The following is a 101,273-nucleotide window of genomic DNA, read 5'->3' as shown; positions in this document are numbered from 1 at the left end:
GGGAGAGAAAGGGGGAGACAGAAGGAGAGAGAAGAGTGAAGGAAACAGAAAAGGAGAAAAGGAGGAGAAGATTAAGAAAATGAGGAAGAGAGAAACAAAGGGAGTGAGATCATGAGAGAAGAGAGAGAAGGACTGAAGGAGAGAGAGAGAGGAGGACAGAGGAGAAGGATGAAGAGAGACTCGGGAAAAGAAGAATAGAAAAGGGAGCGAAAAGGAGACAAGCAGAAAGGGAGAGATGGAGAGAAAGATTTATTTTTATTCTTAACAGACTCTTATTGTGGACAGAGATGGAGAGAGGGAGTAAGAAGAGAGAAAGACATGGAAGGGAGATAATGAGAGAGAGAAATGATGGTGTGGGAGAGAAAAAGAGGGGGAAGGGAGAGAGAACGGGAGGAAGTAAGAGAGCCAGGAAGGAAAGAAGGTGAGATGAGGTCAGAGGAGTCAAGAGAAAACAGACACAGACAGAGAAGGAAGAGAGAGAGAAAGAGAGAAAGGAGGAGAGGGAGGAAGAGAGACAATGAGAGATCAACAGAGAGAGGATAAGAGAGAGAGAACTAGAGAGAGAAGAGGGAAGGTGAAAAACAGAAAGAGAAAGAGGAGGATATAATAAGATGTGCAGTGGTTTGGAGACAGGAAGAGAGAGAGAGAAACAGACAGAGAGAGACAGAGAGAGAGACAGAGAGGGGAAGAGGCAGTGACAGAGGAGAGAGAAACAGACAGAGAGAGAGAAACAGAGAGAGAGACAGAGAGAGATGGGGGGAAGAGGAAGTGAGAGGAGAGAGAGAAAAAAAGAGAGAGAGAAAGAGAGAGACAGAGGGGCTGGTTTGGACAGCTGCTGTAACGCTCCAATAAATGTCTGTCCAACATACACACCCACACACAGACACACAAAAAGATACACCCCCCCCCCACACACACACACAGATACACACAGATACACATGCATGCACACACACAAGGATATGCACACACACACAGAGATACACACATACACACACAGAGACACACACATGGAGAGAGACACACACACAGACACACCCCTGCATAGAGATACACACACATGCACACACACACACACCCCTATACACGCATGCTCACACACACAGAGATACACAGACACACACGCACACAGATACACACACAGATACAGATACAGGTGCAGTGACAGCAGCTCATCGCAGACGTGTGTGTGGTGTGTGTGTGTGTGTCTCAGCTGAGCTTTCACACTATATAAAAATATAGACACACAGTGAGACTCAGGATGAAAACATTTCTACAAACCAAAAGAAAACTGCCAACCTCAACACGACGACGCAGCAGTTGGTGTTTTTTGGCAGTAAAAGTATTTCTGATTGGCCCGAGGACAGAGCCAATGAAAGCTACAGATGCAACGAGGTCTGGAGAGTAGAACGACACAGAAAACTCAATTGGACAAAAAAAATTACTTCAACAAATAAACTGCTATGAGGCCATCGATGTGGGTCCACTGCATTTGACCCAAGAACGACACAGAAAACTCAACATCGCCAGAAAATGACTTAAACAGCTCGATTATGAGGTTCAAATCACACTAAAACTCAAATAACTACAGTTTTCAAGTTGTAAATTGGGGTCTGAGACTGGTCACATGGTTACGTTGGGGGTCCTAGCTTCAAAGGTCAAAGGTCATACCATTAAATGAACTGATCAGGAGCTGGGGGCAGTCGGGATGGGACAAGAACATTATTAAAACTATTAAAAAACACATTGTAAGGCCAAAATTGTGTCAAAATCTCATTCCCGTTGACCCAATCTCGCATCTCGTCTCGTTTTGTCGTGTCTAAACTGCGTCTCATCCCATCCCCGGGGGCCCAGTATCACACTACATCATTCATCATTTATCAAAACGTGGATTATATCTGCTCGAGTTTGCTAAAATCACGCCCATAAACCCCGTACATCCCCATAGTGAAGCCATTTACAAAGTGTGAGTCACTCTGTCTCTTCTCTAGTCACCGCTCACTGCTCCAAACAGCTGTCTCTTGTCAACTTCCACGGCAGCTGAAAAGGAAGAAAAATGGGTGGAGGACTTTAAAACACCAGGCTTAGCTCGTCCTGGCCGTGGGGTATGTCCCGTCCAAAAAAAAAGGGGGGATGGGGGGGAACATCAGGATCACATTAGGAGCAAAGAGGGTCCTGGGACGGAGGTTGGGCGTTGGTCATGTTTGAGTAATGTAAGTCAATTCTCGTGTATTGTTTGGCTTAAGATGTTTATGTTCTATATATTTACAATATGTTTATCGCTTTATCTGACTGGAAACCTTCACCTGCCTTAAAAATGTGACAGAGTGGTTTTATTATAAACAGAAGATTGGTAGTTGGATCATAGTGTCGTTGTGTCCTTGGGCAAGACACAGTTGGACACCTGTGACCACTGAACATAAAGTTAATTCACTTATATAGAATTTAAATGTGTTTTATTTACTTGGACATCATAAATACGGTCTGGTTTTCGAATATATTTGAACTATATGGGTTTACCAGGGCCGGTTCAGTGTTTAAGCAGAATGAGCAGCTGCCTAGGGGGCCAAGGCCACTAGAGGGCCACCAAGAGTCCATACATTTATATTGAAAATAATATAATATATCAAGTTTTATTGTGCACAGGGCTTGTGTGTTTACAGCAGCATAAATATCTCTCTAAAACAATCACATTTGTTTTATATCTATAGTAGTAAAATATCTGCTGCTGCTACATTTGTTTTTGAGTCGGGCAGAGGTGAGGGCAGTTCTGTGTTTACACCGGAGCAAGGACCCAACATAATGTAAATTTAAGCCACTGTCGCAACTGGAACACATTAAAATCCACCAGAAATGAAGAAAAAATGTATAGAATTTAAAAAATCTTGACTTCCCTTATATGTTTGTGTTCTGTTCTAGTTTTTGGATGTTTTCAGTCTGATGTTGGTCAGATAAACACAAATACAACTGGTCAAAGTGATGAGAGCAGAGTCAGAATGGGGCCCCAGAGACAAATTCATCTTAGGGCCCCCTGAAAGCTAAAACCTGCCCTGAAAACAGGGGCTAGTAGTGCATACTTTTGTTGTGTTATTAACCAAAGCACTTCACGCACCTCACCTGTACTGCTGTTATTAATGTTCATATCTTGATTTACGGACAAAACAGCCAAATAAAACCCCCAGGATCATGTACAGCGGGTTAATCCGAACATTTTAAGACCAAAATGACGAGTCTCGCTGCAGCAGTTATTGAGAAAAGGTCGAGTTTTTCAGTAGAAAGTGAAATGGAGCCAACTGGAGTCGATGGAGCTGGAAGTGCATTCATGCTCACTTCCTGTTTGGAACGTAGCAGCTAGCAGGTTAGCTATGTCTGTTTATATTTAACCGAATATGTCGCTCGCCAAAATTTAAACCCCCAATCCCCTGGTTTTGTATATTTGCCCGTTACATTATATCGCCTCATTCAAACAGTACGACTCTATCCTAAAGGTTAAAGTTCATGGTTGAGGCATGCAGCGTTTCCACATCAGTCCTGATTTAACTGTTGACCTTTGACCTCTGTACCCAGGCCCACAACCATTCAGCCAAACAAATTCCAGCGTTTTTCCCCCTCATATTGTGGGATACAATGGAAAACATGAGCCGCACAGACCAGTGTGAGCTTTCGGTGGTAATGGAAAGATTCTAGTCAGAATTTTCAGGGGAGGCGAGACAAAAAGAGAATTTATGAATTTGGGGAGTGAAGGAGAGTAAGTAAGCTTTCTCCCACCTGCGCAGCTAAATCAGCGTGTCCACCTGTCTCCTGATCTCGAGCTGCGAAACTCAAAATCTGAAAAATACTATTTACAAAAGCACAAAACTAAATTAATTACCACATAACTTTGAAAAAATGCCATTTTCTAAGCAGTAAAATGACTATGAATGCTGCTAAAATGAATAAATGTAAGATATAATAATTAATTTAACTTGTGTATATCATCGAGACAAGCTGTGATGCCATAACAGGTCAGATCTGTGGAGAGGCGGCGTCACTCACAATAAAAATGCAGGTTTTTTAAGGTTTTATTAAGCAGGAAAATGGCTATAATTGAATAAATGTAAGATATGTTAATGCCATATACTGGGAAACATGGAGGACCCTTCACCAGAAAGGTTCCGTAGTGCATTTTTAATAAAGTAAATGATCAGGACTTGGCAACAAAGTGACATAAAACCATTCGTCTGTCTCTCTATAGTTATAATCCATGACACCTGTTGATTTTTATGTTATAATCTGGACATTTTAAATCACAATATTCGTCTGTGACAAACTGGGCTTTTTATATTCACATTTGTTCATTTTCTATAATTTTTCAATATTCAGCGACTAATTCTCCCGGGTTTGTTTTGTTTAGTCTTTTAGTTCTGTTCAATCCTTTAATTTAAACTCTTGCACCTGTTACTTTAGAGAGGTTTGATTTGGTTAAATTTTCATCTGTTCTTACCTGAATCTCCACATGGTCCAGACACAGAGGGGGCGTGGCCTATGTCAGCCATTTTGAAAGACTTGGGTGTGGTCTTGGGCTGGATCATGTGGAGGGGAGAACTTATTATTTAGTTTCAATGTTTAAGAGTTTATAGTTTTATTTTTTAACACTAAGGGACTTGGGCCCTCAAAAGTACGCAGTTGATTGTGAGATCCTGCTAAAGTTACACCTCCCGTACAGGGCCGGCTCTAGCTTTCAGGGGGCCCTAAGCTGAATGTGTCTCTGGGGCTCCCTCCTGGCTCAGCTGTTGGTGATTCACGTTTGACACATTCTGACTCTGCTCTCGTCACTTTGACCAGTTGTATTTGTGTTTATCTGAACAACATCAGACTGAAAACATCCAGAATGTCAAGAGTTTTTTAAATTCTAGACATTTTTTCTTCATTTCTGGTGGATTTTAATGTGTTCCCGTTGGCGACAGTGTCTTAAATTTATTATAAATATATTTTAAATTATAATAAATTTATTATTATGTCGGGTCCTTGCTCCGGTGTAAACACAGAGCTGCCCCCACCTCTGCAGGACTCAAAAACAAACGTAAAACTTGATATTATTTTCAATATAAATATATGTGCTCTTGGGGGCCCCCTGGTGGCCTTAAGCAGCTGCTCCGTCTGCTTACAGTCTGAAACTCTGTGTGAGGACTGGGACTTTTTCTTTACTGGTGCAAACGCAATAAACCAACATAATGTCTTCTTGTATGTTCTGGTTTTATTTTACAGATAATTTCCATGACAAGAATGAAGAAGAAAACAGTGGGCGTGTGCCGGTGGTGGTGGTGAAAACGAGGACTGAGTGACAATATGATAAATAAAATCTGTGCAGGGAAACAACTTTAACATGGACACTGAATGCTGTGTAAAGTCAGTTTTACAGAATAGCTGATAATCTGCTTTAAAATGTCCAAAATTCATCTTCCACTGAAATGAAACTGAAATGACTGAACTGAAGTTGGGGTAAAGAAGGAGCTGAGTCGAAAGGTGAAGAGATAAGGTGAGGAGATTGGATTAGACCTGCTGCTCCTCCACGTCGAGAGGAGCAGCTGAGGTGGCTCAGACATCTGTTCTGGACGCCTCTCCGGGGAGGTATTTTGGGCATGTCTCACCAGAAGGAGGCCCATGGGAAACCAAGGACACACTGGAAGGACTATATGTCTCTCAAGTGCGACTTGGGGTCCCATCGGAGGAGCTGGAGGACAAAAGGCAAAAGTATCCAGTTTAGCAAAGTCAAAAAGCGAAAAAACGTGAACCGAGCCACGCAGGGAGTACCACGGAGATACACGGATGATCTGGCGCCGAGTGTCAGGTCCTGGCTCCTCTTATCCTCCCCAGGTGCAGCTGATTGTCGATTAGCTCCAGGTGTTTATGGGAGGAGCCGAGATGTCCGCCCCAGCTCCAGGCTCGGACACAGAAGGGAGGGGAAAAAGAACAAAAAGGGGCAGGACAGACCGGATTTTGCGAGTGAATAAATCGTTTTAGAGCAGAATCGTTTTTTTGTAATGAGGAAGTTGAAGCAGCAAAAGTAAAAGACCAGCACATTTAAATTAAAAACTTTATATTTTCTCACATTTGCATAACTGAAACAATCCGTCCATCTGTTTAATGGATTATCCCAGGTGGAGTCCATACATTTACTCCTCGTTACCGCTGGTTCTCATGTTCTGCACAAACCTGTTGCTCTGTGAGTCAGAGCCGCCTTCAGATAAAACGCATTTGTTCTTCTGAATCCGGTGATGTAATAACAGACTGTGGAGGTAATGGAAGCGCGGAGCCTAAAGTGTTTTTTTAATTGGCTGTAATTTGGTTCGTTTTCGCCGTTTCAGTGCAGCATTCGCACATTTTAAGAACAGAAACGAGCAGAAAATGTTACAGACATTTTAGGGCTGAGTCGCTCATTCTCAAACCGAGAGGATGACCACAGGCTGCACGCCGGATGACACAACACCACAGCTTTGGTTTCCGGTCTGCTCCCTCTGCACCTCCCCTGCTTGTTTTCACTTTCCCTCTTCTTCTCCTCTGTTTCTTCTCTGCTGCTCACTTCTCTTCATCTCATCTCTCCCTCTGTGCCTCCTCTTCTCTTCCTCTACTTTTTCTCTTCTCGTCTTCTTCACCTTTTCTTCGCTGCTCCTCCTCCTCTGCTCCTGCTCATTCTTTGCACTGCCTCTGTCCCTTCTCTCCTCCTCCCATCCCCCTCTCCTCTCTGCTCCCTTCTACTCATCCCCATCTACTACTCCTCCCTTCCTCTGGCCCCCTCTGCTCCTCTTCAGTTCTTTGTATCCTCCCCCACTACTGCTCCTCTGCACCTCCTCTACTCCTCCTCTCCCCTCTCTACTCCACTCCATCCACTATGCCTCCCCTCCTCTGCTCCTCCTCAGTTCTTTGTATCCACTGCTCTACTCCTTCTCTGCCCCTCTTCTACTCTTCCTCTTCTCTGCTCCTGTTTTGCTCCTCCTCTGCCCCCCCAGCGCTCCTCTTTAGTTTCCTGCATCCTCCCCCTCTCCTGCTCCGCTCCTCTTCTACTCCTCCTCTTCCCCCTCTACTCCTCTTTCCTCCTCCTGTGCTTCACTCCCACTGCTCCTCATCAGTTCTCTGTATCCTCCCCCTCTACTCCTCCTCTTCCCTCTCTACTCCTCTACTCCATCTACTATTCTTCCCCTCCTCTGCTCCTCCTCAGTTCCTTGTATCCTCCTCTCTACTCCTTTTCTGTCCCTCTTCTACTACAGTCCTCTTTAGTTCCCTGCATCCTCCTCTTCTCCCCTCTACTCCTCTTTTCTCCTCCTCTGCCTCCCTCCCTCTGCTCCTCCTCCGTTCCTTGTGTCCTCCCCCTCTACTCTTACTCTACCCCTCTTCTATTCTTCCTCTTCTCCTCCTCCTCTCTTCCCCATCTGCTCCTCCTCAGTTCCTTGTATCCTCACCCTCTCCTCCTACCCTGCCCCTCTTCTACTCCTCTCTTTTGCTCCTCCTCTGCTCCCCTCCCTCTGCTCCTCCTCAGTTTCCTGCATCCCCCCGCCTCTCCTCCTACTTTAACCCTCTTCCACTCTTCCTCTTCATCTCCTCTACTCTTTTGTTGCTCCTCCTTTGCTCCCTTCCCCATTTGCTCCTTCACTGCTCTCCCCGCCCTCTTCTTCTTCTCTTCTCCTCTGGTCTTTTTCCAATCCTTATGTCCTCCTCCTCTCCTCCTCCTCTGCTCCTCTTTGGCTCTTCTTTTCTTCCCCATCTGCTCCTCCTCAGTTCCCTGTATCCTCCCCTTTACTCCTACTTTGCCCTACTTCTACTCTTCCTCTTCTACTCTTCCTCTTCTCCTCATCTACTCCTTTTTTGCTCCTCCTTTGCTCCCCCTCTCCTCCTCCTCTGCTCCACCGCCCTCCTCCCTCCCACTACCTCTTTCTTTCTCTCTCTTTTTTCTGTCTTTCTGTCTCTTTTCTCACTTGGACCACACAAACAAACAGCAGGTTGTTGTTCGTCCTTTTCCGATGTAGAGCCAGAGGAATACCAACTGTTCTCCGTGACGTTCCGGAGCTCCACAAAACTCCTGTCCTGACGGAGCACGGGGCCGTCCCACAGAGGCACAGGTGGACCACGGTTTTACAAATATCTCCCATTTCAAATCCCACCTTGTGTTTTTGCTAGTTTGTTTATGTTTGTGCAAGTCTCCTGCCTGGAATGTTCCACAGTTTGACTTTAAGCATGTATTTACAAAAGGAGACAAGCCCAAAGTCACAGCTCCATCCATTTTCTTCTGCTTATTGTGGGGGCGTCAGTCCAAGCAAGGACTCCCAGACTTCCCTCACCCCAGACACTTTCTCCAGCTCCTCTGTTGGGACCCCAAGACGTTCTCAGGACAGTCACACCATGTAAAAGTGTAATGTTTTGGTCTTTTTAACATATTTCTGTTGGGTTAATGTTTATTTGTTTAACAAATGCCTGATTTATTTCTCCTGTTTGTCACGTTCAGATAATGGGATACAGTGTGTGTCTCATTATCTGTTAGTGTCACTGTCTCAGGTCACAACAAGAAGAAACCTCCATGTTCTCCTGTCCCGACCCGAACCAGGAACAACTTCACACATGTGTCCTGTGCTCAGGGCCTGGTTTAGTCCTGTTTCAGTTCAGCTTTAGTCCTGGTTTAGTCCCAGTTTTGACCTGGTTTAGTCCCCGTTTTGACCTGGTTTAGCCCTGGTTTACTCCTGTTTAAGTGCTGATTTAATCCTGGTTTAGTCCTGGTTTAGTTCTGCTTTAGTCCTGGTTCAGTCCTGGTTTAGTCCTGGTTTAGTCCTGGTTTAGTCCTGGTTTAGTTCTGGTGTAGTACCAGTTTTGACCTGGTTTAGTCCTGGTTCAGTCCTGTTTAGTCCTGGATTAGCCCTGTTTTAGTCCTGGTTTAGTCCCAGTTTTGACCTGGTTTAGTCCTGGTTCAGTCCTGTTTAGTCCTGGATTAGCCCTGTTTTAGTCCTAGTTTAGTCCTGGTTTAGTCCTGGTTTAGTCCCAGTTTTGACCTGGTTTAGTCCTGGTTCAGTCCTGTTTAGTCCTGGATTAGTCCTGGTTTAGCCCTGGTTTAGTCCTGGTTTAGCCCTGGTTTAGTTCTGGTGTAGTACCAGTTTTGACCTGGTTTAATCCTGGTTCAGTCCTGTTTAGTCCTGGTTTAGTCCTGGTTTAGTCCTGGTTTAGTCCTGGTTTAGTCCTGGTTTAGTCCTGGTTTAGTCCCAGTTTTGACCTGGTTTAGCCCTGGTTTAGTCCTGGTTTAGCCCTGGTTTAATCCTAGTTTAGTCCTGGTTTAGCCCTGGTTTACTCCCGTTTAAGTGCTGATTTAGTCCTGCTTTAGACCTGGTTCAGTCCTGGTTTAGTCCTGGTTTAGTCCTGGTTTAGTCCTCATTTAGTCCTAGGTTAGTCCTGCTTTAGCCCTGGTTCAGTCCTAGTTTAGTCCTGGTTTAGTCCCAGTTTTGACCTGGTTTAGTCCTGGTTCAGTCCTGTTTAGTCCTGGTTTAGCCCTGTTTTAGTCCTAGTTTAGTCCTGGTTTAGCCCTGGTTTAGTCCTAGTTTAGCCCTGGTTTACTCCTGTTTAAGTGCTGATTTAGTCCTGGTTTAGTCCCAGTTTTGACCTGGTTTAGCCCTGGTTTAGTCCTGGTTTAGCCCTGGTTTAATCCTAGTTTAGTCCTGGTTTAGCCCTGGTTTAGTCCTGTTTAAGTGCTGATTTAGTCCTGCTTTAGACCTGGTTCAGGCCTGGTTCAGTCCTGGTTTAGTCCTGGTTTAGTCCTCATTTAGTCCTAGGTTAGTCCTGCTTTAGCCCTGGTTCAGTCCTGTTTTGTCCTGGTTTAGCCCTGTTTTAGTCCTGGTTTAGCCCTGGTTTAGTCCTAGTTTAGTCCTAGTTTAGTCCTGGTTTAGTCCTAGTTTAGTCCTAGTTTAGTCCTGGTTTAGTCCTAGTTTAGTCCTAGTTTAGTCCTGGTTTAGTCCTAGTTTAGTCCTGGTTTAGTCCTGAGTTTTGACCAGGTTTAGTCCTTTAGTTGTTGTGTGTAATTTTCATTTCATGAAGCTTCAAATTTTGATTTTGTTACAGTTTTGTGCTGAATTTTGTTTAACTGGAGCCATTAAATCAATCATTTTTTTTCTACCTGTTTTTATTTGTAAATAAAAAAAATAAAAAAAAAAACTCCAGCTTTTCAGCACAACTCAGACAATAATGAAAAATACTTTTACTTTTCAGTTCAGTTAAAAAATGTAGTGGAGTTAAAAGTACGACTACTGCTCTCAAATGTACTGAAGTAAAAGTAAAAAGTATCCATGTTAAAACTGACTATTTAAAACAAAACTAAATGAAATCAGTCTAACCTCAGATATTCAAGTAATGTTCACTCTCTCCTCCATAGATCAGACTGGACCCTCCCTCTCTCTTTCATAAACTCAGACTGGAGCCAAATTCTCCACCCAGGACCAGGGGGAATCTACTGCCCCCTTCTGCCTCTGCCCTGCCCCGCTCTGCCCCTCGCTCGCCCCAAACACTGCATATCCCATTAACGTTTACAATTCTGAGTATTTTGCTGACGCACTCGTTTAGACGGATATTTGGGAGGGGACGGAGAGAGAGGGAGAGGGAGGGAGAAGGGAGAAGGGAGAGGAGGGTGGAGAGAGAGGGGGGCCGGAGAGAAAGAGAGAGAGATGAATGGGAGAGAAAAGAGAGAGAAAATCAGAGAGAGGAGACAGGAGATATTTGAGTGTGGGGGAGCAGCAGAAAAGAGAAAAGAGAGAGAGAAGAGGAGGAGAGAGGATGGAGTGAAGAGAGAGGAAATTTGGGAAAGAAAAGACAGAGGGGTGGAAAAAGGGGAGAGAAAAAAAGTATGATGAAAAAGTAAATATGAGGGAGGAGGGGAGAGAGAGAGAGTGAAAAGACTGAAAGAAGAGTGAGAGGAGAAACAAAAGAGAAGAGAAAGGAGAGAGGGAAGAGAGGGAGAACCAGAAAGAGAGGGGAGACAGGAGTAGAAGAAGTAGACAGAGATGGGAAAGAAAAGAGAGAGAGAAGAGGGGTAAAACTAGTGAAAGAGAGAAGACTGGCAGCAGAAGAGAGAGAGGGAAGAGCGGTTGAGGAGAGAGAGAGGTCAGAGAGTGAGACTGGATGGAGAGAGAAGAAGGGAAATTTGGGAAAGAGAGGATTATGGGAGAGAGAAAAGAATGGGAGAAAGGGGAAAAGAGATGGGAGAGGAAATATACAGGAAGGAGAAAGAGGAAGGGAGAGGAGAGAAAGAGAAGAGCGTTGGGAGAGAAAAGAGAGAGAACCAGAGATAGAGAGGACACAGGAGATATTGGAGTTGGGGGAAGAAGGAGAGAGGGATTGTGGGAGAGCGACATGGTAGGAAGAGAAAAGAGAGGAGATAAGAGAGGGTGAGAGAGAGAAGAGTTAAAGAACAAAAAGGAAAGAATCTGCAGAAAAGAGATGGTTGGGAGAGGAAAAAGAGGGAGAACCAGAGACAGAGAGACGCCAGGAGGTACAGAGGGTGCGAGAGGAAGAGAGACAGTAAAAGAATAAGGGAAGAAACAGCGGAGGGAAAAAAGAGCGAGATAAATGAAAGCGTCTGAGTGTCAGGCGAACAGGGCTCATCTGAGCGTGAAACGGCCTCTGGAGGATTTGCTGAATGGAGTTGACTTAAGAAGTTTATGTGCGTCATGAGGAAACAGGTTAATGAGGACGAAGATGAAGAGCACAGGGCTTAAAGTGACACAGAGCGACAACTCACTCACCTACTGGACAAAAAAAACAAAGAGATTCAAGGTCTTTAGTGTCTCTATCAAACAATCTGTGTTCAAACTACTGCTGACAACACAGAATTTCACATTTGATAATTAATAAAGCATTTTTATACAGCGCTTTTCCACTTTTAAGGCTCTCACAGTGTTTTACATCAAGGAAACACTCACACATTCATGCACCAACAGGGCCGGTTCAGACTATAGGCAGACTGAGCAGCTGCTTAGGGCCCCGAGCTCAACATGGGGCCCCCTAGAGTCCATACATTTATATTGGAAATAATATAATACATCAAGTTGTGTGTTTACAGCAGCCTAAATATCCCTCTAAAACAATCACATTTGTTTTATGTCTATAGTAGTAAAATATCTGCTGCTGCTACGTTTGTTTTTGAGTCGGGCAGAGGTGAGGGCAGCTCTGTGTTTACACCGGAGCAAGGACCCGATATAATGTAAATTTAAGCCACTGTCGCCAACTGGAACACATTAAAATCAACCAGAAATGAAGAAAAAATGTCTAGAATTTTAAAAATCTTGACTTCGCTTATATGTTTGTTCTGTTCTTGTGACTATGCTAGTTTTTGGATGTTTTCAGTCTGATGTTGTTCAGATAAACACAAATACAACTGGTCAAAGTGATGAGAGCAGAGTCAGAATGTGTCAAATGTGAATCACCAACAGCTGAATCAGGAGGCATCTGCTGTTGGGGGCCCAGGAGACAAATTCAGCTTGGGGCCCCTTGAAAGCTAGAGCCGGCCCTGTTTCACCAGTGTACGCAGACACTGGGGAAACAAAACTGAACTGCCAACCTTCAAATCAGTGGACAAACACTTCTTCAAGTCCTGATACAGTTTAAGATCATTCTAAAAGTGTATAGAGGACATTTTTGCATTGATTATTGCTCAAATGAATATCTCAAATGCTAGTTTATATGTTGTTTTTATATATTTGTTCAAACATATCACTCATTTTGATCAGAAAATTGGTTCAGAAAATGCTTTAGTCCTGGTTTAGTCCTTTAGTTGTTTCATTTATTCAAACATGCTAAAAATGTGTCTAATTTTGATCTAAAAAAGCTTCAAATGGTGATTTTGTGCTGAATTTTGTTTAACAGAAGCAATAAATCAAGCAATTTTTCCCTAGTTGTTTTTATTTGTACATTTTTAATCTACAAAATAATCTGATTTTTGATGTACATGTGAACAAAACCAGTGTTCATTAGTATTTACTCATGCTTTTCATATCACTATTTCATTAATTATTGCTTTAATCAACTGAAATTATTAACCTGACGACCCAAAACAGCCAAATTTCTTTAACCTCTACAATATTCCTGAAGTAAAACAGTTTTCTGTTGCTGTTTATCGTTTAAGAAAGCCCAGTCTGGCCCATCTCCACCACATCGTCTTTATCTGGGGGTCTTTTGGCTCGGTCTGGGGGCTGTGTTGTGGAAAACTAGTCCAGAGCTCTAATGTTTGTTTACATTTTGACTCTGAGCACCTCGGGGACGCGCTGGCCCCTTTAACCCGTGGGAAGAGACAAGGTAATAAATAGCATCAAAAGGAAATGGATACAAAGCCGGAGCGAAACGGCCTGTCGACGGTTTACTTTTACTTTAATCTACGTTTCATGATTTGTTGTTCGATGTTGAAATGATTTGGCATGTGAAAAGTCAGAAGTGTTCGTTTAATCGGGAGAGTTAGTGGTTTAAATCCTGCCTAAGTGCGTAATTTCAGTCATTTAAGTCATTTCAGTGTCTGTGCAGGGCCGTTCACATAAATTTGGGGGCCCAGGGGCAAGAAACGTCACATGCCCCCCCCCCCCCTTCAATATAAATGAATAGAAAGAAAGTCCAATTCTGCGCCTCCGCCCCAGCTTTCCACGTAGCTTTTAGCTACCTACAACCATTCACAATTTTCCTTGTCTGTAATAAACTCTGTCAAACTTTTACCCCATTTGAATCTGAATCTTTGAGACGTTACGACAATAACTACCTGGTGTTTGTTCAATTACTTGGATTTTTATTGGAAAACATTAACTCTTACAGTGAATAAGAATGAATTTGGTGCGCTGGTGTCACCTACTTGCATATAAAGACTTGAATTAAAGTTGAATGCCATATTATGGAACATTTCAGGCAAATACAGACACAATAACATCGTCATGAGGACAAGCAGGAGGGCGATAGTGGCTCAGTTGGTAGAGTTTTTGTTCACTGATCTGAAGCTTGGCAGTTTGAACGTATTTGAGGTGGAAAAGCGCTGTATAAAAATGTGACCATCATGAGAAAAGTTACATAGTGCCACTTTAATACATATGATTTAATAAAAGTAGTAATAAAAAGAGTGAATCCTGAAAACACAAACACTTTAAAGCTGTTTGATTGTCAGTAGAAAGGCCGTTACAGATTAAAGTGTTTTTGTGCCATGAGCTAAAGTCTCCAGCTGACCTAAAGTTCAAATCCTTAATGTGTGAAGTGTAGGATCGACGTGTTTATGGCACATTATCTGTGAGTGTGTGTGAGTGTGTGTGAGGGTGTGTGAGTGTGTGTGAGGGTGTGTGAGTGTGTGTGAGGGTGTGTGAGTGTGTGTGAGTGTGTGTGAGTGCGTGTGAGGGTGTGGGGGTGTGTGTGAATGTGTGTGAGTGTGTGTGAGTGTGTGGGTGGGGGTGGGGGTGTGTGTGGGGGTGTGTGTGAGGGTGTGGGAGTGTGTGTGAGTGTGTGTGAGTGTGTGTGAGTGTGTCCAAGGTCCAGGAGTGGTGTCATTATCGACCAGAGACTGTTTCCTGTGAACACTCAATAAAAAGAAAAGCCCTTTGTCTAAAACAAGAGTCCAGGACAGGGATCGATGGAGCGTGTCCTGGGCCTGTTACTGGAAGCTGCCTCACGATGCTCCTCCTGAATCCAACTCTGGAAATAAAACAGTACACAGTCGAATCATCTGATGAGATAAGTTTATAAAACTGCAACGAGAATCATATCATGTTCTCAGATCAGTTTGTAGCACATTTATTATTTTACAGGCGTAACATTACTGGGGCATGACCTGCCTGTTTCCATGGAGATGTTATTGTTTTCTGTGGAACGTCCCAGTTTGGCATTAAACCAGCTGTGGAATGTGACAAAGTACAAGCAGTAAAGTACTGCACTTAATTACACATTTTAGGTATCTGTACTTTACTTAAGTAACATTTAAAGTAGATACTTTTTACTTTTACTTCACTATGCTTGAGAGCAGATCTCTCTATTCTTTCTATTTCTTTCTGAACAGGACTGAAAAGTAAAAGTATTTTTATTACTGTTTGAGACCTGCAGAAAAAGCCTGAGGGAGGATATTTTCACCCTTAAACTTCATAGTTTGAGCAAATAAAAAATATAAAAATACAAACAGCTAGAAAAAAACTGTTCAGTTCAATTATTTTTACAAAACAAAATTCAGCACAAATGTTTATCACTCCCTCAAATATGAAGAACTCAAAGAAATTTGTACTACTGTAATACTTTAACTTTTTACTCTTTTTAAAGTACATTTTTAAACAGGTACTTTAACACTTTTACTTAAGTAGATTTTTCATGTGATACTTTTACTTTTATTTAAGTATTTTTGCCCTGGTATCTGTACTTTTGCTTAAGTTTTATCTGTACTTTCACTTAAGTAACAAAACTGAGTACTTCTTCCACCGCTGCATTAAACCCGTCCATCTCCACGGAGACGAGCCTCGTCTGTGTTACCAGGCCAAGTTACAGGTCAGATCTGTGGAGAGGTGACCCATGTACAGAATGTATATACATCAAGATATTTTTAATAAATAATCATTACAAACACGTACAACTGAATAAATGCAAGACAGAAATGTTCCAGGCAAAGCAATAAACTCAGGTGGCAAAACCAACAGTGCATCTTTAAAACACATGGAAGACAGCACAGTTTATTTATGCTTTTACTTTCTTTAAATTATATATTCTTCTATTTGGGTAAAGTCGATGATAATTTGAAAAAGAACTTGCAGATCAGAATGTTTAGGATCCTGTTGCGAGTGGGAAAAAGGTTTTTCAGCACAGTACAAGGAAATGTTTAAGGGCCGAGGCACCAAAAATGGAAAAATGGGTAAATGTGATGTATGATATTTATTTTATGGAGAAACTGACTCATACTTTAAGATTAAAAACAGAGACATTTGATAATATATGGAAAGACTGGCTGGATTTTCTAAAACCACTAAGATCGGACTTTATTTAAATGTCATTGTTCCCCTTTTTTGGGGGGTTCTGCTACTCGGATGTGGTATTTATAAGAGAAAAAAAAAAGATGTATGTCAATTGTACACTGTATGCATATTTTGTACTGCAAAATCAATAAAAATATAATTAAACAATAAGAAAAAAAAGATATTCTGTCTTTATTTCTAAGAAGCAACTAAATATTTCAAAATATCTTAATGCTCAATATTCTCTTTGTTTACCTCAAATAAGTGCAAGCTATAGACAAATAAAAATTAAAGCAAAAAAGTGGTTTGGACTCATGATGCACAGTGTATAACTCCAGGATGATAGAGCGTCCATAGAGCGTCCCTGCCCCACAGTGGTCGTAACGTGACATGAACAACAATCTCACTTATTCACTGTTTACAGCTTGTTTTATTTTGAAGGCTTTGGGGAAGTTCAAATGTTTTCTGTCTTTTGAACTTCACCCACTGACAGGGGTTTACAGTTTGCACAGGTGAAGCCCAGTGTGTGTCATTTGTGCCTTCAGAGGTCAGGTGGTCCACAATGCGACGGGCTCCTTTGTTTATCACTGTCTTATTAACTGTAGCGTTGGCTTATTACGTCTACACACCTTTACCTGAGGCCTTACAGGGGAAATGGAAACTTATGTTGATGGATGCAGCATTTCGGACTGTAATAAAGTTTGTAAGTTTTGTATTTTATTCACATTCCAAACAGAAATAAACTAAGTGTGAGATTAGATTGGAGCATTAGGTCAAAACACAGTGAATTTAAGTAGCTAAATTAATGATTTTTGCTTAGTTTTTGTAGCTGAGTAAGTCTAGAGTGCAAAGGACAAATAGTGTGGAGATTGTATAACTGTAAAATGAATGAGTTTCAGTAATAGACATACATGGTGAGGGATGTATAGTATTATTAGGTCTATTTTATTAGTTTTTTTGACATTTTTGTTTACATTAGGGTTAATTACTGCTATTCCTGCTACCAAAATTGCACTTACTTTAACAAAAATGCTCTGATAAATGCTCAAAGTACACATAAACAGTTACTTTATAACTAAACTTTTTATAGTTACTTTCCACAACTGTATCTATGACGTGCATGAAAATAAACTCTCTGCTCACCTTTGATCCACACTGGCCAGAGATAGTGAAGAGTAATATAAATGAAATAAGACAAGGGCAAGTGCAAGATAAACGTTCTTTTTCAAATCTAAACAGGACAATACTAGTCTTTTATCTGTAAAAAGTATAACACAAGTTGAGGTGCAGATTTTTGGTGCATTCACAGTTGAAATTGTGACTAAACTGGAACTAAACCCAAAATAAACAAAGCCAGAACTAAATCAAGACTAGAACAGTGCACATCTGCATCAGAAATAAAAAATGTGAATGCGCTTTTGAGAAGAAAAAACGTTAAAATGTTTGTTTGTACACACAGACATCCTTTCCTTTAACTCATTTCACTGAGGCATTTAACCAAATAATTATAATCTGCACCAAAAAACCTCCAGTCAGTTTATTTGAACCTTTATCTAGTTTATTTTTATTTATTTATCTTTATTTATACAGAGAGAGTCCAATGAAAGCACTCAGACTGTTCAAATACACAAAAACACAAACAAAAAACAAAAGAAATAAGTAAATAAGACCATTTAAAGCACATATGACAAACTCAGGCCCGGGGGCCCAATCTGGCCCGTGGTGTAATTATATTTGGCCGGTGAGATCATATCAAATGTGCATTAGAGCTGGCCCGCTGCTGTACAGCAAATGCGCCACTAATAATACAAATCCCAGAATGCTTTGCTAGTGCGCTGGGGCACAGTCGAGATCAATGTGCAGAGTAAATTTGAATGTAGTAAATTGAGCTTGAATATAATGTTTTCTCTGTGCACTTTTTCTACTCCAAGACATGAAGTGTTAATAGTTAGTAGATATTATTATTATTATTGATTAATTAATTAATGTATTTATTTATTGTATTTATTTATTTTTTTGGCTTGTTAAAAAAATATTTACTTTAAAAAGGACCCTGAAAGGCAACAGAGAGACTTTAAAAAAAAAAAAATCTGAAATAAATACCACTGATGTGTCTTTTATTTCTCATATGTTTGTAATATCAAGCTCGAGTTGTTGTGTTTCAGCAAAATATCAAATCTGTCAATCCAATCAATCCAAGGTCCAGAAAGTTTCAAAAGTTCAAAGCGGTTGCCCATCTGAGCCGATTTGACACTTAAGTACGATTGCGTCCAGTGGCTTCTTCCATTTGTCCATGAAAAGCTGAGAATTTCCATCAATATAAAGTCCAAGTTTGATCATAGTCAGAGTTCAAACATCAGTGACTTCCACAGAAAAACAGAGGGAGGATCATCACCCACTTTACCATAATACTCTTTGTGGGGATCATCAAGACTACCTGAACAACATGCTCATTTTGTACCAGCGAAGGGCCGAGATATGTATTGACAAGCCATAAAAAAGTTCAACATGAATAAAATAAGTAATAATTGTTTCACTAGTACTTGAACAAGACTGTGGCTGACTACTAGACTACCAAAATAATGCTTTGTTTCAGTTCGTATGTTCTTGTGTGCTTCCTCCAGGCCGTGCTGAAGCAGTGGCTCGGCTACGGCCACTACATCCACACCATCCGAGAGATCGCAGAGTCCATGGAGGTTGAAGTCGGCCCAGATTTCCTCCCTGGAGTTAAAATGACAGAGGAGACTTTTGGTGGTGTCCCGGTCCGAGTGTATGAAGCGTCTGGGAGAGAGGGAAGACTGAGGAGAGGGCTTGTGTATTTCCATGGAGGAGGATGGGCCCTCGGCAGTGCGAGTAAGTGTGTGCTGTAGTGAGACAAAAGACTAAAGACTAAAGATTTATTTGAAGATTACTTGAAGATTAATCCAGCAGTTCTTGAAATAAAGTTTTCTCAGTCTATGTCATGATATACAAATGTTTTTATTAGTTTTTGGTACTTTGATACTTTTACTTTTCAGTCTTGTTCGAAAAAGTAGTGGAGTAGAAAGTACAGATACTGCTCTTCAATGTAGTGAAGTAAAAGTAAAAATGATCCGCTGTAAAATGTACCATATTTTCTGAACTATTAGTCACTCTAGAGTTTAAAAAAAGCATAATAATGAAGAAAAAAAGGCAGTCGTGAGTGTGACCGTAACGAAGATGTGAAATAATATACTCAGATGCAACTTACACTGCCTGACCAACAAAAAAAGGTCACACACTCTAATATCTGGTTGTTCCGCCTTTAGCTTTGATCACGTCACACATTGGCTGTGGCATTGTTTTGATTTCGCTTCTGCAACGTCACAAGTTTATTTACATCCAGTGTTGCATTAATTTTCCACCAAGATGTTGCATTGATGATGGTCGAGTCTGACGCTGCACAAAGCTTCTCCAGCACATCCCAAAGATTCTCAATGGGGTTAAGGTCTGGACTCTGTGGTGGACAATCCATGTGTGAAAATGACGTCTCATGCTCCTGATCCACTCTGTCACAATTTGAGTCCGATGAATCCTGGCATTGTCATCTTGGAATATGCCCGTGCCATCAAGGAAGAACAAATCCACTGATGGAATAACCTGGTCATTCAGTATATTCAGGTGTCAGCTGACCTCATTCTGCTGAACCTAGACCGAACCAACTGCAGCAACAACGACATATTTCTTTCGTTTGGTGTAGTAGCTGTGAAAGTGTAAAGAGACGATGAAGCGAAATACAGAAAAGTGCAAAGAAAAGACATCCGAGTTCAAAATACACTCCTTAACTACCGCTCGTGATAATGTCGAACACGGTAAACATGATTTGTTTGTATTTATTTAAAAAGTTATTAAATGTATCAGAGCTAAGAACATTTTCCTTTATCTGTCTTTTAGTTTTCATGAGGTTGAAGTTGTGGAAAGAGTGAAAAGGAATAAATATTGGCCATGAGAACATCAGTATGAAACATGAAGTCCTTTTTTTAATGAAGAAAACCAGGGACTGTTGCTGAACCTCGACCGGACCAACTGCAGCAACCTCAATTTAAGTATTTGTTTAGTTAAATCCAGGTGGTGACTCTTTTTTTTGGCCAGGCAGTGTATATTCCACATATAAGTCACATCTGAGTATAAGTCGCACCCCGGCCAAACTCTGAAAAGAAAAAAAGTGCGACGTACATAAAGTACAGATACCTAAAAACAGTACTTTACTACTTTTACTTTGTTACATTCCATCCCTGGTATGTAAACAGCAGGTATTTCTAAGATTTCTAACATTTTCACCTCAATAAAGACAAAAGGAGGAACCACCAGGTCAAGTTACAGGTCAGATCTGTGATAAAAATGAATGCTGGATAGATGCATTAGATTTAATGCCATACTGTGGAACATTGTAGGAGAAGCAGTAACATCTCCAGGAGACAGGAGACGCCTGAAACGAACGTCCAGACACTTTAAGTGTATAAAAGTCGTCACAAACTCGAGCCCTGTGGATGCAGCTGGACAACGGAACCAATCAAACTGTTTGTGTGTTTCTAGAGAGCGCAACCTACGACAAACTGAGCCGAGTCCTGTCTCACGAGCTCGATGCAGTAGTGGTCTCTGTGGAGTAAGTATCTGCGTTCAGTGGATTTATAGATACTACAGTCTGTGATGTAATGCGCGCGATACTTAAAGGGTACGTATTACGCTATTTTCTGATCTGTGTTTATAATTTTGAGTCGTTTTGTCATTACAAACAGACCTGGAGTTGTGTTTTTTTGTTTCATTCACACAGTTTAAGCCTTCATATTTAGGCTGAGTTTTTCTCTCAAACTGAAAACACTCCATTCCACCTTGTGATGTCATCATGTGGTAATACAGGAAGTGCTCCACTGTGTTTTTAAACTTCACACACCTTCATTTCTAGAATCATTTTTAGCCCTGGAATTGTCAATTATCTCGACTGAACTAAATGTTAAAGGAGCTGTTAACTTGAAAACTACCACTTGATGACATCACAAGGTGGAACAGAGCATTTTGAGCTTTGGATAAAGGGTGTGAATGAAACAAAACACAGCTCCAGGTCTGTTTTTGAGGAGGAAACAGCATTATAACATGGCTTAAAGCTCAGTAAACTGGATTAATGTAGGACTTTTAAAATCCGATTATTGAGAAATCTGCAAAGAAAGTTGAATTTAAAAATCATAAAGTTGTGTCTTGTAAAAAATAAAATGAGGCTGTATTTCTGCGTCATCTCGTTTGTGTCATAGATACAGTCTTTTCCCCGAAGTGCAGTTCCCGGTGCCGTACTTGGACTGCCTGGCTGCATCGAAGCACTTCCTGTCTGCGGAGGTTTTGTCCAAATATTCAGTGGATCCGGGGCGAGTGGGCGTGTCTGGGGACAGCGCCGGGGGCAACCTGGCCGCAGCGGTGTCTCAGGAGGTGCATCACTTTAGAATTATGAGGATGTAATTATTGTTTAGAAGCAGTGGTGTTAAAGGGTGAGTCAGAATTAAACTCAGGACAGGAAGTGAGGCGAGATAATTGATGGTTTTTCTAGACTGTGCTGGTGTCAGACTCCAGATGAGGAGCTGTGAAATAACCCGTAGGTCAGGGGTCGGTGACCTTTAACCCCCAAAGAGCCATTTGGACCCGGTTTCCAAGGAAGAAAACACTAGGAACTGCAAATACATTTTGACTCTAAAATGAAGATAACACTGTAGATATATATATTTTTTTTTTACACTTTGCATAAACAACTAAAGTGTGTTGCTTATGAAATCCATGAAGCACTACAGAGAAAATTTTACTTTGTTTATGTAATGAACACATTTTGAACTCTTTAAAAAAATAACAAAAAAATTAATAAAACAAGCCGAGCTGAAGCTAAATATTAAATATAAATATTATAAATGTTTAAATTTGGACAGCCATATTCTGCATCTTTGTGTCAGGTTCATTTACACCTGCAAATGTGTTTTGGGCGGCGTTTTGGCGGGTAAACCTGCTTCTGCAAGTGTGGCGCTTATTTTGAATGACAAAGAAATATTTGAATTTAAATGGTGGAGTTATCACATTGCAAAAGCTGTACTTACATTTAATTCAAATCTAACATAATAAGCCACATTATCTTCTCTCACACTTTAAATGCAGTTTGTGAGGTTTGTGTTGGAAATTTCATGAACATGACCTGTTTCCTCAGACACAATATCAACATGTCTAATCAAATATTGCTCCACACTTATGTTGATTTATTCTCAGTTAAAAAACAAACAAACCTTGTGCTTGATGAAACTCCTGATGTGACATAATGTTTTAATTCTCTAGACGATTTTTATCTGATCAGAAAACAAACTCGCCTCACGAGAGTCTCTCATTTGGGTTTACAGTTTATACAACCAGGTCCAGTTGGTTTGTCTCTGAATCATCTGTACCTAAACCCCAGCGCCTGCACTCATTAAGCACTTGTGAATCAGTGCTAGTGCAGCCGCTGCAGCTCATTGAGTCAAATCTGGAGGCTCTGAGCTTCACATGAGGCCTGTCGATAAACAGACTGAGAAAAGCTCGCATCTATCCTCCACAATCTGCAGGTTAAGGCTCTGGACACACAGGTTTATGTGTGATTCTTAAAGCAGTGACAGCGTAGGACAGGATTTTTACCGATACTGTCTCCTAAATAACAACGCTAGACTTAATAACGATAAAATGAATGTTAAAAAGTTAAAATTTCTATATTCTCTTAAAAAGCTCATATTACACTACTTTTTGAAGTATGTTATGTTATTTCCTCATCAAAAACAGACCTGGAGTTGTGTTTTGTTTCATTCACACATTTAAACACATAAACCCTGCAGATTTAGGCTGAGTTCTTCTCTTAGAGCTCAAAACACTCTGTTCCACCTTGTGATGTCATCATGTGGTTATACAGGAAGTGCTCCAATGTGTTTTAAACTCCACTTTCTCTAGAATCATTTGGATCATTTCAGCTAATCTGGAATTGCCAAGCTCTACTGAAATAAAGGTAAAAGATCGCTGTCAACTTGAAAACTACCACTTCATGACATCACAAGGTGGAACAGACACAGACTAATAATAAAGTGTTAATCAAACATGTGTGAATGAAACAAAACACAACTCCAGGTCTGTTTTTGAGGAGATAACAGCATTAGAACATGGCTTAAAGCTCACAAGAGTCAACATTTAAAGGTTTTAAATCACGCAAAATGAAGTTTAAATGTACAATTATGTGTATAAATTGAATTATACGTCTAACATCTCTGCTTCATAGTTACTAATCGGACTTATGCTAATCCACAGATCGCCCAAGACCCCAACATGAGCATCAAATTCAGTGTCCAGGCTTTAATTTACCCTGCGCTTCAGGCTCTGGACTTCAACACTCCGTCTGATATCCAAAACCACGACGGTCCCATATTGTCTCGGGACAGTCTGGTCATATTCTGGATGCAGTATTTAGGTATAGATCTGTCTTTACTGGAAAAAATCAAGTTAAACCAGCACATGTCCCTGCAGCAGACTCTTCTCACCCCTGAGTTACGAGCTCGATTTGACTGGAGGAAACTGCTCTCTCCAAAAGAACGACAGAACTATCGACCAATGGTGCCAGAGAAAGGGTTGGACGGTATTACAAAAAAGGTCCCCGCGCTTCTGGACGTTCGCGCTTCTCCGCTTTTGGCCGACTCTGAGGTGTTATCCAAATGTCCCAAGGCTTACGTTGTGACTTGCGAGTTTGACGTGTTGAGAGACGACGGTTTAATGTACGTGAGGCGCTTACGGGACGCCGGCGTGGAGGTCACCAGCGTTCTCTACGAAATCGGGTTTCACGGCTGCGTCGGTTTCATGGTGGAAATGGAACTGGTAAAAAGAGCACAGACGGATTACGTAAACTGGCTACGGGAAAATCTGTAGTACAGTAGTCCCTTGGGTTACGTTCTAAAAATAATCCGCAAAATTGTCAGCTTTATTCTATTATTCTCTTTTTGTCTGTAAAACCCCTCACCACACACTTTATACACATTTCTCACACAGGCATTAACATTTTCTCACATTTCTCTCTCGTTTAAACTCTCTCAAAGTTCAAACCTTCGTCGGTGCATTACGTTTCATCGACATTGTGGGTTTTATCAGGGAAAAACTTGCAAAATAACCCGCAACAAGAGAAATCCACGAAGTAGTCAGCTTTATTTTTTATAATTATTACCGTATTTTCCGGAGTATAAGTCGCACCGGACAAAAAAATGAAGAAAAAACATATTTCACAATCACATCTGAGTATCCTCGGCCAAACTATGAAAAAAAAGTATGAGTTATAGTTCGGAAATATGCTATATATGTTTTTAGCTGTAAAACCCCTCACCACACACTTTATACACTTTTCTCACACAGGCAGTAACATTTTCTCATATTTCTCTCTTGTTTAAACTCTCTCAAAGTTCAAACCTTCTTAGGCGCCTTTGTCGGTGATGAAAATGTGGGTTTAAAATCAATCAATCACTCAAACAAGAATGACATTACCAAATAAATATTCTTTAATGTAAACAACAAACACTTAAAATTAAGGCAAAATAAAAAATGTTTTCTATTTTTTTTAGCTGCTCTTCTCAGTAAAAACCTTCCTTCCCAAAACGCACCGAATATGATTTTTAAATAACATCAAATACACATTTTACACATAACTGAACAGATGTGAGAGCTGCAAAAAGGAGCATGCACGAGTTAAAATGTCATGAATTCAGAATATGTGGTTTGGGAGGTTTAGCAAAATGTGATAAAGTTGTATCGTGTTATCATTTGTTCTAGATTATTTGAGTTTTCCAAGATATCGGTAAGTTTGTTACAACTTAAACATATTTCAGTCAAAAAACGTTTGCCATGACAAATAGAAAGGAGAAATTGAGAGAATTAACCTAATATTTTACACCAACAACATAAAAATAAAACTCATTTATACCAACTCGCTTAGTCATTCAGAATTCTAGTCATTTTAACTGTACATTTTCATGACACTGTACAACTGTAGCCTCATGGAACCAGCAAATACGTCTTTCTAAATGTGAATAAAACAAATACGCTACAGTTGTTTGTGGATTTATTGCTGACCATTTCATATTAAGTTTTTTTTTCCTTGTTAATGTGTTAAAATGTGAATATTAAAAGACGTAACCACTTCACAAACACAATACAGATATGCTCAAAATGTCAGTCACAAACAATTAAGATACATCTAAATTAATCTGAATTTTAAGAACAGATTAGAGTGGAAATGTTTTACAACTCTTACTAAACCAAATACTGTAGTGGTACCTACTTTAGTCGTTACGGTCACGTCTTAAACATGCAACTAGCTCGTGTTATTCAAGTGTATTTGTAGATGTCGGCCAATACTAATGACTGTGTTAACTTTATAAACGGGGCTGTCATTATCAACTCAACTTTAGATAATTTGCTAAAAAGATAAGGAATCAGTTTTAAAACGTATAAAAAGGAAATAAATATATGTAGGCCTGTGTTACGAATTAAAAAAGGGTTTGTTGTCCCAGGTCCCAGGGTCTTAAATGCCCAAACTGGACCCTTTTCCTATTCATTTATATTAAAGGGGGGCCCACGTGAGGCTTCTTGCCCTGGGCCCCCAAATTTCTGTCGAAGAACAATCAAATGATTTCAATGGTAAAAAGTCCTCAAAATTCCAGTCAGGACATTCCCACATGAGGACGACTATAAACGTTTTAAGTGTCTCAAATAAATCTTCAATTTACAGAGTCGGAAATTTCAAAATATGTCCCAGTCTTCAACAAAGGAGACAGTGCATTTATGTGAATTAAGTTTATGCTTGTTTAGATTTTCTTCATTCATAATTTACCAGTACTTTATCTGGTTATTGTCATATAAATATTTACAGCCACAAATTAAGAATCTGGTGTCAAGTCTGAAGAATTGAACCTCCAACTTTTAACTTCTCAGAAACTAGCGACTTTATAGAACGAGGTGCCATGTTGTTTCATTTTCAGGCAAGTTACTGAAACTGTCCTTTGTTACCTTTTTACAGTGTGTGAGAGTTTCAAAAGCTAGAAATCTAAAATGAGGAGTTAAATGGACCTATCTATCGATCTCTTTTATGTGGTCACTGTGTATACTTCATGCAAACGTGCTAAAAAGAACAAAAAACTACTGAAAATAAACAAACCAAACAAAAAAGTGGATGAAAATGAAATAAAATTTAATGATTTATGTTGAAAATTAAACAAAACAAACATCAAAAACAAGGAAAAGTAATCAAAACTAAATGGTTAACAGAATGCAGTTTCAGAAAGCACTCATTAACACTTAGTAAAAGCCGATTAACCACTAGAAACAGAAACAAAACAAAACCAAAAAGAACTCAGAAAACAAAATAAAAAAAAATCAGAAAAAAAAAAATCAAATAAATCAAAATAAAAACTGCAAACTTTAAGATGCACTATGTAACTTTTCGGAAGGAGGATCCACCTACTCGTCTCCAGCCTGGAATATTTTACCGTATGGCATTAAACTTATTTTTATCCATGTCTGCTAATCCACAGATCTGACCTGTACATTTGCCTGGTGGAGTCAGCTGCTCGTCTCCAGGGGGACTGACACATTTAATGCGATACTATGAAATATTCCAGGTAAAGCAGCACCACCTTCATGGAGATAAGCAGGTGGTGGATCCTCAGACAGAAAAGTTACGCAGTGCACTGTTAATAGTTTTACTCTGAGTCCATTTTCAAACTTGAGTACCTCTTCTTAAACTTCCTAAAATGCTGTTTCTCTAGTCCAGGCCTGATTACCTCCCTTTGGTCCACTCAGACTCCCTGCTCCGTACTGGGCCTTATATTTAACAAACTGAAATAAATCCACTTTAGATCAACATAAACCACATTTCCACATTATAATTACACTGTCTGATATATGCAGTCAGTGGTGATATCATACTATTCATTAAAAGCGCTTTGCTTTTACACAAACTGGAGGCAGCATCTTTAAGCGTCTTTAACATGATAATGTAAGGCAACTACTTCTAAATAAAGAGTTGATTTGAGGAACATCTCCCCTCTTCTTTAGACTATAAATTACCATTAAAATCCTTAAGAACAAATCACTTTTAGACTTATTTTACATTTCCTTGAAACCAAAACCTTGTTGTATTTTAAACACTTTTGCATTAGTGTGTTGTTAAATTGATGTTCTGAAATAGCAACACTGCCCAACAACTGCAGGAGCTATTTAAAAAGACAATTTCCCAAATACTCTTTAACACAATACAAAAAGGTGCAGAATAGTGATTTTACAAACTTTTCAAAATAAAAGCCTGGTATATATCGCCTCCTTACCACTTAACTCAATCGATTGTCTCTTCTCTTACTTGTGTCCTTTGTTGGTCTTGAAGGACACTTGCAACACCTTGTCTCCTAGACGATAACCGTTGAGACTTGCGATCGCCATGGATGCCTCCTCGTAATTTGTCATGGTAACGAAGCCGAAGCCTTTGCACTTGTTGGTGTTGAAGTCGCGAATGACTTTGACGTTTGTCACGGCTCCGAATGGGCCGAACATCTGCCACAAAACGCTCTCGTCTGCGTCCTGCGTCAGGTTGTAGATGAAGATGCACCAGCCGTTGTTGCTGTTGCCGGGGACGCCCACACCCCCCATCCCGCTCATGTGGTCCACCCCCATCGGGGAGAACCTAGGAGTCAAGAAAAAAAATGAAGACTGCTTTCAACAATGCAATACCCTCATAAAAAAAAAAAAGCACTGGATTTATATAGCAATTTTTAAGATGCCCAAAGTGCTTTACAGTGAACTATTCACACAATGGAAGCCTCAGCTGCCCTGGGCCAGGCTGATGGAAGTGAGGCTGCCAATCTGTGCCATCAACCCCTCCAACCACCAACAGTCTCATAAAAACTATATACCAGGCAATAAGGGTGAAGTGTCTTGCCTAAAGACACAATGACGTTTCCATTCGAGCATCTGCTGCTCCAGTGTGGCACGTGTTATCAGATCTGACAGGACCACCTACTCTCAGATTATGAATATTTCCTTTGGAAATGCCATATAAAGTTATTCCACATGTTCATCAAGGATGCACCACAGTACTCAATATGATAATGATTCACTCACATTCAATACAACCTTCACAATACAATGCACACGAGTGACTCACACGTCACTACAGCAGCGTGTTTCAGATACACAAGAAAACTCAATAAAAGGACCAACCCTACTATTATTTGAACAGAGAATACACAGTGTAAAATGTTTTGTTAATTGATGTTTTATTCATTGATAATTTCAAAAAATATCCTGACCCATGTATCGATTTGCATTGAATTGTGAGAAAACTGTATTGTCACATCCTCAGTGCTCAAAAAAATATTCTAGTAAGAAAAGGTCCATTTTCCAACTGTATGAAAAATCTCTGAACAACTACACTCTCGTCTCAACCCGACAAGCTCCAAAAATAGATGGATATATAAACCAGAGAAAGAACAGGCAAGGTCGATCCAGTGTTGCAAAACAAACATGGAGGCTTACGCAATTATGAAGAAATGTTTGAAACAGGTCAAATACCAACAATGAACTGAATAACAAATACAGTTCATCAGCTACTTCTGCTTCAGTTTGGAGGAGTTTGCTGATCAGGCCATACTTTGCAATGACATCACGCTGGGAGGTACTGCATTGACGTCTATGGAGGGATGTTAAGCAGTTACCATGGTGACACAACACACACATTTGCAAACAAAGAATGGTACATTTTTAGGTGGTCTGATCAATTGATTGATCAAAATAAATTTTCAGGAAACTAATCAACGACAGGGTTATATGTCCCTTTAAGGCGTCAACCCAAACCCTAAATTTCAACAAAAAGGTCAAAAAAGATGTGACTAACTGAAAAACTGTTGGCTAGTGCGAGCTAGTTTGTGACTAATGTAATTTGAGAGTGACCTGTTTAACACAAACCAGCGCACATGCTGTAGTTCCAACTAAATCAATTCCTTCAGGTCCGAAAAAAAAAAAAAAAAAAAAAACTTCAGACAGAGCAGAGCCTCCAGTTAGCTTCACCCCCCATATTTCAGCTCAAAGGTTTCAATAACAAGACATCTAATACCAACATGAAGCTCATACCTGAAGCGCTGAGCCTGGTGGTGCAAAGGTCCTCCAAATCTTCTGGAGGGGTTGGGAAACACCTGAGGAGGGACGAGCTGAGCGTTCTTCATCTGGTTTGGATTTGCAGCAAATTTCACGATGATTGGCTCCGTGGCTCCGGGAGGTTTTTGCCCGTTCAGATTTTTGATTGCCTCCTCTGCCTCTGCACGCTTGTCGTATCGGATAAACGCCACTCCGCGGGACGCACCTACACGCAGAAATAAACGTGTGATTGACAGGAAACAATCATAAGAGATAAACAACCTACTTATACTGAACTCCCCTTAATGAGGCAACTGTCAGGAACAACAGATACAGACAGGTTTGAATCAAGTAGTTCTATCTTAAAGAACTATTGTGTTTGTTTCTGCTTTATAGTTATAATCTATGACACCCGTGGATCGCTGTGTTATAATTTGCACATTTGAAATTGCAATGTTCATCCTAAATTATCACAACAAAGAGCTGTGTAGCTGTCGGTCCCTCCTGTGGATCGCTGCAGATCACAATAGTGAGCAGCTTCCATTTGTACCAAAATGACTACACAACGCTGCCAAATCCTATCATCAATTAATAAAATAAAATAAGGGAACGAAGTAAGTTTGCCAATTATATGAGTAACGGGGTTGATTGGCAATATGGCGTCTTGAAAATAAGCAATTAAAGATTGATTTTTGGAGTGATTTGGGCATGTCTGAGCAAACTTCAAGGGCGTAAATAAGAAAGAGAAGGTCAAAGGCTCTGAAAAATCAATTTTGCAGAATAGGTCTGCTTTAAATAACCCACATGTGCATTTATACCCCCTGTCACAGAGCATGTCGCAGGGGGTAGGTCTGAGAAGAGCTGCACAATTTTGGGGGAAAAAAATCTAGTATCGTTATTGGAGTTGCGAATCATGTTTTAAAAGTGCAATTTTGTTCAGAATGCACATTGTAAAGAAGGATTGATATTGGAGAAAAGACTGAGATAGGAACTGATAACAATCAAACAAATTTCAGAACATGTTAGTAGAGGTCTAAGCTACAGGTACAAAAAGACTTTTCTATTGACCTTATTAAGCTCCACCCACTTTTGCCTCTAAATGTTACTAAACCACACTTTATTTGTGGTGGCACTTATGGTTAAGAGGGAATCCTATTCATTTCAATGGAGAATTTGCCAAAAGTATAGAATGTATTTGCTGTCAAGATCCGCAGCCCCACGCAAAATAATACAACCTGAATAACGTTGGCAGCGCCCACGGCAACTTCCAGAATAAGGTGAATAAAATGACATTTAAAAAAAATTCTACTGTCTAAATAATTGCAGCCTTTGCCACTTCCAACTTAAATTGCTCTTTTGATTTGATTGTGATAAATTGTGCACATTTTCAGATCCACATTTTCCAACCTTTCCCTACAATTCTCAAGTTTTTTTATGTGAAATAGCAAGGACGTCAATCACCTTTCGTACCTGTGCCCTGTTCTATAAGCAGACGAGAATTAATGATCTGTCCGTATCGGGAGAACATGTCCTCTACGTCCTTCTGGCTTAGACCGCGAGGGAGGCCGCTGATGTACAGGTTGGCATCTTTAATAATGTCAGAGCTTGGCCGTGCGTAAGACACCTATAAAGAACAAGCAGCAAAAGCATTAGAGAGTTCCACAGGGAGAATAACAAGGGAATTAGAGGCTTATAATGAGGACTGATTTGCTAATTATTATAAGTAAGTAATAAGTATATATTAAACAGTAGTTGAGATATTTCTTTTAACATTCATATTGGCAATTTAATTTAAATAAACTAAACATTAACCTTATGGACAGATTAAAAAAAAAAAAAAAAAAATCTGATATGTGGGGTGGAAGCATTAGAAACATTACAGCAAAACATAAATAAAATAAATGAACATCTGAAGGGGATAAATAAAATGTGACTGTAGGGCTGGGCATGATGCAGAACACCACTGTACTTGAAAATATTTAGAGAATCTTAATTTTTTTGGTAATATGTTTAGGGCATTTTGTCAATCACTATAACTTGTGATATACAGTATGTGACAGGAGTCTGTAGGTTTGAGGTTGCCAAAAGAAAAGAAAAAAAGAATGAATTATAATAGTTTTTCCACATATATTCAACATGGTGATTTTGTTAAATATATGTATTGAATATTGTACAGTAGTCAAACAATGTATTACCTTGTCCTAATGTCATAAAGGGATGCAGCTAACAATAAAAAAAACAAAATAATAATAATGTCAACTGTGCCAATAAAATGTATTTTAGTTTAAGCTAAAATATGCTTCTTGATAAGAAAATATTTACATTTATTATTAGTAGTATTTACAAAATCACAATACATAATATAATCTGGTCTATTTTTATTATTTATTAAACAAGCTAGGAGTCCGTTTATATTCAACATAACGATTATTAAAATTAATTGATTACTTGTAGACTATTTATTGGTGGCATATGGTTATTGATCATTTAAATACCTGTATAAATTGCCCAGCCCTAGATGGATGTACATAGAAACCAACAGAAAGCATAAATATAAATGTATAAAAGTATAAATTAACGTAAAATAGGTCAAATTAAAAGGCAGACTGAAACAAACATGTCAGAGGGCGATCAGTGAGCTGGAGAAGCCTCAAGAGCTGACATGTACAGGGACTAGAGCTAGTTAGCGACAGCACAAGAGCCACAATAGAGAGTTATGACATGAACAAGTTTGTTTTGAGAATTGTAGAACACCTGTTTGCACGTTACCTTGATAGTTTTGGACTGAAGTCTTAGTCCATTCAGAGTACTGATAGCTCTTTCTGCATCACTAGGGTTTACATAGTTAACAAATCCGTACCCTAAACTGTGGCCTAGAGGAAAAAAAAAAGAAAACAACAAAATAAAAACAAAAAAAGTTCAAAAAAATCTGTGAAAAAACAAACAAATCATTAAAAGCAAAAAACAAATCCAAACATTGCGTACTATTCGAAGCAAACAAATTGAAAATCTATTGTAATAGAGTAGAAACAAATAAAACAGCTCTAATTAAGGTAAAATTATTTGGAAAACATGCCCAAATTAAGTAGGAAACAAATTTGATATTTAAAACAAATTTGAAAACTCCTGCTATAAATAAATAAAACACTAGTCAAAATTTACAAGCCAAAATTTGGTTCAAAAGTTCATTTTTTCGTGCTCCCCCTTATCAGGTCTGTCTTATTTGCATTTTGGGTTGCCGTGGTGATATCCCTCCAAAGCTGGGACCTACCTTGCACTTTGTCCCGTATTAATTTAGCGGAGTCAACCTCCCCGATGCTGCTGAAGAGGCTGTGTAGTTCCTCCTGTGACATGCTCTGTGGCAGGTAGTTTATGATCAGATTGGTCTTGGCATCCTTGTCCGCGTCCCCACCCATGTGGTCTTCGTAACCGTTCGACATGTCAAACACCTCCTGCTGAACAAAGTAAATTGTCACGCTTTTCTACTGTCAAGGCATTCAAGGGGGGGTGTTAAGTGTCTTGCACAAGGACACAAAGATGGCATTTTTCCTGTGGGAGCTGGAATCGCACAACCAACCAGTGGGTCAGTCGACTTGCCCACTCTCCCAAAGATGTTTATGTCGAGAGCGGGACCTGAGTAAATAACTATTAAAGGAATTCTTGTGTGGAGAAATTGAAACTAAAAAAGAAATCATTCATGCCTAGTTGAGTGTACTTTCACCCACGATTAATTAAAATAATAATAAATAATAAAAAAGTAGTATAGTTTATTTGGATAAGCTTATGAATTTAAAGCAGGGATCCCCAACAATTCTGTGATGTGGTGACTCAACACAGCTTATACATTTAACCCAAGGGACTACCAACTTTTAGAGGTATGAAGGCAGCATTTAGAATGGTCTTATGTAGCTTTTACCATTTAGATAGTGCTGTGAATGTGACCTGGCAAACATCCATTCATGCAGAAAAAGAGGGGTGTGATTGTGTTGGCCGGGCCTTCGGAAACACCAGCAATGAATGAAAGGTTTGTACTCGACTGTGAGCATTGACTGTGTGTAGCGTCACTGTTTTAGCTTGGCCCACTTGTGATAGACTGACACCAGTAAAACATGTTTTTGTCAAGTCATTTTGATACAATAAAATCAAACATAAAGATGCTATGTCTGTGTAATCCCTCAGTCGTGCAGATCTGACCCATAGCAACACACAAAGTTTAAATTTGGCAACCGGACAAATAGTTGTAGGAGTGAAGACTTCAGAACTGAAGAAGTGGCTTGGATGAGCAGCAAAACGTCTTCATCTTCCTTTCTTTACTCTTTATTCGTCGGGACCATGTACAAATTCATTAATCTGACAAAAAAAGATGATTTGTACCAGATTTAGCTACTGTTATTTTCCATCGGCAGTCCCTGGGCAGGTACACACATTAAAATACACATTTCTTCACTCCTACAACGATTTGTCCAGTTGACACATTTAACCTTCGTCTTTTGCTACCTGACACTATGTACTTCTGTGCATTTGTTTCTCATTTTTACTTGGTGTGAGTCAACATTAAGGAATTACAGCAGACCTTGAGAACAATACTTACTTTTGTGTACTTTGTATGTCCTCGAATTGCCATGAAGACACCTCACTGCTCTGGAAGCTGCGAGAAAAGCATGGTCAATAATTGGTGTGACAAAAATGACAACACACACAGGTCATACAGGTGAATCATTGCATAAAAAACAGGTTACACGAGAAACAACAGATTATTATGAAGTACTGCACACATTGGCAGAGCAAGTTTGGGTTTATTAATCATGATAATAGACAGTTTCATTCTGCGTTCTACATGAATCCATTCATTCATCACAGAACAGTACAGGAGAGAAAAAAACAACCGCCCTATTCGACAAATGATGGGTGTACACAAAAGAAACAATGCCTCTTTCTTATTTCATATTAATATACGTGTTTATTTAATCAAGCAGTAACGTTATATCAAATATTTGCTTTAGTTTGTCACTTTTGCGTGATTTCGTGACCATCACCACGGCAACGCAGCGGCTAATGCTAATGCACGTTTGTCCTCTCCGATGAATAAATCTACATAATCCAAAACCTGTAACTAGAAAATCAAATGTAAAAGCAAAGCTAGACTCTGGTAAACTCACGTCGTAAAATTGTATATTAAATGTGAAAAGACTAAAATCTGAAAAAAGAGCGAAACATTAGCACAAACAGCTAACACTTTGCTAACACACCATGCTAACAAGCGGGCCATATGAGGCTAGGATTAGCACAAGCAGCTAACACCATGCTAACAAACCGAATATACAAGTCTAACATTAGCACAAAAGGCTAACACCATGCTAACGAACAGAATATACAAGTCTAACATTCGCTCAAGCAGCTAACACCACTCTAACACACCATTCAAACAAACGGGCCGTACTAGGCTAAGATTAGCACAAGCAGCTAACACCATGCTAACACACCATTCAAAGAAACGGGTCACACTAAGCTAACATTAGCACAAACCAAACTGAAGAATGGGCATGGATGAGCAGCGAAACGTCTTCACTCCTACACGGTGTGTCCAGTTGACAGATTTAAACTTTGTCTTTTGTCATTAGCACAAACAGCTAACACGATGCTAACACACCATGCTAACACAGGCCATACGAGTCCCCACATCCATAATAAACCTGAAACTGCCGCAGACTTCACGTGCGGTTATATATCTTTTTTTTTCCTCACCAGTTTTTGTAGAGACTCGTTTCTCGCCTCCTTTTAATCCAGTTTAATCGTGGACAGGGGCTAGCAGCAGAAGAACCGAGTGGAAACACGACAATGCGCCGTGACCCCCGCAGCAGACGGTCTGTGTCCAGCCCCTGATGGTGCCACGCCTCTGCAGCGCACAGAGCATCATGCTGCTGCTTCTACTGCTGCTCACAGCTGAACTACAACATTTTAATACTGTATTGGTACGCTATTTTACTGTGCACACGTTTAATTTGATCTTTCATTACATTTTACGATGGCTACATATGCTCCCCCCAAATACAACACCCCAAAATTTCCATAATGGTTGACTCTGGGACACTTTTCCTAGTTTTGGTAACAGTCTTGGCTCCTCTGATCAGATACAACCATGAAAGTATAATTATATCCATAGATACAGCCAGGAGCACTTCACCAGCAGCCTGTTTGTGTCATAAACTGTATAAAATTGAAAAAATTGAAAATAAAAAGGCAAGGCAAGTTTATTTGTACAGTGCTGTGCTTTACAGAATAAGAAAGACATTCAAATCACAATACAACAAATCAAAACATAAATAATCACAAGTAATCATCATAAGATTAACATTAAAGGAAAAAAGTGCAGAATAAAACCTTTAATAAAAAAAAAAACAAATTCGGTCATATGCACAGATAAACAGAACTGTTTTGAGCCTGGATTTAAACATTGTCAAAGTGGAGGCCTGTCTCACAATTTAAGGAAGATTGTTTCAGGTTTTAGTTGCATAAAACTGAAAAATAAAAAAAGGGCTCAATCAGAGGGACAGGGGAACCACCACGTGGATATTACCACCATATTAGCCCAGACCAAACTGATAGTTATTATACTTCCAGGATATCTGACATGGTGAGTCCTGCCAGGTGGGTGTGGGTCACGTGAGCACAGGTGGCGCTCTCAACACTCATGGATCTATTAAAATAACATCACCAGTCAGATAAGGCAGGAACATGGAAGTAATATACATCCACCTACTTGTATTTCTTTATTGACAGCTTCACTTGAGTGTTACTCACACTTGCACAATGTGTGTAACACTGAAAGCTGCTCTTGATATCACCTAAATGCTGCACGTTACACGAAGCACCTTGTTGTTTTTGTTCTGTTGCTTGAAGAACAGGCGCAGAGGCACGGAAACCGTTCTGTACATCTTGCAGGGAAACAGAACATTTTTCACTTTTGTAAGAAAGTAAGCGATGTATTATATTTGTATATTGTCCACAAACATGAGAGAAAGATGCTTTTGAAAGGAAAATGGCATGTGCTTGAGTGGTTTGGTGGCAGTGCTCACTCATATGTCCTGAACACAAGTACCTGCACCAAGTATAAACCCAACACCACACTATCCTCCACAAAGAACCTGTGCAGCACTAAGCAGAATGAGGAGCGTGGACTTAGACCGAGAGGAGCGTGGACTTAGACCGAGAGGAGCGTGGACGGACTGTGACCCTGCAGCCATGACCCGCTGCATGTGCGGATGTCTCTGGAAGAAAGAGCTTCAGATGGAGCTCATAGTTTTCACTTTTTTGGAAGGTCTTTCAATCCACCATTAATTAAATGTCAAAAAAGACCTCTCGATATAAAGTGGAAAACCTAAACTCCTGAAGGTGTCAAGTGCTGCACATTGGAGATATGGTAAGGACATGTGTTCTTTACTAATTTTTCTTCAACCACTGACTGTACACTGCTCGGGAATTCATCTGCAGATCTTGAGTTTGGTTTGGACCAGATCAGCTCAAAGATCTGACCTAAACTGAATGTTTTGGCTTGAACTTCAGTCACTTTCCCCAAACTGTTATACTGACATATACTAGACACTGTCCAGTCCTGATAAGATAAAATACACTATTTGTTGTCAACTGCTAAGCTAAACCATGCTAACTTTAGTATTTAACTATTAACCTAAAGCACTGCTCTGACGTGTAACTGAGTCTCCCTTGAGTTTTCAGGTTTCGTGGTGGTGACTAACATGCTAAGCTAATCACCAAGTTGATTTTGTACTGCTAAGATAAACATTGCTAATTAATTCATAATTCATGACGTCTGTAAACTCTGCTAAAGTGGATACTGGAATATTTTCTACATGTGTATAATGTAATCTAATATGTATAGAAAAAAAAATAAAAATAAAAAATCTGAAAGCTGGAGATTGTCATTTCTCTGGGACATGTTTCCTCTGTGCTTCTGTTATAAACATTTACAGAGGAAATAAAATGGCACCTCATGTCACCCAGAGCAGTGGCGCCACCTGCTGGTCATCAGCATCATAAATTTAACACACAGCAGTGGTGTTTGAGGATGATGAGTCGTTGTGAATTATACTTTTATATAGATAAGACTTTCAGATCAATACAAATATTGAGAGTTGAGCAGATTGTGTCCAGTTTCATTTTAAGGTTCAGCTTTTGTCCAATGAGCGATAAGAAAGAAACGGGTCCCTCATCAGTGTCACCACCGGCACCAGCAAAATCACCTGAGGAAGAAAAAGAAAGTACTGTTACAGCTTCCTCTGGAGAGCAAGTACAGTTAGTACAGTAAATATAGATATTTAAACGTGCCAAACTGGGGCTGTAGACTGGAGGATTTCAGAGAGAGAAAGAGAAAATAAAGTGAGTTTATTGACCTACCAGCACCAGACACACCACAGCAAACATCAATATAATGATGTCCAAAAGGAAGTGAAAGAACAGTTTGAGCTTCACTTTACAGCCCTAAAACAGAAATGGTTTTAATTTACAACAAGTCAAACACATTTGATGGCTCCTGGTGGTGTATAGTATAGTGTTTTTGGTTTTAGTTTTAGTTTTTTTTTTTTTAGTTTTTTTTTATGTAGGACTATACAAAGAACCAAGAAAAAAAACACTACCAAATTGTAAAAACCTATAAAAAAAAATAAATAAATAAAAATGAATAAAATAATCCACCAGAAAACGCACTTTTGTGTAATATTTATAGCATGTGTTAAATATGATATGATATTCGATCCATACTGTTTGATAAAACTGATGAGGCTGGAGCACGGTGCCGTTGCAGGAGGTGAAGGTTCGATTGCAGCAGCTGTGAGGGAGAATGTGACCCCCAGTGTGAATAAACCAGGAAGTATCCATCCAATCAGTGAAGTTCTGAACACCACAGCACTCCATCTGAAACACAGACACTCTTTATTACACTTTATGGATAAACAGATGCATTATTACTATTGTTTGTTCTTAATTGGACCAAAGTATCACCAGGAAACCTTTTAGTTAAAACAAAGACCAAACATTTTGTTTTATTATGGGTGTTTTTATTGCACTGAAAATGCTCTAATCGGGCTTGCATCTCCACAAACCTGACTTCATTTAGCCTGAAGGAGGACCTCTGCCTCTTCGTTTCCATGGAAATGTTCCGTTGGCTATAATATTCCACATTGGAACATTTTCCATGGAGATAAGATGCAAAGTTTGGTTTTAACTTTCACTTTCTATGGAATTATGCATCATGTGTCACCCTGAAAGTTACATGATGTTGCTTTTATAATGTTACAATGAGTCTAAGTAATTTCAGTCGCGGATCAATAAAGTTTGTTGAATTTTTATTGGCAAAATGTAAATAGTTTTGCACACTCCTGATCCTCAAAGGTATAGTGTTGTTGTAAGTAGTAATGTTCAATTAGTTTTTTATGAAATTAATGATTGTCAGGGTATTTTTTTTTAAAGAGAAGTAGCTTTTTTTAAATGATGTGCAAAAGTGCAGCGTCCTAATTTAAAGTCGACCTTTTCCTGTAGCGCGTCCACAGTCCGTGAGTCCTGGTCCTCGCTGCTTCCTGTGTATCTCTGAAACACGTCACTCAGAGGAAGAAGCTCTGAATCAAGCTGAGGTCAAAAGGTCAAATTTCAAATTGGCACCAAAACATCTACAACAAGATCTTTAATTTATAATATTTGTACCTGAACTGAGCGGTGAAAGGCCAGAGCTGCGGCTGTACTCCCCAGGCAGAAAACCACAAAAAGAAGATAAAAAAACTACAAAAAACACAGGGTTTGGTTTAGAAAATGCATCGTTTTAACAATAGGTTATCTGTACTTTCCTTCTCCTTTTTCATATGCATCATTTTTAAGGTAGTAGCTTTAACATGCACTTGTCTATGGAGCTACCAGGCAAAGTTACAGGCCAGATCTGTGGAGAGGCGACCCCATTCGGAATGTCTTTGAGCAATTGAAAAAGAAAATGCCGTGGAGAATTGCACAAAAAACGCACTTGTATTAATCAGAAACAGAGATGCCTTGAAATAAATAAGATAATCAAGTGAAATAGAAGTACATCCTTAAATTAAAGAGCCGCTAAGTAACTTTTCTGTTTCCATGGAGACAGGCAAGACATACCTTTAAGCAATTTGTAACAATATACATGTGTTTTTTTCATGGTTCCAGACTTACCAATCCCTGGAGACATATCGAATCCCTGGTGCTGACCCATGACCCCAGGAACCCGCTGACCAATAAGAACGCGGCGGTGGCAAAGGTGGCGAAAAACGGCAGCGTCATGTACGAGGACGGGGAGAAGAAGGTTGTACTTTTCTCTCTGAACGTCAGGAGCAGGTAAACTCCAACCACGGCCACCGCTAAGCCCACCAACTGACACAAAGAAAACAACAAAGTCAATCAGCGTTTTGACACAACAATGCAGATTTTTACGGAACAATAGGTCATTTTAAAGTTCACTGTGCAACATTTCTGTCTTGCATTTATTTATTTACAGTTTTACCTGCGTATTTATTAAGTAATGTGGGAAAAAAACTTGGAAAAACATCTGTATCTGTACTGCGAATCCGCCTCTTTGCCATCATGTCTTTGTCTCCGCGGAAACAGATTAATTTAATTCTGTGCTGTGGGACATTCCTCGCAAAGCAAAGCCAAACAGTACGTGCGAACCGTCCACAAGAAGTGTTACACAATGCAACTTTAACACACCTAAACTTTATAGCTTTGTTTGGAAGGAAATACTGCACGTTTTTGACAACTTTTAACAGTTTTCTCATCACAGACATAGAGAATATATTGAAATACTTTATATACATACATTTTTACTTTATGGATAATATTACTCTCCTCTGGTCATGGTTACGTTTTACTAAGTCGCTGTATTTTTCAGTAAACATTAACTTTCTTGAGAAACAGTTGGTATTTTTAAAGCTCTGGTCCTTAACAGCTTCTCCATAGACAAATACATTTATAAAGTGATTAAAATAAAAGTAATTATGATCCTCGTACATGAGACAGAAGACGTAAGATTGATTTTCTTTAATTTTGTCACGATACTATAAAGTTTTTTCAGTACAGAGGAAATGTGGTCTGACACTAGTTCCGTATTTCTTTACAACTGTAACTGTATGCACTTTTTTTCCTTGTATAAAAAAATAAATCCCATCATACACTGCTGCGTTTATGTATTTGTTGCTAAAGTAAATGATCTGATGTTGTATTGTAAAGAAGAAAAAAAACTAAGCCTGACTCACCCAAAGCAACTGGCTCAAACACTGGAGCGCTGTTTTCAGATTTTTCCGTCTCTTCTCGTTCATGTCGTCTTTTCAGAAAACCCTGGTGAAAATGCTTCTTCTAAATAAGCACAATGAGGATTTACAGTGGCAAAAGAGCACATGACTTTATAACCATAAAACGTGGACTTCCTCAAGAAATTCAGGAAGAACTTTGACTGTTTGTGTTATAGACTACAGTAAAGAAAACACACATGAAGTGAACTCCTGCAGAGAATTATTGAAAAAAAGAAAAAGGAAAAAAAAAAGACAGATGAACTGAACATTTTTACAAAAAAAAGGGGGAAAAAAAGAGTTTTAATTTCACAATAGAGGAAGTTGGTAACGCTGATAATCATTCACCCACATCTGCGGCTAGACAAAATTTACAAAAACATCAAGAAAATAAGAAATCATTTAGATTTTAATTTGACTTTTAGTTTTAATTTTGATTTTTGTTTTATTTATTTTTTATTATTTTTTTTTAATTTTGTTTTAATTAATTTTTTTTATTTTAATTTTTGTTTTAATTAAAAAAAAAATATTTTTTGTTTTAATTTAATTTTTTTAAATTAAATTTATTAAATTATTATTATTATTAAAATTAAAATTTTATTATTTTTAATTTTAATTTTTGTTTTAATTTTAATTTTTGTTTTAATTTTAATTTTAATTTTTGTTTTAATTTTAATTTTAATACAGTAATAGTAGCTCTGTCAAACTGTCAATAAACTTTTTTCTAAAAAACTTTTTTTGTTTTATTTTTTCGATAATTTCAAGATTGCTATGAAGTAAAAAGAAATAGGAAAAAGATTGATGATAAAAAACAAAACACAACAAAAACACCAGAAATCCCCGAATAAAAAGTAAAAACACTGTCAGACAATGTTTTTATAGATTACAACTGGACCTATTCTTACACTTAATTTACAGTTAATTTATTTGTTTTTTTATGTTTATTAGGGGCACAGCTGCAGACACATGAGCCGTAAGATAATACAAATAGTCCAGTGTAAATACATTGAAAACTGCACAAATCCCAGTCATCAGAAAGTCAAATTGTAAGGAAGTAAATCTGAAGTTTATACTCAGACTATAAATCAAACTTAAACTGAATTTGAGACTTATAATATAAAAAGAGCAGTCATATGTGTGTGAGGCTGTGCGTGTTCAGAGAATGAGGAACTTACTGTTCAACTTGTGCAGGAGGTTTTTGTACGACGCTTTTTCATCGTGTGAACGGATCTGAGCTTAAATATACTCCAAGACAAAAGTACTCCCCCATGTCTCCTGCCTCGACTCCGCTTATGGTCAGTGTGAAATCTGGTTGAGATCCACTGCTGCTGTAGTGACTTGGAGTATCAGATGCACGAGAACTTATTTTACATTAAAATAAGAGTTTAGGAGGATGTCCAGGTTTCTGATGGTACCAGCTCAGGTCAGAGCCCACTCCTCTGCTCGCTGTACATGACACAGATACTGTTTGTCCCAGTTGAGTGGAGATGGTCCGAGGAGACTGGGTCACTGATCCACAGGAGACGGAGCCTGAAATGAAATTACATAATACATATTTATTTTATTATAGACCTGGTTTTGTTCTGATTAAGTCCCAGTTTAGTCAGAAGTCTATGGATTCTGGTTGAGTTAATTTGCCCCAGTGTCATCTATTCAGTCCCTGTCAAAACCTGGTTTGGACTATAACCTTCTGGTCCTGGTTTAGTCCTTCTATAGTTCAGATTTAGTCCTGGTATAGTCTTAGTCGCCCTTAGTCTTATTACATGTATAGCCTACTCCTTAAGTCCTGGTTGAGTTTAATATAGTCCTTGTTTAGTTTAATTAAAATGCAGTCTTGGTTTAGAACTTGTTTGCAGCTGGTTAATATCATCCTGGTTTAGTTCTAGTTTAGTCCAAAGGTAATTATTATCACAATCAAAGTCTTACCTGTAAAAATGATGAGCGCTGCAGCCAACAGCAAAGTCCCCACAGTGTTCATTGTGACGAGCTCAGAGTGAATGAAGAGCACAGACTGGTCCTGCTGTTTATAACTGAACAGAGCTGAAGCAGTGAAGCAGAACACACATGAAACACATGAGCACCCTCAAACAAATGAGACTGACACTGAAACATCAACTCATATGTCATTTTAGACCTGGTTCAGTCCTGGTTTAATCCTGGTTCAGACCTGTTTACAGTGTGGGCGGAGAGCTGCTGACCTCGACTGGGTCGTGGCGGTGGAAGGAATACTTTGAGGATCTCCTCAATCCCCCTGTCAGGTCTTCAGAGGAGGAAGCAGAGACTGGGAACCCGGAGCGGACTCGTTCATCACCCTGGCTGAAGTCACTGAGGTGGTTGGCGAGCTCCTCGGTGGCAAGGCTCCAGGGGTGGAAAAGATCTGTCCTAAGTACCTCAAGTCTCTGGATGTTGTAGGGCTTCTTAGACATGTCTCTGAAACATGTCTCTTGTCTGGCATGAGAACACCTTGGGGTCCCACCAGAGGAGCTGGAGGACGTGTCTGGGGTGAGGGGAGTCACCCTAGTTCTGTCCTGTTTTAGTCCTGGTTTAGTCCTGGTTTAGACCTGGTTTAGTTCTGGTTTAGCCCTGGTTTAGTCCTAGTTCTGTCCTGTTTTAGTCCTGGTTTAGACCTGGTTTATTCCTGGTTTAGTCCTGGTTTAGTCCTGGTTTAGTCCTGGTTTAGACCTGGTTCTACACACAGACATTATATCAGTAGAAACTTTTTCTGTGGACAAAACACATTCAGAAGTTACGATATTTAGTCCCAATAATTCAAAGTGAAAACATAACAGAGTGAATAAAAAACTTTATTTGTCTCATTGCACTAGTCGCTGTACAAACCCCTCAGAAATCACTGGAATGCATGTTGTTGTTTCAGCAGCCAAAGAGAGAGGCAGTCCACAGTAATGCAAAGATTTCAACTGTTGAATTGACCGTGGCTTGAAAATACTATGAGTGTCTGCAGTTCCTGGTTTAAAGATTGCACAAAACTTCAACAGATCCTAAAGACGTTGAGTTGTTTTTGATACTTACAAACATTAAAAAAGATAAACATACATAAAATCTGTTTACAATACAAAAAAAAACAAATAAAATAAAAAAGTCTCAATATTTTCAATAAAACAATGTGACAAGAAGAAATGCAGCACTTTAAAGAAACATGCAGAGTTTGAAAGAGCCTGAAGGGGACAGTATTGGTCTGACAGAAACACATAAGGCTGTCGTTAATTCTAAAATGATATGTAAATTCAACTGCGATAATCAAATAAAAACACCACTGACTTGGCTATATTCAAACTGGACACTTAAAGCTACAGTGTGTAACTTTCTGGAGGTGGCACGGCACGTCGTCTGTGTGTTTCCATGGAAATAGAAAGTAAAAAAAAAAAATCATACTTTGGAATATTCTCCATGGAGATTGATATGTTTCATGCCACACTGTCAAAGATTAATGCCAAAGGAGCAACATTTCCATGGAAACAAGCAGGAGGAGACAAAGAAAGTCAGGTTTGTGGAGATGCAAGCCTGCTCACGTAAAGACACGTTTGTTTCAGTGCGATAAATACAACCAAATTGAGAAATAAAACAAAAAACAAACAAGAAACATGCATTTATTTAGTCTATTCTTTGTTTTACTGCCCAGTCGGTCTAAATGTAAAGAAAATGTTGTGTAAATCTTCAACATTTCTGACGATAAATCAGTTTGAAGCTTGATGGCAACACATGACTATGAACTTCTATTGTTTCATTTCACACCAGACGAACATAAGCTGCAGTTTTGAAGAGGCTGTGATCCAGTCGTCAAGTCCACACAATGATCCTTTTTGTCCATGAAGAATAACTCTGGTCTGGGTCAAAAGACTCTGAGAGCACCATTGTAAACTTCAAACGTCTTGTCAGGAATATTGACTGAAAATCCTACAAAGAAAACACTGTTGCAGATGTTTGATTCTCATGTGTGTTAACAGACAGTCTCTGAGATGTTTCTGAAGACCCTCCGAAAAAGACCCAGGCAAAATGTGAGAAACAAAAGGTAAAAAAAAATCTGGATTTGATTGAAGTTGACGAGAAGAAATGTGTGCAACAATTGTCCAAAATGCATTAAAAAATCAGATAAAAACACCAGACTGGAGCGAGAGTTTGAGTGTTTTCAGGGTTGTGTTTAGCGGTTGCTCCTCATGGCTTCTTTAGCGGCCAGGATGAGTGGAGTGAGACTGGACAGAGGCTTGGCCAGCTTCAGGAATGGATGCTGCAGAGAACATACAGGAAAAAAAACATGAATAAGAACTATGGCTGGATGAGGAAGAACATGCAAACTGCAAACACAAAACCTTAACCCTCTGGCGCATAGTGGTCACTTCAGTGGACAGTTACTAAAACATAGCTTTCTCTTTAATGCATTGGTTTATGTGGTGGAACTAGATATGAGTGTCTAGAGTGCTCTCTGCTGCCACACTCCATTGAGGTCAATTTAGTGGTCAGTCAGTGTAACTGCAAGTAAATTTCCTCTGAATGGTTTTCTTATTCAGACCTAAACATTGCATCTATACAGTGTTGAAAATGTTTGAAATGTGTTTGTATATTTACAATAGAACACAAGTTAATTCATTTTTACAGGCAGTTCACAATGTTGTTTCATGTCCTGAGAAGAATAAAAACACTTCAGAAAAACATCTTGACTGAGGCTTTCATAATTCATGCATCAGAGGGTTAAAGTGAGAGCGTGAAAGCTGCTGTGGAAGAAAGCCAAAGGTACAACAGTAAGGACGCACGTGTTTTCTGTTTCTCAGTGCTATAAACACATCCACAATGAAGAAAACATGCTTTTATTTGAGTCTAGTTTTTACAGTATATCAAAAAAAGCCTTGTTCTTCATGTCACGCCAGTTCCTGTACCTGCAGTAGTTCTCGCCCGGACCCTCGCTTGTCCACGTCCATCTCCAGGCAGCGGGACAGGAACGATCTGAACACAGGAGACAGCTTCTCTGGACTCTGGAGCTCGGGGGTCCCATTGGTGGCAATAAGATACAATGCCTAAGAAGAGGGTGAGATGACAGTGTAAATATACAATTAAGCTCTAGTTTTGAACACAAGCTGGTCCATAAAATTTCCATAGATAATATTGAATAATGAGTAAAACAGGATTTAAAAGATGTGGAGCTGCAGTTTTCAACATCACCACCAGATGTCACCAAATGACCACACTCTAATAAAGTCTATTTCAAACTCTGACTTACTCTGAGGGGGTTTTCGTTGAGATACGGGGGCTCTCCTTCCACCATCTCTATGGCCATGATCCCCAGAGACCAGATGTCCACTTTGGGTCCGTAGGCTTTTCTGGTGACCACTTCAGGGGCCATCCAGTACGGCGTGCCCACCATCGTGCTGCGTTTGCTCTGCTCTGGAGTGATCTGAGCGCAGAAGCCAAAATCAGCTGCAAAGAGAAAAATATTGGTCATATATTAGTAATAAAATAGAAATCATTATTATTTATTAGACAAGTAGTTTTAGAATTCACATTTGTCCTGGTTTTGTTTTGGTTTGAGCCCAGTCTAGTTCGAATGTGGTCTTAGTTTGGTCCTGTTTTGGTCCTGTTTTGGTCATGGTTTAGTCAAGGTTTAGCTCCAGGTTTAGTCCCAGTTCTGATGTGGTGCGTGAATGTGTTTTTTTTAAAGAAACATGTAGATTTTTTGTTGGCTTTTAACACTTTTAAACACATTCAGTCGTTTCAATTGTTCAAATAATGAGTAGAACATCTGAGATAACTTCACAAAACGAAATAAAAATATTGAAAAATGTGCTTTTAAAACTAAATGGTGCTAGTATTTTAAGGGAAACGAGCAATATAACATAATAAAACCACGTTGTGTTGTTTTTACATAAGCTGATGTTATTATCTTACTCAGTTTGACAGATCCATCCATTCCTAGCAGCACATTGTCACTCTTGATGTCTCTGTGGATGACTTGGTTTGCATGAAGAAACTCTAGAGCTTGCAGGACCTACAGAAAACCAGCGAAGGTTTGAAACGTTTAAACTTTTTACCAAGCAATTCAAATAAAAACAAAACTATTTACTCACCTCTCGACAAACTGCTGCTATCTGTGCCTCGTCCATACAGGTTTCAGTCACGACGTCAGTGAGCGATCCTCCGGCCAAATACTCCATCACCACAAAGAGCTCGTCTCCTACAAGGAAACTAAAAATACACAAAAATATACTTAATGCAACTTACTGTTACAGATGCTCTATATTTTGTTGTTTCATTAAAGTCTAAAAGTGATGATTGATGGTGATATTTTGTGATGAAATGCTACAAATGCTACAAATCCACTGTGAAGCAGCTTTAGGTACTTTTTATTATCTCTTTATTGCACATTTTCTCATTTATATTGATTTTGGGCCATGTCATCATATAGAATAATGGGAGTGGTGGACATTATATTAATTCATGTATTTATTTACTTGCTTCTCTTAATGTTATACTGTAGATGTGCCCCCTAACTCACAAAGCAGGTTGAACTAACACTGAGTTTATATCCTGACTCAGAGTTATCCCACTCAGACAGGGACAACTCAGAGTTTCCTGTTTCAGAAAATAGGTTTAGAGCAGAGTTACACCACGCAGTTCACTTTGAGTTTAGCAGAGGACAGAAACTGTGATTAATTGATCCCAGAAAAGAGGATTCACCACAGCAGCGGTAAACCAGAGGAGGCGTCCATCTTAGGGAGGGACAGGAGGTCATGTGACTGGTGACAGGTTCAGTGCAGGTTTATATTTAAATGAGCTGTTAAGTACGGTAATACTTTGATGAATGGTTGGTGTGATGCCCTGTACTTTTGTAGCTAATTAAATACTATTTTTAAACACTAATTAAATACTATTTTTAAACACATGTTACACTTAAAGGTCTGATATATTTGAGCATTTGGAGTGTAGTAACATAAACTGTACTACTTTACACAACATTAAATGCATTTATTAAATTAGGGCAACAATTAACTAAATGTATAGATCTAGTTGCTTGACATTAATTTTATAAATGTGACCAAACCAATTAAAAAAGTTTTCATAAGCAGTGAGTTGGTTATTATAAAATTATACATTACAAATTGAAACAAAATGTATAAAAGTGGAAAATTATTTCACTTAATAAAGTTACATATGCATCATCAGAATAAAGTTTAACTGTTCTACTTCTGTGAATGAGGAAGTAAACTGTCCGATCAGAGCTGTCCTTCTGAAGCAGACTGATTAAACTCAGGGTTAGAGGAATAAAACCTGCTCTGGACCAGGTTAAGTTTGCAGAGTGAGTTACTCTGGTGACTGACTTTGGGTTTAGTCTCTCTGTGAAACTGAAACTCTGGGTTGACCTCTTTTCTGGGTTAACAAACTCTGAGTTCATACGTACAAAACCACATTTATAATCAGAACTGTTTAAAAATACAGCATTGTGCGTCTCACCTGTCTAAGAAGTTCTAATCAGAGCTCTCCTTCAGGACAGACTCTGATTAAACTCAGGGCTAGAGGACTAAAAACATGATCCCCCAAACAAGATCCTCCAAACATGATCCTCCAAACATGATCCTCCAAACATGATCCTCCAAACATGATCCTTCTAACATGATCCTGCTAACCTGATCCTCCTAACATGATCCTTCTAACATGATCCTCCAAACATGATCCTGCTAACCTGATCCTCCAAACATGATCCTCCAAACATGATCCTTCTAACATGATCCTCCAAACCTGATCCTCCAAACATGATCCTCCAAACATGATCCTTCTAACATGATCCTTCTAACATAATCCTCCAAACATGATCCTTCTAACATGATCCTCCAAACACAATCTTCCTAACATGATCCTGATAACATACTGTAACATGATCCCCTTAACATACAAAATCACATTAATAGTCAGAACTGCATTTGTTTAGAAATACAGCATTGTGCGTCTCACCTGTCTAAGAAGTTTACAATATTGGGATTCTTCATCTCCTTCATCACCAAAATCTCATTGATAATTAATTCTTTCTTTGGTTGCTTCTGTAAGTTGATTTGTTTGATTGCCACCTGTGAAACAACAACAACATGTCAATTCAAGCACTTTAGCATGTTTAAGCTAGTATACAATAACAGATTTACCTCTTGTCCAGTAGCAACATCTATAGCTGTGTAAACTGTGCCAGATGCCCTGGAAGAACATAATACAACACCGACACTATCAATTATCCAGACTTTGAGCTGTCACAAAAATAGTACAAAGGCTTTTGGATGGATTAAAGCTGCACTGTGTAACTTTTCTGGTGGAGGGTCTGCGTCCTGCTTGTTTCCATGGACACAGAATGCATTACAGGTGTTTTTATGGCTCAAAAAATGGTTTGAAAACCTGTATTCTCCACAGATGCAACTTGTAAACTTGTAGATGTAGCTCCAACTTGGCGTGGAGGAGTCACCTTCTAGTCGCCATGGAGATAGATAAGTTTAATGCTATACTGCAAGACATTCCAAGCAATATATCTCCATGTAGACAAGCAGGCGGCAGATCCTCAACCAGAAAAGTTACAAATTGTGCTTTTAAACAATACTTTTAATTAGTTTTTGTCATCAAACTAAACTGAAATGTTACTTACCCCTGTCCAATCTTTTCATATCTAGTGTATTTCTTCTTAGGATCTCCAATACTGACAATTGTCCCTAAGAAAAACAAACATAGTGAGTTTCTATTTCTTCTTCTTTGTTTTTAAATTATTAAGTCCTCAAAGTTTCCACATACGTAGTTTCTCCATGATCTCCTCGTCCGTCATCTTCCCTCCCTTGTTTTTCTTTTTGTCGGCAGCTTTTGATGCTGCGTCGTTGTCTGGAGCCGGGATGGGGTCTATCACGGACCTCGTGTACATCTACAAAACATTGGCACATTGTAAGGAAGTAATTGAATGAAATAATGCAGGGTAGTATGTCAAATATGTAATATATATGAAGTACAGGGTATTAGGGAACATGGGACGTTTTAATATTAGACTAAAATAACAGATGAAATTTTAAATGTCCATGTTTACAGTTTTATTTATTAATTCATGCCTCTAGACTTAAACTGGTTCTTGCTTGAATGAAAAGGTCAGTTGCACTTAAAGGTCCCATATTGCACTATTTTCTGATGTGTTATAATGTTATTTCCTCATGAAAAACGTAACTGGAGTTGTGTTGTTTCATTCCACCACATTTTTAGGCCGAGTTCTTCTCTCAAACGGAAAATACTCGGTTCCACCTTGTGATGTCATGTGATAATACAGAAAGTCCTTTTAAACTCCACACACCTTCACTAGAATCATGTGTAGGACTTCAGCCCAAACACCACTGAACTAAAGATAAAACGAGCTGCCACTACCACATCATGACATCACAGACTAATAATAAAGTGTTACTCAAACATGTGCGAAAGAAACAAAACACAACTCCAGGTCTGTTTTTGAGGAGGAAATAACATAATATCATGGTTTAAAGCTCACAAGAGTCTATTTTGCGTAATATAGGACCTTTAAGATAATTTAAAGTGTATTTTATGGTACGTTGAGGAATCAATAACACACTATAACACCAGAGATGACCCTCCTGTGCCCTGATCCTGTTCTGTGGACCTGGACTCTCCCTTCCCTCTCCTGGCTGGATGTCCCAGTGCCTGGCTGGTTCCTGTCCTGCCGTGGTTGGGCCCCTCTCTGTCCCTTAGTTAAGTAGCTCTGGCCCTACAGACTTGAACTCTATTTGCAAAAGGACGAGCATTAGTCCTGGACACATCTGCAGCTGTCTGTCCTGGCAGTGGATCTCTGCTTCACTTTTTCCCACTGGGTTTTCTTTTTGAGTTTTTCTTTGCTGAGAAGGAGGGTCTAAGGACAGGGAATGTTCTGGGACAGTTCTCCATTTGCTTGTTTTCTGTTCATTAATTTGCTTGTCTGTTTCTGTTTCACTATTGATTCTCTAACTTTCTGTTGGTTAAATAAATTCTCATGTTCAGCCCTAAGAGGCGACGCCGTTGTGATTCTGGGCTATAACTACAAGTGCAAAGAAAAGACAAGAACAAGAGAAAAAGGTGTTTGTAGCTCTCTGTTTGATACTCACAGATTTTGTGTGTTCTGGTCTCGGAGCCACGACCGGAGGAGGAGTGTCATCGTCATCGTCATCGTCTCCGTCTTTAACTCCTGTTTTACCGCCGCCCTGTTTCCCAGGCTAAAATAAAGTGTTATTTATTACGGTAATTCAATCAGCATGAGCGAGTTTATGTAGAGACACTAAGAGTCAAGTAACAGAGAATGTCATCAAGAATAAAGTGCAGCTGTTTACATTTCCTCAATTTACCTTTTTTAACTTAAAAAGCAGAGGTGGAACATAATGAAGTAAATGTAGTAAAGTCCTGTACTTAAATAAAAGTTTTACATTTTACAGTGGATACTTTTTACTTTACTTCAGTACATTTGAGAGCAGTATCTGTACTTTCTACTCCACTACATTTTTTAACTGGACTAAAAAGTAATAGTATTTCTTATGATTGTCTGAGACCTGCTCAAAAGTCATAGTTCATAGTTTGAGCAAAGAAAAATATCCAAATAAAAAAAAAAATCAATTGTTTCTGTTGAACAAAATTCAGCACGAATCTTTATCAAATCTTCTACATTTGAAGCTTTGTTTATTCTCAAAATCTGCACGAAATACTTTTACTTTTTACTCTACATTTTTAAATGGATACATAAATACTTTTACTTAAGTAACAAAATGGAATAATGGAGTACTTCTTCCACCACAGTCAAAAAGTGATTAATAGTTAAAGTTCCAACTTCAGTGTGCACACAGGTAAATGTCATTATAGGAACAGAACTAGTGAGAATGCAATACAGAATATTGCTCATGATTTTTTATTTAAATTTTTGGAATTTGACCAAATGCCAAATAAAGACTTGTTGCTCAATTCACGTCTGAGGAACTGAACTTCAATGGCCCATATTACACAATTCTCTGGTCTGTTCTAATGTCGTTTCCTCATCACAAACAGACCTGGAGTTGTGTTTTGTTTCATTCATACATGTTTTGTTTTTTTTGTAACTTATATTTTATTATTTTCAAAGATATAACAATAGAACAGTCAACATTCGGTCAGCTGTCATTTTAAATACAAAAACCATTTATCCCAGTTTTCTTCATATTTTTCCTTTTGTAACCTTAAAATATATGTGAGTCTCTCCATAGCGTGAATTTCTTCCACAATGTCCCTCCAGTTGTCAAGCGTAGGGGGGTCTTCCTTGTGCCATTTGCGTGTAATGGCTTTTTTTAATGCTGCCAGTAATATCTTGATTAAGTAGTAGTCCTTTTTTGGGATATGCGCGTCAGTAGTCCGCCCAAAATACATCATTATGCATGTCCATAATAGTGTGTAGCCCAATATTTTCTCCATTTCTTTGCCCAAAGTTTTCATTCACACATGTTTAACGCAAAAACTCTGCATGTTTAGGCTGAGTTCTTCTCTCAAACTGAAAACACTCTGTTCCACCTTGTGATGTCATCATGTGGTAATACAGGAAGTGCTCCACAGTGTTTTTAAACTCCCTTCACTAGAATCATTTGGATAATTTCAGCCCTGGAATTGCCAATTTCCAGCTGGTAACTTGAAATCTACCACTTCATGGCATCACAAGGTGGAACAGAACATTTTGGGCTTTGGAGATGTTACAGACTATGTGAATGAAATGATGCTTTTATTTTTATCATTAATGAATTGTGTGTTATATTGTGTTACAGACTAACCAGGTGTGATTGGGAAACTGCAAGTCTGTTTAATCAAGTCATAAAGTGATTAAACTGAGTGAAAAGTTGAATAGTCAATAGATGAGTAACCTAAGATAACAGAAAGGCCGTGTGAATGTGGGGAGGGGTCTGGGATGTTGTTCTACTGACAGATAAGGAAAATGTTGGTATGTCAAACTGTTAATAAAAAGCCTGAGGAAGACACGGTGGAGAAGGCAGAGCAGACTTCATGGAATCACGTCCATGCGGTTTTCTTCTGTGCTCCTTCCCTCTGATCCCCTCTGATCAGAGTAAATAAGTCTAAACCTGTTTTGAGTCTTTATTGGTAAAACAGCGCGTCGAGAACAGAGTTTTCTTGAGAGACTAATAATAAACGATTACTTAAACATGTGTGAATGAAACAAAACACAACTTTGGGTCTGTTTTTGATGAGTTAACAGCATTATAACATGGCTAAAAACTGACAGGAATCATTTTGTTGTAATATAGGACCTTTAAATTGCATTGATCCACAGTGGACAGTATAGAAAATGGACATAATGAGGAAAAATAATATAAATTATATATTACAGTGTAGCTACTTGTCTGAGATTAAATAGATCTGACTGTGCTTACCGACTGCGAGTCCTTATCTGAAAAACACAAAAAGTAACTGTGTCAGAACCAAAGAGTGGAGATGCATTTTTTCAGTATAATATGAAATTGTATGTATGTAAACAAATACATCTTAAATTATGAAATGGAGGCAATTTGAAGCAGAAGTGAAGTGGAACATAAAGAGATTTGGATGGAAAAACTAGGGTTAGCCTCGGAATATCCCAAAGTATGAAAGATCAAGGGATTTTTGACAAATTACAATCACTCAGATACATGTAAGTGATATCAGACCAGTTTAAGTCTGTTTACAGCTGTATTTTATTATATTTGTTGTTATTTCATAGAATATCTTGATTTTTTTTAGCTTTCTGAAAAGGTGACCCTATGTTAGTGATTGTGTGTAAACATTTAAAACATCCTTCACCACAAAATAAACTTTTTGTGACTCTAAAATACAACTTTGACACTTTGACGATAGAAAAATATATAGTTTTTTCCTTCCTTTGTCACAAAGAAGCACAACAACAGACATTTCTACCTTAGAAATTCAAAATGGTTCTTATTTTGTTGCTTTTTTTTTTTTTTTTACATGTATTTGCGCAAAACTTGTCATGTGATAGATATTCATTTTATTTATTTATCTTTATTTATACAATGAGAGCACCCAGACTGTCATTTTTATTGTTCTTAGAGTTAAAATATGTCTGCTGCATGCTTCTTTTATTGTCTAAAAATAAGGAACTACATATTAGGATGCTAGGAATGCCTAAAGTATGTGAAGAATAACTGTTTAAAATGAACCAGTTCTGTTTTTCACATTTTTAAACAGTAAAAACCAACTAATGCCCTTTTAAACGATTTGCATTTATAAATAATGCCAGTCCATCATTTCATTTTTCCTCTATCCGCCTCCATTCCGTAATCCCGAACATTTTGATGACCTGGAATTCTAAAGCGTGTGTTTATTCGAACTGACCAGAGGCGGAGAAACTGAGGTACTTCTGCTTTCCACTGGTCGAGTCGTAGAACTTGAGAATATCGAGGACGGCCTGAGGATTTTGTTTTTGCTCCGATTTGCTGATGTTGGAAGTTTGAAGGAGCCGGGCCCACTGCTCTGGCATTCCCTACGCAAACACAGACACGGTGACTCAGAAAGGCAGGCAACCAAAGTGAAAAATGCAGTCTAAAGATCGCTAAAGCTCAGTAAGCCGCAAAAGCCTTGAATAATACAGCCAGTGACCACAGTTTAAGTGAAAGCAGCTTGGTTTGGTTTTCTCTGATGAATTCTCGGTGTCTGTCCAGAGATATAATCGTACTGTGAGTGAAGACTTGTATCAAGATTCACTCATCCAAGCAGTCTTTTCTTAACTATTTCACAACTCTTATTAAAAGGCTAAACTTGTAATTTATATGCACCGGTAATATTTCTTAAGCCTTTACCTGGTTTGACCTCACCATTCCAGCAATACTCACTATTGTCTGATCATGTAATTATAGTTTATCATTGACTGATTAGTAACTATGTGCCAAGTAACTGAACAATGCAAAGTAAGTGACCTTTCAATGAAATGCTATTTAAAACCAATGCACTGTTAATACATTTGTGCACATACAGAGAAATAAACCTCTCACAACAATTATTTTACCAGTGTATCTTCCAATATGTGGCTGGAACGATATATTTTGGCTCAATATTTATCACGTGTGGAGTTTCTTTGCAAAAATACAGAGATTTTTTGACATTTTTTAAAGTAATGAGGTCAGATTTGAGCTGTAGAGAGTAGAAAATATCACTTTAGTAATACTGTTTGTTTAAAGATGGTTTACTGGGATTATCTTACTTTATTCTAATTGCGTCAGTAGATTAAAGTAGTTTCAGTATTATCATTTATCACAATATTTCTCTACAGGCCTCTACACAATGAAAACTGCAGTAGAAATATTGCTACAGCTGAATAGGCCACACATCCATGAATAATGCAGCCAATGACCACAACTGAAGGGAAAGCAGTCTGGTTTGGTCCTGCGTGAATTCTTGGTGTCTGTCCAGAGATACAGATCAAAATCAAAAAGTGGAGACATATTATGAGATGGTATTTCAAAACTCGAAACATTAATGTTGCGATATTTGAGATTTTATCTTGACCTGGATTTAATTCCTTATCAGTTTTATTGTCTGAGGGCAAGACATTTCCTGGTTTCTTTTCTGAATGTATAATTGATTATTGTGGCAGTGATTGGACAGGCAAAAAGCACAGAATGGCTCTTGCGTTTCTGTCAGATTGTCCCAGGGCAGCTAAGGCTACACTATTTATGTATTGAATGAAATCACTTAAAACTTTAAATATCATGCTTTTCAAATGTTTCAAAAGCACCAGTAAAGAAATGCTTTTTATTTTTGTCAATGTTTTGGCGTAAATGTTACACTGTGAGGCTTTAAGTGTGTCAGAGCCCAAATCTGTGCTGTTTAAGACTGATTCACTTTAGATTTTATTATGTTCACTATAAAGAAAAATAAGGTCAGGTCCCTATAAAACCAGACATGGAAGTTAATATTAAACTGCACTAAAATGTATGGAATTTTATACCTGTCTATGGCACAAAAAACAAAACAAAAATACATAGAAATGAAATAAAATTAATGGAATTCATGTTGTAGTAAAGTCGCCTTATTTACCGTGAATTCTCCAGTGACAGAATCAAAGCCCACGTGGATGGTGTGTTCAAAATCTGAAGGAGAGGAGATCTCAGGCCTGTCCTTGTCCCGGTCCTTCTTTCTGGCACCTTTGACACAACACAAACAAATCTATCATTAAAAAGGATTAGAACAGTGGTCTGGTCAATGGGCACGTTTTTATACAGCGTTTTTCCACCTTTAAGTCACTCAAAGTGCTTTACATCAAGGTTAAGCATCTTGCTCAAGGACACAACAACAGTATTCATTTGTGGGAGCTGGACACATAATCATTATAATCACTCACTGAGGAAACTGCATTATTATAAAGAGTACAGTTATAGCAGCATTAGCACTACACCGCTGCAAATACATGTAAATGGAGCAACTCAAGCGCATCCAAAAATCTAAATTGGTTGAATTAAAATGACTGAACGAACTCAAAACTGCGTATGGATGTTGCCGTTTTACCAGTGATGTTTTTAGGTCAGGGGTGTCAAACACATTTTCACCGTGGGCCACATCAGCAAAATGGCTGCCCTCAAAGGACCCGATGTAAAATAAATCTAACTACTTTTTTAACTTGTTAATTAACTGTTTCTGTATTTATTACTTACTCAAGTTACAAATATTACATATGTATTTGCCTAGATGGAAAAATATGTCTGTGTAACTGTGCATCTCCTGATAAAATGACATTTTAAGGCCATCATACCTTTTAATTTACCCTGTCGAGGGCCACATAAAATGATGTGGAGAGCCACATTTGGCCCGTGGGCCTTGAGTTTGACACATATGTTTTAGGCCAAGAGTGGGATTCAAACCAGGAACCTTCATATCAGTGGACAAATACTTTAAAATCTGAGCTAGTGTCACCAAAAATAATTAAATAAAATGATTCAATTACACACATTTTCAGTTTTATTATCTATCACTGTATGTCACACAAGCCCCACCTTTTTCAGACGCAAACATGGAGATGATTTTGTTCCTGGGCTTCTTCTCCTCGGGCACAGAGGGCAGTGGGCGCGAGTTGTGATTGGCTGACTGAGGGTCTTTGGCTCCTCCTTGGCTGCTCATCCTGACAGGGGGGGCGGGGGGCTTGTCCTCACACACTCCACTGTCACACATCTACACACAGCACACCCTGGACACAACCAAAGAAAGAAAAATGTGATAAAAATACAAATGCAAAATACCTTACATGACTGTTAAGGTTTCCTGTTTCTCTGCTGCGTTCAGGCAAAAATCAGGTCCATACGATACAAAACACAAGTTAAAATAGGTTAATTTCAGTGTTTATGTTGGTTAAGGTAAGTGAAGATCATGGTTAAGTAAGTATGAGTCTGCAGGAAATAATAGTGAGTCATTATAATTTCCCTAAAAAGCGTGTAAACCCAACTTATATGAGAGTGCATGTGACTATAAATGGTTAAATCAGGTATAACTCCATTTGTGATTCTTTAGAAAGACTTTGCTGCCTTAAAACTACTGTCAGCCCAGTTAAAATATATTTTAGATTTGCTTATATATCTTAAGCTACAACACAAATACTTATTGGACAATATTAAATCATTAAAATAGCAAATCAAAATCAAATCATCACCCTTTTCTGGTCATTTCTTCTCTATATTTTTCAGCCAATCATAAGCAAGAACCACAAGACTTCCCAGAGATTTTAAAAGATTTGGTGTGAAAAGTTACATTTGAAATAGGTCAACTATCAAGTCAATCAATCAATCAACATTATCTATAATTAGTAATTGTCAAAAATGCAGCAGCACAACCTTAAGTGTAACAGACAGCGACAACAACCTACTTCTGCTTTATTTCAACTTGTACAACCCCTCGCTGAAAACTAGCACGAACTAATGTACATTTACTAACAATATAACAAAACGTAACAGCGTGCTACTGACCCAGATGCCCCGGTTTGTCGATGAGCTGCAGTAAAAGCCATAACAGGAGCAGCGTTTGTGAGCAGGAGTTGAATGGTAAAAGTGACGAGTCAAGTCTCACTCATGGTTTACAAATGAAAGAGGAAGGAAAGAGAGAGAAAGAGAAGTACAGCAGGAGAGTGTGAGCTTTGGAAACTACTGTCACAGACTAATACACCATTCAACCAAAATATAACCTGTTTACGTACTTATGTTTTACCACAAATGTAAATAATCTAAAAATAGAAAGCTAATAATTAATTACGTGTAATTAAACCCAACATTTATGAGGGCATGTGATTATGAATGTTTAAATCAGGTATGTGAGGAGGCCCCGAGGGAAACTCAGGACATGCTGGAGGGACTATGTCTCTCGGGAATGCCTGGGGTCCCACTGGAGGAGCTGGAGGAGGTTTCTGGCGTGAGGGAAGTCTGGGAGTCCCTGCTTAGACTGATGCCCCCGCGACCCGGTTCTGGGTAACCGGAAGAAAATTGATGGATGGATAGTCCTGATTTAGTCCTGGTTTAGTCCTGGTTTAGACCCGATTTAGTCCTAAGTCAGTCCTTGTTTAGTCCTTATTTAGCCCTGGTTTAGTCCTGGTTTAGTCCTGGTTTAGTCCTGGTTTAGTCCTGGTTTAGTCCTGGTTTAGTCCTGGTTTAGTCCTGGTTTAGTTCTAAGTCAGTCCTGGTTTAGCCCTGGCTTAGCCCTGTTTTAGATTTAATTTAGTCCTAGTTCAGTCCTCGTTTAGTCCTGGTTTAGTCCAGGTTTAGTCCTGGTTTAGTCCTGGTTTAGTCATAGTTTAATCCTGGTTTAGTCATAGTTTAATCCTGGTTTAGTCATAGTTTAGACCCAATTTAGTCCTAAATCAGTCCTAGTTTAGACCTGGTTTAGCCCTGGATTAGACCTGATTTTGATATAATTTAGTCCTAGTTTAGTCCTGGTTTAGCCCTTGTTTAGTCATAGTTTAGATCTGGTTTAGACCTGGTTCAGTCCTGGTTCAGTTCTGGTTCAGTTCTGGTTCAGTTCTGGTTCAGTTCTGGTTTAGTCCTGCTTTAAATCTTGGTTTGTCTTGATACATTTTTATTTACTAAGAAATGTAATTTAAACTTTGGTATGAGATTATGAGTGTTATTTCTCTACAAAGACACTCTTCAGATGAACAAACTGCTCTGAATTTGAACAAATTAGCTACTATTCCTTTGCAAAATGATCTACAGTGTATGAATGGCTCTCTGTAAATCCTAATATGGTGAAAACTGAGATTGTAGACATACAAACAGACAATGAGACAGAGTGAGTCTAACCTCAAACCAAAACCACAAACACAGGTCTGAGATGCAGCAGCAGCAGCAGTTTGATCAAAGCTGGTGCTGCTGGTGACATCACACAGGAAGAAGGAAGTACCTCTTACAGTTAGCGTCTGCACAACAAGTTTTTCTCACATGGGTTTATTGAGTATGTGAGAAATGAGTGGGGTGAGCGTTGCATTTGTTTGGTTCCACGCTCCTTACTCCGTTCAGGTCCCAAGAAAGATTCACTGAGATTCATTTTTATATTTTATGTCCAGAGTAAGTGCATTTTTCTAGGGGGAAAGCGAAAACATGTCTGAAAAGTGAAACCGTATACCATTAAACGTATCTAATGTATTTTGCATTTAATTAACGATCGGCGTTTTAGTAATTCTTGGGATCCCAGGTATAATTTTCACTTAATTTTTGTTACTTCTAAATATTATTGTGATATCCTGGTTGAGGACAATAGGGTCTTTTATGGACACACTTCTTCAATACTTTACAAAGATATGAGTGTGTTCACCGGTGAATCCTCGTTTTCAAATAGATGTGACTGACAGGTGGATTAGCCAATCAGGGACACGCACGGGTTGTCCTTATTGGAAAAAATAAATATAAATATATAAAATAATTCCGCAGAATAAATGTGTGAAGCCCTAAAGTCTGTTAATCTGAAGTGAGATTAATTTGATTTTATTTGTAAATCACAGAAAAGAACAAATCTGATTGGATGATCACGTTTGACTGGGCTTGAGACGCGACAGAGGATGTGGGGATACAGAGAGTTATCAGTCAGTAACATAATTCGACAGCACAAATCTCATCATAGAACAGAAAAATAACCAAATATTTCCCACTGGTACAAAAAAAAAAAAAAACTCATGATAAATATTGACACCCAAAAATTACACTGCCTGGTGAAAAAAAAAGTCGCCATGTGGATTTAACTAAGCAAATAGTTAAATTGGGGTTGCTGCAGTTGGTTCGGTCTAGGTTCAGCAGAATGAGGTCAGCTGACACCTGAATATACTGAATGACCAGGTTATTCCATCAGTGGATTTTTTCTTCCCTGATGACACGGGCATATTCCAAAATGACAATGCCAGGATTCATCAGGCTCAAATTGTGACAGAGTGGATCAGGAGCATGAGACGTCATTTTCACACATGGATTGTCCACCACAGAGTCCAGACCTTAACCCCATTCAGAATCTTTGGGATGTGCTGGAGAAGCTTTGTGCAGCGTCAGACTCGACCATCATCAATGCAACATCTTGGTGCAAAATTAATGCAACACCGGATGGAAATAAATCTTGTGATGTTGCAGAAGCTTATCCAAACAGCGAATGTGTGACGGAATCAAAACTAAAGGCGGAACAACCAAATATTAGAGTGTATGACCTTTTTTTGGCCAGACAGTGTAATATTCCATCTGTATTGAACAAAAAGTCGATACAGTATTCATCATGACAGGGCTGTACGTCACACTATAAAACATTTCATTCATTCGTTGTACTCAACCAGCCTTAGACACAGGAACAGCCGTCACAAAGAGTTAGTCATGACATGGAACTAAGTGTCAAAATCATTCAGGTCGATTTAGAGACGCTGCATCAGCCCTCAAAACATCCACAGCAACACAGAGAAGACCTGCAGCTCAGAGACAAACACACTAATCTCTCTGTAGCAACACGTGCAAACTATATCTCCACCTCCACCTTTATTAATCATTCAGTCAATTGTATTTTTATCGTGTTTTCATAGCGGATCAGGTGGAGCCTCATTACTTTATTACAACAGGGCATGGTCGAAATCCAGCAGATTTTCACTTTTCATTGTAACGTGCAAACTAAATCCGGGTAATTACTCTGACTGTTCCAGCAGATGAACGTAGCGTTAGCCTTTAGGTGCAGAAAAAGACCTTTTGCATGCGTTGATCTGTCCACAGCCCGAGGCCACACAAACTGCAGACACGTCAGCGTTTTTCTAGGCCACTGCTAAATCATAACCCTATAATTTGCAAATACATTCACCGCAACTTGTCCTGTTATTAACATAGAGAGAAAAAAAAAAACATATTTCGGTTTCAACAATGGTAACTGAAGCAGAGGTGACCACATGCACTGGAACTGGAACCTAACCGTGCAACGTGAAAGATTCAGTGATTTTGGAACTTAACAATTTTAAAAACAAATAGAAAATGAAAATCAGTGCACCCACATTACTCACCCTATTCTTGCTTCTTCTGTCCAGCGCAGAAGACCCAAACAACAATTTACAACGTTAGGAGCGCTAGGTTTAAGTCCACAATCCTTGGTTTTCGTTTACCTGCTAAGCTTTGATTTCACCCCCTTTCTCTCTCTCTCCCTCTCTCCTTTCCTCTCCTCTTCACTCTTTTGGGGCAGGTCTTAGCAGGCTGCCTCATTCCACATACAACCCTGTGATGGGGCAAGCGTGCATGTCCCGGCAGGTTAAAATTAGACCGGCCCGTTTAAATGTTCATGTTCAAAGTGTGTGTATGGTATAGTAGGAGCGCGTGCAGAAGGGTCAGGCTTAGACAAGTTGAGCCTATGCAGGAATTTGGTAGCTGGAGGGGGCCGCTGGAGTTTTTGGGTGTGGGCAAATGTTCGCACACTCTCGAAAGCTCCTCCCCGTCGCACAATAGGAGTGTCATTGTAAATACAGTTTTATGGCTCTGAGCTACACTTAAGTGAGACGTGGATTTAGAGGAACAGGTGAATAAATAGAAAACACTGCAATGGATGATGATATCGGTGGGTTTCAGATCGCGTCACAATATTCCTGGGGACAATAATATTTACGGTAATACAGGTTAAACATTTGTGAGTTTAGTTTTTGAATATTTCATGGTAAAGCACAATCTTATAAATAGGAAAATCTAACTTGTCTGGGAGTATGACGTCACAATATCACGTTTTAGTTAAGGACAACGTGACTAAACCCCAGTGAAATCCTTTCTTATACTTTCACTATTCACATTGTCTAACGCGCAAACATTCCTCAGTTGTGAATTATCGATTACCTGCATAATCTTTATCGTCATGGCAACGCCCCAAATCAGTAATGCATTCATTTTACATTTATTAATCAGCTAAATCACACGCTACATGGCCTGTCCGAGCGCGTACGCCCATCACGGTAACACGTTTTGAAGTTTGATGTATCGCTGAAGTAAATATAGATGATAAACGATAATATTGAAACTAATTTATGCCACTGATGCAAAAACCAAGAGCAGATTTAAACCACAAAAGCTATTCTTAAGCTACAATATTGTTAAAAATCATGAGCTGCAATAAACACTTAGTCGTTTGTTTGCATCTAGAATGAGACACAAACGTTATTAAATCAACTTTTGGCGGATTAAATCTTATCGTATATCCAAAAAATAAGCAAAAAATTCCCCAGAAAACGTATACAAGATAAATATTCACCCCCAAAAAGTATTGTTCCAGCTTTCATATACAGAACGAGAAGTCGATATAGTGATTATCATGATATCGCTGAAGTTAATATAGACGATAAACGATAATATTGAAACTAATTTATGCCACAGACGCAAAAACCCATGAGCAGATTTACCACAAAACTATTCTAAAGCTACAATATTGTTAAAAAATCAAGAGCTGCAGTAAATAAACAGCAGAATGAAACACTTTAGTCATTAGTTTGCGTCTGGAATGAGACAGAAGTTATTAAATCAACCTTTGGCGGATTAAATCTTTAAAAAATAAGCACAAATTTCCAGAGAAAACGTACACATGATAAATATTGACCCCAAAAATACTGCTCCAGGTTTCACATACTGAATGATAAGTCCATATAGTGATTATAATGTACCACAATCATGACTTGTACAGTAAAGTGTAAGATGGAAGAATCCCCTCATGATCACATCAGGTCTAATTCTGTTGAAGTGAATCCCTGTTGCTCGGAGAAGAGCTCAGACTTTGGAAGAATGCACTGGAATTCTGAATAGTTAAACGGAGCTGGAGTGGAAAGCATCTGTTGTTTAAAAGATGGGGTTTGTCTTCACAGTCTGGAGAGTCACGGTCATGGTACGTCTGTGAGATTCATCGCAATACAAGAGAACTCGCAGTTGCCAGGGATGGAGTTAAAATTGCAAAAGCTGGAGTTTTTAAAAGGACCATAATTTCTTCCAAAAACAAAAAAAAGTGTTATTCTGCATAAAAATACTGCAAACCCTGTAGCTCAGATGTTCTGAAATGTGATTTTTATATTAGTTGGTCAATTTTCTGGGTGTAAAATGTAAACTTTTAAATACTTTTACAACTTTTAAATAAGATTGAATAATTGTGATTGATTAAAACAAGAGGCTGATAGATCTTTGCCATATTGCCCTGCCATATAAAAATGATTACAAACTGCATGAGCTAATATTTTCCCAGTATGTTTCCTCACATCTTGACAAAATAAATACTATACACCACTTTACACACCCCTATCAGTCTCGTGCCATCATAAAGTTTCTGTTCCTCATTTTTCAGTCTGCTGCAGTAAAATCGCCTCTTGTCCCAGTGGTAGTTTGTCATCAAGGGAAACCCGCTTCCTCATCCTGGAACTCCCCGAGCTCCAACAGGTCACAGCACTGTTTCGACCAATCAGAGCGGAGACAACAGAGCCGCCACTGTTTACAGGAAGCGCACAACATGCCTTTTGTGTTCAGCGTCTATAAAAGGAAATTCTAAAGAGGACTTCCTGAAGGAGTGATGATGTAGGTGCACTTAATTTACTCTGTTAAAGTCCACAAACCCGCCCCGTTCATTCAGAGAAACAAGAACTAGTGTAGAAGTCAGAATATGGAAGTAAGTGAGAAATTTTATAGTATTTCAAAATAATTTAATTATCTTAACTGGGACTAAATTAGGACTAGACCAGAATTCAACCTGGACTAGCAAAGGGCAAAACCAGATCAAAGCCAAGACTAAGATCACGACCACGTCAGGATTAAACCGGGACTAAACCAGGACTAAACCAGGACTAAACCAGGACTAAACCAGGACTAAACCAGGACTAAACCAGGACTAAACCAGGACTAAACCAGGACTAAGCAAGGACTAAGCAAGGACTAAACCAGCACTAAACCAGGACTAAATCAAAGCTAAGCCTGAACTAAACCAGGACTAAACCAGAGCTAAACCAGGACTAAACAAGGACTAAGCAAGGACTAAACCAGGACTAAACCAGCACTAAACTAACACTAAACCGGGACTAAATCAGGACTAAACCAGGACTAAATCAAAACTAAGCCTGAACTAAACCAGGACTAAACCAGAGCTAAACCAGAGCTAAACCAGGGCTAAACCAGGACTAAATCAGGGCTAAACTGGGACTAAACTGGGACTAAACCGGGACTGAACCAGGACTGAACCAGGACTAAACCAGGTCTAAACCAGGACTAAACCAGGACTAAATCAGGGCTAAACCAGAGCTAAACCGGAACTAAATCGGAACTAAATCAGGGCTAAACTGGGACTAAACTGGGTCTAAACCAGGACTAAACCAGGTCTAAACCAGGACTAAACTGGGACTAAACCAGGACTAAACCAGGGCTAAATCAGGGCTAAACCAGCACCAAACCAGGACTAAACTATGTGTAAATTAGGATTAAACCAAGTGTGACAGTAGCCTAGGCAACAGACAAAACGTAAGCGAAAAAAATTCAACCTGGAGTAGCATAGGGCAAAACCAAGACTAAGATCCCAATGACACCAGGACTAAACCAGGACTAAGCCAGGACAAAACCAGGACTAAACCAGGACTAAGCCAGGACTAAGCCAGGACTAAGCCAGGACTAAACCAGGACTAAACCAGGACTAAACCAGGACTAAACCAGGACTAAACCAGGACTAAACCAGGACAAGTGTGACTGCAGCCCAGGCAACAGACAAAACAAAATAAAATCATTGAAACATGTGTCTAATTAAAAAGCAACTCAAGTAAGAATGTGTACGTTTACTACAGGGTACAGGTTATATGAATGTCAGCTCATTTAAAGCGCTCATATTACATTATTTTCTGACCTGTTATAATGCTGTTTTCTCATCAAAAACAGACCTGGAGTTGTGTTTTTTTTCATTCACACATGTTCAAACTGAAAACACTCTGTTCCACCTTGTGATCTATTCTTTATTCTATTATTATTTCACCCACAGAAATGCAAATTTTACTGCCCTAACGGTAAAAGGTATCTGTAAATTTGAAAATTACCGCTTCATGACATCACAAGGTGGAACAGAACGTTTTGAGCTTTGGAGATGTTACAGACTAATGATAAAGAGTTACTCAAACATGTGTGAATGAAACAAAACACAACTCCAGGTCTGTTTTTGAGGAGATAACAGCTTAACAACATGGCTTAACACTCACAAAAGTCAAGTTTGTGTAATATAGGACATTTAAAAGTCATATGGAACAAACACATATGAGTGGTGTATACAAAGAGCCACAGTGAGGGCAGTGATTACACGTTTGACAGAGAGGACAGAGTAAACAGACTGCCCTGTGCCCGCCCACTCTCCTCAACACCTTATCCTGTTATTCTACAGCTGCCTCACATCTGAGTCAACATTTTCACCAACCTGGCAACCCCTCTGCTGTCACACAGAGACTAACGGACTGGCCAGACAAATTAACTGCATGTAGACGCAATTAATTCTCAAAATACCACCAGTGAACCTGTCAAGACGATTACATCGACTTATGTTATTGTTTATAAATGCTGCAATATTTTTTCAGGATGAATATTTATTTTTTTTCTAAATTTCATGTAGTATTAGGCTTTTATGATGACATTTGAGATGTCGATGGTCTAATAATTTACTCACATGACACATTATAGACACTAGAACGAACTACTTTAGAGTTTCATTGAACTATTTACATATCGTTGGCCACATTATGTTTAAAATGACTCACTTAGAAAAGAGTTTATCCTGTTTTAAGCTTATTGTGAAAGTGGTACAAACTAATTTCAATATTATCGTTTATCGTGATGTTTTCCGAATCAATATATCACACTTCAAAATGTGTCTAACCAGCAGGAATAATAACATATACATGATATATCAAATAGATACAGGACTTAACACGTCATATAACTACAACAAGTCACCCTTATGTAACAAACAACCCAATGTCATGTCAAATCAGTATTTTATCATTGTTTCTCTTAACCCCTCACCCTTATGTAACCTTGGTATTTTATATTTACTTGGCCTTTATAATTTTATCTATAAAGTTGTGCCTTATTTGAGAAAAGTATATTTTCGCTACTTATTTTGAATTTTATTACCATTTTTGTTGGCTCTTTGTCATAATATTATAATCTGCTGTGTATTGTAATTTACTACTACTGTGTCCACGTCATTTCCCTTATGGATCAATAAAGTTTGATAAAAAGGGCTGGGTGATATGACAACAACATCACTCACTTTTTTCCTCATATTGGTCAATCACAGTTACAGATTTTATTTCATTTAGTCAAATTTGTAAAGAATGGTTTATAATAATAATTCCCTGAACATAAACAAAACAGATTTACAGATTTAGCGGCATTTAACCCAAACAAATAAATCATAAAGTCTCAACTCTTGCCAAAACCACATGCTTTTACTGCCAGATCATTTGGCTGCAGACATCTCCATTAAAAATAACCGAGACAATTAGACATGACAGAATCTCTCTATCTCTTTATAATTGAGACCAGCAGCTACTCAACCACAGTTTTGCATTGCTACTTTTTCATTTGAATCTGAATACATTCCTTGTTCTTATTTGGCAGTGAAGTCCGTATTAACTGCCAAGTATTCACCAACTGTAGTATAACCTGTATTCATTTCTGTGTTTATATTACACAAAATTGACTCTTATAAGACATGTTAGAATGTTGTTACCTCCTCAAAAACATACTTTCATTCACACATGTTTGTGTAATCCTTTTTTATTAGTCTGTCTACATCTCCAAAGCTCAAAATGCTCTGTTCCACCTTGTGATGTCATGTAGTTTTCAAGTTAACAGCTCCTTTTACTTTTAGTTTAGTGGAGTTTGGCAATTCCATGGTTGAAATCTTCCAGTTGATGATTCTAGTGAAGGTGTGTGGAGTTTAAAAACACAGTGGCACAGATCCTGTATTGCCACATGGCATCACTAGGTGGAACAGAGTGTTTTTTTTCAATTTGAGAGAAGAACTCAGTTTAAATATGCAGGGTTTGAGTGTTAAAAATGTATGAATGAAACAACATACATCTCCAGGTATGTCTGTGATGAGGAAACAACATTATAATTACATAAATCCAAGAATAGTTTAAAATAACACGGCAATAACTAACATCCAAGTTCACAAAGGCACCCACTGGCTTTGTAGTGAAGAAGGAGGCATTACAAGTTACTCTCAAACCACAACTGAGACCAAACTGTATTAAACGCCCCATTAAAAAACTCAGAATCAACAGTGCTCAAAGAGTAACTCACCGACTAATAGCTTTTCTTGCTTTTCAAGTAGTTCTTTTCTAGTCACATCTGTTTTATGTTTAAACTCCTTAAGGTGACTTCATCATGACAGCGCTTTGTAGTGGTAAACTATAATTACATGGGCTAAAATTGAAAAGGGGCAAGCCGCAAAGGATGTAGCCTGTGACTTGCATCTAATTTTTGGTATTTCGGTCCTCCCTGTAGACATGACAAGTAAATCCAAAAGTCAATAGAAAAATCAAATGACTAAGAGGTTAATTATTATGTTATATTGGTCATAATCAAATAACCAGGTGTACTCAGCCTATAGTAAGTTGCAGAGAGGGTTGTTAGGTTTATTAGGTTGATAAAACAGCCTATATTGAAACAAACTGCATAATATTACACTAGATTTGACAATAGTAACTGTTATACATTGTAAACTGAGCATACTGAAAAGTCTGACATGTTTTAGAGAGGAAATCATGCTATTTATAATGACCCCATTTTTCTCCACTGATGTTTATTGATTTTACATTACAGAGATGACCCTAAGCTATTTATAGACAAAGGAAAGCAGACAGTTAGACCAAACAAATCCGGATAGTCAAAACCAGACATTAAACAGTGGAAGAATTAGCAAAAATCATAAATAATAAGGAAAACTCACCGGTTAAAAGCAGCAAAGAAAAGCAAGCACCACTCCAGCTCTGCTCCACGCACTTGCAAGATGTTTTCCTTCACACCTGGTTGAAATAAAGCAGATATTTAGCACGGAAAGTATCCTTAAAAGTTATTAACCGGTGCTGGATGCTTCAGCTGCTTGTTCCTCTCGCTCTGTGTCTCAATCAGACTGCTTTGCTCTGGGAGGAATTCGGCTGAAAGCAAAGGAAGCGGAACGCTGTGAAGTCGAAGCAGAAAAGAACGAGCTCGCAGGCTTCCGTAGCGCTCCACACAACCCGCGGGAAAATGTGAAGCTGCTGGTGGTAACTGCTGCACGCGCACAAACTGTTTCTCCCGGAAGAGGGTGCGAAGATTTTCACAGTAAAAGCATTTTGTAATCTAGATCATCAACAATGGAGTATATAAGCACTCGCATGTGGTCTCTAGAGGCTATTTCAGATTTAAAAGAAAGAAAGAAATTGCATATGGTCTTTGTAGTACATTTTACAACAGGCTTGGAAGAGTTAATGTACACACACCCCCCCACACACACACACCACACTCATACACAGGCAAGGTGGGTGAAGTGTCTTGCTTAAGAACACAGCAACATAGCACTGTGCATTCAAAGGGCATCACAAACCCATTCATGTCCGTCCCTAATGTACTCAGACAATAGATCAAGGTGGGTTAAGTGTCCACCTGATGACACAACAATAGTGACAACCACTCTCCTGCTTGAATTACTGCAATAATAAATACAGGAATCCGTATACATAATACAAACGTGCAGTATAAGTCAATAGGGGTAAAACCACATGAATATGGTAGAGAAATAATTGAATACTAATAATAATTGGTCTAGCGCGTGGACTAAAGACACTTTTATTTTGAAATACCAACCGGATGTTGCTTTGGAGCATTTCACAAACTTGTCTGTTTTTGTTGCTCTTCTGCGTCAACATCAGCTCCACTCACTGCAGCTGCTCAACACTTTACAAAAGGTATTAAACAAACTTTTATAAGCTTTAAAACAGCACTGATTGTATTATGGTGAAGACGTTAATGTGCTAACAACGTCACGGCGCTACTAGCTTGTTAGCTTTTTGCTGTAACTGTTCTTGCTAGCATCTGTAAAACATGCAGTGTCTCAAATACAATGTGACTAAAACTTCGCAATATTATCTATGGATTATTATCATTATTGGCACGAGAGAACTTGTAACTCGCTATTTAGCCCCAGTAGCAAGAAAAAAACAAACAAAACATACATAAACATACAACATAAAAATACATCAGAAATCATTGTGAAGGTTCAAGGTGTCATTGGTTCTTTCAGGTTCATGATCCATGTATATTTCAGCTGTCTAATCTAAAATTTATAAGTAGAAGTACCGATACAGAGGTAAAAAGTTACTCAAGTAAAAGTTAAAATATCACATATTAAAACCTACTTAAGTAAAAGTATTTGTGTACCTGTTTAAAAATGTACTTGTATTATAAAAAGTATTTCACACAAGTGTTAATGTGTTAAAGTGTTAAATGTAGTGATATTGATTTTAAAATGATACATATTTTGGTCAACAGTAGCAATATGACTCCGTTACTTTTTTTTTTTTTTTTTTTTCTATGAATTTTGTGTGTTTATTTTTGTTTGCTCAAAGCCAAAGCGTAAACTCCAAATCTTCTACTTTTTACTACTTTTCAGTCCAGTTAAAAAAATGTTGTGGAGTAGAAAGTACAGATAACTGGTAGCAAATGTAGTGAAGTAAAAGTAAAAAGTATCTGTAAAATCTGTAAGTAAATCAGAATCATCAGAATCAGAAGACTTTTATTGCCATAGTCTGAACAGTACAGATACCTAAAGTACAGATACCTAAAATGTCTGCTTAAGTACAGTACTTAACTACTTGTATTACTACTTGTAACTACTTTTGTATTGTCATAATCATATACAAGTAACATACAATCTAAAACAGTTTGGTTTTGGGAATGAATGGGGTATAAGGAGTCTAAAAAATACATTGCATAGAATCATACACAGTTACTGAGGCTTCATAAATCCCACAGAGTTTCCTACACTGTAGATTTTAAATAATGCAGAAAATAGTCAGGCATGAACTTTGAAACATTTGTTAATAATAAATTATATGCTATAAATATCTGTCATTTGAACACAATATAGACATTCATTTCTGCCTTTGATTTCTGTGTAGGTGCCATGTTTCGCCGGTGGGGTTGGAGCTTCAGGGATTTTGAGGAGATCGACCTGTTCTCAGATCGTTATGACACAAATGCACAAACACTGTCCCAGGCCATCAGAGCCGCAGCCACTGAGGAGCCCGACGCAGACGGAAGTGTGCTGTTTGGGCAGATGAAAGGCACTGTGGTGGGGCTGAGGTATTACACAGGAGTGGTGAGTCAAGTACTTATGTTAATATAGTAATAACGTAATACTTGCTACAGTACTTTGGCTATTACTACCTACCGATCTTGAGTGATGGTATTCAATGTATGATGTTGCTAGGATTCAGATGACATCACCACATAACCAACTTCAAGTCCGTAGTACTGTTTCAAGGTGCACTATGTAACTTTTCTACCACCTTTGTGTCTCCATTGAGATGATATTGCTTTGTCTGAAACCTGTCTATTTTGCATTTCAATTATTACACATGTTTTTTCTGTTCAAAACCACAAGTAGTTGGTGTATAACTTTGCCAGGTGGTGCCACTTGCTCATCTCCACGATGATAGATAAGTTTAATGCCATACTGTGGAAGCTTCCAGGCAAAGCAGTAATGAAGACAAGCAGGTGGAGGACTGTTGACCAGAAAAGATACACAGTGCACATTTAATTTAGGAGAGAAACATCATGTGAAAACAGGCAGTATACTGATATAGTCCACCAACCACCAATGTTTGTCAAGATTTCACAAGATGGCTGCCCTCTTAACTTATCTTCTGCAGGCATCATAATCAATAAGAAATCATGTCATTAAAAATCACAATATTTCTTACCAGCTACACTATTTTTGTAGGTGAACCGGGGAGAGATGGTTGGCCTAGTGAGACAGCCCCAGAATCCGTACGACCGAAACGCAGTGATGGTTGCGAATGTGTACGGGCATCAGGTGGGACACATCAAGAAAGAACTGGCCGCTGCAATGGCTCAGATCATGGACAACAACCTGGCCAAAGTAGAAGGGTGAGCCTGGCTGTGTCTATCTGTATTTTATTTTTTATACTGATAATGTTTTGAACTTGTATGGCGCCTTTCAACATGTCTAAAGCACTTTACATTATATTATTACACATTTAATGACAACTTCTGTATGTAACCATTGAACTGAGCCAATCTGCACCAAATCCCTTTCTGACCACCACTAATCTCTTACACACCACTTTCATACATATGCATTAGACAAGGAAAGGTGTGTTGCCCAAGGACACAATTACAGTAAGAGAGTCTGAGATAAGAGCTTTTACTTTTAAGACATTTTTCATTCTTGTCCTGCCCCAGTACAAATAGACTGTATAAGCAGCTAGTTGTTGTTCGCATTACATTATTGGCAAAACTAACCACTGGTCTCTGAAACTTTTAAAAAGCACTTATCATTGCGGCCATTAGAAAGCTTGGAATGCAAAAGGTAATTGAGGAACACCTTCAGACCACTGCAAACTGTTTAAAATAAAAGGCAGGTTGTTCATAAGGTACTGAATCAATTATAATTTCTCTTCCTTTTGTTTTTCCAGGGTTGTGTACTCGGGAACGAACAACACTTTCTCGATGCCTGTCACTTTGTCGTTTTGGGGCAAAGAAGAAAACAAAGAAAATGTGACAAAAGCTTTGGCTCGACGCGGTTTCAGACTCGAGACCAGTGTTGGCTCTGGATCTGGTTCTGGAGGTAAGTGTTTAAGAGACTTATTTAGTTTTTCAAATGAGTTTTATTGTATCAACATCAAAGTTAATCAATTAAAAAAATAACAAACTATACACTTAAAACTAAATACTTTGTTAATTCCTTTGTGGCAGTTGTTCATATTGTATATTTGTTTTCAGGTGGGTATCAAGAAACCTACTCAAAAGGAGGAAGACTTCCCAAAAAGGGTGTAACAGTCCCACTGACAGCAGAAGAGGTATTTAAAAATGTTACTGTTTTTTATTTAATTTTTTTATATGTTAACATGTGTTGAAATATATAACAGTTTTTCTTTTTTCTTGCAGCTGAAAAATGCATTTGACAATTTGTTTGAAGGATTGATGGAAAGTAAAGATGGAGAGAAAGAGGCTGCAGATGTGGGTATATTTTAAATGACTCATCTCCCTCTTTTGGTCAAAATGAAAACTACATCCCAGTACACAGAATATTTGGGGTCATTTACAATTTGTGGATACAGTAGGCTACAGTTATTAACAACAGACACGTTTAATTTCATAGATTAAAACAGCTATGAACTATTTTTTCCCCTTAATAACAAGTCAGAAAATAATTTTGCTTAAAACTAAGAAACACAAACTAGACAAAAATACCTTGAAACAATAAAAACAATCTAAATGAGATACATCTAATACACGGATACACTAATACAAAATTGAATTCAAATGATAGTTTTTGCAGTTAGTTTTGTATATTTCTAAATTCATAAGGTATTGTTTTCTTCTATAGGCGGTGTCCACTCCGCTCCTGCCCCATCAGAAGCAGGCTCTGTCCTGGATGTGTGCCAGAGAAAACAAGTCGAGTCTTCCTCCGTTTTGGGAGAAGAGAGGAGAGCTGTACTACAACAGTCTCACCTGCTTCTCCTCCAAAGAGGTCCCAGAGAGGGTCCGAGGGGGCATCCTGGCTGACGACATGGGACTGGTAAAATAACACAATGAGCTGAGGAATATTCACTTTATTCTGGAAGTTGTGGGCGCTGCCGTTCTAGGCATTATACGGGTTATATTATTTTGCATGGGGCTGCAGAGCTTGACAGTAAATGAGTTCTAAATTACAGAGCTGTTTTGAAGCCTCCCACTGAGTTGGTCACATGAACATAGAACGTTTAATGGAAATTAACCTCCTTTATATCATATTTTAGCAAAACGTCTTCTCCATTGAAATGAATGAGATTCCTGCTTAAGTAGAATTGTCACCACAAAGAAAGCACAGTTTAGTAGCATTTAGAAGCAAAATGGGCGGGGCTGAATAAAATCAATAATGTATTAAAACTCAGAGCTGGACTGGGCAAAAATGGCAAAATTATATCACAATGTTGAGATTAGATTAGTTACAAGAGGTAATAAAACTATATTTTGTCACTTTACATTTGGCTTGACAAATTAACTGAAAAATACCTGAAAAAACATTACACTTATAAATGTTAAAATAGTATAAAATTATATTTAAAAAATATTTAGCAAATATGCAAGATCTAGATTTTAAGTGGTATTTTTATTCAGCCATTAACCAACAGGAGGAGTGGGTGGGGAAAAGAACAAGTTGTTTTTTTTTTAAACAAAAACAAAAAACATTAAATTCTGAAAATGGGTAATATAGAAATTGCTGTGTTGAACATTTGCAGAATAAACACGTCATTAATTTAGGATGAGATAGTTTGCTTCTATTAACACGGTCTATAACTTCTAATAGAGCTAAAAGGGAAAAAAAAATATGATATGAAATATATAATCTGTTCACTTCCTGTACCACCAAAGTATTTTGAATGTTTTTGTCAATATCACCCATCCCTCCTTGTTAAGTGTTAAATATTATTGTTTTGCTTTTTAGGGGAAAACGCTCACAACTATCGCTCTTATTCTCACCAACTTCCACCAAGAAAAGCCTCTGCCTGTTGAGAAAACTGTAAGTCTGAAGAACACATCACTAAGACAATCCTGTTCTAAAATGTGTGTGACTAATGCTAAGTATCAACAGGGAAAATCGTCACCCTATAAGAGCCTAACAAAGCCCCCCACAAAAGCCCCCCAGATCAGTCCACAGACGGAGGCTGTCTGTGCTAAAGGTGCCCCTAAAAATGTTGTGGTAGAAGACGACACTAATAAAAGTAAGAAAATAGCAAACTTCTTAAGCGTTTAACTTAAAAAAGTTTTAAAACTTGTCATTTTTGTCATTTCAGAAACTGGAAAGGAAAAGAAAAACGCCCCAAAGAGGAAAAACAGTAAAGGTACAGTATTTAGTATAATTAAATTTAAGATTTCTCCCCTGAATATAAAATAAAACAAATTTATTTAACTTACACAGATGGCGTGGGACTGTTTGATGATTTGGACTTTGCTGCTGCTCTGGGTGGCTCCACGTCAAACACAGGCCAGAAGAAGAAGAAAGCAGACAAAAACACGGCTGCTTCACAAAGTAACGTGTTACTCGCTTTTTAAAGATGCACTATGTAACTTTCCTGGTGGGGGAGTCCTGCTTTTCACCATGGAGATCGTATTGCTTTATTGTTGACCTGTAACTTACAAAAGTGGCACCGCCTGCTTATTATATCTCCATCGAGATGCATATCTACACATTTAATGCCATACTGTGGAACATTCGAGGCAAAGTAATAACATCTTCATGTCGACAAGAAAGTGATGGTGTCTTCAGCCAGAAATGAGCCAGAAATGTTACATATTCCACCTTTTAATATAATAAATCTATAAATGTTTTAGTTGAAAATGTGAATACTTTTTGAAGCCAGCCTGATTTTTTTAAATAATGCAAAGTTATTACTGTGGGTTGTGCTTTGTGAATTATTCTGTGTTTGTGAAATATGCAAAGAATTGAAATAGAGGAGCATTTTGACACATTTTTCTCGTGTGTTTTCAGGCGGAGATCCAACCATCCCTGATATTCCCGAGGATCCATCAGCCACAGCCACTCTCATCGTCTGCCCTCTCTCTGTGCTCAGTAACTGGCTGGTAATGTCGAACTTTATTCAAATAATATCATACAAAACTTAATTTTCCTTATTGTGAGGCTTGAGCCGCCACAAGTAGTATTCGCAAATCATTCAAGTAATTCACAAACTTCATAGTGGTATTAATTACCTTTTAAGAAGATACTGTATACATAATCATGCAACAGATAAATGTATAAGGAGTCTACTGATCCAGCTTTCCAGAAACAAAAATAAATGAAATGGTAAAGAGTCACATTTTTATATAACTCATCTCCACCTTGTGTTTCTTTCAGGACCAGTTTGAGCAGCATGTGAGTGTTAATGTTAAGCTCAATGTGTATCTGTACTACGGCTCGGAGCGAAACAGGAGCGAGAAGTTTCTCTCCTCTCAGGATGTCGTTATAACAACCTACAATGTTCTCTCCGCTGACTTCGGGGTGAGTTTGTGATTTAAAAACTGGGAAACACATAAGAGCTGTGATCGTCGAGCAGAGGGATCGCATAACCTGAGAGAAAATCAACAATCTCTTTTAGAACAAAAGTCCCCTCCATAAAATAAACTGGCTCCGGGTGGTTCTGGACGAGGGGCATTTCATCAGAAACCCAAACGCACAGATGAGCAAAGCCGTGCTGGAGCTCAAAGCATCGCGGCGCTGGATTCTTTCAGGTTTCATTTTTAACACAAACATTTATGGGGTTTCAGATAAAACGGCACCAGTCAAACATAACACATTTTCTCCCCGCTGGTTCAGATCCCACAGACTTGACAGAGTTGGAGCACAATGTTTTTGTCACATATTTATACAGCACTTTTCCACCTTCAAGATACTCAAAGCATTTTACATCAAGAAACAACTCACTCATTCACACACCAGTGCACACAAACACTGGGGGTGAGTTTGCTTAAGTGTCTTGCCCAAGGACACTGAGAACGAACACTATACCAACTGAGCTGCAGTACTGGCCAAAATAATCAAATTTGAAAAAGAGTTTCAATTTTTTTTTATAACCAAAAACCCACAATTGGGGCTTAACAAAATTGTTGATTTTAAAAGCAGAAAGTCAACCAAATTTCTTGGCAAGAAAGAGTCAAAAGCAAAAAAACAGGGAAAAGAAGTAGGCAATCTACTGAATTATAATAATGTGATTTTTCTAAAGATATGTAAAATATGAATATTGAGTATAATCTTTACTATTAAAAATAATCGCTTATTATAAAAATAGTGAATACCAATATAAGTTTAAAAAAAATCTGATTGCTTCACAAGTTTGGTTCATTTTTATTGTTGACTTCAAAGATATGCAGCTATGTTTATGTGTATTTGTGGATAATTTTACAATCTTTTCAAATAAACTCAACTAAAATGCAACAAATATATTTAAAAGCACATTGTAGCACATTTCTGTTGTCAAAGTATTTTCTAATTCTCGTTATCAGAAAAATGTATTAAGATTTGAAAGCTTTTGACTGGTACTGTTTAGTTAGACACACAACAGTGTAATATAACATAACCTTGATGGGCTGTTCTTCTCTTACCCATTGTAGGTACTCCCATCCAGAACAGTGTGAAGGACCTGTGGACTCTTCTGGCTTTTCTGCGTCTGAAGCCGTTTGACGTGAGAGAGTGGTGGAACAGAGTGATCCAGAGACCAGTCACACAGGGGGACCGCACTGGGCTGCAGTAAGTGGGGTTTGGGAAAACAGTGTTACAAGACATAGGACTACTCACTGTATTTAAATGAGAAGCTTTAATAATTTAGCCGAAAACGTATTTGCTGAAGTCCAAAAGCAGGTTTTTTGGAAAAAAAACTGAAAATAAAGCACAAGTACAATGCAGTGAAGGCACAATTCAGTGGTGAACTACATCAATATTAAACCTCTATAAAGGACATTAATCACACTAAATCTAAATAATGAAATTATAAAATGCACATGGATCATTCAGTGTGGGTTTTTCAACCCATACCTGTTATCAGTATTTATGTGGGATAAAATATAACTTGTACTTTTGCTTGTAAATATTATTGTAAAATCTAAGCCACATCTTTAGCTTCACTGCTTTTATTTTCATTTTCACCAGTCTGAAATTTTCAATTTCTGCCGAATTCCAATCCCAAATCCCCCGATATTATTTATACCAATGGTGAAATGTAGTAGTAGTAAACTACTGTACTTCAGTACAAATTTTGGTATCTGTACTTTTTAAAGTGTATACTTTTTACTTTTACTTACTTACTTTCACTGTATTTGAGAGCGGGTATCTGTACTTTCTACTCCACCACATTTTTGAACTGGACTGAAGAACAAGTTTTTTATTATCTGACACTTGTTGAAAAGGCTGAGGGGTTTATTTTTAAAACATTCATAAGTTGAACAAATCAAAATATACAAATTAAAATAGCTTAAAAAACTGATTCAGTTTTTTAAGCACAAATCTTTATCAAAATCTTTTTACTTTTACTCTTTAAGTTAATTTTTAAACAGGTACTTTAATACTTTTACTCAAGTAGATTTTTCTTCTGATGCTTTTACTTGTGTGGTTTTTGGTCTGGTATCTGTACTTTTACTTAAATAACAAAACTAGTACTTTTTCCACTACTGACTGATACTGATATTAGCACCAATATATTATCTCTCCCTGAAAATACAGGGAGCACATTTAATTGCAGCAGAGAGAAGTGTTTGACAAGGATTTGATTTAACAAATTTAACAATTAATATCTTTTGTAACAGAGAAAAATTGTTAGAATGAGGTCATAGAAATCTGAAGTCTGCTCGTAAAATGTAAACTGTTTTAGAAACCTCCAAACTCTGGTGAAATGCGTAACTCTGAGGAGAACAAAGACCAGTGAAGTGAACGGGCGCCCACTGGTGGTGCTCCCGGAGAAGGCAGTGTTTGTGGAGCAGGTGGAGCTGAGCCCAGAGGAGAGAGCAGAGTACGAACTGGCCAACAGTGAGGGACAAAAAACCATCAGGAGGTACCAGAGAGAGATTATAATGATTTAACAGCATTAACAAGTCTTGGCTTATCGTTTATCAGTCTTTAATTTGTTTTTAGATATGTCGCCGAGGGGTCCGTCTTGAAGAATTATGCAGATGTTTTGGCAATTCTCATGAGACTCAGACAACACTGCTGCCACCCGGACCTGCCCACCAAGAGTAGTTCAGATTCAAGTAAAAGAAAAGTCCTTTCAACTGCTAAAACTCAACAAATGCATAAAATATCTATTATATTTACCATAAATTTCAGACTATAGAGCGCACATGAATATAAGCCGCACCAGCTAAATTTGAAAATAAAATCAATTTTGTACATATATAAGCCGCAGGTTTTTGTGTTGTAACATGTGATATTTACACTTTTTTTTTAAACTGTCTGAAAAGCATCAGCTCATAATCTTTCCCATGTCTGTCTCACTTTTGCATTTACTGTTAGAGTGCCCCCCAGTGGCCGTTGTATAAGGCGCAGGGTTCAAAGCGTGGGAAAAAAGTAGCATCTAATAGTCCGAAATTTACAGTGTATACTTTCCAGACACTGTGCAGTACTTAGCCTTATGGTATTTCCTGTAGTATAACTTTAAAAGTATTGAATTGCTCCAAAACTTTGCCTGAAATTTGTAATTTTAAAGCCAGCAGATGATGCTAAGACATTGCCTGGTACATTTAAAACTGAAGTGGCATTATGTTAGCTATGTATATACACAGTCTAGCTTAATAAAAATGTAAAAAAAAAGAAAAAAAAACCCAAAACTGAGCGAATTAAACTAAACAGATTCAGATATGTTTTGTGTCTTTCTATCCATCTATTAATATATTTATTGCCTAAACCCTGCATATATTTGTAGGTTCAGATGCCACCCCTGCTGAGCTGCGACAGCGTCTTATAGAGAAACTGCGTCTGGTTTTGGTGAGCGGCTCTGACGAGGAATGCTCCGTCTGTTTGGATTCGGTCCGATTTCCCGTCATCACCCACTGCGCCCACGTCTACTGCCGGCCCTGCATCGCCAAAGTCATCAGCACTCAGGAGGTATGACACGATCTATCAGCAGTTTCTCATTTATTTGATTTTAATTTGTTTTCGGCTAAACTTGATATAATAAACTCTTCACTGTGGGTTCAGGAAAGGGCACGGTGTCCTTTGTGCCGCAGTGATATCAGACAAAATGAACTGGTGGAGGTTCCAGAGGAGGAAGACACAGGCGGCAACACCAAACAATGGAGAACCAGCTCAAAGGTGAACTATAGCTGTACATTGTATACTTTATCAGCACTAAACAGAGAGAATATTACCGTATTTTCCGGACTATACGTCGCTCTGGAGTATAAGTCGCACCAGCCAAAAAATGCATAATAATGAAGAAAAAAACATATAAGTCGCACTGGACATTTTTGGGGAAATTTATTTTACAAAATCCGAGACCAAGAACAGACATTTTCTCTTTAAAACCAAGTTATAATAATAATAAAATGTGGAACAACAGGTTGAATATCAGTACATCACGTAACACATTTATATTTATTCAGCGACATGAAGCACAGACGGAACTGAACACGTGTCTGGTTTGTTAATGTAAGATATTAACAGTTAATCAGATAAATAAAGCAGAAAAAACAAGCAACGAGTTTACTCTGGATCTCACTCCAAATCAGTAAATCCATTCAGTTCTTCATCCTCGGTGTCAGTTCTGAGCAACTCTACCCACTTCAGAGGAAGATGAAGTGTCGCTCAGGAAAATATGATTTTCTTTTAGAGGCGTTTTTGTTCTTGTCTTTCACAGATGTCTTTTAAATCACCGTAATGTTGAAATTTTAAATGTCAATGGTACAGGAGGAGTAGATACTAGTACAAGTTTAGAGCGCCCTCGTGTGGTTGTCAGTGTGGTGAAATTACCGGTATATATTGTAATAATTTCACATATAAGTCCCACCCTCGAACAAACAATGAAAAAAGTTATAGTCCAGAAAATACAGTACAAACAGAACTAATACGATGAAGGATCAACAAACTGCTGGAGGGCCCTACTTGCATGCGTCGCTTGTTTTGCTTGAAATGTTCCACAGCATTAAGTACGTCGTAGCGTTCTGGTGAAACGAGCCAAATTTCTTCTGGCTGTTTATTTTTCTGAACAAAAGTGCTGCTGTTAGCCGTAACACCACAACAAGAGCAGAATAACAGCCGTCTCCACTCACTCGATCCTGTCTCCAAAACAGACCAGAATCTGACCAAAAGAACCTTCACGTCAGGTTATCGCCATAGCAACCAAATGTCCCATATAAAAGAAGCCACATTAACAACACGTAAACAGCAACAGAAACAACAAAATGTGTCAACTCTGAACTAAACACAAAATATCAGATCATTAGTGTCTATCCCCAAGGAAACAACCAGGGCAAGTACCGGTTATAGGTCACGTCTGTGGAGAGGCGCTCAAGCTCACAGTTGGAATGCATATTTTCCAAGCTATTTTTGACCAAAACACCGGTAACTGAATAAATGCAAGATAGAAATGTTTAATATCCTATAGATCTTCAAAAATGTATTAATTTTAAAAAACAAACTACTTTGGTCTTTCTTTTGTGAGTGCAACTTAGGACAAATTCTGAAAAACTGTAAACAAAACCTGTTTGAACCCTGAATTTAGTTAAAACTATATAAACATTAGGCTGAAAGTATTACATAATCTAATTTAAATGATATAAGATTATTGCGTGTTATATATTGTTTTGTGTTGCTGTGAGCAGGTACAGGCTCTGATGGGGAACCTGCTCAGACTGAGACTGAACGACCAGAGCATCAAGTGTCTGGTGGTTTCTCAGTTCACTCGCTTCCTCACCGTCCTGGAAACTCCACTCAGGTATTAACTACATCAGAAATATTATTCTAGTTCCACAGCTTAAAAATATTCTTGTGAAATTTAGGGTGGCTGGATTGTGCAACAAAATATTAAGTTAATGGGACCATCATTTTTGTCCAGGCCTGTTTCATGAGTTTATTTTTTAAAATAATTCCGTTAAAACCTGGTTGAAAAGTAATGTCTGACTTTTATTGGTTAAATTTCATATAATTTTAATTTATTATTACTTTTGTATCAACAATTTTGTCCATGTGTGTAACAGGATCTCTACAAACATGTTCTGTCCATTTGATTCTTGTTGTTCAGTCCATATGTTCAGTTAATTGCTAATTGTGATTATTAAGGTCACAAAATAATTTTAACAACTAAAACATAATAGTCTTTAGCAAAACTAAGTCATTTCAGTTGAATCTATGCTCCCTAAAGTAATCCTATACCTGTAAAGAGCATTTTATCTGACCATTTATGTCAAAATTACATGACTTTTTCATTCAGAACGTATGATTTCATAAAACTTGTGCAATAGAGAAATGGTATGGTCCCTTTACTCATGAAGAATTGTGAAATTGTGATGTTTCTTCACAACAGTACTTATCTTTACCCCTTATTTTGTCAGAGAGGAGGGCTTCAGTTTTGTGCGTCTAGATGGGACCATGACGCAGAAGAGAAGAGCTCAGGTGATCCAGGACTTTCAGAGCAGCTCCTCGGACGGTCCCTCCATCATGCTCCTGTCGCTTAAAGCCGGAGGTGTCGGGCTGAACCTGACCGCAGCCTCACACGTGTTCCTCATGGACCCAGTTAGTACTATTTTTAGTTTATTTATTGTTTTTTCCCTTCGTATTTTAATCTGTTTATTAATATTCAAAAAAGATGAACTTACTCTGTGATCTAGGCCTGGAACCCGGCGACTGAGGAGCAGTGCATCGACCGCTGTCACCGTTTGGGACAAAAAAAGAAAGTTGTTGTTACCAAGGTCAGTCATGAGGAAAAGTATTTCTGTCTCCAGGGAATTTTCTATGGCACCAAAAGCATAAAATGGCATTCAGAGGTGCAGCCACAATCAAGATGTTGTATTTAAAGATGACATATTCTGCTTGTTTGCTGTGTATTTATAATCTGTGACACCCGTGGATCATTGTGTTATAATTTGCACATTTTAAATCACAATATTCATCTAAAACGACTTGATAAGAGAAACAAATCTGCTGACTTTCGTGTTAGAACATTGCTGTAAACGTCTGATGGAGAGCTGCAGATCACGTTTAGCCAGCAGTGGATTTTTTTTCATTTGTACAAAGAGACGACGCGATGCTGCTGAATCCTGCTCGTATCAACGGTTAAGAAAATAAAATCAGATCGAAGAAAGTACAGAGCAGTGAACTTATGCCAGTGGTGGTGATTGATTGTCAGTGCGGCGTCTTGAAAATAAGCAATTACAGATTAAACATGCACAAATCGCTCCAAATACAACGTCAAGAGGGTAAATTAGAAGGGGAAACAACTATAATACTCTAATGTTCAAGTTTGGTTCATGTTCTGATGATGTAAAGTTGATAATCCATGATGATCCAAAAGCTGCAGGTGGATTAAAATGACGCTTTACGGGTGCGACTGAGGAGGCTGCGATGGACGAGCGACTGAGATGTTTGTTACTGCACGGGTGAACACTTTGCTGTACTAAGAACTATAATGTACAGTTTTATTTGCAGGTGGAAAAAGTCAGAAAATGAAATTATAATGTCACTTACAAACATAAGATTCAGTGCAATTCGCTTCACTGATGTGGCTCTTTTTAAAACATAAATGTGACAGTTTGAATTGTCACTGTCCCTGTCTGTTTTCAAAAAAGGACCATGAGTCTGGAATAAACATGAATTGAATTGAAAATAACATGCTAATAAGCTCTGAAAAGTAAATTTTGCACAATATGTCTGCTTTAATGGAGAAAAGCAGGTGACACATCCTCCAGTTACATTTACATAATTTGCATTTTTGTCATATCCAAATGTGAACAGTTTATCACTAAGAGGTGTCTTTTTGCTTTCAGTTCATTGTGAAGGACTCTGTGGAGGAAAACATGGTGAAGATTCAAAAGAAAAAGCAGGACCTGGTGGAAAAAGCTTTTGGAGCGTCCAGCAACAGCAAAAAGTCCTCACGAATCGATGACATTAAAACTCTGATGGAGATTACAATATGATTAAAATGTACGTTTAATTATGTTATTACTTATAATATAAGTTGAATTTTGCACAGCGTCTTCTGTTCTTAATGCTTTAAGTTTGCATTTATTTTATTTTCTGTCTTTAATGTTGGAAAGTTTCACAGATCTATTAAGTTTTATTGTAAAGTTCAAAGTGATGTTAATGTGCTCAGGAATAAGGGGTGTGTCATAGTCAGGAGAGTTTAAACAGGGGAGACAAAGGGGTGTGTTGTCTTGGACCCACTTCTATCAGTTTATTTTAGAGGGGGGCCCATGTGAGGTTTCTTGCCCCGGACCCCCACATTTCTGTCAACGGGCCTGGTCACGATGGTAAATAATCCACTAGAACTAATTTCTGTACTGACTCTGTGGTTTTACTTCATACTGTATTCAGACATTTCTAGTTGGGGTGAGTTTTAGAAGATTTTTTTTTTTTTTTGCTTAACTATATCAGATGAACTACAACTAAAACAGACAAGGGTTCATTTGGAACTAAACCAGGTCCGAAGGATTACCCACTGGACCAGACCTAAAGCAGGACTAATGTAGTTGTAGATCAAAACTATTAGATCTACTTTGATCTAAGTTAGAACTAAGCCAATTTAAACCAGGATTAAACCACTAATGCCACTGTTTTTGAACCTCACCACTTTAATGTCTTCTCTACCAAATCTGACTCTTACTTGTAATTTTCTCAACAACTAACAGACTTTCAGTGGTGGAAGAAGTACTGGTACTCAATTTTGTACACGTAAAAGTGCAGATACTGGAGCAAAAATATTAAAGCATCACATGAAAAAAATCCACTGTCAAAGTATTAAAGTACCGGTTTCAAAATGTGCTTAAAGAGTAAAGTTGACGTTTTATGTGCCTATTTTTCTTTGCTCAAATCATGAACGTGTTAAAAATAAACCCCTGAAATACTTTCAGTCCTGTTAAAAAATGTACTGGAGTAAAAGTAAAAAGTATGTACTACTTAAAGCCTGAGTAGAGTAGATACCTAAAATTTGTACAGCACTTTACTTTGTTACATTCTACTGCTGCAAACTTTACAATATCAATAAAGATCTTTGCCAAGAATTTTGATGATTTTGAAGTAATGCGTCTTTACTAAAGTTTGAACAGGACCCAAGGGCTTCAACTGGGGTCTAAACAAGGACTAATCTGTTTTGTTTTGTACAATAAAAAATTTGTCAAGACTTAAAAAAAAATAATAATCACATTTCATATTACATCAAAATTCTCATTTTATTAGTTCCACAGGGAAGTTTTACAGCAGTTCAGACCATAAATTAATACAACTAATTTTACATATTTTTCAAGCAGCACATGTATTTTTGTCAGGACGGTCGTGTGGTCGAGGAGTGTTCACTGAAACAGTGGGACTTATTGTAAGAGGCTTGAGGCTTAATCACCTACATCACTTCTGGAGGAGGAGTAGTAGTAGTACTACTATGGATATTACAGGGTTTAGAGCCACTATAAAGCAGCTACAGTGAGGTCTGTAAACTGGAATAAGGCAGCCTTTAACTAGACAGGTGACGCTTGTAATGTAACCATGCACAAGTTATGGGGACATTTTAACCAACACGAAATACAAAAAATTATAAACCAAGACTTTAACGTATTATTGAAAGTCACAAGGATACTGAAATGTGGAGTGACACTTAAGTGCTTTGTTTTAGGTGCAAGAAAATGCGATTGTCCAGAGTCAAAGAGGAAGCAGTTTAACATGAAACTGAGGATTGTAAGATGAGTTTGTATTTCCATTCACGTCTAGAGTACAGGCATTTTAGATAGGAAGACTAAGGATTGGTAAAGAATAGAAGTTTTGAATTAGAAGTATTGCACGTTGGCTTCTGGTTAACTGTTGGCATTCTCGTTGTAATGCAAATGTAACATGGTTTATAATGTGGTTTCATGGGAAGAAAGTTTCAAGCTATTGCTCCTTTCTAAATATATGTCAAAATGCAACCGTTACATTGCAGATTTGTCATTTAATGCGATGGAAATGGACTGAATAATTGGACGGAAGCCTGTGTTTGGCTGTAGGGTTGTGTGTTAAATCCCCAGAGGAGCGTTTCTATAGCATGTCCATGTTAAGTGCTGGCTGCTACTTTAAAAATGTGTCTAGTTTGCGTTCGATGTTGGCAAATGAATCGTCCCCCAAGTAGTCGATTTGGCCGGCCTCCCAGCGCTTCTTCCTCTCCTCGGATGAGAGCTTTGGGGGTTCGGGGGCGGCGGGGGCTGCCGGGTGGGACGTCTGTTCATGGTCCTTATGCTAAACAGAGAGAAGAGGAACAGTGGATTAATTGTCAAATAAGGTGTAAAAATGAGAGGGCTCCACACTGACAGGTCAGTTATTGTCAGAGGTATAATACTCCCTTCAAACGAGGGCAAATCACTGGACTGCACTAGACTGGAATGGACAATACAACCATAATCTACTCAGGGTCATGTCTCTCAGTCCTGGGTCCTGTACTGATGGCAAATAAACTCCAGCGTCTATCCCTCTTACAACTCTTGGACTACCTCAATTTATTCTACAACAAAAACAAAAAACTAAATAAAACAAAAAAGTGCTAAATGAGTTGCTTAATGAAAGTGAAAAATGTAGTTTGCACAACCTTGATATTTATAAGATCCCCTCTTAAAATGATAATGTTGTATTCAGTGGTTTTGATGTGTTCGTTTTTCTAGTTTTTTTTTGGCCCGGAAGTCTTTTTGAATAGAAAACTAGCAGCATAAAAAAGGACAAAGGGGGATAACTGTTCCCTATAGAGCTTTTATAGTGTAGTTTCAGTTATGGTGATATGCCAAAAATCTATAGGCCTATTAAGATTCTCCAGAGCCTCGATCCCAATCTGCCTTTATTATCAGTAAAAGTAATTTGATTAACATTTAGCTCAAGTTTATGAATGTTTAAGTTATGCAAACCTACCCTTATTTTACATATACACACACTGACAAGCAGATTGAACATCAGAATGTACCACATAAGCCAATACTGAAGTGTTGAGCTGATCTAGTTACAAACATGTACTTGGCAGAGGCTTCTTTAATTTTTAAAATTATGTATTTTTTTTTATATTTGAGCACTGATCCACCTTGTTCACAGCCCTGAAACCCCTCTACTGTAACTGTTTAGACGATACTTTATAAGGACTGGTTTTCTCAAGTTCGGCCTCGTTGGCATTTCCCCACAGTGGAATCTGAGCTTTTTATATCCCTGAGACACAGGAAGCGAAGTGAACTTTTACAACACTTAAATAAGTTTACCTGTGAACTAGAGCAAAAGGACAAGAGTATGTTTACTTGATCTAAGGCCTCATGTATTCTTTCACTGTTTACAAAATCTCCTTGTCATAAACTAAATAAGTTTGCAACAGTAATTTGCTCATGCTCCTTGTGCTCGTTTGACCTCCACATAGACAATGCCTTATTTAACTCCTTTTTACTGCAAAAATTATTTAAAACAAGATTGTCTTCAAAAGAATGACCATATACACTGTTTAATTTGAAAGATATGGTTATGACCCTGACTTTTTAAATAACTTAACACACATAGTGAGAGTGCTTACACTTAGACCAAGCTTCCGTCAATTTAAAATTAAGATAAAATTAAGATTAAAATCTACACCATTTCTACCCAAGATTTCAAACAGCTTAACATAATAATTGTTAATTCACTATGTGCTTCAGCCTTTTACAGTACATGTAGAACTGTGATACAAACTTTGGTAGAGTTTGTGTTAAGGGGCATCGCACAGATATAGTTTGGAAATTGGCAGGAAATGACCGAACAGGGAGGACAGCAGAGTGCAGTGACCAAGTTAAAATAAATAGACGCCCTCTACATCACTGTGGTATGTGCTCTAGGCCTGCCATGATAGCACATTTTAAAGTACAACATATTACTACAGAGATTTACTGCAATTACAATAATACTGAAACTACTTTATTCCACGCAGAATGACCCCAGTAAACCAATTTTAAATAGACTGCATCATTAAAAGGCCTGAGCTGCAACAAATAGCAGAATGAAGCAATAATTACCCATAGAAGTCACTTATTCAACCTTCTACAGCTCAAATCTTATTGTACTACAACTAAATTACTGCAAAGAAAATGTACAATCAATACTAAGCCAGCTTTCATATACTGAACGATACGTCACTATAGTAATTATCGTGACAGACCTAATGTGCTCTACATAAGTAATAAGAAACCTACATTTAAAATATGCTTAATATCAAGTTATACAAGATATTTTCTTTGCAAATACTAAACAATATGGAAGGTTTGGTTTGACTTGATTTAAAGTAGTCAAAGTTGGACTGGTGCTTGTTACAAAATAGAGGATTGCACATTTCCTGCAGCCTGTGAAGTGATTCTCGTAAACGTGGGGTTTAGTTATGATTGGTTCAGTTCATTCATTTAGACATCAATGGGAGTATTAGGTCAAATACAAGGATGGCTTAAGTAATACGGCTGTCAAAAATCAAATACAAATCAATACTAAAAGTAGTATCAAAACTAGATACTTGAGCAAGTATTGATTACTATTAGTATTACTATTACTTTGTGTTGAAATATTGTCTTAAATGTATAATCAAAATAAATGTTGATTAAAATCTTTGAATATGGTACACTACTTGCAGGGGGGTGATTCAACTACTAAAAATATCTTTTTATTACTACCTCCGAAAAATATTGAATCACCCTTTTGTAAAGTGGAATAAACATTTTTATTGTGAGGTAAAACATGCACCGACAGAGCGTCGTCACTGCCTAAGGCCAAATAAACTCACCGCCCACCACACACCCACATGAGCACGTGCGCACTGTCACGAAGACGTACTAAATTTTGTTTTCCTGTTTTGTGGCCTTATATGGTCTAGTTTATAAAGATTTTTTTCCCCCCATAGAGTTTGAAAACTTTACAGAGGTCTGTCAGCTGTGGCACGTTATCAGCACAGGCCAGAGTTTATTTTACAAACAAGACCTGAAACTTTAAGGAGCACTTTAACATCTCCATGGATACAAGCAAATACAAAAGTTAATGCCTCGTCTAGAATGTCTCACTGTATGGCATTAAACCTATTTGTAACTTGTCTTACTTGTCTCCATGGAGACAGATTTGCATTACCTCGACAAAGCCACTATGAAAGGGAACATTTCCATAGGCCTTCTGGAGAAGAGGGGCCACAGATTTGGCGTAAAGCTGCCACCACAGGAGCAGGTAGTCCGGGTGCAGTTGTCCCGGCTGCTGTGACACTGAATGACCTTTGACCTCTCCCTTCTGAGTGTCGTATGAGTAGTTCCATGGCTTCACCTGACCCAGGAAGTGCACTACTTTGGCATTGTGACCATACCTGTAACACAAAGAATGTACATCTGAAGGTTTGACATCTGTGATCATACTCTGATACTGTTATAACAATACACCTCTACAAGCAAAAACAGGCTGTTCATAGCATCAAAGGTGCAATAGTGTCAAGCCACATGGTAATGTTCAAAGAAACGTTTAAACTTTTAGTTTTGCCAGTTACATTACATCATCTTAAGACTCAGTGTGACCGAAACCAGTACTGAGCATCAAGCCATTTCTTTGGTTACTCAAATTGGTGTTTTCACAATACTAATTTTAAAACTGGTTTTAGTATCATTTGGTACCTGCATAAAGAACTTTTTGACAAGCCTTTATTCTGGAGTATCCATTATAATGGATACTCCTGCAAACCATCTTTGTCTCAGTGGATGGATTGTTCACCCACAAACCAGTAGTGAAAGTTGTGTCAGTGTGGTTGGTGAAGCATCTTTCCCATGAGCACAAATGCAAGACACACTGGGTGATGTTTAGAAAAGCCATTTGTACAGTTTGGCAGCCACATTTCCATCACTTAGCCCCAGGACAGCCAAGTTCAATGTAAAGCAGCACACAGAATACCTGGGAAAATGTCACAGTCGTTTCCTTATAGTTCTACAATCTCTGTCTACTACTTGCTTTTATGTCATTCTTGAAAACGCACCATGACAGAGCATTAAGTGTCTGCAATAATGTCACAGTTTGTCACCAAGAATCATGGGAAACAATGTGCCTGATTGGACAAAAAAAGCAATGCAAATGAATAACCGAAAATCAGGTACTGGCCCTTTAACACAACAAACTGCTGGAACTATCAAAAATGATGTACTGGTACAGAAATTGTGGTCATACCATTATGCTTGGTTTATTTGCACATAAGCAGATCAAAATAGTGGCAAGAATTTGAATCAAAACATCCATGAAAGGAAATCCTGACGCATTGTGTGAAACTGGCCCGGTGCCAGGGTGGAGACTCACTGTTTAAATGCTGGTAGATACGAGTAGATGGCGATACTGCTGAGGTTATAGGTGAACGGGAGGTGCTTGGAAATGTCTGCAGTTGCCCAAGTGTCAAAGTAACTGTTCAGGACACCTTGGTCTCCACCTGCAAAATAAATAAACATCAATTGTGATTATTTGTGATTTGATTTGTTGTATTGTGATTTTAATGTCTTATTCCGTAAAGCACTTTGAATTACCATGTGTACGAATTGTGCTATATAAATAAACTTGCATTGCCTAAACCAGCTGTCGTGGCTCCGATTCTGATTATTGTTGCAAATAATCAGATCATAAATCATCTAGTGGACTAACTGAGTGTGACGTCTCTCATAGCATTTGGCTTCAGTCAAATGAAGCTCGTCGATGCAAGAGCAGTTACAGTGGAAAATTTGGAGCAGATTTCCATATTTGGTATTCCGACTGCAAGTATCATAGCAACCGAAGAGCCAATCTGGAGCAAGGCTGTTGAAGGAGATGCCCCTTCCCACCTGCAACTCTGACGTTGCTAAGTGCCCAAGCCCTGGTTAAATCAATCAAACCTTGAGAATCAAATCAAACCTGTTGCTAATACTATGGGGAGCAACTTCAGGGACAACATAGTCAAACATCAGCATCATACAATTTCAGACCAAAATGACAACTCTGACAGCAGCAGTTACAGAGAGAGGTGTGACAGTTTTTCAGTGTTAAGTGAATTGGAGCCGGAAGCGCCCATACTTACTATTTGGAACACAGCTAGCAGATTAGCTCTGTCCATTTATACATAGTCTATGATAAAAAACGGCTTAAACATTCTAACCTGTTGAAATAGAAAATAGCAGTTTACGTTTTTGTTTTTTTTCCTTGCATATGAATATAAAACTCCTCATGCCTGATTCTGGCCAGAGTCTATGGCCCAACAGCCTAAATTATGATATAAACAATAGCTGCAGCTAGCTCCGAACTTGGTTGGATTTTGAGATTACAAAATAATGACACAATGAAGGATAAAGTGTTTTAAACTGGAGAGAAAGACAAGCCAGAAAAATGCATCAATAAAAAGGTTGCACAATTTATCAAATTGTCAACGCATGCTTGGATCTTTTAAATCATTAAATCTACAGCTAATCTTCTGTCAGTCAAATTTCTTCCTCTAAACCACCTAATTTTACTGTTTTATTAGCTTGTATTGTTTATGGCCAGGAAATATTTTTGGACATTGCCATTTGAAGATTGTGATCCATCAAAACGAGGGGGATCATTATCCACCAGTGGACTCCAGACTTGCTCTTGGAAATAATGCTCCCTCAGATATGGTGTGCCAACTCACTCAAAAGCCTGATTCATTTCCTCAAAAGGTCAAACAAAAAACAGTTTGTCATTTTCAACAATGTAACCTAAAAGCAACTGGCTCACTATTCAAAACCAGTAACACTAACCAAATAAAATCAGACCAACGTCATACTTTCTCAAAGCAACTTCAAACCGGATTTAGCTCAAGATTGTTTTTTTACCATCAAAGCTGCCATTTTCTGAGCAGAAGGTGAGCAGTTTCTCATGCGTTTCGACGGACGGTTTGAAAACAAAGACTCCTGAGTTGAAACAGTCGGGCCAGCCAGGGTCCGGAGCTGCTGACAGCTCCTCCCTCTCAAAGAGCTCATCAATGTTTGACAGCACCTGGACACAAGAGCTCATTTATACAAACTGCTCATGTTTATTACTGGGTTTTATGGAGATGTATTCAGAAGTAGTTATAAGTGGAATTTACATTGGTCCCCAACTGTATTAAAAGAGGGTTGGGTCAGGAAGGGCACTTGGGGCAAAAACTTGTGAATTATTGTAAGCTGGTAGCACCCATTTGAAACTGATAAACACCAAATGTTTAAATACTATGGAAAAAGTTTAATCCTTACTTTGCCATTACGTTTAATGTCTTCTACACCACTTAGAAAAATAACACAATAGAATGCAATTGAAGAGTAAATGCACAGAGCAGGTTTTTAGTCCAACCCTACAGTTTAACTATAGTGCAATCTACTTTTCTCACTCCTATTTCAGTCATTATGATATGAGGGAATTCAACCAATCACAGTGAAGTGTGTCCTCTGCAAAGAAGGACATGGCCTTAGTTCCCTCTGAAAGTCACAATTAACACTTCATTTACTGTCTTTAAAAGTTTTACCCAATTGATATCTACCATATTGGCATTTAGAATTCACATAGGGCATAATTTAGTTTCACTCACCATCGTGTCTGCGTCCATAAACACACACTTGCTGTACTGTGTGAGGGTCCAGCAGTGCAGCTTTGTAAACGTCACTCCCAGGTCGGGGCGCTTCATCAGGGCCAGGTTTGCTTTGTCTTCAGAATCGATCAGGTTCACCACACACACCTCATCGAAAATAGACTTAATTGCCTCTCTACAAAACATTAAAAACATGTCAGTACATGTGAGAAGTAGTCAACATAAATACTGGATGATGATGGAGAAAGTAAAAATGACAAACTGAGTACTTAAGAACTGTAAACTCAGCATCACCCTCTTAGCCTGACTCTCCAGATTGACATGTAGGACTCTAGTCAGAGCTCTGCACATCAATCTGGGATGGCTCTCGCTACAAAGCGATAGGAACCAATGATCAGAGCTTTCAAATAAAACATCACACTGATTGGTCGAAGCGTCAAAACAGCAGACAGAGCACAAATATCAAATTTAGTTAAATCCAGTTCAGAGAAATGAGTCTTACCCATTCACAAATGCATAAAACACTTCCCTCTGCAAGTTTTTTCCAAAAACAAAATAGTCCATATTTCCTCTAAAATAGGCTGAAGTGCGTCTGTGTCACCATGTTTGTTTTGGTGTGTTCAGTGCTGGGTTCTGCCCAAACCATAGTGCTAGGAATCCATCACACGCTTTAGCCGGAGCAGAATAAGACAGATTCTCAAGGACTTGTGATCTCAGAAAACTCAAAAGAATTCATCTTGACAAGGCTACCGCCTTCTGCTATCAACTGGAATTCATAGACCTGTAGTTACATTTTTAACTTGCATTCTCTTCCCAAAGTTTAAGTTAGTCTGTTATTTTAATGCCCTTATAGTTTAGATTTTCTATCAGTCATCGTTTTATGTTGCATCATACCGCCGAAGTTCCTCGTTTGTGAACTCTATTCAATGACAATAAAACTTATTCTGATGAATCTTACGTGCAGCACTCTGTGACGTGGGGTCCAAGGAGTGCGACGAGTTTCCTGGTCGTGTGGTGGTCCCTCAGAGACTGTCCGAGGACCATGGCTCCTTTGGCGTAGCTGTCACATGTCGCCAACGTCACAAAAGCTTCTTCTGGACAGAGACAAATGCAGCTCTATTATAACTACAGTAGCAACAACAGAATTTCTTTCGACTAAATTTGAAGAGTTCAATTACATAAGGATATCTCCATTTTGAAAAATTGTCAAATTTTTCTCTTCTATATTATTACCAATGAAACCAATGTTGAATGGATTTTATCAAGGGAGGATGGAATGAGATTGCTCGTAGTAACTTTAACACTGGTGTATAAACTGTAAACTTCAAGCTTCCAATGACTTAAAATGGCACTCATCTAGTCTGAGGTTTTTTTTTTTGCAAAGGAACTCCTCACTTTAGTAATATGATCTACAGCAGTTCATCTGGTGAATAGGACCACACAGGGCAGCCTCCTGCTGCATTACCCATCTCCAATTCCCCTCTGCCCTTTATCAGAACGCTTTAATAGACAAAACTATTAATCTGCTCACAAATGTTATGCCCAGAGACCTCACTGACTGACATGTAATGAAATGTGCGAACGTTTGAAAAAAGCAAATTGTTTTTAAAGCAATATAACGTGGTTAACAAATACTGACCAACAAAATTGCAATCTAGGCTTTTTTTGTCCCATAACCAACTCTTGGTCCATTTTTTTTACACATTCATGTTTCCTTTTTCTATAACACTTGGAGGACAAAATGTCCTCTTGCTGTATATCATATTCCATCAAGTTAGATTTATTTGAAATCGGGCTGGGCAATAATTTACAATATCTGCTTTTTGGGTGAAATATGGTGCAGTATGTAACTTGTCTGCGTTATTCCATAGAATCAGCAATAAACATGAGCAATTGACATAATGCCAAAGAGTGGGGCATCCTCTCCACTGATCTGTAACTTGGTCTAGTGGCAGTCAGTAAGTTTCAATATTATGTATCGACCATGTTCTAGGGTTGTCAAAATAAAAATTAAAAAATGGATACTAAAACTAGTATTGAAACCAGATACAGCATCAATGCTTTGACCTTTCCTGAACAGTTTGATCTTGAGTTAACAGAAACAATATGGCAAGACCATATTGCATAATAAAATATTATTTAGTGTTTAAAATTACAATATCTTCAAAAAATAAATAAAAATCTGTGTCGAGCCTATTCTGTAGTATTGAAATAGTGTCATAATACTAAAACTTCAATGTTCTCAAACAATAAATCACACTTAAAAAAATACTTTTAACCTATTCTTTAAAAGTGCCCGTGATGCAACACAGTTTTGCTGCTGATGCGTGCTCAGTAAATCCAAATGAACATGCCCGTTTCCACGGTTACAGGAAACCCCTCCAGGACAGCAGGGGCAGAGCTGCAGCTGTTCTCACCGAGATGGGACCAGGACGTTTGAGTGGGCATGAAAGGTGTGACAACTTGGATAAAAATACTAGCTCTGGATTTATAATTCTAGTACTTTTAATTCAGTAGTATTTTAGTATCATCCATTAATCTTTGCCCGCAAGTTTATTGGACAGGACAGCAAAATATTAAATAAGGTGACACACAGTAAAGTTAGACATAATACAGGGGTGTACAATACCAATGTGGCATGTGATATTGGCTCTGATCTGGAAACTGAGACTAGAGTCCCAGCACTTCTCAAAGTGGTTGGACTCTTACATAGACAAAGCTGTTTTGTAGTAACTTGAAACAAAGAAATTGGAATCTTTTTCATAAAAAAAAAAAAAAAAAAAAAAAGTTAGGCATTTTCAATATGTGTGCTGATCTATCAGCAGATACACTTAAGGTTAACGTATTGATTTATATACAGCAGGACTGAACTGGATGGGTCCATCTCTACTCATTACACGTGCTACAGTCACATTAAAGGTCCTATATTAGAGAAAAATTTACTCTTAGGGGCTTTAAGTCATGTTAGAATGTTATTACCTCATCAAAAACATACCTGGAGTTGTGTTTTGTTTCATTCACACGTTTAACACACAAACCCTGCATATTTAGGCAGAGTTCTTCTCTGAAAGTGAAAACGCACTGCTCCACTTTGTAATGTCATGCAGTGGGAGTTTGCAAGGTTTGTGTGTTAAACATGTGTGAATGAAAAACACAACTTCAGGTCTGTTTGTGATGAGTTAACATTAAACCAGCATAATATGGACCCTTTATGAGTCCTATTGATTATAAGCAGTTAAGTTGGATTGTATTAATGTCCTGTTTATTTATCAGGCTTTAAATAACCTTTGTGAGCTGAAAAACTAGGTTAACCACAATTAGTCATTTTGGCAGTTAATCTATTGGCTGTGAGACGTACAAGCCAATTATTCCCACAAAGCACTAGTTTATGACAAGCCTCATCTGAGACAAACAAAAGATGTAAAAAAAAATATGAATAAACCAGAATATGCCAACAATGCAAAGTTCATTTCAAGGTTTCACCATGAAAAAAAAGTTTCCAGGGTGTTATCTATAGGGGTCAGATAAGGGCCAGTGTGAGGCAACAAGAAATACAACTCCAGTATTTTCCACTCCCCCCCCCAAATTTGATTTGTTTTTTCTCAGTTTTTCTGCAATTTGGATCCCACCCCCCTTTTTTTCCTCCAATTTCGCCTTTATTCAGGTGCCTTCCCAGAGAGTTACATGGTGTTGCTTTAAAATGCTTACACAAATTAGCCCAATATGAACATCCTGCATAAGTGCGCACTGCAAACAGGTTCACTGATAATTTACCCAAGCAACAGTTGCAGAAGTACTAGGCCTAAGATTAAAACGTGCAACTGGAAACTAAGACTAAACACAACATGTTCTACTCTTTTCTTTTTTAACGAGCTTCAACTGCTCCCCACAGAGCGCACAGTCTGTCGCTTAATCGTGGATGGAGAAAAAAAAAACTTGGGGAGGCTAAACACGCGGATGGCGCACGTCTGCACTGACTGAACCACTGTGCCAAGTTTGCACATTTCACCTGCGTGCTCACCGGAAGTTACAGTGAGAAACACATACAATAAAAGCCCGTGGAAAAGGATTGTGTAGAAATGGTGTTAAACCGTTTGGGTTTTGGACAGTTAAAGACCCATTCCTGTGAAGACATGGTACAAGACACAGGTTATGCAAGAATTGTGCAAGGCAATAAAACAGGCCTAGTCTAATGGAGTAACTGGGGGATTGTGAAATACGGTTTAACTTGAGCAACTAGTTAACAAAGTAGGTAAGTAAGAATTGTCCCATTATGCTACACTAAAACATTACATAAAAATATCATACAATGTTGCTTATTCCATCAACTAGTTAATTTAACACAAAGTAGATTGAGTTAACAGAACACACACATTAAAAAAGGCCTTAATTTTGACTTTTTAACAAGCTAGCTCATTTTTAAAAACTGAATTGTCTCATTTTGCCAAGCAAAAACCACAAACTTATAAAAAATATCATATAGATGTGCTCATTCTTTCAACTAGTTAATTAAACACAAGGTAGATTGAGTTAACAGAGCACACAAGTTAAAAAAGGCCTTAAAAACAGGTCAATTTTTACTTTTTAACAAGCTAGCTCATTTTTTTTAAACCTGAATTGTCTCATTTTTACTACGTTAAACCACAAATATATGCAAAATATTATAAAATGCTGCTTATTCCTTCAGTTTATTGCACTAAATAGCGTTTCTTGTGCTCATTTTGCCGTGTAAATCGTGTTTGAATTGATCAGTTGGCCGTTACACTCATGTTCAAAATGGCACAGGCTCAACGGTCACACATGGACACGCTGTTCCCAATCAACTGAATTACTAAAACTAAAACATATTTTAAAAGAACAGTTGCAGTTATTAGATTTAATTTTACAAAATAATTTTCCTCAAATTAAAAGTTTAACCCCAAATACTTTTAATCAGATGAGATTAGAATAAACTGATTTTTATTTATTTTACTTTGAAATTCCTAAACGGATGTTCTGCCGTTGTACGTCGCTACGTTTCCATGGTCCAAACCGCCGCATTATCTCTCATCACATTCAATTCACAACTTTAAACGTGTCCACTAGCTAAAACGTGAACTTTCCACGCCACGCTGGTTTGAGGGACACATCCCCACGCGGTTTCCCACTGCGACACGGCCACCTGTGCGCAAATATCGCGGTCATTTTTAGGAAGAGGCCATCTCGCCACAGTCGGCCGTCACGCAGCCTCCGAGCCCACACCGACTCCAGAGGGTTTTTTCATACCGGACATGGTGCTGCAGAGGCGGGGAGCGTCCAGCCGAGCCGTGGGGGTCCTGGTCCTGATGATGCGGGGAGGCTTGCACTGCGAAGGGCACAAGCTCAGCAGCTGCGAGCAATTCAACACAGGAATTAAGGCCAGCATTTTCCGGGTCACGTGGGCAGCGAGATAAGGGACACGCCCCCTCATTTTTTATTTTGGCTGATATAAATTTAAAGGGTTTATTTAAAGGGGTAGGTTACACTCATCACCATCTACACTTCTCTACAAATGTACCTATAATAATGTGCTCTTTTATTGTATTTTACTTGGACTTTAGTGTTAAGTAGAAATTAAATAAGTACACCTGGGACATATCTTCAATTTAATTCAATTTATTTTTGTAAAGCCCAAAATCCCAGCAGCAGTTGCCTCTTAGGACTGAACATGAGAATTTATTTAACCAACAGAAAGTTAGAAAATCAACAATGAAACTGAAACAGACAAGCAAATAAACTGTCCCAGAACATCCCCTGTCCTTAGACCAGGGGAGTTCAAACTATGGCCCGGGGCCAAATGTGGCCCTCAGACAATTTTTTATTGGTCCTCAGGCCTTCAGTTGAACCCAGTTGATCATAATCAGTACTTTTTATGGCAAATTTGAGTAATCCTACCAATATAACCTAAATAACATCACATTGCTTTGTATTACAGAACTAATATTAATATTTAAAGTTGTATTTAAAGTATGAAGGCAAAACTATGTTAAATGCACCCATCTGAAATTTCCATTGTATTTGGTGAAAAGAGTTTGGCCACCCCTGCCTTAGACCCTCCTTCTCGGCAAGGAAAAACTCAAACAAACCAGGTGTAAAAAAGAGAAACCTCGAGGAGAACCACAGTGAAGCAGAGATCCACTCCCATGGACGGACAGCTGCAGATGTGTCCAGGACTAATGCACAACCATTTGCATCTTGTATACAACTAGGACAAATCAATGGGACAGGGGACACAGGGCTCAAAACTGGGGCTGTCCCGGGTAAACAGGGATGTCTGGTCACCCTGGTCAACAGCCTATTCTTGAAGTAAAGCAGAGTTTAACCTTTGGTCTTATGCTTGACCCACTGTCATCATGGTCAAAAATAGTTCAAATAATAAGCAAAGGGTCTCTGTATCTTAATATTCTTAGTGCCTTAAAACATTCTCTTTTGGTGGTTGACCGTCCAGTAACAGTCCAAATTGCAGAATCCTACAGTACCTGGTGCAGCAGTGCCTCTGAGTGGGCAAAGCTTCATATTACAATTGTGTGGACTGCATTTTGGACAGATTTTTCTCGGATTTACATCAAAATTCTAAACATTTTAACAATTATGTGTGTAAATGAATTTTGAGATTACAACTACAACCAGCCTAAGCCTACTCTTAGTATCACACTTCCATTCCTATCTCTAGTACAGGGTGATCAGATTTTCAAAATGTAGAACTGGGACACCCCTGGGTAAAACCACTAAAACCACTAAAAAGACTCACTTGTGGGTCAGTTAAAGCCCCCAGCACACTCACACACTCGTGATCGCAACTGTGGTTCCCAAACAAACAGAAGTCGATTACTGAAGAGTTTGTGTTTACTATGGCAAATAAATTAACCTATGATTTCAGATATTATAGACAGACTGCCTGGGGCCCTAATTGTCGAAAATATTATTAATTGAGATGCATTTTTTGCCTTATAATCATTGTCAAGTATGGTTTTCTATATTTTAGCTAAACATATTCCCCTTTTTCCCGCTGGCAATGATCAAATTGGTCCAAAATTGGGACACCGGGGACATTTCTTGTATAAAACTGGGACAAATCAATGGTTTTGGATAAATCTGCTGGGACAGGATGCACAGGGGGTCAAAATTGGGACGGGCCCGGGTCAATAGGAACGTCTGGTCACTCTACATGAGTCACTAGTGCTTTTACTAATGTTATTATTGCAGTCTGGCCACTACAATACATGTTTGTTTGCATTTTCTGTCTTTATTACAGGCCTGCTTCTATGACAAACCACTGCAGAAACCAGGTAAGTGTTACAGCCCATATTTACAGATCCACTATGTAACATTTTTGGGGGATGATCCATCACTGAATTGTATTGCTATGTCTGGAATATTCCACAGTATGGCCTTAAACCTGTCACTTCCACGGAGACAAAGGCAGGTGAGACACGAGCCAAGTTACAAGCCAGATCTATGAAGAGATGACCCAGTAAGACTGTTTTTTGGGGGTTATTTTTGTATGTTTGAGCAACAAGAACACATGGAATTGAGTAATTATAAGATGGATAGGTTTAATGCCATGCTGTGGGACATTCCAAACAAAGACAGTGCACCATAAATGTCACATAAAGTTAAAGTTACACATTAATTATAGCGTAACTCGTTTAAATTCTTGCTAATTTGCTCATATCTTAGCGCGTTTGTGTTGAAATCCTGTGAATTATTGAGGAGGTTTGTGAGAAAGTCCCTTTACTTTTGCTCCACCAAGGCTGATCCCGGGTCAGTCTGTCGGCCTCACCTCCAGCACAGCACCCGCCCGGACGCCTACCCAGGAGCAGGTCTTTTGACGGGGGGCCGTAACCCGAGCCGCTGGGTGAAATCAGATCTATTGGGTGACACAGCAAGAAGGAGGAGGAAGACTTTCTAGACAATTGCTCAAAAATGGAATGCATGGGAGAACCTAAACATGATCCAGTGAAATGGTAAGAGATGAAAGCATTTGTGATGATTTGTGTGGGTTTATAGAAGGTCCTAGTCTGATTGTCCTTTTGAATGTATGAAAAAGTGAAAGGTAGAGGGAGAGCACTACAGAACGGTGGTGTTTAGTCATACAGAATTCGACACAAAGGACTAAACTCACCGATTTTACGCTTTTCACTGCACTTTTGAAACTGCTAATGAAAACTGGAGTGGACCATAATCTTCCCTGGCTTGGCTGCGTGTATGTAAGCTCTTTTGTGTTTGCAGTTCATTGTGCGTCTTATTAAAAGTACAAAGTAGGCTACAGTTTGCAGACTCATGAAGAAATGAGACTTCAAATAGTAGCTTACAGAACTTTTTATGAATGAAAACTCTCTTGTCAGTCAGTTTCGCTTCCTTTAGGGCTTTAATTACTCTCAAGTAGAGGTGGGACGAGACACAGTTTCCACAAAACAATATGTCATACAAGATTAGGTCAACGAGAGCAAGGCAAGATGGGATTTTGACATGATTTATGATAAATACATGAGATCCAGTTCACAATTTAGATTTTTTGGTGCCGTTGTAGCACTGTTTTTGTAACTACGACTTCTCCAGAGGTGTAAATCGCCACTTTTAATTTCCACAAAATCTCACAAGATCATTTTTTTCACGTGTTTGTGAGATCTTGTGGCACAAGAACTTGTTCCATCCCCAATTGTAAGTATAGCTGGTAACATTAATAACCTCTTAACCTTATTTAACTACTTTTACTTCAACTTAAAACTTTCCAAAGCTTCCAGTGCCTATACTACTATTACTAACTTCTGCTACTTGTATTATCTGATCTACACCAACTCCTACTACTACTTTTTTGCTGCGATGACACTTGTACTAACACCTAAATTCAAAATCGGGACTAAACTCGGAACTAAACCAGGACTAGAACGGGACTACAGCAGGTCTACTGTATAAAAACAGCTCTAATTGCATTGAAGGTTATATTGAATAAAGTAGAGAAATATCTAAATCTAAATCCCAGAGCTGATTCCTCTTGGGTCAAATTTGTTCTAAATTTCGTCGTTGTTCTGCGTCAGACCTCTTTATAAATTCGTATCAGACAAAGTGATATTTATTTTTCCGACCAGGAGGGACAGAGCAGATGTTTCCGTGTTGTGAAGTTTAATCCGGTGATGCTGTTGGTTTCCTTGCTTCAGGTTTCAGGTCTTTGTGAGGCAGGCTTTGAAGGAACACTCCCTCATGTATTAAACATCAGTGCAGTTATATAAAAACAAATACAAGTCAAACACAAGCTCAGGACATACAGGAGTCGTCTATATCTATATTGTATATTTATAGACAATGGTGTTGGGAAAACGCTTTTGATAGTTTAACCAGACATTCATTTTATTTTAAGACATTTCTTTTCCTATAATTTGTAAAGATGCACCAATCCATTTTTTTTTTTTTTCAGTTCAGATACCGATACAGATACTGCTACTGCCAGCACACAATATCAACCAATACTTGTGCAGAAACTGAAAACAGCATTTGTTTTGTTAACTAACATAAAATAAGACGAAACCAACCCAAATGTGTTATGTACATAGCTATTTTTATCCCACAAGTAACTGCTGAACATAAACTAATAAATTCAAACATTATGAGACTTTCTGAAGTGACTATGACCAGTGAATACTCTTATTAAATCATTTTAAATGTTCAACCAGGATTTGAAAGCTGATATCCGATGTGTCTGCTACTAAATTTATAAATAAACGTGACTTATCTGATGCCCTTGGACATAGAAAAATATACAGTAGATGCATTATCAATATAATATTCAAGCTGATTATTTTTAAAGTGGATTTTACCACC

General features: G+C 38.4%; 6 protein-coding genes across 12 annotated transcripts; 2 read left to right on the top strand and 4 right to left on the bottom strand.

The window, feature by feature from the left end:
- The first annotated feature begins 16,474 nt into the window (after positions 1-16,474).
- nceh1a (neutral cholesterol ester hydrolase 1a) lies at positions 16,475-25,055 on the top strand. Its single transcript, XM_033988158.2, has 5 exons — positions 16,475-16,665; positions 18,587-18,815; positions 20,517-20,586; positions 21,230-21,401; positions 23,277-25,055. Exons 1-5 carry the CDS (start codon positions 16,525-16,527, stop codon positions 23,886-23,888), a joined length of 1,224 nt encoding a protein of 407 aa, XP_033844049.1. The 5' UTR covers positions 16,475-16,524; the 3' UTR covers positions 23,889-25,055.
- Positions 25,056-26,177: 1,122 nt separating this feature from the next.
- Positions 26,178-35,066, bottom strand: elavl1a (ELAV like RNA binding protein 1a). Of its 4 annotated transcripts, none has more exons than XM_033988162.2 (7): positions 34,878-35,066; positions 33,724-33,780; positions 32,404-32,584; positions 31,902-32,005; positions 30,594-30,756; positions 29,130-29,358; positions 26,178-27,684 (listed from the first exon to the last, which is right to left on the bottom strand). In XM_033988162.2, the coding sequence occupies exons 2-7, from the start codon at positions 33,754-33,756 to the stop codon at positions 27,360-27,362; spliced, it is 1,035 nt and encodes a 344-aa protein (XP_033844053.1). In that variant the 5' UTR covers positions 33,757-33,780; positions 34,878-35,066; the 3' UTR covers positions 26,178-27,359. The 4 variants fall into 4 exon arrangements, with proteins under 4 accessions (XP_033844053.1, XP_033844055.1, XP_033844054.1 ...); XM_033988164.2 differs by having other exon boundaries at positions 30,603-30,756; XM_033988163.2 differs by having other exon boundaries at positions 30,603-30,756; positions 32,404-32,587; positions 34,878-35,064.
- Positions 35,067-37,067: 2,001 nt separating this feature from the next.
- On the bottom strand, positions 37,068-40,506 carry tspan37 (tetraspanin 37). The gene is made up of 7 exons (XM_033988165.2): positions 40,415-40,506; positions 39,336-39,533; positions 38,847-38,921; positions 38,673-38,771; positions 37,908-38,060; positions 37,545-37,628; positions 37,068-37,390 (listed from the first exon to the last, which is right to left on the bottom strand). The coding sequence occupies exons 1-7, from the start codon at positions 40,475-40,477 to the stop codon at positions 37,316-37,318; spliced, it is 747 nt and encodes a 248-aa protein (XP_033844056.1). The 5' UTR covers positions 40,478-40,506; the 3' UTR covers positions 37,068-37,315.
- A 2,728-nt stretch (positions 40,507-43,234) lies between these two features.
- On the bottom strand, positions 43,235-68,064 carry LOC117390414 (serine/threonine-protein kinase PAK 2-like). 3 transcript variants are annotated; one of them, XM_033988154.2, is made up of 15 exons: positions 57,430-57,541; positions 56,467-56,657; positions 55,514-55,620; positions 53,813-53,960; positions 52,855-52,871; positions 50,563-50,670; positions 49,223-49,346; positions 49,080-49,143; positions 48,592-48,640; positions 48,407-48,519; positions 46,525-46,642; positions 46,346-46,445; positions 45,681-45,877; positions 45,340-45,477; positions 43,235-44,693 (listed from the first exon to the last, which is right to left on the bottom strand). In XM_033988154.2, the coding sequence occupies exons 2-15, from the start codon at positions 56,639-56,641 to the stop codon at positions 44,607-44,609; spliced, it is 1,545 nt and encodes a 514-aa protein (XP_033844045.1). In that variant the 5' UTR covers positions 56,642-56,657; positions 57,430-57,541; the 3' UTR covers positions 43,235-44,606. The 3 variants fall into 3 exon arrangements, with proteins under 3 accessions (XP_033844045.1, XP_033844043.1, XP_033844044.1); XM_033988152.2 differs by lacking the exon at positions 57,430-57,541 and adding an exon at positions 67,904-68,064 and having other exon boundaries at positions 43,254-44,693; XM_033988153.2 differs by lacking the exon at positions 57,430-57,541 and adding an exon at positions 60,969-61,092 and having other exon boundaries at positions 43,254-44,693.
- Positions 68,065-68,827: 763 nt separating this feature from the next.
- Positions 68,828-83,914, top strand: hltf (helicase-like transcription factor). Its single transcript, XM_055230934.1, has 23 exons — positions 68,828-68,900; positions 70,113-70,312; positions 70,937-71,103; positions 71,652-71,803; positions 71,959-72,035; positions 72,124-72,195; positions 72,566-72,757; positions 73,667-73,741; positions 73,814-73,943; positions 74,016-74,063; positions 74,141-74,251; positions 74,711-74,802; positions 75,077-75,220; positions 75,318-75,450; positions 76,330-76,465; positions 77,583-77,762; positions 77,843-77,958; positions 78,630-78,811; positions 78,905-79,018; positions 80,527-80,639; positions 81,256-81,436; positions 81,532-81,612; positions 82,687-83,914. The coding sequence occupies exons 2-23, from the start codon at positions 70,118-70,120 to the stop codon at positions 82,834-82,836; spliced, it is 2,841 nt and encodes a 946-aa protein (XP_055086909.1). The 5' UTR covers positions 68,828-68,900; positions 70,113-70,117; the 3' UTR covers positions 82,837-83,914.
- A 171-nt stretch (positions 83,915-84,085) lies between these two features.
- gyg1a (glycogenin 1a) lies at positions 84,086-96,872 on the bottom strand. 2 transcript variants are annotated; one of them, XM_033988658.2, is made up of 7 exons: positions 96,699-96,872; positions 92,392-92,527; positions 91,434-91,608; positions 90,703-90,865; positions 89,186-89,312; positions 87,989-88,214; positions 84,086-85,120 (listed from the first exon to the last, which is right to left on the bottom strand). In XM_033988658.2, exons 1-7 carry the CDS (start codon positions 96,835-96,837, stop codon positions 84,953-84,955), a joined length of 1,134 nt encoding a protein of 377 aa, XP_033844549.2. In that variant the 5' UTR covers positions 96,838-96,872; the 3' UTR covers positions 84,086-84,952. The 2 variants fall into 2 exon arrangements, with proteins under 2 accessions (XP_033844549.2, XP_055086908.1); XM_055230933.1 differs by having other exon boundaries at positions 92,392-92,524; positions 96,699-96,871.
- Positions 96,873-101,273: the final 4,401 nt, after the last annotated feature.

This window comes from Periophthalmus magnuspinnatus, chromosome 22, assembly GCF_009829125.3.
Source record: "Periophthalmus magnuspinnatus isolate fPerMag1 chromosome 22, fPerMag1.2.pri, whole genome shotgun sequence".
NCBI classification, from domain to species: Eukaryota; Metazoa; Chordata; class Actinopteri; order Gobiiformes; family Gobiidae; genus Periophthalmus; species Periophthalmus magnuspinnatus.
The sequence above is the reverse complement of the archived record's forward strand: the minus strand, read 5'-3'. Positions and strand labels throughout refer to the sequence as shown.

Excerpts from the sequence above, each read along its gene's own strand:
- nceh1a (XM_033988158.2), top strand. The coding sequence starts at position 16,525 with ATGCGACGGGCTCCTTTGTTTATCACTGTCTTATTAACTGTAGCGTTG. Across the intron at positions 18,816-20,516 it reads ATGGGCCCTCGGCAGTGCGA|AGAGCGCAACCTACGACAAA; the intron begins GTAAGTGTGTGC and ends GTGTGTTTCTAG. Across the intron at positions 20,587-21,229 it reads GCAGTAGTGGTCTCTGTGGA|ATACAGTCTTTTCCCCGAAG; the intron begins GTAAGTATCTGC and ends TTTGTGTCATAG.
- LOC117390414 (XM_033988152.2), bottom strand. The coding sequence starts at position 56,641 with ATGTGTGACAGTGGAGTGTGTGAGGACAAGCCCCCCGCCCCCCCTGTC. Across the intron at positions 45,878-46,345 it reads GGATGGATCTGTCAAACTGA|CTGATTTTGGCTTCTGCGCT; the intron begins GTAAGATAATAA and ends TTCTCTTTGCAG. Across the intron at positions 44,694-45,339 it reads CCGGGCGAGAACTACTGCAG|CATCCATTCCTGAAGCTGGC; the intron begins GTACAGGAACTG and ends TGTTCTCTGCAG.
- elavl1a (XM_033988161.2), bottom strand. The coding sequence starts at position 33,756 with ATGGCAATTCGAGGACATACAAAGTACACAAAA. Across the intron at positions 30,757-31,901 it reads TTCAGTCCAAAACTATCAAG|GTGTCTTACGCACGGCCAAG; the intron begins GTAACGTGCAAA and ends TGTTCTTTATAG. Across the intron at positions 29,359-30,593 it reads ACAGGGCACAGGTACGAAAG|GTGCGTCCCGCGGAGTGGCG; the intron begins GTGATTGACGTC and ends TTCTGCGTGTAG.
- gyg1a (XM_033988658.2), bottom strand. The coding sequence starts at position 96,837 with ATGCTGGCCTTAATTCCTGTGTTGAATTGCTCGCAGCTGCTGAGCTTG. Across the intron at positions 92,528-96,698 it reads CCTCTGCAGCACCATGTCCG|AAGAAGCTTTTGTGACGTTG; the intron begins GTATGAAAAAAC and ends GTCTCTGTCCAG. Across the intron at positions 88,215-89,185 it reads TATCTACCAGCATTTAAACA|GTATGGTCACAATGCCAAAG; the intron begins GTGAGTCTCCAC and ends TTTGTGTTACAG.
- tspan37 (XM_033988165.2), bottom strand. The coding sequence starts at position 40,477 with ATGAACGAGAAGAGACGGAAAAATCTGAAAACAGCGCTCCAGTGTTTG. Across the intron at positions 38,922-39,335 it reads CGATATGTCTCCAGGGATTG|TTTTTTTATCTTCTTTTTGT; the intron begins GTAAGTCTGGAA and ends TGTTTTTTGTAG. Across the intron at positions 38,061-38,672 it reads TGGACGCGCTACAGGAAAAG|ATGGAGTGCTGTGGTGTTCA; the intron begins GTCGACTTTAAA and ends TCTGTGTTTCAG.
- hltf (XM_055230934.1), top strand. The coding sequence starts at position 70,118 with ATGTTTCGCCGGTGGGGTTGGAGCTTCAGGGATTTTGAGGAGATCGAC. Across the intron at positions 71,804-71,958 it reads CTCTGGATCTGGTTCTGGAG|GTGGGTATCAAGAAACCTAC; the intron begins GTAAGTGTTTAA and ends ATTTGTTTTCAG. Across the intron at positions 73,742-73,813 it reads CTCTGCCTGTTGAGAAAACT|GGAAAATCGTCACCCTATAA; the intron begins GTAAGTCTGAAG and ends AAGTATCAACAG.